The sequence below is a fragment of the Rana temporaria genome, chromosome 3 (genome assembly GCF_905171775.1).
Source record: "Rana temporaria chromosome 3, aRanTem1.1, whole genome shotgun sequence".
Taxonomy (NCBI): domain Eukaryota; kingdom Metazoa; phylum Chordata; class Amphibia; order Anura; family Ranidae; genus Rana; species Rana temporaria.
This window is the reverse complement of record NC_053491.1, coordinates 142,042,052-142,178,800: the sequence shown is the minus strand read 5'-3', so window position 1 is coordinate 142,178,800 and position 136,749 is coordinate 142,042,052. Positions and strand designations below refer to the sequence as shown.

At 43.5% G+C, this 136,749-nt stretch overlaps 1 protein-coding gene across 2 annotated transcripts; it reads right to left on the bottom strand.

Annotated features, from left to right (window-relative positions):
• Positions 1-15,329: 15,329 nt before the first annotated feature.
• LOC120931776 (pendrin-like) lies at positions 15,330-118,605 on the bottom strand. 2 transcript variants are annotated; one of them, XM_040343538.1, is made up of 21 exons: positions 118,444-118,605; positions 78,210-78,358; positions 76,938-77,077; positions 70,440-70,550; positions 69,583-69,761; positions 51,114-51,278; positions 49,028-49,180; positions 47,956-48,038; positions 37,392-37,539; positions 37,128-37,241; positions 36,862-36,939; positions 35,968-36,063; positions 34,517-34,623; positions 33,185-33,254; positions 29,040-29,132; positions 28,855-28,950; positions 28,501-28,722; positions 25,271-25,325; positions 21,580-21,722; positions 18,924-19,016; positions 15,330-15,587 (listed from the first exon to the last, which is right to left on the bottom strand). In XM_040343538.1, the coding sequence occupies exons 1-21, from the start codon at positions 118,504-118,506 to the stop codon at positions 15,528-15,530; spliced, it is 2,418 nt and encodes an 805-aa protein (XP_040199472.1). In that variant the 5' UTR covers positions 118,507-118,605; the 3' UTR covers positions 15,330-15,527. The 2 variants fall into 2 exon arrangements, with proteins under 2 accessions (XP_040199472.1, XP_040199471.1); XM_040343537.1 differs by lacking the exon at positions 118,444-118,605 and adding an exon at positions 84,597-84,770.
• Between the last annotated feature and the right edge of the window lie 18,144 nt (positions 118,606-136,749).

The window sequence follows — 136,749 nt, the reverse complement described above, 5'->3', positions numbered from 1 at the left end:
ACTGAAGAAATTACACTTTGCTACAATGAAAAAATAGTGAGTGTACAGCTTGTATAACAGTGTAAATGTGCTGTCCCCTCAAAATAACTCAACACACTAAACCTCTGGCAACAAGAGTGAGTACACCCCTAGGTGAAAATGTCCAAATTGGGGCAAATTAGGTGTCATGTGACTCGTTAGTTTTACAAGGTCTCAGGAGTGTTAAAGTTGGTGTTATCGCTCTCACTCTCTCATACTGGTCACTGGAAGTTCAACATGGCACCTTATGGTAAAGCTGTGTTCGACAAAATCCGGGCGCCCGGTCGCAATTGCGACTAGAATTAGCGACCTGGCACCCGGGGAAGGAAGCTTAAGCCTGCAAAGCCGCGGTCTCAATTACCTGTGTCTCTGTGCGCCCCCCGCCACGCAATAGCGGCGGGCCGTTTCGGCCGGTAGATGGGGCCGCGGCCTTCTGCAGGCCTAAGCTTCCTTCTGTGATCTGGCGCCATCTTGTGGTGGCCGTTGGCATGACAAGTAAACAAGCAATTCTAATGGAGCTTCCCCAGTATGTTCACTGCCATCTCCTTCCCTCTAATTAGAGCCCCCAAACATTATATATATTTTTTATGCTAACACCCTAGAGAATAAAATGGCGGTCGTTGCAATACTTTCTGTCACACTGTATTTGCGCAGCGGTTTTACAAGTGCACTTTTTTGGGAAAAAATACACTTTTTTAAATAAAAAAATAAGACAACAGTAAAGTTAACCCAATTTTTTATTATATTGTGAAAGATAATGTTACGCCGAGTAAATTGATACCCAACGCGTCACACTTCAAAATTGCGTCCGCTCATGGAATGGCGACAAACTTTTACCCTTTAAAATCTCCATAGGCGACGTTTAAAAAAATTCTACAGGTTGCATGTTTTGAGTTACAGAGGAGGTCTAGAGCTAGAATTATTGCTCTCGCTCTACCGATCACGGCGATACCTCATGTGTGGTTTGAACACCGTTTACATATGCGGGCCCTACTCACGTATGCGTTCGCTTCTGCGCGCGAGCTCGGCGGGACGGGCGTGTTTTCTGGCTCCTAACTTTTTTAGCTGGCTCCTAGATTCCAAGCAAATTTGTCAAACCCTGTGGTAAAGAACTCTCTGAGGATCTGAAAAAAAGAATTGTTGCTCTACATAAAGATGGCCTAGGCTATGAGAAGATTGCCAAGACCCTGAAACTGAGCTGCAGCACGGTGGACAAGACCATACAGCTGTTTAACAGGACAGGTTCCACTCAGTACAGGCTTCGCCATCCTCGACCAAAGATGTTGAGTGCATGTGCTCAGCCTCATATCCAGAGGTTGTCTTTGGGAAATAGACGTATGAGTGCTGCCAGCATTGCTGCAGAGGTTGAAGGGGTGGGGGTCAGCCTGTCAGTGCTCAGACCATAGGCCGCACACTGCTTTAAATTGGTCTGCATAGCTGTCGTCCCAGAAGGAAGCCTCTTCTACGAATGATGCTCAAGAAAGCCTTCAAAAAGTTTGCCGAGGACAAACAGAGTAAGGACAGGGATTACTGGAACCATGTCCTGTGGTCTAATGAGACCAAGATAAACTTATGTGGTTCAGATGGTGTCAAGCGTGTGTGGCGGCAACCAGGTGAGGAGTACAAAGACAAGTGTGTCTTGCCTACAGTCAAGCATGGTGGTGGGAGTGTCATGGTCTGTGGCTGCATGAGTACTGCTGGCACTGGGGAGCTACAGTTCATTGAGGGGAACCATGAATGCCAACATGTACTGTGACATACTGAAGCAGAGCATGATCCCCTCCCTCCGGAGACTGTGCCGCAGTCTAGTATTCCAACATGATAATGAGCCCCAACACACCCTCCAAGACGACCACCGACTTGCTAAATAAACTGAGGGTGAAGGTGATAAACTGGCCACGCATGTCTCTAGACTTAAACCCTATTGAGCATCTGTGGGGCATCCTCAAACGGAAACGGAATGTGGAGAAGCGCATCCACCAGCTCCGTGATTTTGTCATAGAGGAGTGGAAGAGGACTCCAGTGGTAACCTGTGAAGCTCTGGTGAACTCCATGCCCAAGAGGGTTAAGGCAGTGCTGGAAAATAATGGAGCAATTAGAGCAGCTTCCCTACTTTTCCCCTCAACTTTTCTTTCTTCTCCATTTTCTTTCTTTTTTTGGTCTTTGCTATAGTCATGCAAGGGTTTTTATACCTGTTCCCTATAAATCCTGACCAGAGAAAGTTCTAGTAAGGGGACATCCAGTAGGAGGACATGGAATGAGGCTTTCTCCTTGTAAAGGAGTTGGCCCCTTTCAGTAATACATACAGCAGATACTAAGTGCACTTGCAATCCATTATGCATTATGAGCAAAATGAATCTAACATTGAAATGCACGGAAGCTCTATCTATATGGGAACTAAGATGCAATTTGGTAATGTTAAACTTGCAGCACCAAATACAATTTGGGGCTAACCCCCTATAAACACTGATAGTGCAACCTTTATTGTTATTAAAGAGTGCATTCTTCCAAGTATAAGGCCCCGTACACACGACCGAGTTTCTCGGCAGAATTCAGCCAGAAACTCGATCGGAGCTGAATTCTGCCGAGAAACCCGGCGTGTGTACACTTTCGGCCGAGGAAGCCGACGAGTTCCTCGTCGAGCCAAATAGAGAACATGTTCTCTATTTCCTCGTTGTTCAATGAGGAAAGTTTGCTTGCCGAGATCCTCGGCGGCTTTACACAGAACTCGACGAGCAAAACGATGAGTTTTGCCCGTCGAGTTCCTCGGACGTGTGTATGGGGCCTTAGTCTTTAAGTGCATTGTTATGCTTAAAGAAGAGACAAAAGATCTAGAAAGATGGAGAGCCCTTTTCATACCGAGCCACCCCGAACGCCGGCGGTAAAACGCTGATATCTTTGCGGCACATTTTGGCCACTAGTGGGGAGCGTTTAACCCACACTAGCGACCAATTAAGGGTTAAAACCGCCTGCAAAACGCTGCTACAGCAGCGTTTTCCCAGCGGTACGGCGGCATTGCCCATTGATTTTAATGGGTAGGAGCGGTGAGTTCACCACTCCTAATGCACCCCAAAGAAGTTGCTGGCAGGAATTTTTCTGACGCCCTGCCAGCGCACCGCTTTCACACTGAAGGCCCTTGGGCTTTCACACTGGAGCGAATGGAGCAGCTGTTTAGGGCACTTTGCAGGTGCTATTTTTAATGCTATAGCACCTGCAAAATGCCCTCAGTATGAAAGGGGTCTTACCTATTTAGTATGCATTTTATACCATATGTGCTCTTTACAAAGAAAAAGTATTCCCTTTTGTGAAATGCTTTAATAAAAACATTGAAACAGAAAAGATATAATAAAATATTTACAAAAATGTGAGGGGTGTATTTACTTTTGTGAGATATTGTACATGTGTGCAGTAAGCTGCCCACACTACCAGATTGAAGAGAAATGTTGGACGTACCGTAACAAGCAAGCATTATGCATAGGAATTGGTTTTGGTACCCAGCTGCCTATATAAGCTGATGAATGACAGAGAGAAGTTGCTGAATAGTCTTCAGCTTCTTGCTGCTCTTTTTGAGACCTGATCCTCTCTTACATAAATGACCCAGTTTGCCCTCTGAACGTTGCCTCTGCCTCCTGCTTTAACTTGTTACTCGCTTGGCTGTTACTGACCTCAGCTTGCTTACTAGACTTCTCTTGATCTTTTGTACCACACTGCCTGGCTGTTCCCAACCCTGGCTTGCTTCCTGGACCTAGCTTTGCCTACCGATTCTACTACCCCACTGCCTGGCTGTGGCAAACATTGGCTTGTTCCTTGGACACTTCCTCTGTCTCCTGTTCTGGTTGTTCCTATGTCCAGGTCCTGTCCAGTTATCTGCAGCGTCTAGCTTCATTAACCTGACTTCAGCACCGGTCTGGTCTAACCTGTAAGTAAGCCTCATCACTAATGCCGCTCTTGCCTCCACCATCAGGAGTTTTGAGAAAGAACTCCCTCCGTTACCCAGTCTCTGCCAGGTACACAATAGTAAATTTTATCTCTAAACAGTCATTTGAATGGTATGCACTTCAGAGTACAAATATATGTATTTGTGTATTGTTGTATTTTTATTGTTTGACCAATGAACGTCTCCCTACAGTTGAGTATATTTGTTCCCTTGGAAACATATTTCACCATTTGTCCAGTCCACAGTGTTGTCATCTTTCACTTCTGCACTTGTCACCTCTCCACCTCCACACAGGCTTCTCTATCCAATCTAATTGTAATTTATGATATTCTTCCCACAGAGACTTCACTTGGTTGGCATATCCACCATTCACTTCACAGTGGTGCCCTACAGCTCCATTTCTGCCCTGGATGTTGCCTGTGTTGGCTGCCATCGCTTTGTTGCCTACCTCAGCTCCCGGCCATAATGTCCCCAGGTGACCCACGACCTTCATGTCTTCACCATCCATACAAGGATTTTAGTAAGTAAACATGCTTCTTGGGTGGGGTTTCAATCACCCCATCCTTGCCCATGTTGGTATATGTTAGACCATTTAGATATTACATATATTTTTCAATTACAGATAGATAGCTTGGCTGTTCCCAATGAGTGGCTCAAAGCCACGAAACCCGTAGAGCTACCAGATGCCGTGTTTTATTTTTGTATTATAATTTTATGTTTTATGCTCTATTTATCAATATTTACCATGATAGGACCAGTGAGACCATAGGTCATGCAGGCATCACTCTGCAAAACATGTATGTATTTATACGAAATTGGTGGACTGTGGAATTTCATCATGCATGTCATGTGATACCAATGTTATCATATTTTATTTTCCATTTACATTGGCAATATGTATGTATATTAATTAATAAACATCATTATATGTCCACCAATCTATCGAATTGCAAGCACGTGCTTCATATAAAGTCCCACCCCCTTGTTCGCTTGGAAACATACACTATATTACCAAAAGTATTGGGACACCTGCCTTTACACGCACATGAACTTTAATGGCATCACAGTCTTAGTCCGTAGGGTTCAATATTGAGTTGGCCCACCTTTTGCAGCTATAACAGCTTCAATTGTTCTGGGAAGGCTGTTCACAAGATTTAGGAGTGTGTCTATGGGAATGTTTGACCATTCTTCCAGAAGCGCATATGTGAGGTCAGGCACTGATGTGGACGAGAAGGCTTGGCTCGCAGTCTCTGCTCCAATTCATCCCAAAGATGTTCTATTGGGTTTTAGTGAGGACTTTGTACAGGCCAGTCAAGTTCCTCAACCCCAAACTCGCTCATCCATGTCTTTAGGGACCTTGCTTTGTGCACTGGTCCAAATCATTAGGTCAAAAGGAGATTATGGTGTGGGGTTGTTTTCAGGGGTTGGGCTTGGCCCCTTAGTTCCAGTAAAGGGAATTCTTAAGATGCCAGCATACCAAGACATTTTGGACAATTTCATGCTCACAACTTTATGAGAACAATTTGGGGATGCCCCCTTCCTGTTCCAACACCAGTGCACAAAAAAATGGTCTATAGAGACATGAATGAGCGAGTTTGGGGTGGAGGAACTTGACTGGCCTGCACAGAGTCCTAACCTCACACATTTGGGATGATTTAACATTTAACTGATGAGAACAGTGCACAAAAAAAGATTTATAAAGACTAGACGTGCAATTTGTTTCGTTACAAATTTGTTTTCGAAACAAATTTTGCATACTCGTTCATTTGAATGCTTCTTTCGACGATCGCATAGGAAAACAAATTTTCAGAAAGAACAAAAATACAAGACGAGTCAACCTACGAGTTTATCATTTTTTTTGTCATTTCTATTATAATTAAATTATTAACTGTTATAATTTTTATTCATTAATATAAACTATTAGGTTATGGGTACTGGAATTTCCATTAAAATTTGGCTAAAGTAACTGTTAGTTCATAATTTCGGATGCATTCATATGCATCCAAATGAATGGAACGAATACAAATGCATCCAAAGTTACGAACAATCTGAAGCAACGAATCCCGATCATAACGAATGATCCGATAAACGAAAAAAAAAAAAAGAATAAATAGAAAACGAAAATAAACTGTTTTTTTCGGAAGCGCACATGGATGAGCGAGTGTGGGGGTGAAGGAACTTGACTGACCTGCACAGAGTCCTGAATCCAACCCAATAGAACACCTTTGGGATGAATTAGAGTGGAGACTGCGAGCCAGGCATTCTCGCCAACATCAGTGCCTGACCTCACAAATGCGCTTCTGGAAGAATGGCCAAACATTCCCATAGGCACACTCCTAAACCTTGTGGACAGCCTTCCCAGAAGTGTTGAAGCTGCAAAAGGTGGGCCAACTCAATATTGACCCCTATGGACTAAGACTGGGATACCAATAAAGTTCATGTGCGTGTAAAGGCAGGTATCCCAATACTTTTGGCAATATAGGGCCAGATTCTCAAAGGCATTACGACGGCGCAAAGCCATTTGTGCCGTCGTAAGTCCTAATCTGGCCCGGCCTATCTATGCGACTGATTCTTAGAATCAGTTATGCATAGATATCCCTTAGATCTGACAAGCGTAAGGCTCTTACGCTGTCAGATCTTAAATGCATTTTTTTTCCCCGCCACTAGGTGTCGCCGACGTAGTTTTCCCCGTCGCTTATGTAAATTAGCAATTTACGACGATTCCCGAACATACGCGCGGACGACGCAGAGAATTTACGACGTTAACGCAAGCGTAAACTTGCCCCTGCTAATACGAGGGGCAAGTTTACGTAGGTCCGTCGTATGCCATGTTAACTATGGCGTCGGGTCAGCGTCGCCTTTTTCCATCATTTTCTTAAGTCGTCCGCGAATACGACTTTACGCCAATGACGCTTACGTTGGCGTCATTGACGTTTTCCATCGTGAACTGGGGCATGCGCACTGGGCGATTTTTCCGGCCGGCGCATGCGCAGTTCGATCGGCTTAATTTAAATACAAGCCGCCCCCTTTGAATTACGCGGCCTTACGCCGGGCCAATTACACTACGCCGATGCAAATTACAGAGCAAGTGCTTGGAGAATACGGCACTTGCTCCAGTAAGTTGCGGCGGCGTAGTGTAAATGGCTTACGCTACGCCGCCGAAGATTCTACAAGAATCTGGCCCTAAGTGTATATATTTTTTTATAAGTAGGCATGTGACTGCCACAGCACCATTCATCTCTATGCAGCCACATGCTAAATAAGTTAGCTCCAGCCACATACTGGCCATTGAGTTACAAAGAAAAAAATAGGGCCAGATTCACAGAGATCAGCGTATCTCTGTGCGGGCGTAGCGCATCTCATATGCGCTACACCGACGTAACATAGAGAGGCAAGTACAGTATTCACAAAGCACTTGCTCCCTAAGTTACGGCGGCGTAACATAAATGGTCCGGCGTAAGCCCGCGTAATTTAAAGTAGGCTGGTAGTGGGCGTGTTGCATTATAATGAATCATGACCCCATGTAAATGAAGCGCCGTACGAACGGCGTAGCGGGCGCAAGTACGTTCGTGAATCGGCGTATCTAGGTCATTTGCATATTCGACGCGTAAATTTACGGAAGCGCCCCTAGCAGCCAGCGTAAATATGCACCCAAGATACAACGGCGTAGGAGACTTACGTCGGTCGTATCTTGGCAAAATTCAGGCGCATCTTGTTCCCTGAATAGGGCGCATAGATACGACGGCGCATCACAGAACTTACGCCGCGTAACAATAGATACGTCGGCGTAAGTCGTCTGTGAATCTGGCCCATAATGTTTAATGAATGCAAGATGGTTTCATATCAGTGCTGTATAATGATGAAAAGCACAGAGAATGCTGGGGAGATGAATAAATTGGAATGTGCAGGTCAACATCTATGAATGCCAAATATCCCCTTTATCTCAGAGAGGCAATTACTGACCTTGTAGATTCCAGGGATTTGAAGGTATTTGTTGGGAGATTTTAAGTCCAGATAAGAAGGAATACCCCTGTTTTGGGCTTTGAACAGGTTTTAATAGAAACATTTGAACCTGTCTTGTGAGGGTCCCGGTACAACTGCTTCCCGGAACAATAGATGGTTAATGGCAGTCTGCAATTCTGACTGTCTTTGAGTAGTTTTTGGTTGATTTGAAGTAAGAAAGTGGTGAGGGGGCAATATTGTGGACTCCATTTTGTACCAATTTAAAACCACCAGTTGAACCCACAGGTCTGGGACATCTGTGACCCAGAGAAAAGAAAACCAACAGAAGCCCCCCAGTTCTAGAAGTGATTGCACCCCTTCAATGGGCTTTAGGAAAGATTTGGTGGGCTTTGTGGACCAAGTCTTGTGCCAAAAGGTGAACTTTAGGTTTTGAAGTTGAAGCCTGGGTAGAGTGATTTCAATACCCATCTCTTTGGGACAAACAATTATCCAAAAGTGTGTATGAGTTTGGAGATGGAAGTAAATTTTAATGGGTGTCAAAAGAACCAGTTAACAGGCAGCATGTTTGGTTGTTAGAATATGCTTTTCATGTTGATTATATTTACAGGAAGTGCTTTGACAGTAGATTTGCATTACATACAAACTACGCCGTTATCATATTTCATTTCAATTGTAAGCTCTTCACAATTTACATAAGAATAAGGGATTCTTCCAGCACATTTCTAAAAATAAACAGGTAAATAACGATAGATATGAAGACAACACAAAATGATGGCAATACCATTTAATATAAAGATTTGAGAATTGGTATTGACATAATAGTATATAACAAGTAATTAATAAACCCCAACTATTATGATTTGTAAAGAGAAAAAAAAAAGGAATTTTGTTTCAGGAAAATGTGTGCCTGTGGCAGTGCCATCTTAATAGCATCATAGGCCCCTGGGCAAATAAATGCATTGGGGCCTCAACAATGAAGATGGTGACCTGCGGCGTGCTATGCTGTCTGAGTCTGAAGATGGCAGAGGTGGGTGGAGCCAATCTAGTTTTCCAGCCACGTAGGCGGTGCACTATGAATGCTGGGGCGGCCGCGGCACGCTCTGAATGCTAGGGCGGCCACTGACATCACTGGCTGCTAGGCGCCAGGCGGCCGGCAATTCTAGCAACCAGTGCAGTCAAGTGGCATGCCACAGCTTCGGCGGCTTGGTGCCCCTTCTCTGCGGCAGCTTACAGCACTGGGGAGCGGTGCACCCACCTAGGATCGGCCCTGCCCATCCTGATGGGGCCCCTGGGCTGTGCCCAGGTGTGCCCACTGGATAAGACAACCCTGCTTGTGGGATGCCAGCTATAAACTATTCCCAACTTCGTGATCTTCCACTGTGAAGCTAGAAAATGTGTGTTATTGTTGTAGAGGTTTTCGCTTCAAATATTCTAATAAAATAACAGCAATACAGTATGCAGCTCACTGCTATTGCCATTTTATGTTTTGTGACAGGACATTTACCATGTAATAATTGTCCGACTCAGAGAAAAACAAGCACTTCTGTCAAGTAGTACAGAAAATGGCATATGAATTCTAAACTTTCAATAGTGCAAATAAAAGTAGATATCTTTTATATAATATATATATATATATATATATATATATATATATATATATATATATATATATATATATATATATATATATATATATAAAAAAATTGTATATTTGATATAATTTTGAAATGCAATTTTTAATATGTATAAACCTGCAGCTTTTTTTTTTTTAAATAATACCGGATGATCTTTCATGCAAGACCATCAGGTATTATTTTAAATAAAGCTGCAGATTTAAACATATTGAAAAGGTCATTTCAAAATGATCATTTTATATAAAATTAATTATATTTATTTTATATAAAATGAACAGGCATGAATTATATGTCACTGTCATCAAGTTGTGCTCCCACATTGCCACCCTGTCAAATGGGCTTCCAATAGAGACTACAAGTGACCATTTCAATATACATTACACTTGGCATGGTCCATTGTTCACACCATGAAACCTGCCCTAAGAAATGCCATAGTAAAATAAAAATTGGAATTATTTATAATACAAGGTGCTTTAGCAAGGTGAATTTAGTCTAGTTGGGGATTATATCTATTTTAAGTGGAGACCATTTGTAATAATGACAATAAAGATAAGAGACTTTAATAAGACAAAAGAAGTGTTAAAAAATACCAGCTTTTATTATAGGCACATCTTTTTGTACAATATAGGTTTTTCCATTTTGTGATTAGCAGCCATCAACAATCTAAAGAATTCCACAGTTGAGCAAAATATTCAAGTATAATTTGCAAAAATATTAAGCCATCACACAAGTCTAGATACATGAATCTGCAGCAACCCATGACCTATGTAACTACCTAAAATTTTACATTTTCTGCCTTTCAACCATGGGAAATTAATTATAGATTAATATCAGAATTATCATCAGTCTACAAGGTCACTGACTCACTGCCTGTCCCCAAAGTCTGCATAAAGCTTGAGGTCAAATTCCAGACACACTGTTGAATGGAATAATGAAAGCTTTGACATTTTGGTAAGAGATTTTTAGCCATGCGATTATAGTAACAACAATACCTCCTAATTGGACCTAATTTTGAAACACTGCAGGGAATGCTATAAAGGGGTTTATATGTTAGTTTTAAAAATGAATAAAAATAACAAACATGTTATACTTACCTCCAATGTGCAGTTCATTTTGCACAGAGTGGCCCCGATCCTCCTGTTCTGGGGTCCCACGATGGCTGTCTCGGCTCCTCCTGGCTTCTGGTAACCCCACAGGGAAGCGCTCTCCCAAAGGGGGTTACCTTGTGGCCACCCTCCGGAGTCCTGTTTTCGGCATCCATAGCATAGGATGCATTAAGGTGAAAAAACATGAACCTTTACAAACCCTTTAATATCTACAAAACAGAAGCAAGAAGTAATTTGAAATTAAGTTTGCTAAAATCCAAAAGCATTCTTTCCCCTCAACGAATCTTCTCAAATATCATAACAGTGTCCAATGCCAAACTGCCCAAAAGTGTCCAAATCTTACCAACTGAGCAACTAAAAATGTTGTTCCAAGTACATCCATAAATTATTTAAAATAATATAAATAAAATAATATTTGTATGTAATCATAGTGATCAATTGGTCTCAAAATCAAAGGTTGCATTGCTATTCCTTGACCACATTGTCTGCTACAGTTCACTTGACTTGTCATATTCTGTTTAACAAAATCAAGGTTACGGCCTTTGTGGTTTAATCTCTGTTCCAGAAAGTTAAGCTGGCCATAGACGGATCAAAATTTGTCCGCTTCCTGCTGAATTTCAATCCATGTATGGGCAGGCTGGATGTAATGAAGTCGGTCTATCGATTGACTTCAGTACAACCAGCCTGTCAGGTTTTTTTCTTTCATTCCATCACTGTTGACAGCTATAGCTGCTGCTAGTGATTCTTGTGTGCTGAGGGTTGGGAAACCTCTTGCTTTCAAAATACAATAGTTTAGCGGGAAAGATTCCCCCATCAACACAGTCAGTGGTTGAAGGAAAGGAAATTGCATAATGTATGACCTGCCTTAAAGGAGTTTCTCTATGCTCCTGCTGCTGTCAGTCAAATGCAATGACATGGGAGCCGGGGGGCAGGGCCGAGTCCTACTGTCTGTGTCAATAGACGCAGAAGCAGGACTTGAGAGCGCACCCGCACGAGTGCCCCAATGGAAAGCGGCTCTCCGTGGGGGCACTCGAAAAGAAGAGGAGCTAGGAGCGTGCTGGGGGACCCCAGAAGAGAAGGATCGGGGCCACTCTGTGAAAAACCCTTGCATAGAGGAGGCAAGTATAACATGTTTGTTATTTAAAAAACAAACAAAAAAAGGCGAACCTTTACTACCCTTTTACTGTTGGCTAAATAAGGGCACAGGAGGAGTAGATTTCCAAGAGGTAGTTGAGTATACATCCCCAAATAGGATGCATTTATAGCAAGCTTTCACATACACAAACATGTTTTGAAGTAAAGAGACCCTGTCCCCAACCTATAAAAGTGCAGGTAAAAGCACTGGAAAAATCAGTTATTTAAAGGTTTACTACCAGTGTTTCTACATAAATTATTTATATTGACTTGTAATGTGCCTCCGAACTTGCAGGAATTTGACTACACTAGATTGTTCTAGAAATGGATGGTCTGGGTCTCTTTAGGCATTACTTTACCTGTATATTTTAAGTTTAAAGTGTCCATTTCAAAGCCACTATCTGTTAGGAAATCACAACCTAAATCAATACAGTATACATGATTCATTATTGTGATGTGAAAATTAAATAGCCAATGATATTACTGTATTACAAAAAAAAACCATTTATGCTGAATCCATGCACTCCCATGCATCGACTTCCAACACAAAATATTGTGTGGGTCAGTATAATGGGAATATAATTTTCAGCATAAGATGTCAAAACAATAAGCAGAACCTGCAAATAAAGAAATCACAACAAACACATACATCAAATTCCTCTATTCACGCCACATGGCATCCTGAGATGGTGCAAGTACCATCTCAAAATGCCTTCCTATGGCATACTGTGTATGCATCAAGGCATCAGTGTCCATAAAAATACTTCTTTATTTACTGCATTATGAACATACCATACTGTATATACAAATACCTGAAAACAAGTCATTGCCACCATATACTTTACACAATCTAATTCACATTACGACATATATAATCCTCTAAAACCAATTACATTTGTTTACTATATAGCTAGATTGTATAATTTATTCCTTCCTCAGCGCTTAATATTAGGCATAATAGGCGCTGGCTGTGCAAAACACTGCAGATTACACAACATATTAAAATTATACAATACGCCTAAACATACAGATATAACATTATCTCCAGTTTCCATTGACACACAATATAATTCACCAAAAAGGAGCTAGGGTAATACATTTCCATAACACCGTATTCATTTCAAATTCTAGTGATTGATCCCAGGTACATTATAGTGAATTGCCAGCACACACTATAATACACAAAGAACAAATAATTACAAGTAAAGTTGTAAGACTAGGGTACAATCTAGTGTAAAAATGTACTAGCTGTAACAGGGATGTATCTGACTTGGGACCACTCAAGTTGCTGGACCCAGTAGTGGTTGAATTCACTGCATCCCATGTAATGATGACCCTAATCTCATAACCTAATATATAGTGGCCTGTTATATTGCTTTACTTCTCTTGGCTGGCCTTCTGTTGGAAGTTATATAGAAGAAAGAAAAAAAAACGGGGACGCACTTAACCCAGCATTAAAATACCTCCAGCATTAATGACAGTAGCTCCGGCATGGTACCTGCACATACCTATGAGTAAGGTCATACACTTGGCAGTCTTTTTAATCTTTTTGACTTCAGTGTATGTATATATATATATATATATAATATTATTTTTTAACTTCATATATACATCTAATAAAAGTTAGGTTTTAGGCCATTGTGGGTTTGAACCCGATCTAAATAAAATAAAAATGCAACTGTAAAATAAATTATATATATATATATATATATATATATATATATATATATATATATATATATATATATATATATATATATATATATATATACATATACACACACACACACACACACACACACACATACACACACATATACACACACACACACATACATACATACATACATACATACACACACACACACACACACACAGTTGAACCTCGGATTACGAGCATAATCCGTTCCAGGAGTATGCTCGTAATCCAAAGTACTCGCATAAAGCAAGTTTTCCCATTGAAGTCAATGGAAACGAAAATAATTTGTTCCGCATTGACTTCAATGGGAGGCAATACAAAATGCGGCCAGAGGTGGGGGGCGCCAAAGAGCGCCGAAAACGTCCGAAAATGCCTGAGGACACTTCAGCTTGTTTCCTGCGCCCCCGTACCTCAGGCCAAATGAGGAACTGCAGGCCAATGTTCGGCTTTTCTCAGCTCCTGCATCCCTGTATCTTAGGCCAAATGAGGTACTGCAGGCCTAGCTAGCTTGAATTCTGCTTGTCTTGCGAGTCAGCACTCGCAAACAAGTCAGAATTTTTTAAAAAAAAAAAGTTTCACACAAATTCAAAACGCTCTCAAACCAAGTTACTCTTAAACCGAGGTTCCATTGTATACAAAAGTAAGTACTCTTTGTTTGGAACATATCTAGATACCTCTACAAGTGTCGACAATAATATAGAATACATGCAAGACGTACTGTGTCATTGCATTAATACTAAATAGTCTGTGATGCCTGCACAAAGCTTTGAAGCCAATATGCAAATGTCCACACTTCCTGGTATTTTTCGAAGCTGCCCCCAACCCCAATTTCTTTACTGTTCCATCACCATGATGTGTGGCCTTGCTGCCCAACAGGAAGATGTGGAAACATGGACAAGGTCATCCAGTTCTTAAAAAAGTTAGGATTTCTATTTTAGTGTGGACTTCTGCGCCCCTGTACCTCAGGCCATTTGGGGTACTTGAGGCACTCCAAGAAGATATCCAAATTAGGTTCCTGAATTATAATACTGCAGCCTATTAGAATGAATAAGACACTGACAGGTTTACTTGAACATTCATTAATGTTTGCAATGTGTTTTTGTGGAAGGACCCTATTTAATCGATGTGAATTATAAAATACAGCATGTATTTTTTTTATGTGCACGGCTAGTTTAAAACGAAGCCAATAAAAATATAATTTTTGGCATAATCTGCAAAAGTGAGGTACATTGTGTCAGTAAGATTTAAGAGAGTAGTCAGACATGCAAAAATGATCTAACCACCTTCAAGAAAAAGAAAAAGAGGTAGGAACAGACATGCAAGCTCACCTTGGTCAAGTTTATAGTGTATCTCTACAGAGAATGGAGCGGTGAAGGGCGAGTAGAAGACAACAGCATTACAGCTTTTAGATTGTACTCCTTACAGAATAGTTGGTTGGGTCACCACAGACATCTAACGTCTATGGGTAACATATGTATCACAATTTTGAATCCAGAACATATCTAATTTTATCGTTTCCATTTATGGTGAGCTTGCTCTACACTGCACAGTCAAAATGTTTCAATAACCGAATACATTTCCACAGGCTAGCTATTCTTGGTCCCCTGTCAGCAGCGAGGTCTATACATAAACATTATTGCTTGACTAGGCTTAGCACACTTTGGTCAAGACCACAAATAAAAAATGGCGCATGCCAAGGCTGTTTCTTAGTCCCAGTCCAGCTCATTTTAAGCTGGAACTAACTAATCCTGATTCAGTAGCCAGGAGAATTCTGCAAAACATCTGAGGTTTGTGGTATGTTGCCTGTAGGATTTTCATACTGAATATATTTCCTGAGATGTATGACCAACTAAATTTATTTTCCCTGTGGTTTCGTAAGAGCTTTTTGCACATGACTTTTAAATTGATGTATTCCAGCATCTATAACAGTAGCATTGATTTCCATAACCCACACTCTGGATTTTCATCGATATATTGCTGCATACTGGTCCTTATTCTTAGATCACAAAATCTTCTTGGGTTGCAAAATATTCTTTTTAGCTTCTGTTGTTGGGATATAAATTGGAGAGATTGCCACCACTGGAGTCTTCAGGTTTCTGTTTTGTAATAAATACATTATCAAATATAATAATTAATAATGCGATAAAAATAAAGTTCTTCAGGCAGTGCAATGAACAATACTGAAGTAAATAATGCAGTAGGGCAAAGAAACCAGCCTGATGACTTTTTAATATTTTCTGAACAGATGTTTGCTGTTTGGGTGCTTTGTGCTACCATGCTGCTCTTCTGAACAAGCCATTCAAGTGTATGGCCGCGTACACACGACCGAGAAACTCGACGGGCGAAACACATAGTTTTCCCCATCGAGTTCCTTGTTCGGCTGTCAAAAAACTCATCGAGCCAAATTTTCCCACTGCCCAACGAGAAAATAGAGAACATGCTCTCTTTTTGGCTTGACGAGTTTCCCGACGGGTTTCTCGGCGAAAAGTGTACACACGACCGGTTTTCTGGGCAGAATACGTCTCCCATCGAGTTTCTTGCTGGATTCTGCCGAGAAAACCGGTCGTGTGTACGGGGCCTTTGAGAAACCAAAACTTTTGTTTTTGACCCCCGTTAAAGGATAGCTCTCCAAAGTGAGGGGATTTTCACTCTTCAGTTGTTGACAGAGCATGTTAACTCGTTGGAAGATTTTCTATCACATTTTTTCCTTTTGTGACAACTCAAACATTTTGGAATTCCCATCACTTTTAGTACCAGAAAGTACAAATACAGAGGCTGAATCCCTCCAGTGGAGACGCAGACAGCAACAAAGACCAAAGAGGCGCGACCCTTCCGAATTTCTATCCAACCCAAAGTTAAAGGTTTTATGCAGACTTTAAAAAAAAATGAATCATTACATTTTAAAAGCATTGGTACACAAATACAGTGTGCAAGTTTTTCTAATATTGGTTAACCACTTAAGCCCCGGACCAATATACTGCTAAATGCCCAAAGGCGTTTTTACAATTCGGCACTGCGTCGCTTTAACAGACAATTGCGCGGTCGTGCGACGTGGCTCCCAAACAAAATTGGCGTTCTTTTTTCCCCCACAAATAGAGCTTTATTTTGGTGGTATTTGATCACCTCTGCGGTTTTTATTTTTTGCGCTATAAACAAAAATAGAGCGTCAATTTTGAAAAAAATTCAATATTTTTTACTTTTTGCTATAATAAATATCCCCCAAAAACATATATAAAAACATTTTTTTTCCCCCAGTTTAGGCCGATACGTATTCTTCTACCTATTTTTGGTAAAAAAAAGCGCAATAAGTGTTTATCGATTGGTTTGCGCAAAATTTATAGCGTTTACAATAGGGCATAGTTTTTTTGCATTTTTATAATTTTTTTTTTTTTACTACTACTGGCGGCGATCGATTTTTTTCGTTACTGCGACATTATGGCGGACACTTCGGACAATTTTGACACATTTTTGGGACCATTGTCATTTTCACAGCAAAACATGCATTTAAATTGCATTGTTTATTGTGAAAATGACAGTTGCAGTTTGGGAGTTAACCACAGGGGGCGCTGTAGGAGTTAGGGTTCACCTAGTGTGTGTTTACAACTGTAGGGGGGTGTGGCTGTAGGACTGACGTCATCGATCGAGTCTCCCTATAAAAAGGATCACTCGATCGATACGCCGCCACAGCGAAGCACGGGGAAGCCGTGTTTACATACGGCTCTCCCCGTTCTCCGGGGAGCGATCGTAACGGAGTGGCTATAAACGAATAGCCGCGCCGTCGTCCCGGATCGCTCCCCGCGGGAATCCGCTCGCAGCGGCGGGGTGGTCACGATCGGACCCCCCACCCGCTAGAAGGCAAGGACTTATATATACACGCCCTTCTACCTGTTCGTGCCATTTTGCGGATGTAAATAGTCGTGCGGCGGGCGTTAAGGGGTTAAGGACCGCCGCATGACTATATACGTCGACAGAATGGCACGGCTGGGCACATGGACGTATATACTGTATACATCCTCTTTAAGAGCCCAGTCGTGGGTCGCAAACGCACCGCCGACGGCACGCTCGCGACCCGGTCCGAAGCTCCGTGTCCACACCCGCTGGACCCGATCGCCGCTGGTGTCCCGCAATCGGGTCACATGAGCTGAAGAACGGGGAGAGGAGAGTGTAAACAAACCTTCCCCGTTCTTCTCTGTGGCAGTGTCAGTGATCCTCTGTTCCCTGATATAGGGAACGGCGAACAGTGACGTCACACATCCAGCCCTGCCCCCTACAGTAAGAAACACACATTAGGTCACACTTAACCCCTACAGTGCCCCCTAGTGGTTAACCCCTTCACTGCCATTGTTATTTTCACAGTAATCCGTGCATTTTTATAGCACTTTTTGCTGTGAAAATGACAATGGTCCCAAAAATGTGTCTGCCATAATGTAGCAGTCACGAAAAAAAAATCGCTGATCGCCACCATTAGTAGTAAAAAAAATAATAAAAATGCCATAAAACTATCCCCTATTTTGTAAACGCTATAAATTTTGCGCAAACCAATCGATAAATTACCAAAAATAGGTAGAAGAATACGTATTGGCCTAAACTGAGGAAAAATAAAACATTTTATATCTTTTTGGGGGATATGTATTATAGCAAAAACTAAAAAATATAGAATTTTTTTCAAAATTGTCGCTCTATTTTTGTTTATAGCGCAAAAAATAAAAACTGCAGAGGTGATCAAATACCACCAAAAGAAAGCTCTATTTGTGGAAAAAAAAGGACGCCAATTTTGTTTGGGAGCCACGTCGCACGACCGCGCAATTGTCAGTTAAAGCAACGCAGTGCCGAATCGCAAAAAGGGGCAAGGTCCTTAACCTGCATAATGGTCCGGGTCTTAACCGGTTAATGTCTTTCTAACATTAGTAAGTTGCCGTCATCTTGCTACACCCCGCACTCGTCCACAGTAAGGATACAGTGAGAAGGTGGCAAGCAGACATCTTGTTACACCCACCGGAGTCTGGCATTTCCCACTCTTTTTTACCACTAAACTTAACTTGTATAGTGAAATACAGTATTTGGAAATCTGTATGACTGTTTTGATGTTGAATTGTAAAATAAGCAGTGTTCTGTCAGATCAGCAAACCTGTGACATCAGCAGGCTTGCCGCTGCTTTTACAATTCAACATCAAAACAGTCAGACGGATTTAAAAACACTCAATATCACTAAATAAGCTCTGCTTAGTGGTTAAAATAAGTGTGAAATGCCAGATTCTGGTGGGTGTAACAAGATGTCCGCTTGCCACTTTCTCACTGCATCCTTGCTGTGTACAAGTGCGGAGTGTAGCAAGACGGCGGCGACAAATTTGTCACTTCCGTTTCAAATTCTGACAGGTTGCCTAGCTGGACGAAACACCGGCTAGTGAAATAAGGATTAATGAAAAGATTACCTCTTCCTGCCGATTTAACTTGATCTGTGCCGTCTTGTACTCTGTCAGTTCTTTCATTTCCACCAACTGGCCAGAGTCCTGCATGCATGATTTCTAGAAAAGTGGAAAACAATTAAAACATTTTTTTTTTTTTTTTTTTTTTTTTTACGGATTGGATACATAACTTGCATACATCTCAGCTACATAATCTCATTGCATTTGGACAGTTCAGGAACCACCCTCCTCCAACTGTGAAGCATGCTGTACAATACACCACACATAACACTATACATCATGCTCACAATTAATTTCAATCATTGATGACATTTTATGTTGCAGAATGAACACAGCATGTATTATTTTATTCACTGTACCAACACTAGGGCTGGATTTACCAATAGGCAAAGTAGACCTGTGCCTACAAGATTGTAAGGTTAAATGGCACCTTAGCTTTGCAGAGTTATTTGCCACACACTGTTTTGCAATAAGCAGAAATGCAATTAACATCAGCAGAATGAGAAAAAATGTATGTACAAGAAGTGAACCTAAAAGGAGGGGGAGGGGTGTTCCAGTGGGTGCCAAAATGTCAACCGGCCTTTGTTATGGAAATCTGGCTTCAACACTCAAAACACTAATGCCCTGTACACACAATCGGTCAATCCGATGAGAGCGGTCTGATGGATTTTTCCAGTCGTGCCTACACACCATCAGTTAAAAAATCGATCGTGTCAGACCGCGGTGACGTAAAACACAACGACGTGCTGAAAAAAAACGAAGCTTAATGCTTCCAAGCATGCAATTCTGAGCATGACGTGCCTACAAAACGATCGTTTTTTTTTCTATCGGTTAGGTATCCATCTGTTATTTTTAAAACAAGTTTCACATTTTTAAACCGATGGATAAATAACCAATGGGGCCCACACACGATCGGTTTGGTCTAATGAAAACGGTCCATCAGACCGCGATGGGTGCCCGCGATGATGGCAGCCGAACAAACGCTCGGCTCTCGGCTGCCCCGCCGACATCCTCGGTGAGGGAATCAGGAAGTGAAGCCTTGCGGCTTCACCGCCCGATTCACTATTGCGCATGCACGAGCCGCGCGACGTGAATGGGTGATGTCTCCTGGGACACACACACACACACACACACAAGGTCCCAGAAGACACCGACCCCATTCCCCCGGAGGCAGCCGAGGAGGAGAAGAAAGAAGATGGACCGCGGATCAGGAAGTGGCAGATTAGGACGATCTGCCTAGCAACAGGCACTTCAGGTATGTATAAAATATATTTTTTGCAGCATTTTTGATTTTTTTTTTTCTTGGTGGAGCTCCGCTTTAAATCCATCCATTCCTGTAAAAAAAATGTTTTGTGCGATCACTGCCAGTGATCATTGTTTTCTGGTGGTGGGGAAACCTCCTGCTGTCAGACTGCACTGACTGTGTTGCTGGGGGAAACAGACAATTTCCTTTTCTTTTCTGTTCTTACCTTTTATGGACCTTGCTTTGTGCACTGGTCCAAATCCTTTGGTGGAGGGGGGGGATCATTGTGTGGGGTTGTTTTTCAGGGGCTTGGCCCCTTTGTGCCAGTGAAGGGAACTCTTAAGGAGTCGGCATAGCAAGACATTTTGGACAATTTTATGCTCCCAACTTTGTAGGAACAGTTTGGGGATGGCCCCTTCCTGTTCCAACATGACTGTGCAACAGTGCACAAAACAAGGTCCATAAAGATATGGATAAGCAAGTTTGAGGTGGAGGAACTTGACTAGCCTGCACAGAGTCCTGACCTCAACCCGCTAGAACACCTTTCGAGACTGCGAGCCAGGCCTTCTCCTCCAACATTAGTGCCTGACCTCACAAATGCACTTCTGGAAGAATGGTCAAACATTCCCATAGACACACTACTAGAAGAGTTGAAGTGAAGTGGTTATAGCTGCAACGGGTGGGCCAACTCAGTATTAAACCCTACGGGCTAAGACTGGGATTCCAGTAAAGTTCATGTGCGTGTAAAGGCAGGCGTGCTAAGGCCGCGTACACACGGTCGGTCAAAAACGATGGAAACGGACTGAAGGACCGTTTCATCGGTCCAAACCGATGGTGTGTGGGCCCCATCGGTCAGTTATCCTTCGGTCAAAAATTTTAGAACTTGCTTTAAAATTGAACCGATGAACGCCTAACCGTTGGGTCAAAACCGACGGTTAGTATGCAAAAGCATCGGTTAAAAACCTGCGCATGCTCAGAATCAAGTCGACACATGCTTGGAAGCATTGAACTTCATTTTTCTCAGCACGTCGTTGTGTTTTACGTCACCGAGATGGACTCGATCGTTTTTTTAACTGATGGTGCGTAGGCACATCAGACCATCAGTCAGCTTCATCGGTTAACCGAGGAGAACGGTCTCTCATCTCATCGGATGGACTGATCGTGTGTACGCGGCCTAATACTTTTGACAATATAGTGTATATACAGACCTATGTGTGTGTTCCCATTTATAAACACTCCTAGTCTAAGAAAAGATGTTCACTTAGCAGAAAAAGCAAACGTAAAGTCAATGTAATCTGCTATGCTGTTCAAAAATTATAAATGTATGACCATTAAATTCAACATTTTCCTCCTCTAAAATTATGATTATTTCAAATAAACACACAATCATGTGCACAGAATAATTGGAAAATATCATACCAGATCAAATAGACCATTGCTACAGGGACGCTTCTTTTGCTTCTGTATGTGTAGAACAGCATCATGAATTGTCATGAAACAAATGTCTGGTTTTATAGTGTCTTGGAAGAAACCACATGATTCCAGTTGTCCAAACACTTTGTCTGCAAAGGGTAAAATATGTCACATTAAACAGATAGCTTAATCTATTTACATTAGGGTTGATTTGCTAAAGACAAATAGGCTGTGCACTTTGCAGAGCTTAGTAAATGAGCAGAAGCTCTCCTGACTTCCATCATTCAATCATGTGCAAGCAAAACATTTTTTTTTTTTGTTATCTTCCTTGCACACGATTGGGAGCGGGTTGCAAAGTGAAGCTTTACCTCATTTACTACGTTCTGGAGCAACTGCACATAGAGCCTATTTGCCTTTAGTAATTCAACCCCTTTATGTCAGCAATTCTCAACCAGGGTTCTGTAAAACCCTAGGCTTCCTCCAGAGGTTGCTGGGGTTTCCTGAGCTGTGGCTAATTGACCCCCCCCCCCCCTCTTTAATGGTGCCTCCATAGTTCCAGGACCAACACCACTTGGCAGAGCCAGCGGCATGACACCAATGTTTTTTTAAGTTGTCTGTAAATGTGGCATTCTGACCACCACTGTAAGGAGGCTTTTTTTTCCCACTGACCACCAATGAATTGCTTAAACAGGGATTCCCGCAAAACCTGAAATCCATTTCAAGGGTTCCTCTAGGGAAGATAGGTTAAGAAAGGCTGAGCCGTGTGGCTTTCTTCAGAAAAAATGTAATAAAAAATACACACAGTTATGCATATTCATAGTGGGAATATAAAAAAAGAAACAGTGATTCAAAATGCAAGAAAAAGCTGCTTGTAGGGGGGAGATTTTTGTCTCTTTCGACTTCTTATGACACATGCTCCTTTGTTTTGTAGAAGATTAGCAGTATGGGGATTTCCATGCATAGAAATAGAACTATTTATTTTATTCCTATATTATTTCCCCTGATTATCTTAAGCATTTTTGGTATTGCAGGGTACAGATGTCTGTACATCAGGTACTTTTTTCCAAACAGCTTCCACAGCCTTCCAAATCCAGAGCACTGTGGTATACAACTATCAACCCAATTTATGGATGACAATCTTTCCCTATTTCTCAAAGTTCCCCAGCCATACTATTGTGAGCTCACCCATCACAGTGACAGGCTAGAAGGTTCATATACAGTATATTTAAATAGAATTCTTTATTTCCGTATGCTTGTGTTTCACCCTTATTTCTAAAATGGAAATGCATCAAAACTCATTTCATAGAAAGGTTGGAATTTTAAAGTGAATAGATGTAACTAGAAAAACCTTCCAAGCCCTCCGCAAATGTAATAGCATAATGTGCTAATATGCATCGCATACTAGCACATTATGAAAGACTTATCTGTAAAATTAAGCCCTCCAGCTGTAAGGTGTCACTGCTGACAGGGCTTCAATCTTCACCCAGTCTTACTTCCAGGTTCAAAGGCTTTGCCTGTTTGAATGGCTGAGCCGCGATGATGTCACTGGGACTCGGCACAGCTCTTTTAATGGATGGCATGCCGTCCATTGAGAGCACAGTGCGTGTGCACAAGTGACCTAACCAGTTGCTACTCATTGGAATATCTCTTATAACAAAGCTTACCTGTAGGTAAAAGTTGCAAAGCAGACTTTACTACAACTTTAAAGGGGTTGTAAAGGTTTGTTTTGTATGTTCTAAATAGGTTCCTTTAAGCTAGTGCAATGTTGGTTCACTTACCTTTTCCTTCGATTTCCCTTCTAAATGTTTTTTTTCCTTTGTCTGAATTTCTCACTTCCTGTTCCTCCTCAGTAAGCTGTTCTGGCTGACTAACCCCCAGCCAGAACAGCTTGGATGATGGTGGAAAGCTTACTGAGGAGAAACAGGAAGTGAGAAATTAAGAAAAAAAAAAAAAAAGAAGGGAAATCGAAAGAAAAAGGTAAGTGAACCAACAATGCACTAGCTTAAAGGAACCTATTTAGAACATAAAAAACAAACCTTTACAACCCCTTTAAATGTCTAACCCGTAAGGGAATTGTTTTTATAGGCATATATGTTGTCATGTTTCACATGCTTTGTGATATGCCTTTAAATGTTATATGCATTATTCTGTCCGTGTTCCTCCCCTTCCTGTATCTCAGCTTATCCTGTATAGTTAGCCCCATCCTCTTTTCCCAGCAATACATCTCACCACATGTCTCATGGACTAGATCACATTATGATCTTTTGACCTATCCGATGTTCATTGTTGTAAGATCATCACAGTTTATGGATTAAACTTCACAAGATCAAGAAGGTGTCATCTGGATCGAGTCACTGTCTGTTTATCCTAATAAGATTGGGGTTATCGACATCTCAACACAATTTAACTGTAATGCCTCATACACACGACCGAGAATCTTGTCGTAAAAGAAATGTCGTTTTCCTCGACAAGGTTCTTGTCAAGCTTGACGAGATTCTTGTCAAGCTCTCCTTGCATACACACTGTCGAGACAAAATATTGTTGTTCTCAAACGCGGTGACGTACAACGACACTATAAAGGGGAAGTTCGATTTCACTGGCGCCACCCTTGGGCTGCTTTTGCTAATCTCGTGTTACCGCGTGTTAGTAAAAGTTTGGTGAGAGACGATTTGCGCTTTTCATTCTGTTACAGCGTGACTAATGTGCCATCTCCATTACGAACTTTTACCGAAGGTGCGCTCCCGTCTCATATTTTATTCTGAGCATGCGCAGGTTTATAAGCATACACAGGAACGTGTTTCTCGTCGTAAACCAGGCCGACGAGAACGACGACGAAAAAATTGAGAGCATGTTCTCATTTTTTTTTGTCGAGATCCACAATAGTTTTCTTGATGGTTTTTGCCGAGGAAAACGGTCGTGTGTACGAGGCTTAAAGCGGGGGTTCACCCTAAAAACGATTTTCTAACATTACATCCAGCTCACTCTCTACATTCACAGTATGCCGTTTGTTTTTTTGCTGTACATACCTCGTACAGCTATTTTCTTCCCCAGCTTCCGGGTAGGGCCTCCCGCGGGAGTGGGCGTTCCTATCCAGCAGGTGATTGACGTGATAACAAAAACGACCTCCCCCCATCGCATAAGGAGCGTCACGAGTTGCCGAAAGAAGCCGAACGTCGGTGCACAGGCGCCATATAGCGCCGACTCGCCGTTCGGCTGCTTTCGGCAACTTGTGACGCTCCTTATGCGACGGGGTGAGGTCGTTTTTGTCATCACATCAATCACCTGCTGGATAGGAACGCCCACTCCCGCGGGAGTCCCGACCCAGAAGTCGGGGAAGAAAATAGCTGTACGAGGTATGTACAGAAAAAAACAAAAAAAACAAACAGCATACTGTGAATGTAGAGAGTGAGCTGGATGTAATGTTAGAAAATCATTTTTAGGGTGAACCCCCGCTTTAAGTTATGGAGATTACACTTTCAATGGTTAGATTGGAGAGACAGAACTTATGTTGATTCACAATGTTATGTAGTTGCTGTGTAATAATCATATTTATATATTTTATTAATTGGGACAAGTTACATCCTTACAAATTAAAAACTGAAAACTTCAAACCAAGTTAATAAATGTTGGACAAATTATAACTAAGAAGAAAGCAGTAAAAAATAATTAATTAAGAACCAAGCAACAGTCAACTTACCCTCACATCCTGCAATATACACATCTACATCAATCCTTTGGAATTCATTATAAATCTAAAACATAGGAGAGATTTCCATGAAATAAAGATTATAAAAAAAAAGCAGAACACTCACAACTGAATGCATTAGCACTAACATAATAGTATACTGTATGTGCAGTATATGTAACAAATATTATTCATTGTTTGTGATTCATATGACTCAGTAACAATGAATATTTAAAAAAGAGATAAAAGTACACCAACCACAGGATGGAACTGTGGGTGTCTTATAGTAGTGCAGTGCCACGTCCTGCATATTTTGAAAGAATTAATGTTGGGGAGGAACAAGAATGGATTTCATAGGCACTAATCATTGACATAAATTGTGTTTTATTGATGCAATCCCGCAGGGGTTATTGGATCAACATTACAGTAGATACATTTATAAAAGACATTAAAAACAAAGAAAAAATTATCACAAAAAATTGTAATAATCAACAAAGGATCAAATTAAACCAATACTGGTCCGAGAGAGACATCAAAGAAGTATGATGACTAGCATATGTAGTGGTAGATTTCAAACAAGCTCTACATGTTTTGCGGATAACCGCTTCTTCAAGAGCTATTGGTATTTCATCCAGGGTACTGGATAGGGTTTTGTATAAAAACCTGTGGGGATTAGTATATCGAAGGATATTAATTAAGGTAGATAAGATGCAGTTTTTGTCGGTAGGTCCTGGTGGTAAGGCAGCTGAAGGTACATCCAGTGAAGAGCCAATGAAGGAGTGAACACGTTGGCCAGTTACTTTAATAGGTAAGGATGGTGAAATCACCAAATTACATATTCATGTAAGAGGGATAATTGTCCCATAGGATTTAGATATTACTTCTAAAATACGTAAGGGCCAGGGGACACCTTATAGGCTGCAATATACAGTAGGTAGTATCAGCAGGACCGTTGAAGAGCCGACAGCACCATTAGTGTTGAAAGATATGCCTTACCACCAGGACCTACCGACAGAAACTGCATCTTCCAGGGCCGTGGACTCCGGCTCTGCTATTGACTGGAGTCGCGTGACGTCACTCCAGTACATGTGCACTGGAGCCGACGGTCATGGCACAAGCACTATAGAAACGATATGTCTGCCAAGTGGTGTTGGTCCTGGAACTATGGAGGCACCATTAAAGGGAAGGTCAATTAGCCACAGCTCAAGGAACCCCCAGCAACCTCTGGAGGAAGCCTAGGGTTTTACAGAACCCTGGTTCAGAATTGCTGACATAAAGGGGTTGAATTACTAAAGGCAAATAGGCTGTGCACTTTATCGCAGCAGTTTTTTATATATACATAAATATATTTTCTTTATAAAAAAAAAGGAGGGTTGCCATCCGGGTCCCTGGGGACCTCTGTGCCCTTTAATAAAAAATAAAAATAAATATTTATAAAAAAAATTATAAAAAATAAATAAAAAAAATTGGGGTTGCCATACGGGCCCCTTACAGGTGTACTGCCTGTACCCCCCTGATGACGGCCCTGGGTTTATGAGATTTGAAAATTACTGTATTCTGTTTTATGAAAAGTTTACACAGCGTCTCAACATTTTTGGAATTTGGGTTGTATTGCCACCAGATGGAGCTAGAGCACTCCAAACCCATTCACATTTATTTACATATATACAATCCTTTAACTTTGTATGTAGTTTATCTATTGTTAGTAACTACATACAAAGGTAATGGATTTATATATATGCATATACAATAGATACAAGTTAACCACTTAAGCCCCGGACCATATTGCTGGTCAAAGACCAGAGCACTTTTTGCGATTCGCCACTGCGTCGCTTTAACTAACAATTGCGCGGATGTGCGACGTGCCCCCCAAACAAAATTGGCGTCCTTTTTTTCCCACAAATAGAGCTTTCTTTTGGTGGTATTTGATCACCTCTTCGGTTTTTCGTTTTTGCGCTATAAACAAAAATAGAGCGACAATTTTTAAAAAATATGATTTTTTTTTACTTTTTACCATAATAAATATCCCCCAAAAATATATATAAAAAAAATATATTTTCCTCAGTTTAGGCCAATACGTATTTTTACATATTTTTCGTAAAAAAAAAAAAAGCAATAAGCGTTTGACTGGTTTGCGCAAAAGTTATAGCGTTTACAAAATAGGGGGTAGTTTTATGGCATTTTTATTAATATTTTTTTTTCACTAGTAATGGCGGCGACCAGCGATTTTTTTTCGGCACTGCGACATTATGGCGGACACTTCGGACACTTTTGACACATTTTTGGGACCATTGGCATTTTTATAGCGATCAGTGCTATAAAAATGCATTGATTACTATAAAAATGACACTGGCAGGGAAGGGGTTAACATTAGGGGGCGGGGAAGGGGTTAAGTATGTTCCCTGGGTGTGTTCTAATTATAGGGGGTCGCCTCACTAGGGGAAATGACTGATCGCTGTTCATACATTGTATGAACAGACGGTCAGGCATTTCTCCCCTGACAGGACCGGGAGCTGTGTGTTTACACACACACAGCTCCCAGTTCTAGCTCTGTAACGAGCGAACGCAGGTGCCCGGTGGTGATCGCGCCCGCCGGGCACGCGCGCGGGAGTCAAGAGCGAGCGCGTCCCTATTGGCTGCTGGGAGAGATGACGTAGATCTACGTGATCTCGCCCAGCAGAGCCGACCTGCCGCCGTAAAACTGCGGCGGCTGGTCGGCAAGCAGTTAAAGTAGTTCTGCAGCTGAGAACAGAGTGAATGTAATCACTTATAAAAAAAAGGGGAAAAAGGTATTTATGATGGTTTTTTTTATATCTATACAAAAATGTTTTGCCTTTCATTTCTATTTTAAACTGAATAGGTTGTTTTACAAGGTGATTGTTTACAATCACTTTAACTGCTGAAGAGAAACATTAGGTTGACTGCCCTGCCAAAAAGGACTGTGCTATGTGGCAGAATGTTGTAAATATCTGAACTAGATGGACAGAAAAACAGAAACAGATCCCATATGTGTATCTCATCGGTAAATAGCGGTTTCCCCAGAGTCCCTTCTTAATTGCTAACCCATGTAAAAAAAAAGAAACAGTAATGATAATTATTTGCCGCAGGCCAAATTTACAGGTTGGCTTATAGGACAGGAAAGCAGCCTATAACATATTAGGTACAATTCATTTTCACCAGTGTATTACTTTATGGTTTTACATTACAGCTTTGAATATACAGTATTAAACAAACTTACTTACCCCCTTTAAAGTATCCACTGCTACCACATCAAGGAAGATTACTTGTCCAAAATCAAAAATGAGGCTGTGTATGGTGACCACCGGGACGGACACACTGACAGGGTGTTCTGTATTCCAATCTATTTGCAGCTTTATGTTGTTGGTCTCTTTGTTTTCTGCTTCTTCCAAGTCATCATCAGTCTCTGAATATTCATCAGTAGATGACTCTTTGTCAATCCCATTCTGGAATAAAGTATCATAACACATACAGTATACATTATATGCATGCAGTCACTGGGTGCATTTATTTCATTAAAAAGAAAAAATGTAATTTTTTTTCAATTTACATTAGTTAAAAGGTAACATGTAAGGTACCTCATTTGCTGAAACTTTCTCTTTCTTGAGAAGCTTATTAATCTTATGTTGAGCCTTTGTTCTTTTGGTAAAAACTCTAACAGCATCAAACCCAACCTATGGAAAATATTTGTGTAAGTTAAACTCTTAACACACTGTGAGAAGGTAAGAAATGAACACTCTCTGTGCTTATAAAAAATACTTACAATAGATTTAACTCCATCTTTCAGGACATCAATATTTCCATAGAAAATAGCACTGGAAAAGCGGACAATTTTTATCCCTTCTGGCTCTTCAACCTATAAATTACCAAGAAGAAACATAGGTTAGCCAGCAACAATTTAAAAATTACATTAAAAACACTTTCAGCTAAACTTTAATAGTTATTTGAAAATATTTCTAGCTGTAATAAACTTTGATTTAATAGATGCTTAGGAGCAGAACTACACATGCAGTTATAGAAAGGTTCTGTATCAGTTGGCTGCGTTTGACAGTAAATGCTGTGCTGTGCACAATTCGTATCACATTTTTCCTATTTTCTTTGTATTCCAAATGCTTTTAAACAATACAGTTAATTTGTTGGGTGACTAGCCTTATAAGTATTATTACTACTAGATAAATAGAAAGTTTCTTTATGACAAAGGAGGCACCATCCTACTCTTAACAGGACAAACACACAACATAATATACAACCTCAATACCAAAAAAAGAAAAAATGGGGCACTGTGTAAAATCTACATAAAAACAGAATGTAATGATTTGCAAACCCATATTATATTCATAATAGAAAACATATATCAAAAACAATATCAAATGTTTAACCACCTCAATACCGGGCCTATTCTGGCACTTCTCTCCTTCATAAAATCATAATTTTGCTAGAAAATGACTCAGAACCCCCAAACATTATATATATTTTTTTAGCCGACACCCTAGGGAATAAAGTGGCGGTCATTGCAGCTTTTTATCTTACACGGTATTTGCGCAATCATTTTTCATTAATTAAAAAATAACAAAACAGTACAGTTAGCTTAATTTTTGTGTATAATGTGAAAAATGATGTTACGCCGAGTAAACCGATACCTAACTTGTCACGCTTTAAAATTGCGCACACTCGTGGAATGGCGCCAAACTTCAGTAGTTAAAAATCTCCATAGGCGACGCTTTCATATTTTTTTTTACAGTTTACCAGTTTAGAGTTACAGAGGAGGTCTAGGGCTGGAATTGTTGCACGCACTCTAACGCACGCGGCAATACCTCACATGTGTGGTTTGAACAGCGTTTACATATGTGGGCAGGACTTAAGTGTGTGTTTGCTTCTGAGCGTGAGCTACCGGAGACAGGGGCGTTTTAATATTTTTTTATTAATTTTTTTACTTAATTCTTTTTTTTTACACTTTTATTTTTTCTTATCACTTTTATTCCTATTACAAGGAATGTAAACATCCCTTGTAATAGGAATCATTGTGACAGGTCCTCTTTATGGAGAGATGCGGGGTCAATAAGACCCCGCATCTCTCCTCCAGGCTTGAAAGCATGAGATCAAGAAAAAAATTCACCGATCTCATGCCGACAGCCACGATTGAGGCTTTGTTTACTTCCGGGTACCCGGGCATGACGTCATAACTAGCAGGAACCATCTGGTCACTGGAAATCTCTATCCTCGTCATCTGGCGCCAGCCGATTCGTTCTCCAGGGCCCCGATGGCACGGGAGAGCCCAGAGAAGCACCAGATGGCGGCGGGGAGGGAGGGACGTCCCCTCCCGTCACCTATAAGAACAATCAAGCGGCGGAACTGCCGCTACGATCATTCCTATGGTGCGCAGAATCGCCGGCTGGAAATAAGGATATCTGAATGATGCCTGTAGCTGCAGGCATCATTCAGATATCCCCAACTAAGTACCAGGACGTCATATGACAGCGTGCGGTATTGAGGTGGTTAAACTGAGAAAGGTTACAATTTTAAGAAAAAATAAGGTTATTTTGAAATGAATGGCAGCATTGCATCTCAAAAGAATGTTGGGGCAGGACAACAAAAAGCTGGCAAAGTACAAACCCAATTCCAAAAAATCTGGGACAGGGCTATGTTACCATGGTGTGGCATCACCTCTTCTATTAACAACGTCTTGGAACTGAGGAGACCAGTTGCTGTAGTTCTGGAAGAGGAATGTTGTCCCATTCTGTTTTGAGCATATGCTACTCTAAAACCTGGATATATCCTTCAGCATTGATGGGACCTTTCCAGGTGTGTAAGTTGCCCATCCAATACACATCAACGCACTTCCATACCATCAGAGATGCAGACTTTTGAACTGAGAGCTGATAAGCTGGAAGGTCCCTCTCCTCTTTAGTTCAGAGGATGCGGGACCCATGGATGCCAAAAAGAATGTCAAATTTCGATTTGTCTGACCACAGAACAGTTTTCCACTTTGCAACAGACCATTTAAAATGCGCTTTGGCCAAGTTTAAATATGGATTCTTCTTTGCATGATAGAACTTTATTTACATTTCTGGATGGCACAGCGAACTGTGTTCAGTGACGGTGATTTTTTTTAATTTCTGAGTCCATGCAGTAATGTCCATCTCAGGATCATGCCTGTTTTATTGCAGTCCCATCTGAGGGCCTCAAGATCATATGCATTGCGTTTCTGGCGTTGTCCTCTTGTTGAGGAACATTATTCTGAAATTTCTCACTCTGACTCTTTAGAAATGCTCTTTTTATACCCAATCATGTTACTGACCTGTGGCCAGTTTCAAAATGACCTTATTTTTTTCTTAAAATTGTAAATTTTCTCAGTTTAAACATTTGATGTATTTTCTACTTTCTACTGTGAATAGATTATGGGTTTAAGAGATTTGCAAATCATTGCATTCTGTTTTTATGTAGATTTTACACAGCGTCCTAACTGTTTTTGAATTGGGATTGTAGTATATAGATCACTAGTTTTCATCTATAAAGCCTGCCTTGTTTTCAAAGTGTAACTCCAGTGTATCCTTTTTTTTTAGTTTTGCTTAGAGCAAGGAAAGCGTTGGGTATTAAAGCAGAACTCCACCCAAAAGGGGAAGATCCGCTTTAAGCACTCCTCCCCCTCTCTAGCCACATTTGGCATTTTTTGGGGGGGGAGAAAGCGGGTACCTAATTTTGAAAGGTACCCGCTCCCACCTCCGCTCAGATCGCCTAGGCATTCCAAGCAGAAGTTCTCCTCTCCCCCTCCCTCCCTGCAGTCTTCTGGGTCACGACAGAGGTTCCAGAAGACTGCAGGACCATTTAGCAGGCGCAGCGCGACTCGTGCACATCCAGCTGTGAAGCCGCAAGCTGTCACAGCAGGGTGCTCACAGCTGAAATGCCAACGCCGGGGAGAGGAGAGGAAGAGGAGCAAAGGTTTCGGGTGATCATATCGCTGGATCTGATCGAGTGTGTGTTTATTAAAAATGTCAGCAGCTACATTTTTTTGTAGCTGCTGACTTTTAATTAACACAAAAACGACTGGAGCTCCTCTTTAACTGATGTGTGTCCTCAATGTTACCAAGACTAAAAGTGAGGGGGATTTCAATTTTTTTTTACAGTTGTCACCAAGAAATAGACACAATTTCCCTGTTTTGCGGTGACTGTCAAGGCACTGTTCCCTTAATATTTTGGAGAGATTTCCTCTTACTTCCAGTCTCTGTTTTAGAACAGGAATTGAGTGGAGATCTTCCATCGCATCGACAGCAATAAAAAGGTTTTGATTCTTCCACACTATTCAAAGGTAGAAAAAAAGGATTGCTTGGCATTCCAAGAGATCTAGTGAGGCCCCATACACACCATAGAATCTATCCGCAGATAAATCCCATCAAATGGGTTTCTGCGGATAGATCCTATGGTGTGTACACGCCAACGGATATTTATCCGCAGATAAATCTCCCCTGGGATGGATTTCCAGCAGATGGATATTTGCTGACATGCACAACAAATCCATCTGCTGGAATCCATTCCAACGGATGGATCCGCTCGTCTGTACAGACTTACCGGATCCATCCGTCTAAAGGGATTCCCCGCACGCGTCGTAATGATTTGACGCATGCGTGGAATTCCTTATATGACAGCGTCGCGCCCGTCGCCGCGTCATAATAGCGGCGACGGCGCGACACGTCATCGGCAGAGGATTTCAGCGCGGATTTCAATGCGATGGTGTGTACACGCCATCGCATAGAAATCCTCTGAAATCCTCGAGAGGATTTATCCGCGGATACGGTCCGCTGGACCGTATCTGCGGATAAATCCTCTCGTGTGTATGGGGCCTGAGGTGTAGATGCGTTTTAATTCCAGAACTGTTAATTGTTACATTTTCTAGTGCTATTTCATACATACATTTTTGTATTTTTCAATATCTTTGTAGATATCTGTACCAGAGATATTTCCAAGAGAACTGTATGATGGACTGAAAAATAAATAAATGAAAGTACAGTTGACACATATTCTCTATATTCTCTAATATATTAGCTCAGTATAATGAACAGTTAATAAAGCATAATACCACTGATTATAAAACATATTTAATATTAAAATATTCTCCTTCGCGTAATAACTTAAGTCAGATACAAATAATAATTTAACAGAGTGCGCTAGTCCCATTAGTATGACCTGCCAAATAAGCCAATATAGGCACACCGCACACCGACAGCTCAGTGTGTGAACATGGAAGGCAATGGCTTCATTCTCAGTTTCTCCTTGACTACGCCACTAATGTGTTTCGCCCCCACTCCGGGGCATAATGCTAAGTGGGTGTAGTCAAGGAGGAGCTAGTGCTGAGGCCATTTCCATCCACCAATACATGCTGAGCTGTTGGTGTGCGGCATCGTTGCTCTCTTGATGAAGCATTCCTGGATGCCTGCACTCCCTTTTCTTAGTGGGGCACTGGATCGGTAATTTAAAACACACAATCGGAATTTCGGACAACAAAACCGTGGATTTTTTTTGACGGATGTTGGCTCACACTTGTCTTGCATACACACAGTCGCACAAATGTTGCTCGGAAATGCCAATCGCCATGAACGAGGTGACACACGGTCGGAATATCCGACCAAAAGCTCACATCGAACATTTGTGATGGTGTGTACGTGGCATTAAAGTGGTGCTACAAGTAGGTTTTACTTGCCAAATAAGCTAGATGTTGTTTTTTCTGCTTAGCAATCTAACAGGGGAGAATAGGAATTTATTAATATTACGTTGAATGCAGTAATCAACACTGCCCCCCACCAGTCAGAATCCATCCCACTATTAGGTGTACCAAAATGCTGTTTTAGAGCTGCAAAGACTTGGAACACCAAATTACATCACACATAAATGTATTCTTAGCACTCTGTAGTATCACTGCAGGTGTAAAAGCTATGGTCTGGATTAATAAAAGGAGCAAGAAGTCAGATCCAGAGTTTTTGTAATTCTAACCAGCATTTTAAGGGGGCTTTAAGGATTACAAAGCAGCCATTCCCCAAACGTTGTGCTACATTTTGGTTCAAAAACAGGTCATGTTTTAAGTCTCTATACCAGAATTAAAATGCAATATATTTGTTGGAAGAAAAATTGCTTTTTTTATAACATATGTTTTTGCTTTGTGAAAGTGTCCCTTTAACTCCAGTATTGGTTGTCCTGGCTGTGAAATATTCAATAATGGTGGTTCTAGAAGCAAAATATCATACTTACTACTGGACACGAAGGAATATGGTAAACAGTCCAAAGATGATACCAACCAATAATCCTAAATCAATGTCCAAGAGCAGAGATGAAAAACATGTGAAGAGCCAGATAGCCTGAAATGAAACACGTATATAAGTTTCGTAAACTAACATTCAGTGCATAAAAGGCCTTTTAATGATTTTATCAAGTACACACTGCTGTATAAAAAAGACACCAGGCTTCATATACACCATTAAAGTGCGTATATTTAGCTGCTAAGACCTCCACCACAACTATTTATTGTGTTTTGAGTGGCTTGACAAAGGTGTTTGGCAGGACAATATTCTGTAATATTGTTCATAGTTATATAACTGAACTGTGCAGAGGGCACACAAGTACGTGTGCATGTTGACTGACTAAGTGCCAGCGATACCATAGAGAGGAGAAAACCCTCTTTGCTGGTTCTTAGAGAACAGGGAACTTAACCACTTAAGGACCCCCTACAGACTATATATGTCGGCAAAATGGCACGGCTGGGCACAGGCACATACAGGTATGTCGCCTTTAAGAGCCCAGCGGACCCCATCGCCGCCTGTGTCCTGCGAACGGTCACAAGAGCTGAAGAACGGGGAGAGGTGTGTGTAAACACACCTTCCCCGTTCTTCACTGATCATCTTAGCGCCACCTACTGGTTAACCACTTCATTGGTATTGTCATTTTCACAGTAATCAGTGCATTTTTATAGCACTTTTTGCTGTGAAAATGACAATGGTCCCAAAAATGTGTTCAAAGTGTCCGATGTGTCCGCTATAATGTCACAGTCACGAAAGAAAAAGAAAAAAAAAATCGCTTATCGCCGCCATTACTAGTAAAAAAAAAAATTATTAATAAACATGCCATAAAACTATCCCCTATTTTGTAAATGCTATAATATTTGCGCAAACCAATCAATAAATGCTTATTGTGATTTCTATTGCTTATTACGTATCAGCCTAAACTGAGGAAAACATTTTTTTTTATATATTTTTGGGGGATATTTATTATAGCAAAAAGTAAAAAATATTGAATTTTTTTCAAAATTGTCGCTCTATTTTTGTTTATAGCGCAAAAAATAAAAAACGACAGCAAAAGTCTGATGGAGCATACACACGGTCGGAATTTTCGATGAAAAGCTCACATCAGACTTTTGCTGTCGGAATTTCTGATCGTGTGTACGGGGCATTACAGGGCACATCTGATGTAATATATAACATATTGTGCCATTTAGTTATGTACAGTAATATATTGCATTATATTTTGCCTGTGGAATTACAAATTATCTGTAAATAAATTATGACATTACCCTTCAGAATCCAGCGATATCACTGTAAAGGAGTACTCTAGTATGATAAACTGATAGACATCTACATTGAATAATTTGAACTTTTTTTTAAAATAAAAATGCTTGAGAAAAGGATAATATTAGCATTAATGCTTACTGTGTCCCATTTGCTTTGTCTCCACAAGCGAGGAACATCCACCACCTGGCAGAACATCCCCTTCAGGTTGGATATAACTATGGCAGCCAAAACAGACTATAAAGAAAACATGCATTTTACAATATTTTAGGAAATGATTTTAACAAAAACATTACCTAGCACAAAATGTATTGGGGGAACTGTTTTTCTGACGTGTGTTCATAATCAGTCTCATAGGGCGTCTTTGGCTGCATACTTCTGAGCAGCATTGATGAAAGGTGACTTAACCTGGAAGTAACTGTATATGAGCTTATGCATGCTTCAGTTGCCTTTAAGGAGGTATGAGCTCCCTCGAGTCTTTCTGCCTTCATCTATCTCATCAGAATGCATGTGCATCCACAATGGAGCCTCTTATAAGTTAGAGATAGAACTACAGATACCAGGGTGCCTTGACGGGGCTCTGTAGCTTAAGCATGCATTTGCAAATTTGTGCAACTAAACCCCTGTTTTAAACGCATACTGTTAGACAGGTTAATCTGGTTGGTCGCAGGCTGGTCGGTAAGTAGAGCTTGGAATTCTCCTTTGGATTTTTCCATTGGCCATTTTTTGTCTAGTTGCAGGAGATTATTGCCTCTGAAATAAATGCGTTGATTACCAGTTTTCATGGGTCACTGTTATCTGTGTGATGGTTCAAGTATTATGCTTCATCCTCAGTTGGGGCCCCCAAAATATATACAGCACATGAATATGTCAGGCACTCTACATCTTCCCATCTACATAGGTATGATTCAATTTCTTAAATATTTCCTTCACATAATACTACAAGATGAAAAATAAATTCTGTGACAGTCTGTACCAATGTACTAAAATGCAACCTGTCCATTTTCTGTGAGACTTCCCATAGCTATCAATTACCTTTTGCAGAGGCTCCAGATATGTACCAACTGAGAGCAAGGATACCATGACAACGGCTGCAGTAATCAAACCAGCAATCTGAAAAAAACAGATCAAATATCTTAGTATTAGGTACCAAAACTGGAATAGATTAGAATGCTGTAATAGCAGAATTTGTTTAGTGTATGTAAATTCAAGGGGGGTGGGGGGAGAGAAAAGGCAGAATGGATCCCGACTATGAATGGTCAAGGACAACTACACAACTTAAATCTGTTGTACTTCCTTACCTGTGTTTTACCACCAGTACTTTCTTGCACAGCAGAGCGGGACAGGGCCGTTGTAGCACAAAAGCAAGAGAACCATCCACTGAATATATTGCTGATGCCAAATGCAATAAATTCCTATAAAGAATATAAAAGTATATAAAAGTATTTTCCCATGGAAGATAACATTTTTGTTAATTTGATTTACTTGCACAAGATATATTTTACATATCTGTCTGTCCATGTACAGAAGGGGCTATGACATTTTTACATGTTCCTGTACTGTACCTGGTTTCCATCAATTTCATAGTTGTACTTTATGGCATACACTTTCCCCAAAGAAACAGCTAGGGCATAAGCCAATATTCCAATGGAAAAGGCTGGTACAAGCATCTCATAGAACAAGCTTACATCTGGTGCCACAGGTGGAATAAATCTGTATTTAAAAGAAAGAATATATTTATAATTTCTATATTATAGATAAATTATCTATATTCACTTTATAAAAAAAAAAAAAAATGTCTCATGCTGCTCTCAGCCAAGCCTGTGAATCCAGGAAGAGAGCAGAGTGAGGAGGGCCCTGGATCAAGAGAAAAAACTTACCGTATTTTCTGGCGTATAAGACAACCGTTTGGGCTTAAAAACTTGTCTCAAAACCCGGGGGTCGTCTTATACACCAGTACCAGACCTCGGGCATCCATTATTTAAAAGCCGAGCCTCCTCATTTTGGTGTTCCGTGATAGGCGGAACACTTGGTTTCCCAGCAGAGCCTCTGTTCGGTGTTCCGCCTATCACGGATGTCTTCTCATCCTCGGCTTCAGACGAGAGGACCTCCGTGATGGGCGGAACACAGGCACCTATCACGAAACAGCATGAGGAGGGGCGTGGCTTTTGAATAATGGACGCCCGAGGTACAGGACTAAAGGTATGTCACAGTGAGGCATTTTGACGGCACAGTGAGGCATGGGGTGGCAGAGTGAGGCATGTTGATGGCACAGTGAGGCATGTAATGGGCCCAGTGAGATTTGAAAAAGCTGAATAAAGAATGTTCCTGTCAGCGGTTTTCCCTGTCAGGAACTAAAGGTATGTCACAGTGAGGCATTTTGACGGCACAGTGAGGCATGGGGTGGCAGAGTGAGGCATGTTGATGGCACAGTGAGGCATGTAATGGGCACAGTGAGATTTGAAAAAGCTGAATAAAGAATGTTCCTGTCAGCGGTTTTCCCTGTCAGCGGTTGTTCTGGCTACCCCTCAGCTTCCAGACAGACTAGTAAGAAGGGGGTCGTCTTATACGGCGAGTTTAGAAAAAAAGTTCACTCTTTATCTTCAGAAACACTAGTTTTAAAACTGCATCGAACATAAATCATTTTTGCAAGTCAGTATTGCAAGAGAAAGCTTTGAATGTACAAATGAATATATATATATATATATATATATATATATACACAGTCATGCTCGAAATTGTTGGCACCCCAGAAATTTTTCCAGAAAATCAAGTATTTCTCACAGAAAAGTATTGCAGTAACACATGTTTTGCTATACACATGTTTATTCCCTTTGTGTGTATTGGAACAAAACAAAAAAAAGGGAGGAAAAAAAGCTAATTGGACATAATGTCACACAAAACTCCAAAAATGGGCTGGTCAAAATTCTTGGCACCCTTAACCTAATATTTGGTTGCACACCCTTTGGAAAAAATAACTTAAATCAGTCGCTTCCTATTACCATCAATAAGCCTTTTACACCTCTCACCCGGAATTTTGGACCACTCTTCCTTTGCAAACTGCTCCAGGTCTCTTATATTGGAAGGGCGCCTTTTCCCAACAGTAATTTTAAGATCTCTCCACATGTGTTCATGGGATTTACTGTAGAACTGGCCACTTTAGAATTCTCTCTTGTTGCCATCCATTTATGGGTGCTTTTTGACCATGTTTGGGGTCATTGTTCTGCTGGAAGACCCAAGATCTTGAATGCAAACCCAGCTTTCCGACACTGGGCTCTACAGTGCGACCCCAAATCCTTTGGTAATCCTCAGATTTCATGATGCCTTGCACACATTCAAGGCACCCAGTGCCAGAGGCAACAAAACGACCCCAAAACATCATTGAACCTCCATCATATTTCACTGTAGGTACTGTGTTCTTTTCTTTGTAGGCCTAATTCCGTTTTCGGTAAATAGTAGAATGATGTGCTTTACCAAAAAGCTCTATCCTGGTCTCATCTGTCCACAAGACGAGTGGGGTCCTCCTGGGTCTCCTGCCATACCGTTTAATTTCATTCAAATGTTGACAGGTAATTGGCGCTGACACCGATGTTCCCTGAGCCTGCAGGACAGCTTGAATTTCTTTGGAACTTGTTTGGGGCTGCTTATCCACCATCCGGACTATCCTGCGTTGCAATCTTTCATCAATTTTTCTCTTCCGTCCACGCACAGAGAGATTGGCTACAGTGCCATGGGTTGCAAACTTCTTGATAATGTTGCGCACTGTAGAAAAAAGCAAATCTAGATCTCTGGAGATGGACTTGTAACCTTGAGACCTTCAGGTCTGATTTTTATATTGCCCACACCTGTTACTTGCCCCAGGTGAGTTTAAAGGAGCATCTCATGCTTAAAACAGTCTTATTTATCCACAATTTTGAAAGGGTGCCAAGAATTTTGACCAGCCCATTTTTGCCGTTTTGTATGACATTATGTCCAATTAGCTTTTTTCCTGCCTTTTTTTGTTGTGTTCCAATACACACAAAGGGAATAAACATGTGTATAGCAAAACATATGTTACTGCAATACTTTTCTGTGAGAAATACTTGATTTTCTAGAAAAATTCCTGGGGTGCCAACAATTTCGAGCATGACTGTGTGTGTATATATATATATATATATATATATATATATATATATATATATATATATATATATATATATATATATATATATATATATATATATATATATATATATATATATATATATATATATATAATCTATTCTTGCAACAGTCCAATGTTAGAACAGCGCTAATTATTGGATAAGTGTCCAACTCCACATTGAACCTATGATGATGTAGCCATTTAAGTCACGTCCTTACGCGCTTCGTCATATCCAACCTCTGTTGAAGTCGGATATGACGAAGCGCGTAAGGGCGTAACTACCACGGCTAAACCGGAATTGACGAGTGTGTCTCACCATCAGCTGATCCCGACCAGAAAGTGATCGCGAGCGCCATGTATGCAACACGAGCGAGTTCAGGGGACAGTGAATCAGTGACTACACTTGATCTTTTACCATGCTTTATTAACAGTGTGTTATTGTACATATATCAGAAGAAGGGTATTTGTATTTGGGGAAGTTTTAATAAAACAGTATTACGCTATGTCAGCATTTTTTGTATTTTATGATCCCGATTGAAGTACAATATTCACTTACCTTCTGCATTTGATGATGGGAATCTAGTTAAAGGATATCATTACTTAAGGCTGATACTTTTCAATGTTCTGGTGAGTTTAACCTCATAGGGGGAAGAGTGCCTCACGTGGTGAAGATTGGGAGTCGGTGTAGGGTGCACATACAGACTACTACCTAGGATCTCCCACCATTTTAGATTCAATTGCTACATCATCATAGTTCCAATGTGGAGTTGGACACTTATCCAATAATTAGCACTGTTATAACATTGGACTGTTGCAAGGATTGGACTGCTCCTTGTGTTATTTTATAATATTTTTGTATCATTATAACTTAAATGGCTACTTTTTCACTCTCTGATTTATTCAGAGGATTAAGGGTTTTTATTCTGTATATATTTTCTGCATAACTTTTAAGGTGACTCAGGAAGAGTAGGATTAGTTAGCGCTGAGCGGTGTACTTTAGGCCTGATTTATACACTTTTTTTTCTATGAAAATATATATATATATATATATATATATATATATATATATATATATATATATATACACACACACACACACACACACATACATACATATACACACACATACATACACAGGTATATATCTATCAATATTATATATATATATATATATATAGATACAGTATTATACTGATATCTCCAGCAGCCCATGCCTTCTACCTTTTCTTATTTTAACTACTTGGAGACCGGGCCATTGTCAAATAACGGCCACAAGGTGGCTCTACAATGCCGGGTAAAAAAAAAAACGAATAAAAAAAATATCATAATTCTATCCCCTAATTTGTAGGCGCTATAACTTTTGCGCAAACCAATCACTATACGCTTATTGTGTTTTTTTTTTACCAAAAATATGTAGAAGAATACGTATCGGCCTAAAACTGAATTTTTTTTTTTTTTTTAATGGGATATTTATTATAGCAAAAAGTAAAAAATAAAGGGATTTTTAATACAGCTTACCTGTAAAATCCTTTTCTTGGAGTACATCACGGGACACAGAGCGGCATATTCATTACTATGTGGTTATATGGAGTACCTTCAGGTGATGGACACTGGCAATCTCAAACAGGAAGTGCCCCTCCCTATATAACCCCCTCCCATAGGAGGAGTACCTCAGTTTTGTAGCAAGCAGTATGCCTCCCAAAATGGTCCCCATAAGAGGGGTGGGAGCTCTGTGTCCCGTGATGTACTCCAAGAAAAGGATTTTACAGGTAAGCTGTATTAAAAATCCCTTTTTCTTTCTCGTACATCACGGGACACAGAGCGGCATATTCATTACTATGTGGGATGTCCCAAAGCAATGCTTACAATGAGGGGAGGGAGACATCTTCCCAAGACAAAAGGATTTAATTTAGAGATATACTTAACTCATAATAAATCCAACTTAGTTGAGAAAAAATAATTTTAAATTTTACTCAAAAGGGAGCCCCCGGAATCCGAGGGTCTCAAACTGCAGCCTGCAGCACTGCCTGCCCAAAGGCTGTATCAGTATTCCTTCTTACGTCCAACTGGTAGAACTTTGTAAACGTGTGGACAGAAGACCAGGTTGCCGCCTTGCAAACTTGAGCCATAGAGATCTGGTGGTGTGCTGCCCAGGAGGCGCCCATGGCCCTAGTAGAATGAGCCTTTAATGATAACGGAGGAGGCAACCCCTTCAAGCCGTAGGCCTGAGTGATTAACTGTTTAATCCACCTTGAGATGGTGGATTTTGCAGCTGCCTGCCCCTTCTTGGGCCTATCCGGTAAAATGAACAACACATCTGTTTTCCGGATCTTCTCTGTAGCTTTAAGATAGGCCTTCATGGCCCTGACAATATCCAAGGTATGCAGCAACCCTTCCTTTCTGGAAGTAGGTTTAAGGAAGAAGGATGGTAATACCAAATCCTGGTTTAGATGAAAACTGGATATAACCTTTGGTAGGAAGGAAGGATGAGGGCGGAGAACCACCTTGTCCTTATGAAAAATAGGATATGGTTCCTTACAGGATAAGGCTGCCAGTTCCGATACTCTTCTGGCGGAAACTATGGCGACCAAAAATACTAACTTCCTTGTCAGTAAAACCAAAGGAATTTCAGCCAACGGCTCAAAAGGTTGTTTCTGTAAACTTGACAGAACAAGGTTTAAATCCCACGGACAAAGCGGGGATTTAACTGGAGGATTAATACGTAAGACCCCTTGCACGAAGGTCTTAACCAGCGAGTGGGTGGCCAGCGGCCGCTGAAACCACACTGACAAAGCTGAAATCTGTCCTTTGATAGTGCTTAATGCCAGTCCTTTATCCACTCCTAGCTGGAGAAAACGTAATACTCTATCGATGGTAAACTTACGAGAAAGCCATAGCTTGGACTCACACCAGCCTACATAGGCCTTCCAGACCCTGTAATAAATCACCCTAGAGACCGGTTTCCTGGCTCTGATTAGGGTAGAGATTACTTTCTGAGACAGACCTTTACCCCTGAGAATCAGGGATTCAGCTTCCAGGCCGTCAAGTTTAGATGCCGTAAGGCAGGGTGGAGGATCGGACCTTGCGATAGCAGGTCTGGTCGTAGAGGAAGAGTCCAAGGGTCTCCCACTACCATCTTTAGGATTAGTGAACACCATGCCCTTCTGGGCCATGCTGGAGCTACCAGGATGACTGGTATGTGCTCCACCCTGATCCTGCGCAGCAGGCGGGGTAGTAACTGGAGCGGGGGAAATGCATAAAGAAGTTTGAGTCTCGATGCCATGACATCCACGTCCGGCACTCCCCATCTCTGGCAGAGTGTCTGAAAGACCTGTGGATGTAGAGACCATTCCCCCGGCAACAGAGTCTGGCGACTTAAGAAGTCCGCCTGAAGGTTGTCCACTCCTGGAATGAATATTGCCGATATGCAGGGCACATGAGCTTCTGCCCACAGGAGAATCAAGCTCACCTCTCTCTGAGCGGCTTGACTCTTGGTTCCCCCCTTGGTGATTTATGTATGCCACTGCCGTGGCATTGTCCGATTGAATTCTCAACGGGAACCCCTGCAACTTGGACGTCCAAGCCCTGAGGGCTAGTCGAGCAGCTCTGAGCTCCAAGATGTTGATGGGCAACTGCTTCTCTGGCTTTGCCCAAGTACCTTGGCGAGTGCAACCATCCAAAATTGCTCCCCAGCCCGTCAGGCTGGCGTCTGTGGTTACTATCTTCCAAGCCACTGGGCTGAAAGACTTCCCCTTCAGTAGATTCTGAGGGTCTAACCACCAACACAGACTTTGTCGGACTCTTGGTGAGAGCGGCAAAGGGATATCTAAGGCCTGTGGCCTCCTGCTCCATGCTGACAGGATGGCTGCCTGCAGGATGCGAGTGTGGCTCTGGGCGTACGGTACCGCCTCGAATGTGGCCACCATCTTGCCTAGTAACCGCATACCTAGGCGAACAGTTGGTTCTTTCTTGCTTAGAACCAGTAGGATTAATTCCTTGATGGCTTTGACCCTTATCAGAGGCAGAAACACCCTCTGTTGTTCTGTGTCTAATCTCATGCCGAGATATTCCAACTGCCTTGTGGGCTGGAATGCTGACTTTTCTCGATTTAGGACCCAGCCGAACCTCTCGAGGTACTGAACTGTGAGGGCCACTGCTCGTTCCAAGCCAGGAGACGAGTGATCTATGACTAGGAGGTCGTCCAGGTATGCTAGGATCGTGACCCCTTGGATCCTTAGATTGGCTAGGATTGGAACTAGGACCTTCGTAAACACCCGGGGGGCCGTAGCCAACCCGAAGGGAAGCGCCACGAATTGGAAATGACGCAGAGCCACCGAGAAGCGTAGAAATCTTTGATGTGGCTGATAAATTGGAACATGAAGGTAAGCATCCTTTATGTCTATGGATGCCATAAAGTCGTCCTTCTGAAGTGCGGCAGCTGCTGACCGCACGGATTCCATCCGAAATGAGCGGACCTTTAGGTATGCATTCACCATTTTTAAGTCCAAAATTGGCCTGACAACGCCGTTGGACTTTGGGATGATGAATAGGTTGGAGTAGAAACCTAGCCCCTGTTCTTGGACTGGTACCTCTACTATTACCTCCTGAGAGATTAGATGATTCAATGCCGCTATTAATGCGGCTCCCTTCTTCGGATCGTTTGGTACCCTTGACTCCTGAAAATGAGGAGGAGGAAACTTTAGGAAGTCTAATTTGTAGCCTGTAGCCACGGAAGACCGTACCCATCTGTCGGGAATGCTGGCCTCCCAAACCTCTGCAAAGAGACGCAGTCTTCCCCCCACCTTCGTGGGTGGGGGCGCCCCTTCATAAGGCCGGCTTGGGGGCTGGCTTTGCTGGCTTGCGAAACCACTGCTTCTTGCCTCCGGCGGCCTGTCCCTGCGACTTGTTAAAATTTGATCTTGCAGGAGGCCGTCGATACGGTTTGGTATTGGAAGACCCCTGCCCAGGGGAGTACTGTCGTTTAAACGCAGGCCCCCGAAACTTCTTCTTGGTGGGCAAAAAAGTACTTTTTCCGCTTGAAATGGTCTGAATGTATTTATCCAGGTCTTCTCTGAAGAGTCGTCCTCCATGGAAGGGGAACCCTACCAGGAGCTTTCTTGCATGGGGGCTCTGCCTCCCAGCTCTTTAACCATAAGAGTCTTCTCATATGGATAAGGGATAACGATAAATGTGACGCTTGCTGGATAGAATCCTTAATCGCATCTACTGTAAAGCGTATGGCCCTAGGGACATCCGAAAATTTTTCTGCCTGCTGGGCAGGAATAAGTTTAAGCATCTGCTTAGCTTGATCCGATAATGCTTGTGCAACCCCAATTGCAGCCACAGCTGGCTGCACTACTGCCCTTGCAGTAGTGAAGGAGGTTTTAAATAGCGTTTCCAAGCGTTTATCAACCGGATCCTTGAACACCTGTATGTTTTCTACAGGGCATGTTAAAGATTTGTTAACACATGAGATGGCTGCGTCCACAGCCGGGGCTGCCCATCTCTTGGAAAATTTCTCTTCCATAGGATATAAGGCAGAGAATCTTTTAGGTGGTACAAAGATTCTATCTGGCTTGGTCCAATCTTGGAACATAACTTCCTCTAGCAGAGGATGGATCGGAAAAAACGCATTGCTTTGAGGCGCTATTAGTGAGCCCAAAGCTGAAACCGTTGATACTTGGAGATCTGGTACTGGCAAGTTGAATGTCCTATGGACCAAGTCTGTTAATACTTGAACCCACCAGCTCTCCCCTTGGGAGGCTGCGCCAGACTCCTCCGTACCCGGATCCTCGATCCCTGAACCTACTTGGTCCTTGTCCAAGAGGCCGTCCAATTCCCCTGCGGAAGGGGCCTCCTCATCTGAGGGTTCACGCTCGGGCGACGGAGATCTATTCCGTTTTCTGCCCCGCATAGCCTTGGCTATCATTTTTTCCATTCTTTTTTCCATCTCCTTTAGAGAGGTGGACAGTACCTCGTCCGTGACCACCCTAGGGTTGGACTGACCCATGCCAGCTCCAGCCCCAGATCCCGATGGTCCCACCAAGGCTCCCTCTGGGGAAAGCAGCGGCTGCCATGGTATAATACCGAGGTACGCCCGCTACTTAACGGTGTTTGGAAAAATAAATGGTTATTGCCCAAAAACCTTTTTTGGGGAAAAAAAGGCCTTCTTTCTTATTAACCTGGTTTGTTTCTTTTTCTTTTTTTTTTTTTTTTTAAACCAAAGAAAGACCATTCTGTCCCCTTTAGTAGTATTGCCAAAAAACTGCTGAAAAAGAAACACCTATCTCTAGGGTAAAGGACAGTCTTTTCAAGACTGTAATACTCTTCTTTGGCCACTGTGTGTCCTCGGCGCCCCACGCTGCCGCTCTGGTCCTTCCTCTCTCAGTTCCAACACTCACTGAGCTGGGAACATATTTGGAAGGGCCGCCCCTTCCTTTTACCTACAGGCCCGCCCTTCCCCTGTCAGCAAACGGCGCAAAATTGCGCCCATATCTCGGGGACGCGCGCGCGCGCCCGCCGGCGCGGGGGCGGGGCCACACGAGGAGGTCAGAGGCTGATCCTGCCGTCCAGGCCAGCATCCACAGAGCGGCATGATTTTCCCTGCAGCAACCGCCTGGACCTCTCTGAGCAGGCTTGCAGGTAGGAGCATTCACTCCCAGCTTTTTTTTTTTTTTTTTTTTTTTTTACATAAGAAACCTCAGTGGATTCCCAGGGGCTTCTCTTAGAGAGAATTGTCACTATACACACAGGCCCTTTTTCAATGCTTTCTAGCACCAGTTGCAATACTACCAGGGAGGTCACCATTATGGGGAATATATACATATAGAGTCATCCTATCCTAAGATATGTGACTCACCTTGCCAGATGCAGCGCATAAACTTTAGGCATGTCCCACTGTGACCTCCCCCCAGAAAACCTGCTGCGAACTAAGTTCCGCAAGTTTCCCCTTCACTTACCTGCTCCATGCCGCAGGACTTTGCACAGCAAGAGGTCCAATCTTCCCCCATCTCCGTGGGGCGTCTAGACCTTCAGGCCCTGGGTTCCTATGAAGGATCCACTGTCCTGGGCCCATATAGCACTCTGGCAACAGAAACATTAGGCCCCCAAAGGTTTCTAAGTTCTGGGCCCAGAGTCCAGCTCTCTGGACAGAAAGCATTATGGGCTATACCCCAATGGTTTGGGGTCCGGTTGCTGACCACTTTAGCACTGAGGCCTTTGGACAGAACCGGTTAGCCCACCTTAATCCCAAGGATGTGGAGGCAAGCTAAACCATGACCAACACCTAAGACACTGGCGTAAAAACTGAGGTACTCCTCCTATGGGAGGGGGTTATATAGGGAGGGGCACTTCCTGTTTGAGATTGCCAGTGTTCATCACCTGAAGGTACTCCATATAACCACATAGTAATGAATATGCCGCTCGATGTCCCGTGATGTACGAGAAAGAAATTGTGTTTTTTTTAAATTGTCGCTCTTTTTTTGTTTATAGCGCAAAAAACAAAAACCACAGAGGTGATCAAATACCACCAAAAGAAAGCTCTATTTATGGGAAAAAAATTACGTCAATTTTGTTTGGGAGCCACGTCGCACGACCGCGCAATTTTCATTCAAAGCGTGACAGTGCCGAAAGCTGAAATTTCGCCTGGGCAGGAAGAGGGTATACATGCCCAGTAAGCAAGTGGTTAAAGACTGCATCTTCTGTTAGGCAGAGGATGGAACCTCAGCACAACTTGAAAGACACAGGCAACTGACATTCCTGGAAGCATCTAATGCTGAAGGGTCTGATGGAGATGCAACAGTATAGTGGAAGGTAGGAAACACAGTCCACCAGAGAGGGGAATATACAGTAAAAGCTCATCTTCTGTGGGAAACTGATATAAAAGAAGTTTTTGAGTCAACTCATAGCCCTGCTTCAAGGAATATAACTAATCCTATAAAAATATGCGATTAACACAAACAAATGGATATATTGACCACACTTACCCACTTGGAACATTTTTCACAATAGCAGCATTATAGTTATCCTCCAAATTGACTCCATATGAAATCCCTGTTGCAACTATTGCCTACAAATAAAGTCAAATATATGGAAATAAGCAAGTACAGGCACATATTAAACTGAATGCACGATGCAATAAACCTAAAGTAAGTACAGTATTATGTTTAACATACATAATATGTATAACATTTCTACAACGGGTCAGGACCTACAAGCCCAATTCCACAAAAAAATGAAAACTAGGTAAAATTAACATAAAAACAGAATGCAATGATTTACAAAAGTAAAGGGGGTGAAAGTACCATGTAGACAAGTGGTTAAACCAGTAGTTAACAACTTCACCATTCAAATACCAAGTAGTAAGCACGGTAATCAGGCCTCAAATGCAGCCCAGTATCGGTCTATACTGCCTGGCTTTCAATGGTACCAGACACAGGCAGTAATTATTTTCAGTTTTCTTCCTGATTGCAAGTGTGACATTAGTCATAAAAGGTAAATGAATGAATAAATGGGAGAGCCTAACTCTTTCACGTATATGTAGCTTACATAAGTGCCTGAACAGTGAAGCACAACAGCCAGGGAGAAAATAGAAAGTAAAAATGTAGAGGAGTACTACACAATATCGGAGGTCTGATTCTTTTGCTCGCCACCTTACATGGGTAAGGGGCATATAGGGAGGGTGTTGTTACACTTTAAAGTGTTACTAAACCTAAAAAGTTTTTTTACATTAATGTATTGTTTGTATTAAAGTAAAAAAACTTTTTTTGTTCCTCTGTGCCCACCTTCCCCTGTGTGAAGGCGAAGAAGAGAGGGGAGAAGAGATTAGCACTGTGCACAGCTGGATCTATTCTCCCCTCTTTACACAGCACTCGAGCAGCAGCAGGAGCTATTGGCAAATTTTTCAAAAAGATACCGATGACTCATGTCACATTGTTAAAACAATATTTATATATTTTTTAAACTAAAATAGGTTTTACTTACACATTGGAATGACTGAATATGAACCCAAAGTTTTACATCTATATAGCTATTAACATATTCAGGGACTTAACCTACCACAATTACTTCAATAGGAACTGGAATGCGTAGAATACGTTTATATCTCTCATTTAAGTCTTTCACCACCAAACATAACACTAAAGTTATGAGACCAGCAGTTAGATCAGCGATGTTGGTTTTACCAATGTTTGCAAAAATGTCCATTGTTGTCTAGATAAAATAAAAAAAACATATGGTTATGTTTTTAGTGTAAAACGAATACAAATTGTTGCCCCCCAGAAAATACACATAAAAACATCAATATAATGTACATTATACAGTTCCAAAATTATGTTACAACATTTCATCTATGTCTATGATATCCTTTAAGGGGTTGTAAAGGTTCGTTTTTTATTTTCTAAATAGGTTCCTTTAAGCCAGTGCATTGTTGGTTCACTTACCTTTTCCTTCAATTTCCCTTCTTAGGCTGGATTCACACCTATGCAGTTTTAGCGCTTTTTGCATTTTGCAGATTTGCACTACAGTCCATTTAACATGATTTCCTATGGAACACGTTCTGTAGGGCAAATCTGCACGATGCAAAACGCACTAAAAATGCATAGGTGTGAATCCAGCCTAAATGTTTGTTTTCTTTGTTTGAATTTCTCACTTCCTGTTTCTCCTCGGTAAGCTGTTCAGTAAGCTGTTTTGACTGACTTCACCGCTCGGATGATGGGGGCAAGCTTACTGAGGAGAAACAGGAAGTGAGAAATTCAGACAAAGAAAAACACATTTAGAAGGGAAATGGAAGGAAAAGATAAATGAACCAACAATGCACAAGCTTAAAGGAACCGATTTAGAAAATAAAAAAACAAACCTTTACAACCCCTTTTATGAATTTCCCCCCGACTCCTCAGGAAGCTAAACTGAGCTTTTGCTGTGGCTGTGCCTTTTGCTTTGTCTTGTGTCCTAGAGGCAGCAGCTATATGCAGGACTAAATCCTGGGTACCCCAATGAATGCTGAAAATAATGTTTTTTTTTTGATACATTGAGTTTATGTAATATAAAATACTCTAGATACAAATTAAAAGTTTTTTTTTTTTTTTTTTTTTCAATTAAGACTTCATTTCCAGTGCATTATAAAAAAAAAACACATGTGTATGTAAGTTAATAAGTAATCTCATTTATTGCCCTTCCATCACATGACTATAATCTCTCTGGATAAATATCATAACCTAATAACAGGATTAATAACTCTGTGAGAAGACTGAATGCTACATACATTACAATTTGACATCGACATCATCATTTAACTTTTTAGTGGCCATGGTATTATGAAGAATCAAAAAAGGGGGGGGGTGACACCATCATTAAAACAATAGAATGGCTGCGGAAAATTGGACGGAACTAGAATTCCCAGAAGCTTTTTGGTCACTAGCTTGGCTGATGTGTAAGTAGCCAGCATGAGAAACAGTTTGCCAGTAACCACACAAAAAAACGAGGAAGGTTTCAGAATAAAATATTATTCAATGAAGATGGTACAATGATAAGCAATCATTTCAAGGACACAGCCGTATTTGCCGGTGTATAAGGCGACCCCTAATTTTACAGTTTAAGGTTTTTGTGCCTGTACTCACCATATAAGACGAGGCTTCCGACGCTTCATATTTCTTCCTTCTGGAGGCATATTCTTCTTCATTCTTGCTGGAGCTGGAACCAATCACGGCGAGCGATGTATTCTATTAATGAATACAAAGCCTGCTTGGATTGGCAGAGGCTGTAACATCTTCAGCTCACGCCTCTCTAACTCTCAAAGCCAATCTGAGCAGGCTACTGTATGTAGCCTGCTCGGATTGGCAGAGGTTGTTACTCCAATCCGAGCAGGCTCTGTATTCATTTGAATACATCGCTCACCGTGATTGGCTAAGTGGTGTATACTGTATGTAGCCGAAGCTATATACAGTATTACCGCACATCCAGCATGCATCCGAGCAGCTGACCCGACGTATAAGACGACCCCTGCTTTTTGGCCAGTTGTTTTAAGTGTTAAAGGTAGTCTTATACACCAGCAAATACAGTACATATTTGTGAATGGTATCAGTAGCTCTAACAAGTGTGAGTAATATCAATAAAATGTACCGTAAGCTCAGTTTTACATACTTACATAGACCATTGAGAGGACTCCACTGTAGTTTTTTGAGGGTACATTTAGTATCAATTTAATCTGTGAGATAAGAACTTGAACTGCAGCAGCTGTGGTAAATCCACGAACTAATGGATCCCCCAAATACCGAACAACGAAGCCAAACTGGAGAGCACCCAATATAAGCTAAAGGGAAAGACAATGACAAGACTGTTAAACTGTCCATGCAAAATTGAATATATACTACATATAAGCAAAATTTCGTTTCATGCCATTATAAGGCATTTGGCAAGTATAATGATAAATTAAGTTGCACATTGAAAGCTAAGGTATGTAATCTAAGCATGTTTACATAGACAAGCAAAACATATTTCCCTAGTTTGGGATAGCATGGATGTGATAGAACCCCAGCCAGGATTCTATTGCTGTCTGTGCCTCCAATGAAGAGAATAAATGCCCTTTTTCGTTCTGGTGACCATTGTCACCAATACAGAAAGTTATGGGAAATTTAAACTTTATAATTGTCAACAGAATAAGAAACTACATTAAATCTTCTGAAATAGACTCCTGTTCTGCTGACAGTGGTTTGATTTGAAGTGATTTTGTTTCACTTCCGGTTGCCTCTATGAATGGATATTTGTATATGTAGCCATAAGCAATAAATGTAAATGCTGAAGCTCCAATTATTATTATAAGGCAGCCCTAAAAATTTTCACTTGCCAGCTAGCATCAGGCGAATGGAAATACAGCTGAGGCAGAGGCGTCGGGAGGGGGTGGCTAGGGGGACTGGAGCCCCGAATGTGACCCCAAAAAGCCCAGAGTCTCAAAAAGGCACCATACAATATTTAGCCCCGAACGCCGCCGAGCAGGGAGCGATCTGATCCGCAGAGTGTGGGCGAGTCACAGGTCCCACCATCTGGAGCCTGCAGAACATATGATGGACGTCCCACTGGTCCAATGCCGGGACTGTGGGATGTGTGACGTCCATCATACATGCCGCCGGCTCCAGAAGGCGGGAATTACAATCCCGCAGCCGCCGCTGCCACAGCACATTTCTGAGATCCCTGCTTGGCGCTGAAGCGGGACTCGGGAGAGATCAGGGCAGCGGAGGAGCGATCAGGCAAGTCTGAAATCTGCCAGTGACTGATTGTAGGTCAGGTAGGTAGGTGAGGTCAGTGTATGCATGTCAGGTAGGTAGGTGAGGTCAGTGTATGTATGTCAGGTAGGTGTATGTATGTCAGGTAGGTAGGTGAGGTCAGTGTATGTATGTCAGGTAGGTAGGTGAGGTCAGTGTATGCATGTCAGGTAGGTGTATGTAGGTCAGTGAGATTAGTGGTCAAAATTGATGGGCACTGCTAAGCAACCAGCAAGTGAACTTACCCCCCGCCACACAACCCCACCACCCAGCCAAAAACGCCAGTACCACGGCCACCCTGGACAATTTCCCCCCCCCCCCCCCGGTGGCAGCTTCGGGCTGAAGCCCCTGGTCTTTTTGCCACCTAGCAACGCCCCTGAGCTGAGGGCATTCTGGCTTGGCTTGGGCAGGGAGGCGGGCCGGCTCGGGCAAGGGGGGGTCCACTTGGCTCATACAATGAGGCAGTCCGGCCAGCTGGCTCAGCTCAGGCAGGCCCGCTCAGAAGTATAGGTGAAGAGGCCAGAGCGGGGGGTGGGTCAGCTCGGGCAGCGAGGCAGGCTGGCCTCCTCGCCTCGGGCGGGGGAAGGTCCGCTCAGCTCGGGCCGGGTGTATGATTGAAGCTGTACGCTCTACTATGCATCTAAAGGATTAACAAGCTACTCTATATAAGGTAAAGGGGGCATTTTTGGCTTGTGTTAGCTTCCCCCATATCATATTTTCTAGATCAGTTCCTGTTGATAATATGAATACAAAAGGTAGGTCTCCATCTTTTGTGAACACTTCTTCATCTTAATGGACATCTCATCATTTTGGTTGATTGCATTTGTAAATAAGAACAGTTCAATTTGTTTTAGTTATAGAAAACAGTTTTACAGCTTGAGTAATGTAGATCTGGCCAATTTGATCAGTCTGTGGAAAGGTTGTAGAACCCAAAGGAACTAGAATCTCATATAGGGCAGAGATTCCTGTATATAAGGGCTGTTATGGGAAGAGGTTCTGGCAGTGTGAGACATGAAAAGGAAACAGGCATATATGAAGTGTAGTGAAGACTATGTACTTAGCGCACCTATCAAACCTGCACTTGGTACATAGCGCTCCCCTCAACCCCACACTCGGTACATAGCGCACCTCTCGCACCCCTTATCCCTGCACTAGGTACATAGCGCACCTCTCAACCCCACACTCGGTACATAGCGCACCCCTCAACCCCACACTCGGTACATAGCGCACCTCTCAACCCTTCACACGGTACATAGTGCACAACTCATCCCTGCACTCGGTACATAGCGCACCTCTCATCCCTGCACTCGGTACATAGCGCACCTCTCAACCCTGCACTCGGTACATAGCGCACCCCTCATCCCTGCACTCGGTACATAGCGCACCCCTCAACCCCACACTCGGTACATAGCGCACCTCTCAACCCCACACTCGGTACATAGCGCACCCCTCATCCCTGCACTCGGTACATAGCGCACCTCTCAACCCTTCACACGGTACATAGTGCACAACTCATCCCTGCACTCGGTACATAGCACACCTCTCATCCCTGCACTCGGTACATAGCGCACCTCTCAACCCTGCACTCGGTACATAGCGCACCCCTCATCCCTGCACTCGGTACATAGCGCACCCCTCAACCCCACACTCGGTACATAGCGCACCTCTCAACCCCACACTCGGTACATAGCGCACCCCTCATCCCTGCACTCGGTACATAGCGCACCTCTCAACCCTGCATGCGGTACATAGCGCACCTCTCAACCCTGCACTCAGTACATAGCACACCTCTCAACCCTGCACTCAGTACGTAGCACATATTTACTTAACTAGGCAGTAATGATATGTACAGTGCCGATAGTAGCCAAACATATTTTATCATATTTTATACTTATTTTATTTATCACAGTCAGATGAATGAAATATGCTTCATGTTAATATTGTTAAAGTTGTTGTTAATATTTATTTTTGTAACTTAATTCTTTTCCCATCACAGCCGTTGCCCCTACATAGCATTGCTTAAAGCTTAGCAGTCGATTGCTAGGCCCAAGCACTGTTATGCCGCGTACACACAACTGTTTTTCATGACGAGAAAACTGCAATTTTTTAGATTGGTCGTGTGTATGCTCCATAGCATTTTTCTTGATGAGAAAGCTGCCCGAAATTTTTTTAGAACCTGCTCTATTTTTTCTCGTCGTTTTTCACGTCGTTCTTTTTAACGTCGTGAAAAACGGTTGTGTGTATGCTTTTACAAGGGGGGAAAAATGTGCATGCTCAGAATCAAGTACGGAAGCGCTCGTACTGGTAAAACTAGCGTTCATAATGGAGATGGCACATTCGTCACGCTGTAACGGACTGAAAAGCACGAAGACTGAAAAGCGCAAATCATCTCTCAAACTTTATTAACACAAAAATTAGCAAATGCAGCCCAAAGGGTGGCGCCATTCTAATGGAACTTCCCCTTTATAGTGCCGTCGTACATGTTGTACGTCACCGCGCTTTGCTGGAGCTTTTTTTTTTTCATGAACATGTGTATGCAAGGCAGGCCTGAGAGGAATCACAATGAAAAAAACGTTGTTTTTTTGCATGACATGAATACCGGTCGCGTGTATGTGGCATAACGTAACTGAAGAAGTTTCATCACCTCTTCTGCAACATAGAAAATAAAGGAGTGGCGAGGGATCACAGGCAAGCTGAGTATAACAGGGTAGGGGACCTCCTTTGCAGAGACATTGACACTTTTCTCTGCACGGGCAAAGCAAGAGTGTCTCTTCTAGGTAAAAATTAGGAAACTGTGAAACTGTATCGCCCAACACAATATCTGAAAACACAGCTATATTAGTAACATTTTATGGACAGAACTCTATTGATTACAGATACTACAAACAAAACCATAAAGATATTTCCTGCCTCAATTACCTGTTTAATGGACTTAAAGATTGCTTAGATTAATAATTACCGTATTTATTGGTGTATAACATGCACAGGTGTATAACATGCACCTTCATTTTATGAGGGAAGTTTCAGGAAAAAAAACCTTACATTTTAAATATAGAACTTTGCAACAAAATAAGGGTCAGTGCCTATAAATGCAACCTTATCGGTGCCCATGTGCAGCTTCACCAGCAGTGTTGCTAACTGCCTGTTAATTTACGGACAGCCCATAAATGTAAGCCCATTTTTGGGCTTCTCGTAAAAAAGATGGCCGCAAACACACCATGCAACTGCACATGCGCCGTTCCGAAGCTGGCCGGGCTCAGGAAAGCTCGTACACGTCCGACCGGGCGGCACATGCGCAGTAATTTAATGGTGCCGCATGGCGCCATTTTTGAATAGAAGCCAGTCCACTCGTTCTTTATGGTGCCGCTGCGGTGCCTAGTGCACTTGCCACAGCAGAGGAGGAGGGGTGAGGAGAGTGACACTGACTGTGTGTGGGGGATAGCAAAAAGGGGGCAGAGGAGGACAGTACTGGGGGGGAGGGGTAAAGCCGTGCAGGGACAGAGAAGTACACTGATGTGCTGCCCTGTAGAGAGGTGAAAGGGGCACAGGAGGACACCCTGATGGAGAGGCAATATGAAGGTGGACAGAGGAGAAAGCTACTATGAGGAGGGTGAGGAGGACACTGCCATGTCCACAGCCTCTGTCCACCTCCTGTATCATGTCTGCAGCCTTTGTCCTTCTCCTGTATCATGTCTGCAGCCTCTGTCCACTTCCTGTATCACGTTCGCAGCCTCTGTCCACCTCCTGTACCATGTTCGCAGCCTCTTTTCACCTCCTGTATCATGTCCAAAGCCTCTGTTCATCTCCTGTACCATGTCTGCAGCTTCACCTTCTGTATCATGTCCGCAGCCTCTGTTCACCTCCTGTATCATGTCCAAAGCCTCTGTTCATCTCCTGTACCATGTCTGCAGCTTCACCTTCTGTATCGCGTCCGCAGCCTCTGTCCACCTCCTGTATCGCGTCCGCAGCCTCTGTCCACCTCCTGTATCGCGTCCGCAGCCTCTGTCCACCTCCTGTATCGCGTCCGCAGCCTCTGTCCACCTCCTGTATCGCGTCCGCAGCCTCTGTCCACCTCCTGTATCGCGTCCGCAGCCTCTGTCCACCTCCTGTATCGCGTCCGCAGCCTCTGTCCACCTCCTGTATCGCGTCCGCAGCCTCTGTCCACCTCCTGTATCGCGTCCGCAGCCTCTGTCCACCTCCTGTATCGCGTCCGCAGCCTCTGTCCACCTCCTGTATCGCGTCCGCAGCCTCTGTCCACCTCCTGTATCGCGTCCGCAGCCTCTGTCCACCTCCTGTATCGCGTCCGCAGCCTCTGTCCACCTCCTGTATCGCGTCCGCAGCCTCTGCCCACCTCCTGTATCGCGTCCGCAGCCTCTGTCCACCTCCTGTATCGCGTCCGCAGCCTCTGCCCACCTCCTGTATCGCGTCCGCAGCCTCTGCCCACCTCCTGTATCGCGTCCACAGCCTCTGCCCACCTCCTGTATCGCGTCCACAGCCTCTGCCCACCTCCTGTATCATGTCCACAGCCTCTGACCATCTCTTGTCTTTTATCGAGTCTGCAGTCTCTGAGGGGGAGTCTGGAGAGGAGAGCGCCGCCAGGATGGGGGTCATAGGAGGAGAGGTGCGTAGACTGTGGAGAGGAGACTATAGAATAAAACCAGAGCTGCCAAGCTGGAGCTGTCTGACTGAGCCCTGCACGGTGCACCTAAGAAGAGGTCAGTGACAGTTCCACCAAGCCAGTCTGAGGAGGGTTCTGATGCAAGGGGGGAGTGAATACAATAATGTAAGAGAGCACTGATATAAAGGTTCCCCCCTATATTAGTAACCCCCCCCCCTTACCTTAGTGTATTCACTCTGCAGAAGGTGGTCTCTATTCCTTAGAGCCCCCCCCCCCTTACATCAGAGTTCCCCCTTAGATCATGATCTGCAGCGTTTCCCTTTACATAAGAGTTCCTTTTCACTGAAAGGGGGAATCCTGCAGACTCTGATGAATGAATGAATGAAAAACGTATAAAGCGTGGCGCATGCGAACTGAATCGCTTCTGGACGCTAGTTGTTCGTGTCTCATGACATCAAAAGAGCAGAGTTTTGATCTGTCTTCTGAAAGTCAGGTGGTTTTCCTCCAACCGAATGCTGGTTGGTAAAGCGTTCCATAGTCTAGGACCCTGAAAAGCAAACCTTCTTTCTCCTTTGGACTTGTATTTGGTTTTTGGTACCCTGACCAGATTTTGGTCGGTGGATCGCAGAACGCGATTCGAATTGTGAGGTTCTATCTTGTCGCAAAGATATTGCGGAGCCTTCCCATGGATGCACTTATGTGTCAGGCAGAGTGCTTTAAATGCAATTCTGTCTTTTACTGGCAGCCAGTGAAGGGTTCTCAACGAAGGTGAGATTGATTCCCATTTTTTTTCCCCAGTCACCAGTCTGGCGGCCGTATTCTGAACGACTTGCAGACGGGAGATTTGGTACTTTGGGAGTCCGAGGTACAGGGCGTTAGCATAGTCCAGTCTGGAATTCACGATTGTTCCCACCACGACTGCTACGTCTTCTTTGGGGATAAATGGAATAAGTCTGCGTAGTAGGCGCAACAGATGGTGCGCTCCGCTGACTACTGACCCTATTTGTGCGTCCATTGTCATGAAGGTGTCGAAGATGGCCCCGAGACTTTTGACTTTGGAGCTAGGGGTGATGATTTGGCCCAGAATGGGCGGCGGTGTCCAGGTTGTTGCCAGTTGACTCTTTCGGCTGGCGTGAAACATAAGGAGTTCTGTTTTTGAACTGTTGAGTTTAAGATAACTCTTAGTCATCCAGTTTTCTATCAAAGAGAGACATTTCTCTAAACTGGGATGATGATCCTTTTTATTGCAGATGCGAAAATACAGTTGCGTATCGTCTGCATAAGAGTGATAGAGTAGTTCTTGGCTACTGATAATATCAAAGAGAGGGCGAAGATAGATGTTGAAAAGCACCGGTGAAAGGGGGGATCCTTGGGGGACTCCACATGACACCGTGCGATTTTCCGACGTGAAAGAACCCAATTTAACTGTTTGTGATCGGTTTTCAAGAAAGGAAGAAAACCATGGTAAATCACCTTCTGCGACTTCTGCTACCTTGGCCAGTCGCATCAGTAACAGTTTGTGGTCTACCGTGTCAGAGGCTGCGCTTAGGTCCAGCAGAACCAGGAGACAAGATTCTCCTTCGTCTGCGGCCTCGAGGGCATCGTCCCATATTTTGAGTAAGGCCGTTTCTGTCCTGTGTCCGGGACGGAAGCCTGATTGTAATGGATCCAGTAGATTGTGGGTATCTAGATGCTGTTGCAGCTGTTGTACCACTACTTTCTCCATTATCTTGGAGAGAACATTTAGGCCTGTTATGGGACGGCGGTGAGTTGGGTCCTTGGGATCCAGGTTAGGTTTTCTCAAGATGGGCTGGATTGTGCCCTCTTTCAACAGGGATGGCACTGTGCCTTCCTTAAATGACTGGTTTATAAGCTGTGTGATGGGTGGTGCCAGGATGTCGGCACATTCCTTCAGCAGTTTGGTGGGGATGATATCATTGGGCGATGTGCTGTTCCGCAAAGCACCAATGATATTTTTTGTGGTATCGATGGAGATCGGTTCCAGAGTGAACTTTGTTGATTGTAGAGCGTTTCTGTGGGTGTTTTGTGGTTGATTGACGGTGGGGTTGAGGGGGGTATTGTTTTGCATGATGCTTTCCCAGATTCTTTCAATTTTGTTGATGAAGAAATCCGATAGTTCATTACAGAACTCTTGGGTGTCTGAGTTGGGGACTTCAAGACATCCTGGATTCATGGTCTGGGTGACCATGTTGAAGAGTTCGCGGGGGCGGTTTAGGGCGCTGTTAATCGCCATAGAAAAATGATGTTTCTTGGCTTTGAAGATTTCTTTATGATATCGTGTTGTTATTGCCTTGTAGATGATGAGGTTATCCTCTGCAGGGCTTCTTTTCCAGGCGGCTTCCGCCCTTCTGCGCTCTTGCTTCAGAAGCGACAGCTGGTTGTTGAACCAGCCGGACTTTCTTTTTCGGATGCAGGCTTTGCGTTTCGGTGCTACTAAATCGGCTGACTGTAGCAGGGCTGCGTTTATGGCATCCAGTGTATCTGCGGCTGTTTGATGTGGATGGATTGTTTTGATTCTGTTTCCCGAGGTAGATTTGAAGAGTTCCGAATGGAGCTTCTTCTGAGATCTAGCCCAGTGTATTGTCACTGGCTTGGGTGCTTTTATCACTGGGGGAATTTTGGAGATTATGAAATTAATTGCATGGTGGTCTGTCCATGGCAATGGTTCATTTTCTAAAATGCTTATTTTCAGATTTTGTCTGAAAATTAGGTCGAGTGTGTGACCTGAAGCATGTGTTGGCCCGCATACAAGTTGCTGTAGCCCTAATCCCTCCAGGTGATCGATGCAGGCGTCCGCAATGGGATCCTGTGCGGAGTTGGCCCACAGATTAAAGTCCCCGAGCAGCAAAAGGTGTTTGCTGTTAAGGGTATAAGTGGATATAAACTCCGTTAATGATGGCAAAAACTGCGATTTTGGCCCAGGTGGCCTATAGCAGAGGAGAATGTGAACAGTCTCCTGGGGGGAAGTTTGAAGTTGAAGAGTAAGGGTTTCCATGAATGGAAGAGGATTTTGAAGGGCTGGCTTAGTGATTGTAATGTGATTCTTGTGGATCACCGCCAGGCCTCCTCCTCTTTGCCCTATTCTGTTTTCCGTTATAATGCGATAGTTTTCTGGCACCAATTCTCCGAGAATGGTGTTGCAGTCGTCTGAGAGCCAGCTTTCTGTAATAAAGAGGCAGTCTAGATCGTTTTGTAGTAAGAAATCGTGGATTTCTAATCAGTGTTTTACTGCCGATCTTGTGTTGATCAAAGCACATGATATGTGCTTGAGCTGGGTTAAATAGTTAGAATTTTTGATGGTCGATCGTCGATCGAATCTCAAAAGTTGCTCTATTTTTAAGGCCTTTTTGGTGACGGCTGGTAATGCTGTTGCGAATTGTCTCAGACCCCGAATAGAGTCCGCAGAGTATCGCAGATTAGCCATTGTCGCCAGTCACAATGTCGTCAGTCTTTCCTAATTGCGGCGGCCGCGAATGAGGCCTGGTCTGGCGCGGATGCGGGAAGAGCCGCGAGACGCCGGACGTGATGGGTGGAAGACTGTCCAAGTGAGCCGTCACTCGTTGAGTCTTCTCTCCCCGATTGATGTAAGGGGGAACTCTGTGCTAGCTGGATTATAGTAAGCTGACCTTCATGTCAATAGAAAAATATAGGTTTTGACTTTTGTTTTACTTAAAGACATTGCTAATAGAAATAGCTTTGGGTTTATAGTTTATATATATTGATATTTGCACTGTTTAGCACTGAAAACTGTAATTTTAGGTACTTTTTTGCAGTGTCAGTAAAAAATGTGGCTCCACCAGTACATTTCATGATTTTCGCCAGTAAATATATGGCACCTGATCAGTGCCCATTAATGCAGCCTGATCTGTGCCCATCTGCAGTCTCACCATTGCCCATCAATGCAGCCTGATCAGTGCCCATATGCAGCCTCGCTATTGCCCATCAATGCAGCCTGATCTGTGCCCATATGCAGTCTCACCATTGCTCATCATTGCAGCCTGATCTGTGCCCATATGCAGCCTCACCATTGCCCATCATTGCAGCCTGATCTGTGCCGGATTACACAGAGCCGGGATCTCCTGTGTACTCGGCGCCCGCAGTCACACACAGTCCCGCCTCCTTGGTCGTTGTCTATCGAATACTGCCTCCGACTGGTCAACGTCGGACTGGTCAACGTCACTTCAGCTAATATGTTGATCAGCTGGCGTGACGTTAACACAGCGCATGCGCAGATTGTCGGTGGCATTCTCCGGTGCTCTGCATCGAGGGAGAAGGTAATTGCCAGATTCTGTTTCGCTGTTGCGGGGTGGGTTTTGGGCGTGTTAAAGGGCAGGGTTTTGTGTGTGTTGCAGAGCAGGTTCAGTGTGTGGAACGCCGGGTTTTGGGTGTGTCTAAGGGCGGATTGCAACATATACAAAACAAAGCTAGAGCTTCGGATAATGCCTCTGATCTGCGCTTGCACTGTGCTGACGTCACGCCAGCTGATCAAAGCCAGCTGGAGTGACGTTGCGTCCTGCTCAAACTCGTCTGAGGCACTATTCGATGGGAGCCATTATTCGATAGAACACAGGATCTTATGATAGACAGAACACTGTCCAATGTCTATCCTAAGAGCTGGTTCAGGAGGCAGGACTGTGTGTGACTGCGAGTGTCGAATACACAGGAGACCCCTGCTCTGTGTAATGAGGCCCCCTCATTACCCCGGGTACAATATTGGCATTTAACACGCACACACGATTTGCCCTCTAAAAAATGTGTGTTATACGCCGATAAATACGGTAGGGTATGCTGTCTATATACTTTCAATATTAAGTTGTGCTAAACCTTCTTATAAAGTGAATCAATACGATGAACAAAAATACTGTTGTACTTCCATATAAAGTGAGTCCGTGCAGTTGTAAAATTGATTGGTTATCACATTGTGTCAGTCTAAATAGTCCATTATGTTGAGATGAATTTCAAATGTAAGACTGAGGCCTCGTACACACGACCGGTTTTCTCGGCAAAAACCAGCAAGAAAACTGCTTCTTGCCGAGAAAACTGTTTGTGTGTACGAGGCTTTCAGGTTTCTCGTTAGAAAATCTGGCCAGAATCTCAAAAAAAAAAGAGAACCTGCGCTCTTTTTTCTCGTCGAGATTCTTGTCGGCCGGTTTCCCGACGAGAAACCCGAGAGTGTGTGTATACTTACCTGTCGAGGTGGAAACCCGCGCATGCTCGAAATGACTTTGACGCATGCGCGGTAGCTTCCACGCCATAGGTAGGGTGAAGCAAGATGGCGGCGACGGCATCTAATGTGACGGCATCACATGCGCTCGTCGTACGTGATGACATCACCGCGTTCTTGCCTTTCAAGAACCGCAGTTCTTTTGAAAAGGTCAGCATGCGCCGTAGACATCGGTGCAGTGTTTTCAGCAAATATCTCCTTAACCGCGTAGGTTAAGGAGATATTTCTTGCACCTACAGTAAGCCTTAATCTAGGCTTACCTGTAGGTGCAAGTTGTGTGGTTGGGTTTACTGTGTGTGTTTCCCACGTGCAGAGCCTTCACTAACTGTCTTTGGTAATTAGTTTGGAAATTGTATACTGACCACTGCAATTCCACTGCATGGTCACTAGAGGGTGTAGTTCTCCTTCCTATACGAGTACAGTATTCATCAGCTCACTAATAAGTCACATTGTAATACCCTTATTGACTTGCTCACACCACGATACCAGCATGATGCCTCGTACACGTGACCGGTTTTCCCGTCGGAAACAAAAACAATGGTTTTCCAGACGGAATTCCTCTCAAGCCTGCCTTGCATACACACGGTCACACAAAAGTCCGGTGAACTTTTGACTGCCAAGAACACGGTGACGTAAAAGACAACGATGAGCCAACAAAATAAAGTTATATGCTTCCAAGCATGCGTCAAATTGTTTCTGAGCATGCACATTTTTTTCCCGTCGGAAAAGCATACAGACGAACGGTTTTCCTGCTAGGATTTTTTCATGTCGGGAAAACCGGTCGTGTGTACGAGGCATCAGAGTTTTATTTGCCACTCATACGTTTGCCTGGAATTTTGGTTTATGCTGTTATTGTGGGAGGATTTTTTTTTCTCATAGGCAACTGCAGGATAGATTTCCTTATAACTGATGTGGACCAATCTGATTATTGACATAAAATCGATCTGCCTGTTGAGTACTATATTGAAAGGAAATACGGAACACTGTATCTTTCTTCCCCCCTCTTACCTTTTACTCTCCCACTCTCTTTTTTTTTTTTTTTTAACAGTAATAACCCACTCTCTTTCTTACACTTTGTTTCTACGCACACTAGAGCTCACTCCACCTAAAAACTTAGCCACCTGTTATGTTTTTGTGGTATTTTACAGCCAGTAAAGATGTTTAGGTTCAGAGGCGGCTCTAGGCTTTTTGAGGCCTTAGGCAAAACTTAGACATGAGGCCCCAATCACACCCATGATGGGAAAAATAATTCAAGCAAGATAAATGGCTGCAGAAAATGCACCACTTCCAGGGCACCCTCCTCACCCATCAGACATATTCAGCCAATGCAAGAGGGGGGGGGGAGGAGAGGGGAAGGTGATAAAGAGAGAGGGGTGATAGAGAGATCCGATGGCGCAGACATTAGTATTGATCACAGGCAAATTAGGTGGCCGCGAGGCCCCTGTCAATGCAAGGCCTTAGGCAACCGCCTAATTAGAGAGCCGCCTCTGTTTAGGTTATATATTCATGATAATGTTGATCTCTGGTATCTGTTTACTGCAATCCATTTTTCTCTTTTTGTACCCTTTCTGCAAAAATACTTGAATAAAATATATTCAACCTAAAAATAAAAAACGAAACATGTACATAAGTATTAACAGCCTTTGCCATGACACTCAAAATTGAGCTCAAGGGTATCCTGTTTCCACTGATCATCCTTGAGATGTTTTTACAACTTTATTGGAGTCCACTTGTGGTAAATTCAGTAGATTGGGCATGATTTGGAATGGCACACATCTGTCTATATAAGGCCCTACAGTTAACAGTGCATGTCAGAGCACAAACCAAGCCATGAAGTTCCCGGAATTGTCTGTAGACCTCCGGGACAGGATTATATTGAGGCACAGATCTTGGGAAGGGTACAAAAAAAATTCTGCAGCATTGAAGGTCCCAATGAGTAAAGTGGCCGCCATCAAATGGAAGAAGCTTTGAACCACCAGGACTCTTCCTTGAGCTGGCTGCCCGGGCCAAACTGAGCGATCGGAGAAGGGCCTTAGTCAGGGAGGTGACCAAGAACCCGATGGTCACTCTGACAGAACTCCAGAGTTTCTCTGTGGAGAGAGGAGAACCTTCCAAAAGAACATCCATCTCTGCAGCACTCCACCAATCAGACCTGTATGGTAGAGTGGCCAGATGGAAGCCACGCCTCAGGAAAAGGCACACGACAGCCCGTCTGGAGTTTGTCAAAAGGCACCTGAAGAACTCTGATGAAATAAAGATTGAACTCTTTGGCCTGAATAGCAAGTGTCATGTCTGTAGGAAACCAGGCACCTCTCATCACCTGGCCAATACCATCCCTACAGTGAAGCATGATGGTGGCAGCATCATGCTGTGGGGATGTTTTTCAGCGGCAGGAACTGGGAGACTAGTCAGGATTGAGGGAAAGATGAATGCAGAAATGTACAGAGACATCCTTGATGAAAACCTGCTCGAGAGTGCTCTGGAACACAGACTGGGGTGAAAGTTCATCTTCCAACAGGACAATGACCCTAAGGCAGTGTTTCTCAATTCCAGTCCTAAGGCCCCCCCCCCCCCCCCAACACGTCAGGTTTTCAGGATTTCCATTATTTTGCACTGGTGATTTGATCAGTTTCACTGCCTTAGTAATCACCACAGCCTTTTCATCTGAGGGAAATCCTGAAAACCTGACCTGTTGGGGGGGCCTGAGGACTGGAATTGAGAAACACTGCCCTAAGCACAAAGCCAAGATAACAAAGAAGTGGCTACAGGACAACTCTGTGAATGTCCTTAAATGGCCCAGCCAGAGCCCTGACTTGAACCCGATTAAACATCCTTGAGGATATCTGAAAATGGCTGTGCGCCTACAATCCCCATCCAACCTGATGGAGCTTGAGAGGTCCTGAAAAGAAGAATGGGAGAAACTGTCCAAAAATAAGTGTGCCAAGCTTGTAGTATCATACTCAAAAAGACTTGAGGCTGTAATTGGTCCCAAAGGTTCTTCAACAAAGTATTGAGCAAGGGCTGTGAATACTTATGTACATGGGATGTTTTTTGTCTTTAATAAATTTGCAGAGATTTCAAACAAACTTTTTCACATTGTCACTATGGGGTATTTGTAGAATTTTGAGGAAAATAATGAATTTAATCCAGGGCTCTGCAAAATCCGGGCGCCCGGTCGCAATTGCGATAAGAAATTGTGACCTGGCGCCTAGGGAAGCTTAGGCCTGCAGAAGGCCGCAAAGCCGCAAGCTTAATTACCGGCCAGCGCGGGGCGCGATCGCGGCGGGGCCCGCGCCCGCCGGTAATTGAGGTAATTGCCTTCTGCAGGTCTAAGCTTCCTTCTTGTGGTGGCCGTTGGCATTACAAGTAGTTACATTACAAGTAACAAAACAGCAGTTCTAATGTGTTTTTTCACGGTTTTCACTGCCATCTCCTTCCCCAAACATTATATATATATTTTATTCTAACACCCTAGAGAACAAAATGGCCACCGTTGCAATACTTTCTGTCACACCATATTTGCGCAGCGGTCTTACAAGCGCACTTTTTTGGGGAAAAATACACTTTTTTTAATTAAAAAAATAAGACAACAGTAAAGTTAGCCCAATTTTTTTCTATATTGTGAAAGATAATGTTATGCAGAGTAAATTGATACCCAACATGTCAGGCTTCAAAATTGCGACCGCTCGTGGAATGGCGACAAACTTTTACCCTTTAAAATCTCCATAGGCGACGTTTAAAAAATTCTACAGGTTGCATGTTTGGAGTTGCAGAGGAGGTCTAGGGCTAGAATTATTGCTCTCGCTCTACCAATTGTGGCGATACCTCACATGTGTGGTTTGAATACCATTTACATATGCGGGCGCTACTCACATTTGCATTCGCTTTTGCGCGCGAGCTTGGGGGACGGGGTGCGTTTTTTGGCTCCTAACTTTTTTAGCTGGCTCCTAGATTCCAAGTAAGTTTGTCAAACCCTGATTTAATCCATTTTGGAATAAGGCTGTAACATAACAAAATGTGTTAAAAGTGAAGCGATGTGAATACTTTTTGGATGCACTGTATTTTATGGATGAAAAATATACCTGAACAGCCTTTTTCAACCAGAGTGCCCAGGCACCTTGGGGCGCCTTGAGGTTTCTTCAGGGGTGCCTTGGCAAAATGCCTAAAAATTGCCCATAAATTGTATAAAAAGCAGTGTGTGGGTGAAGGCTGCTTTTTAATTACACTACGTCACAGGTTTTCATTGTGCACCCTTACAACCTTCTAGCTGCCGGCATTCTAATGACCAATGGCATCATCAGTTAATAAGGAGGATGTCAGTTGCCTGCATAGCATCCTTGTTTGACCCCCCCCCCCCCACCGCCTTTCTCAAAACTGAGGGAGAAGAGAAACCTTGAAACACTAGTCAGTATCAGTTTACAAAAGTGTATTTGCTTGGAAGAATAAATCACCTCAAACATTGGGTGTCCTTCTTGGACTTGTGGATGTTGCTGCAATATATAAAACTATTAGAATAGATTTTACATTTTAGAATGAGGTGCCTCAAGGCTGTCCATAATTTTTAAAGGGTGCCTCAAGATTGCCCATAATTTTTCAAGGGTGCCTTGACTGAAAAAAGGTTGAAAAACATTGCTCTAAATATTTATTGGGAAAAAGAGGGAGACACCATGTGCTGGAAGTCTTGCAAGAGCAAAGGCTTTATTTTTTTTCTGTACCTATATATATATATATTTTTTTTAAACAAACTACCAAATGAAGGCTATTAAAGGTTAATGATAAAGGTTTTTAAAAGGGTTAAGGTTAAAGGTTTTTAAAAGGTTAAGATTAAAAAGGGTTTTAATAAGTTATTTGGTAAATTGGTGCATACCAAAACTTAAAAATTTGGTCTGCTTTGTGGGATTTCGCTGCAAATGAAAAAGTTCCTAAAGTTGAAGCTGTCTAACCCAAGACACAGTGGAAGCACGGCTGCTATTATCACACTACCTAAATACAGAGCACAGCCAGCTCTGTTGACACGAAAATGCAGGAAAACGGTTTTAAGGTACTGACTAGGTGGTACAGGGTCCCCACTAGGCTCAAACAAATTTACCCGGTATCCGCAGATGCTTGCTGGCGGGAGTGTGGCCATAGAGGTTATTTTCTGCACATATGGTGGGACTGTCCTAAGTTATACCCTTTCTGGCAAGACATTAGAACCCAAATTAAAGTTATACTGGACTCAGACCTCCCTGACTCTCCAATGGGCTTCCTCCTGCATGCGGACTGAACCCCTGTTTTTAACGCATACTGTAGACAGGTTAATTGGTTTTCTGCAAGCTGGTCGGTAAGTAGGCTTGGTTTTTCCCTGGGCATTCCCCAGGTTTTTGTTGTTATCTGCTTTAGCCTTCCAATGCTACTTACTGTTATGGCCAGCTATAGACGGGGGCAGTGGACATGTTTATGCTTCACCTGTGGTGTTTATATTGGTCCATCAGTGCACCAACACCTTTGCAGCCAATGTGCTATATGCTGGGTGCTTGGTGTGCTCTTGTACCTTTAAAGGAGGGGTGGCCTCCCTTCAGTTCACCTGCCCCTGTCTATCCATTAAAATGCATGTGCCTCCACTGTGGGGACGCTCATTGTTTAGTGTTAGGACCACAGATATTACAGGGTGCCTTGGCGCGGCTCTGTGGCTCACGCATGCGTTTGCAAATGCGTGCGGACTGAACCCCTTTTTTTAACGCATACTGTAGACAGGTTAATTGGTTTTCTGCAAGCTGGTTGGTAAGTAGGCTTGGTTTTTCCCTGGGAATTCCCCAGGTTTTTGTTGTTATCTGCTTTAGCCTTCCAATGCTACTTACTGTTATGGCCAGCTATAGACGGGGGCAGTGGACATGTTTATGCTTCACCTGTGGTGTTTATATTGGTCCATCAGTGCACCAACACCTTTTGCAGCCAATTTGCTATATGCTGGGTGCTTGGTGTGCTCTTGTACCTTTAAAGGAGGGGTGGCCTCCCTTCAGTTCACCTGCCCCTGTCTATCCATTAAAATGCATGTGCCTCCACTGTGGGGACGCTCATTGTTTAGTGTTAGGACCACAGATATTACAGGGTGCCTTGGCGCGGCTCTGTGGCTCACGCATGCGTTTGCAAATGCGTGCGGACTGAACCCCTGTTTTTAACGCATACTGTAGACAGGTTAATTGGTTTTCTGCAAGCTGGTCGGTAAGTAGGCTTGGTTTTTCCCTGGGCATTCCCCAGGTTTTTGTTGTTATCTGCTTTAGCCTTCCAATGCTACTTACTGTTATGGCCAGCTATAGACGGGGGCAGTGGACATGTTTATGCTTCACCTGTGGTGTTTATATTGGTCCATCAGTGCACCAACACCTTTGCAGCCAATGTGCTATATGCTGGGTGCTTGGTGTGCTCTTGTACCTTTAAAGGAGGGGTGGCCTCCCTTCAGTTCACCTGCCCCTGTCTATCCATTAAAATGCATGTGCCTCCACTGTGGGGATGCTCATTGTTTAGTGTTAGGACCACAGATATTACAGGGTGCCTTGGCGCGGCTCTGTGGCTCACGCATGCGTTTGCAAATGCGTGCGGACTGAACCCCTGTTTTTAACGCATACTGTAGACAGGTTAATTGGTTTTCTGCAAGCTGGTCGGTAAGTAGGCTTGGTTTTTCCCTGGGCATTCCCCAGGTTTTTGTTGTTTCCTCCTGCATGTCCCCATCATTCCTCTCTGGCTTTACCGATAATCGGTATTGCCTCATCTCTTGAATGTGGCTTGGAGATTGATTCCCGTTTATTGGAAGAATAGCCAAACCCCAAGTCGCTGGGACTGGGTCCGTTTAGTGAATAATATTAAGGTCGCAGAGGAGTGGATGGCGAGATGCAGGGATAGGCATGATAAATGGTATAGTATATGGGCCACATGGATTCACTATGTTGAGGGGGATGCTACGGACACACAACCAAAGAACAGTCTCTGACAGGAGGGGAGTAATTTTTTAGACCGATTCTTGATCCGATCTATACGTCTATATTAATTGCTGCAGGTATGCTCATGTACTGTAATTTGCAAGAGTGCACCATTCTTCGTTTGTTTCTTTGTTACATTTTCCCTTTTTGATTTTGTTCATTTGTTCGACTTGGTGATGTCTACCCATAATTACCACCTGTGTCTAACAGAGGAATTGGGGACACCTTAATAATGATGCAATTCATAGGTTTGCATGACCATGAAGTTGACGCCTCCGTCCCTTATATCCTCCTTGTTGGATGGCCAATCGGGCCTATTGATTGTATATTGCATAGATACATGGCTGGACAGTGCTGTCTCACTGTCTTTTTTTTATGATTTTATTATGTTGGATATTTCCATTTTGTCATATTTGACTGTTATGTCACAAAAGTAAAATTTTCTATAAATAAAGATTATATAAAAAAAAAAAAAAAAAAAAAGAGCCCAGGAAAGACCTGTGCTAAAATATAAGAAATATGATGTGCGTTACCTGGATGATTCCAATCAAGAAGCTCAGTGTACTTGAAATGACAACTCTTGCAGCATCTCGAGCTTCATAATCTATCATTGTTCCATTTAAGTCTGTGGAGTTAGTAATTATAAATTTTTCATCTGGAGCCATGGACAGCACGACTTGTCCCACCATCAAACAGATAACTGGAAATGGTCCTAAGGGGAACGAATGCATGTCCATAATGAATAACCCATCAAAGTAGATCCCAGATCACATATAATTTGATAAAGCACTGTGTAACATTATCTCATTCTAGTATTGTTTGGATAAGTTTCCTTATAGTTTTTATAGTTACAGAGGAGGAACATGCCTGTGAAACTGGAGTCCGCATGGCCACCTATAGTCTCCACCGGGTTACATGTGAGAAGGTGACATAGGAGAAGCACAGTTGACAGACATTTGTCATTTCATAAAAGATAGGGCCTGGACATGCACCTTCATGGTAAGAGCAACATGTATTTTTTTAATGAAACCACAGATTTGAAAACAACTTTAGAAATGACATCAACATGTTAAAGCTAATAAAAGATTTTAGTGATTATGTTTAGATCTACTTTAAATAGTTATTAAAGATACTTTAGATTCTGAAGTGGTAGAACATTATTAATTGTGGAACTGAATGGAAACATTATTAAGCTGGCCTGCTGATATAAAAGGAAGTGCTTTATGTATTTCCAGTAAAGATCAATATGATTCTAGCTGTAATGTTGGAACTGGTGAGAATATTTCAGTAAGAATCAGACTGGCTGCTATGGGCAACACAGAGACATTTCCTTCCTAAAGTCTTTATAAACAAGAAATCACTGAAGAGTACTGTTGGCTATGTTACCTACCAACTGCGATGTGCCGGGATGTTCCCAAGAAAAAGTAAGTAAGGATGGGAAAGAATGAAGAATAAAGGCCATATCCGACAGGAACCTCAGTAAGTAATGCAAAAGCCAGACCTGCAATCAGACAAAATATATCAGAATTGTATTTGTCATAGATTTCTACTAGTGTCCAATCCATCTTGCTGGATAAGACAAACCTCTACATTATTAAAAGCATTGAAGGAAACCTGTTATGAAAAAAATGTGCCTGCTGCCATCATTGTGCACCTAAATAAATGCTAGTGACCTGGCCATCTTGCAAATCCCTTAGCCTTCACTACTTACTTAAGTCAGAGCTTCCAACTTCACCAGCTATACCCTTATTCCAGGTCAGTAACTCACAAAGTAGCATATACAGTATGCTAACTGTCCCTGATTTGCCAGGACAGCCCCGCATCTCAGGTGTCTGTCCCAGTGGTGCCATGCCCTGAGCTGTTTCTGGCATCATTGGGTGTCAACTAGAAGAATTGTGTCCAAAGATTTCCTCTATGATTACAAGTGATGTACAGCGCAAGCTGTAAGAATGCGCCATGTTGTCTTAGAAGTGCTCTGCACTATTTTTGAAGATCAGTGTTCAGGGCCAGACAACTTGCTTCTTCAGAGATGTCCTAGACAGAAAGGTGAGAGGATGATAAGTCAGTATGTGGGACTCCAGCATTGGCTGTACTTACATGCCAACTGTGTGGTACACTCACACTCTGTGCAGGAAGGACTGATACCTGTGTACAGGCAGTGATAGTTGGCAGGCAGAATTCAGCAAAGTCAACATGTCCTGTTTGGTGGGTGTTTTGAATGGAGCTGAACCATGAACGTTGTACTCCCACAGGCTGAACAACATAATTGTTCATCTTAGGGAATGCAGTCTATATGACTGTTGAGGGTGGGGGGTTGATGTGATCACTATATGGCCGTTGATGGTGGGGGATGATGTGATGGCTCTATGGTTGCAGCTATTGGGGGGGTAATGTGATAACTATATCGTTGCTGAGAATGTGGTGACTATATGGCTGCTGATGGTGGGGGATGACGTGATAACTATATGGCTGCTGGTGGGGGGGGGGGGGGATGTGATGACTATATGGCTACTGAAGGGGGGAGGGGAGATGTGGTAGCTATATGGCTTCCTATAGTAGGGGGGGGGGGGGTGAATTAGTTACTACATGGCTGCTGAGAGTGGAGTGGAGTGATGTGGTGACCATATAAGTGGAGGGGTGGTGTAGTTGGTGTAGTGACCAAATGACTGCTGAGAGTGTTGGGGTGGGGTGATGTTGTGATTATATGGCTGCTGAGAGTGGGGAGGGAGGGTTGATGTGGTGTCTATGTAAGAGTGGAGGAAGTGATGGGGTGGCTCTATGCCTGATGAGAGTAGGGGAGGGGGTGGTTATGTAGGGACTATATGACTGCTGAGGGTGCAGGGGTTATGCAGTGTCCAGGGATGAGCTCAAGTGTGTTCCAGTGTTCAGAAATGAGCCTAAACTCATCTGAGCTATCCCACTGGGAAGCTGTCAAAGTGGATAGCCAATCATAGGTGGCAGATATAAACCTCTCACTGCAGCCGCATGTATACATGCTCCTTGAATACGAGCAGTTGATGCCTCCCATGGCATTACGCTGATGACACCCAAATCGCTCGCTCTACCCCTGAGCTCACTACTTCAGTCTTCTCACACATCCCTAGTTTACTAATTGATATATCACACCACTTCCTCAAACTCAGCCTATTTACAACCAAGCTCATAATAATATTTCCTCCCCCACATGCCCCGCCCCTGGCTTCATTGCCAAGATCGGTGGCACAACTATCAACCCGTCCCTGCATGCCAGGTTTCTAGGAGTAAAGCTGGACTCTCCTTTCAGCCCCACATCCAATCCCTGTCCTGAGCTTGCCACTTAACCTCTGCAACATCTTAGAAATACACCCATTCCTAGCCAATGACACCACAAAGCTCCTAATCCACCCCTGGTAATCTCTCACTTCGACTACTGCAACTCCTTCCTCATTGGATTACCTTTACATAAGCTCCCCTTCAGTTCATCATGAAAGTGGTTCTAAAGCCAATATGATTTTTACCTTAATGCATTCCCTGCAATAAGGTAAAAAAACCTCTTCCTCTTGATACAGGGACTCAGGAAGCAACAAGAGCCATTGGCTCCTATTGCTGTCAGACAAATGATGTGAGGAGGAAGACACACACAGCCTGGGATGGGGCATAAACTGTGTGCCCCCATAGCAAGCCGCTTGCTTTGGGGGCACAAGGAGACGAGGAGGAGCCAAGAACCCCAGAAGAGGATGTTCAGGACCACTCTGTGCAAAATCATTGTACAGAGCAGATAAGTAGAATATATGTTCGTTATTTTTTTATTTTTTTTAAATGCCTTTAGTATTACTTGAATGCTGCTACCAGACTCATCCACCCTACAAACCATTCAGTGTCTGCTTCCCCCCTCTGCCAATTACTCTACTGACTTCCGCTCTCCGAATGAATTCAAGTAAAATGACTAAAAACACCTTTCAAAGCCATCCACAACTCAGCCCCCCGGCTACATCACTAACTGAGTCTCAAAATACATACCAAATTGTTCTCTTCGTTCCTTCCATGGCCTCCTGCTCTCAAGTTTCAATTGTAACCTCCTCACATGCTCGCCTCCAGGACTTCTACCAAGTCTCTCTGGAACTTCTGGATTTTCTGGAATCCCCTACCCTAAATCTGTCCAACTATCTCTTACTCTGTCCACTTTTAGGCGATCCCTGAACACTCTTCTCTTCAGAGAAGTCTAACAATTGTACTTTTATCTTCTCCATCAGCTCATCCCCCACAATTATTACCTCTTGATGTCACTTGAACCTCCCTTTTTATTTATTTATTTATTTATTAAAATGCTTATAAAACACAGCGCAGTCTTACACACGTGCCTCGATGCGCTGGCGGGATAAAAACAGAACAGAAAAGGGGCAAAAACTACATCGACCAAACAAGTGACAATCGGATACAATTTTACATTGTAATCTCTAATGAGCAGAGTTCTCTGATTTCTCCTGAATGGAATTGTATTGTAGCTGTACTGTCTGCCCTCATGTTGTAAAGTAAACTAGAAAAGGTAGAAAAATAAAAAGCGCCAACTAAGTGCAGTATTAAAACAGTTCCTTTAATGGCAGAGTATGCAATCACACTTACAAGAAATAAAAGATAAAAAGGCTCATCTGTGAAGTCATGGAGTCCTCAGTCCCGGATCTGTAGGATGCAGAGATGTGAAATTACAGAGTGTTCTGGCTCAGTCTGAAGCCTGTCCTGTGGTTGTCAGGAGGAGGCTTGGTCCGGTGTGGAGCGCACGTGACGCGACGGGTAACGTGATTACTTCCGGGAATACTTCCGGGGGAGGGTTACCATAGAGGGCAAGGGGCTGGTTGGGCTACGCGCTTGCAGCCACTGCTCCTTCTATTGGCCAATAGAAGGAGCAGTGCCTGTGAGCGCGTAGCCTAATCAGCCCCTTGCCTACTATGGTAACCCTCCCCTGTAAGTAATCAAGTGACGTCACGGGTCACATGATTACTTCCAGCCACAGGACAGGCTTCAGACCGAGCCAGAACACTCTGCAATTTCACATCTCTGCATCCTACAGATCTGGGACTGAGGACTCCATGACTTCACAGATGAGCCTTTTTATCTTTTATTTCTTGTAAGTGTGATTGCATACTCTGCCATTAAAGGAACTGTTTTAATACTGCACTTAGGTGGCGCTTCCTTTTCTACCTTTTCTTGTCTACTACAGAGCCAGCTCTCTGAGGACAGCAGCCACTATTGAACAGCCATATTATTGCTTCTAAACCCTTGAACTGCCTGATAATTTGTTATGGACTAATTGTTATATCCCAACTAACGTGTGCATTTATATATTTGCGCTCACAGTTACCTTTAACTTTGTATATTCGTAAAGTAAACTGTTTGTGCTATATAAATCATGTATTATAATAATAATAATAATAATAATAAGTTAATGTGTCAAGCTTATTTATGTAACATTATGCAAGTAATGTCTGTTCGCAGCAGTATGGTGTAACTGAGGGCAGAGTCACGATCTCTATTCGTACATTGTATCTAATCAAAAAGGTGAAAGGTGAAAAAGTCCTTAGTTGTTAGAAACAGTTATATTTTAGGGGTGTATACTACAAGGCTAAGAGAGTTCAAGGTGCATTGTGAGATTCACTTTGTAGGTATCTGAAAACACAGATAAACAATAAAAATATCATATAGAGAGACTGGTATAAAAAAAAAGTTACAGATAAAATATCATGGCCATGCTGACATATCTTGAAGCCCTTTGAATTCTTCAAACACTTACCATTACAAGCGTGCAAAAAAGTGATACGATTCACCCTGATCAATGTGAGAAGTGCACAGAATGTGCAAGACTAGCTTTTTTTCTTATTTTTGTAGGAATGTTGTAAATATTCCATTTGTATAATTCTGTCAGGGAGCACAATGGAAATGTACTATACATCCTATACAACAGGGGTGCCCAACCTTTTGAAGCGCGAGGGCCACTTAAGCGACTTGGTAACCGGTCGGGGGCCCCAATAAACAGAGCGGGCGGATGGCAGGTCCATGGACGTGGTTTACTATACTTTTTTTTGTGCGGATCCGATTGGAGGTAGCACTCAAGCCGGTTTACATCTGCCACTCCTTAGGCCGCGTACACACAGTCAGTCCATCCGATGAGAACGGTCCGAAGGACCGTTGTCATCGGTTAACCGATGAAGCTAACTGATGGTCTGATGTGCCTACACACCATAGGTTAAAAACCGATCGTGTGAGAACGTGTGACATAAAACACAACGACGTGCTGAAAAAAACGAAGTTCAATGCTTCCAAGCATGCGTCGTCTCGACTCCGAGCACGCGTGGACTTTTAACCGATGCTTTTGCATACTAACCATCAGTTTTGACCGATCGGTTAGGCGTCTATCGGTTCAATTTTATAGCAAGTTCTAAATTTTTGGACCGAAGGAAAACTGACCGATGGGGCCCACACACGATCGGTTTGGACCGATGAAAAGGTCCTTCAGTCCGTTTTCATCGGTTTTGACCGACCGTGTGTACGCGGCCTTAGGAGGTGAATGGAGGGTCCAATTGGGTCGGACTGACCGTGTGAAAGGGGCCCAAGGCTGCTTTCACACTGATGCGCTGCAGTCAGGGGCGGACTGACAACTCATGGGGCCCCCGGGGCAATAGAAGATTATGGAGCCCCTGGGCTTACAGATGGCCCCCCACGCCAGGAGGCATTGCATAGGCGGGGCAGCTAAAATCTCGGGATTTTCACATCAAAAGCATGTCGGTTTCGGACATATCAGGGACAGATCTAAAAAAAAAAAAAAAAAAAAAAAAAAAAAGATTTTTACATACTGTCCCTGGTTTTACTGAGCCTGGCAACCCTGATGGGTCCCCTAGTGGCATAGGGCCCTCGGGCAGTGCCCGAGTGATTTAATGGTCAGTCCGCCCCTGACTGCAGTTTACCAATGCATTGTACCTTTGGCTTTCCTGCACTTTGCAATAGACTTCTATTATATTCTGCAGGTTTGGTGCACTTTCAGAAAGCTCAAACTCGCAGGTAACAGAAGTGTATGGCTCAGTGCAGGTAACCCGCAGGTGCACTGCTCTGCATCTGTCTGCTCTGGTCAGTTTGAAAGTAGCCCAGTAACCACTGCAGAACATCCTGCGCCCATTCAGCGCCCAGAGGCGATTCAGTTCGCATGTGCCGCGCTATATAAGTTTTTCATTCATTCATTCATCCTATGCACATGCATCCTATGCATGAAGGCGAAAAAAAAAACTGGCAATGACGGCCCCCCAGCCACCCGTTTTACTTACCTGAGCCCGTTGACCTGCTGCGCTCGCCCCCGACGTTCTCTTCGCAACTCAGTCTGACCGTGGATTGGCTTGATTGGATGGATTGATAGCAGCGCAGCCATTGGCTTGCGCTGCTGTCAATCACATCCAATGATGAGGCGCGCCGGGGGACGGGGCCGAGTGGTACAGTCGGCAGCTATAGCCGACGGCTGTATCACGGGAGCGCGCCCACAGGAACTAACCCCCCATGGGAGAGAGCTCCCATGAAGGGTGTTAGTTCTTGCAGGGAGGAGCCGAGACAGGCGCCGAGGGACCCCAGAAGACCAGGATCGGGGCCACTGTGTGCAAAACGAGCTGCACAGTGGAGGCAAATATGAAATGTTTGTTATTTTTTTATTTTTTTTATTAAACGGGAACCTTTAGTGTTTCTTTAACCATATAGTGCACTCAGTGCAGTGCAGGTCATTGCAGTAGACAAGGAGGTACTTTTTTTGCGACTAGAGGTAAAAGACAATTTAACCTTACCTACAAAGACGCTATCAAAAGATTTAAGTATACAATAAATGTTTAGTAAAATATATCACAATGAACAAAACTTGTATGAGGAAAAATCTTACCTTGCAAAGTGGCAACGAGTCCTGTGCAAAGTCCTGAGACAAGGTCATGTACAAACCATTCTTTCCATCGGTACTTGGGCAGCCAGTTAAGGACTGGGAAAAATCTCTTAAGTTTATGGCGAGCTGTTACAGGTGTGCAACTGTATATCAAACAACAAAACTTTAGTCTTAACAATCACACAATTTATATTTCTTTAATGCTTTAAATGCAGCAAAAATAATTAAAAAAAGTATACAATTAAATGGGTAAAGAAAAATAGAGAATTATACAGGACACCCATTTTGTGTCTACCAGTGGCTGTTTGTTCTCTTACACTGTGTATAAATGAGAATTATTCCAAAGAAAATAACTATGCTTTTCAAAATTTGTAGGAGCATCCATACAGGTGCATGACAAGATACAGTATATTGTCAAAAGTATTGGGACGCCTGCCTTTAATCTTGTGTCCAGCTCACCTATCTGGATTTGTAGATAAACTTAGGTAGATTCAGGTACAAGAGCCTACAGTTACGGCGGCGTAGCTTAGCGTGTTTAGGCTACGCCGCCATAAGTTAGCTAGGCAAGTACATGATTCTCAATGTACTTGCCTGCTAATATACGGCGGCGTAGCCTAAAGCGGGCGGGCGTAAGGGCGCCGAATTCAAATGTCTTGGAGGGGGGCGTGTTTGATGGCAATGAGGCTTGACCTCACGTTTTTTACGTTTTTTTTAATGCGCATGCGCCGGGTGCCTACATTTCCCAGGGTGCATTGCGGCTAAGTACGCCGCACGGGCCTATTGATTTCAACGTGGACGTAAACAACGTAAATCCCGATTCGCGGACGACTTACGCAAACGACTTAAAAAATTTGAATCTCGCAGCGGGAATGGCGGCCATACTTTAACATTGTTATTCCACCTAATAGATGGAATAACTTTAGGCCTGCTAATGCCTTACGGAAACGGCGTAAAACTACTGCGGCGGCCGGGCTTACGTTTGTGAATCGGCATATAAACTCATTTACATATTCTACGCCGACCGCAATGGAAGCACCACCTAGCGGCTATCCGAAATATTGCAATCTAAGATAGGACGGTGCAAGCCGTCGTATCTTAGATATGTTTAAGCGTATCTCTGTTTGAGCATACGCTTAAACATACGTCGGCGTAGATTCTGAGTTAGGTCGGCTTATCTACTGATAAGCCGGCCTAACTCTTTCTGAATCTACCCAATTGTCTCCTCACAATTAGAAATTCTGAATAAACACAAATGATGTGAAAAATATTACCCACCTGCAGCTGTCTTTCAGTCTTTTTGGAATACTTTTCTGAATAGTTTCTTTTTTTTCATTTTCTTGCTGGAAGTTGAGTTCGGAGTAAATTGGTCGAGATACAAGATACTCATCATATGCGAGAATAGGCACATCCATCTTTTCTGTTATCTGATAATGAGAGGGAACAATTCAATATTTACTGAGAAGATAATTGACACAACACAGCAATGTGCCCTTATAAACTAGGATGTCATCTCCTTCATGTACATCACTGTTCTCTAAACTACAGTCCGGGGGCCAGATGTGGCCCTTTGCCTGCTTTTATCTGGCCCTTGGGGCATTATTCCCTCCACTGTCAGGAACAGTGGGGCATAGTTCCTCCCACTGACACCAATGATGGGGCCCTATCCTTCCACTGACACCAATGATGGGGCCCTATCCTTCCACTGACACCAATGATGGGGCCCTATCCTTCCACTGACACCAATGATGGGGTACTATTCACCTTACTGGCACCAATGATGGGGCACTATTCATCTCATTGGCACCAATAATGGGACACTATTCCTCCCGCTGACACCAATGATGGGGCACTATTCTTCCCACTGACACTAATGATAGGGCACAATTCCTTCCACTAATACCAATGAGGGGACACTATTTACTCCCACTGACACCAGGACATTTTCTATTCATGCTGACCACAGTCTGCCCCCCCCCCCCCCCTAAAGTTTGAAGGACAGTAAACAGGCCCTTTGCTTAAAAAGTTTAGAGACCCCTGATTTATAGCAAGTTTTCAGTTAAAGGACTACTAGTCCAGAAAGTATCAGCTAGAAGTGGTAAATAACAGTAGTAATAAAGGGCACAACACAGATCAAAGCATATACCCCTATTTATTGTACTACAAACTTGACAGATGTTTTCACACTTTCTCACTTTATGCAAAAAGTGTATGTGAAAAAACAAAACTGCCCCAAAGATGCTGCTTGCAGGACTTTTTTTTTTTATAAAAAAATAAACTGTTCATCAATTTAGGCCAATATGTATTCTGGTACATATTTTTGTTAAACAAAATACCAATAAGCGTATAATAATTGGCTTGTGCAAAAGGTATTGCATCTAAACCAGGGCTCAAAATTTCAAGTCCTGAGCTACTAGCCAGGCCTCAAGGTTTACTCGCCACCAGTTGCCCCACCCAACCCCTACCCTGCCCCTACTCATGCCCTCATAAATGATATAATGAAATGACACTTTAATGTTTTATGCAGAATTACATTACAAAAATAAAATATTAACAACTACTTTATCAGTTCCCCTCAATGCAGGCTCACCTGTGCCCATCATTGCAGCATGACCTGTGCCCATGATTGCAGCGTGACCAGTGCCCATCATTGCAGCATGACCAGTGCCCATCATTGCAGCGTGACCAGTGCCCACCATTGCCGCCTCACTGTGCCCCAAATTGCAGCTTCACTGTGCCCCAAATTGCAGCTTCACTGTGCCCCAAATTGCAGCTTCACTGTGCCCCAAATTGCAGCTGCAATGTCATTGAGCCCCAAATTGCAGGCTCACTGTGCCCCAAAATCAAGCCTCACTGTGCCCCATAATCCAGCCTCACTGTGCCCCACAATCCAGCCTCACTGTGCCCCACAATCCAGCCTCACTGTGCCCCACAATCCAGCCTCACTGTGCCCCACAATCCAGCCTCACTGTGCCCCACAATCCAGCCTCACTGTGCCCCACAATCCAGCCTCACTGTGCCCCACAATCCAGCCTCACTGTGCCCCAAAATCCAGCCTCACTGTGCCCCAAAATCCAGCCTCGCCAGGGTGGAGGAAGTGAGAGGGCAACCAGGACATGACTGGAGGAAGATTAGAGCCACGGTAGACGTTCTCCCAGCGCGGTTGCCCCTGTGGAAAAGAGCATATAGGAAGAGGAAAGCCGTGGGATCGCAGAGCAGTGAAACGCTGTAACAGTTGACTGTCTCCGCTCTGCTCACTCTCACGCAGCCCTGCCTCCTCCTGACCCCGCGCCTGTGAGACAGAATACATCCCAGCATTGGACCCACATTCTGTCTATTACAAGCACGGGGTCAGGAGGAGGCGGGGCTGTGTGAGAGTGAGCAGAGCGAAGACAATGTCAGCTGTTACAGCGTGTTTTACCGCTCTGCGATCCCACGGCTTTCCTCTTCCTATATGCTCTCTTCCACATTGTGCTGGGAGAATGTCTCCCAATCAACCCCGCCCGCCGGCGGTGCTCGCCCCCCCCCCCTCTCACAGGTAGCCCAGCTCCTCGCCAGCCCTCATTTTCCACTCTAAACTCTGATCTAATTTAGGGTACTGTATATATTTATGGAATTTGTATTTATTTATTTATTTTATTATCTTACTAGTAATGGTGGAGATCAGCGACTTATAGCAGGACTGCGATATTGCGGTGAACAAACAGGCACTGACAATTTTTTGGGAACCAGTGACACTAATACAGTGATTAGTGCTAAAAATATGCACTGTACTAACGACACTGGCAGGGAAGGGGTTAACATCAGGGGCGATCAAAGGATTAACTGTGTGTCTAGCCACAGTAGAGTGTGGGAGGTGCTTTTACTAGGGGAAGGCATGGATCCATGTACCTGATTTGCAGGAACACAGGATCCATGGCATCCTTCCTAACAGAGTGGCAATCTGCCTTGTTTACATAAGCAGACTGCCATTCTGCCTCTGTACCAAATGATTGGCGGGTGCCAGCGGACATCGAGTCAGGTAGTCGCCCATCGGCTCCCACTGGAGCGAGCCCCCAGCAGCGCAAATTCGCAGCTGCCACCCGAAAGTGCAGGATCATATATACACGTGATCCTGCGCACAGCTGCCATCGTGTAGCAGATAAAACTGTTATAGGGCGGTCAGCAAGTGGTTAACATTTTTGTTTTTGTCTTGTCCCCACTGGAGAGGTCTCCACTCCTGACAGGAAAAGTGAGGATAATCTCCCCAATGGAGACACAATCAGCAATACAAACCTGACAGGGGTGTTTACCTTTCCCCATTCTACCAAAAAATGATATAAAAGTTTTGCCTATAAAACATGGCTTTTAGCCCCCGTTCACACCAGTACAAATCACATGGACAAGTCGCACCCTATTGTCGGCATTGGAACTGTTCAAATTGGAGCGACTCCGACATTGCTGTGCCGCACCGATTTGAAAAAAGGTTCCTGCACTATTTTTTGTGATTTCAGATATGACTTATAGAATTCTGTGCATGAGGCTGCACAAATGTCAGCCAAGTTGCACCTAATGTTGCACTGACCTGTGGCGATTTCAAGGGCAGGCGCATGATTTTAAAGTCGGATTCAGTGTGAACAGTGTGAACTTAGGGGCATTGAAATATATCTATAGCACAGAGGTGTAAATGGTTTCCTGGCCTTTTCAGCATCTGGGGCAGTTTATACTTAATGAAATATTGGCTGCTAGAAAGTACGTCGTTACCAGTTAATGTTCCTTGAAAGATTTATAGGCTTAGAATGACCTGCCGGTGCCAGAGATTTCAGGAGTCTCATGCAGTATTACAAGAGGTAGAAAATGCTGTTAACAACTTTTTATTGTTTTCAATGTATTCCAAGTGGTATTAACCTAACAACCAACTTGATAAGAGTTCATTAATGAAGCGCAAACTTTCGCTGCGCTATCTCACTGGTCACTGCTGTCTTCTGGGACCTGTGTGTCTCCCAGAAGACGGAGAAGGGGCCAGATATGTTGTAGATCGCTGCGGATACTACGGCGATCTATGCCTGGAAGTGGGAGAAAATACTCGTATTGGATTCGCTTACAAAAAAAGGTGCAGGGACTTTTTTCCCCAAACTGGAATCGGATCGCATCCAGAGTTTACACTGCGATCTGTGAACCGATCTGGGATTGTCATTAACTTTGTATTGAAACCCGCAGTGGTTCACAGAGGTCAGTTTGAACTGCCTGCGGGAGAGATGCGATAACCGGCGCTGGAATCGCGCTGGTTCCCACATTAACTTTGAAGCCTGAACCCAGGATTAAAATCAGTTGTATAGTCCATTAAAGTTTTTTTTTTGTCACCTGTAAGGCAAAAGACATAATGAGCTAGTATGCACCGCATACTAGCTCATTATGAAATACTTACCTTAGAACGAGGCATCGGTATGTCACCTGGTCCACGCCGAGGTAGCCGACATGTGTCCTTGGCGCGTCTTCCGGGTATCGCGACTCCAGCGCTGCGAGTGGCTGGAGCCGCGATGTCGTCACTCCCGTGCGTAAAAAAAAAAAAAAAAAAAAACACACACACACTATACAACCGCTCTAAAGCCAATTTACTAAAGAACACACACATTCGTTATATATGGCCTGGCCGTAAGCAGTCGGCATTTTAGCAAAGTACAAAATAACAATGAGGGGAACTCTGCACCGACCAGTGCGTTAAAAGTATTTAATGTATCAGTGTGAAAATGTTACTTTCCAAGTGTGAGAATAAAAATAAATTGTAACATTTCACCGGCGGGAGATCGCTCTGTGAATGAAAGCATACTAGAGTGTTTTCACAGTTTAATAATATTTCTGTGTGCATTTATTTACAGAGCGATCTTCCTCTGGTGCAGTGATAGGCTTATGTACACAGGACGTTTTACAACCTCTCCTGAGCTATTTAACTTGACAGATAGTAACCAACGTTTAGAAATTGTCAGTTTTGCATGCCGCGTCTAGAAACTTTTTATTTTTTTTTGTCAAAAATTCAAAATGCCTGTATATGAAACGCGGCTAAGCGCGAGTAACCGCATTTACAGGCCGTTATAATCGTTTCAAATGCCTCTGAACATCTGTCCTGAACGCATTTATTTTCCTGTGAACATGTACGGATATGATAACAGAGGGGAGTTCAGTGGCAGCTGAAAAAAACACCCAACTGCTCCTAATTGGCCCGTGCACACGATCCGAATATCGGACGAAAACGATCGTCCGTGGAAGAATCGTACGATTTTCGGATCGTGTGTTCGATTTTCGGATCGTGACTACTTTTGGAGGTAAATACTGCATGAGTTATTTTAATTCCAAAATGTATGAGGTATTTATCTCCAAGACGCACTTAGCAGCTAGGATTCTCAGAACTACACCCGTTTTCATATCTCAGTACAGGTTTTGTTTCATAGGAACATGAATTCACATACAGACTTGTAGGCTTCATTCAAGGAACATAAAAACCATGGTGACAAGCTATTAAATCCTAACATTTCTATCAGTGGCAAGGAACACTTTGGGGTTTATTTACTAAAGCTGGAGAGTGCAAAATAATGCTGGCCATACATTATAGAAAAAATCATCCGAACCCATTTTCGAAAAAAGCCGTGAGCGCAAACGATAGTTCCACCATGTAATGGTTCAGCAAGACATATACGAATCCATTTTTTTGTTAGTTTTTTTTACATATACCTAGTGCAGACAGTTCGGACGGGAAACACAACCTTTCAATTTATCGTTCGTGCGTCAAAAAATTTCCAAACTTGTCCCAACGATTATCAATTTTGTGCCCATTAACTGTCTGAAAATCTAACAAACTGTCTAAATGACTGAATTTTGCACGGTTTTCGGTATAGTGTATGGCCAGCATTAGTCACACTTCTGCAGAGAAACCAATCAGCTTCTAACCTCAGCTTATTCAATTAATCTTTGGTAATAAAATCTGGAAGCTGATTGGTTTCTCTGCAGAAGTGTGACTAAATTTGCACTCTCTAGCCTTAGCAAATAAACCCCACTATAGGAAGGAACTAGTTCTCATTTAACCTTAGTTTTACCTCCTCCGCCCCTTGGTAGACTGAAAAAAGCATTTTAACGGTCTACCTATTAAACTGTCCTATAAATATATGATACATACACATGTACACATACACACACCCATACAGTCATATGCAAAGTTTCAGGCTTTTATGATCTTCTTAGTCAAAAGACTGAAAAATTACTGTTTAACAAATATCCTGGCATGTGAAAAAGCATGGTGGGCACCCTGCCAGTCGCTGACACCCATGTTGGTAAATTCAAAGCCAGTTTAAAATCTTGAGACCAATTTCCCATGAAATGTAAACCTTTAATTTCTCACTACAGTAACTGTAAATTAATTATTCCATGCAAGTTCAAAGCATTTCAATCCTGGTTAATGTCTTCATTGACTAATTTTATCAAATTCAATATATATATATATATATATATATATATATTTTAATACACATATTGTATAATTTTAGAAAATTCAGTATATACAAGAACAATACGCAATATTGATTAATTTTAGAAAATTCAGTGTATATAAGAAGGATAATACGCAATATTGATTCATGTAAAAATTACATATCCATTACAACCATATAAGCCACATAATAGAACTGTTGGTACCTGCAGGTTGTCGTCCCCTTCCAGCAATAAAAGATGGAATCTGGCACAGCAATGTATAGCAAAGTGAATATATAGACTCTGTAGCTCGGGGGAAGCTGTGATTTGGGTAAAACCAGTTGGAGTGAGAATGAACCTGCCAGCTGACACATGCATACTGATCCTCAGAGATTTCATCCATGCTAGTTAATCTTTCAGTCATTAATGTTAGGCCATGTTGTGTGTGTGTGTAAGAGCAGTAGCTACACTTTCCATAGGAAACACAAGCCGATGCAATGTCACGTTCTTAGAACGCCATTGTTTGATCAGCTATTACTATATAAATATATACACAACAAAATACAATAAATGTGCAATTCTCTTTTTATGACAATTAAATACATCTAAGCTTCTTTGCATTTTTATTTTTCCTAATTGTACTACTGACATACTACAATTACCTTCATCATTCAGTGACATGATTACGCTGTTGGATAGAGAAGATCCTGGACTGCCGCACTCCTTAATATCTTTATTGTACAAATAAAATCCAAAAAACAACCAAAGCGATGCATTTTGGATTTTATTTGTACAATAAAGACATTGTTTTAAGGAGTGCGGCAGTCCAGGATCTTCTTCTATCCAATGCACCTGTGCATAGCCAGCACCTTTTTGGTTTAGTGGGACGGAAGCAAAGCCAAGGGATCAGCAGTTTTTAGAGCGGTATCATCTCACCATGATTACGCTGTCTGATCAGTCCCTTAAACGGGAGCGCGCTCGCAAAAGCTTTGCGAGGAGGAGCCGAGACAGCCGCCGAGGGACCCCAGAAGACAGGGTTAGGGGACACGCTGTGCAAAACGAGCTGCACAGTGGTGGCAAGTATAACATGTTTGTTATTTTTTTATTTATTTTTTTAAATGTCCTTTAGTGACCCTTTAAGGCCTCGTACACACAATACGAAAATTGGAAATAAAAATTTTGTCCGACGAACCATCTGCCGATTTTCGGATCGTTAGTACGATGCTTTCAACAGCCGATTTTGCTTTTTCGTCAGAAAAAATCTGGATGTGCAGCTTTTCGTACAAAAAAAATTGTAAGCAGAAGACTACTCTCAGAAACAAAAGAATACATACAAAACTAGTCAACATATTACGTCACTTCTGAAGTTGTATTATGTTGTACGATAATTTTCGTATGGTTAGTAACCACTTTCGACATGAGATTAGCATGCAACAAAAAAATTGGACGCCTTCCGAAAATAGGATCGTGTGTACAAGGCTTAAAGAGGAAGTAAACCCTCACAAAAAAACACCCTGCAAGAGAAAGCAATAATGAGCTAGTATGCATACCATATTAGCTCATTATGAATTACTTACCTGAGATCGAAGGCCCCACGGCGATCTTCTTTCACCTCCTCTGTCGCCGCCATGATACCCGGAGTGACATTCTGGGTATCGCTGCTCCGGCACTGTGACTGGCCGGAGCAGCGATGACATCACCGACAGTGACGGCATGATCACCTTCACTAGTGACACGCTCAGTGCGCCAGCGGCGTTGTCTACGGCGTGTATGCACCGTAGACAACGGTGCAGACTTTTCTGCAAATATCTCCTAAACCGTGTAAGTTTAGGAGATATTTCTTGTACCTACAGGTAAGCCTTAATCTAGGTTAATCTGTAGGTAAAAGTGGTCTGTAAGGGTTTGCAACCACTTTAAGGGTTGGCTCATGTTAAAGCCAAAAAGAGATTAGGTTTGTAGAGAATATACAGTATTTTTCTTTTGCTTATTGTCATAAACTGTTTTTTCATGATTAAAGTGTTCCACCCAAAATGTAACTTCCGCTTTTCGGAATCCTCCCCCCCTCCGGTATCACATTTGGCACTTTTAAGGGGGAAGGAGGGAGCAGAAACCTGTGTAATCCAGATATTTTCTCCCACCTCCGGGCATAGGTCGCCGCTGCGACCTACGCCACGTTCGGTGCCTACTTCGTCCTCTTTGCTGTCTTCTGGGAGACACACAGGTCCCAGAAGACAGCAGGGTTCAGTAGGGAACCAGGAAGTGAAGCCGCAAGACTTTAATTCCCGAATTCCCTTACTGAAGATGGCGGCTCCTCCACCCGAGAGCCGAGGGACAGATCGGCATCGGGTGCCGACATTGCGGGCACCCAGGACAGGCAAGTGTCCTAATATTAAAAGTCAGCAGCTGCTGACTTAAAAAAACTTTTTTTGGCAGAACTCCTCTGTAAGCAAGGACTAGGTTAAAGTGATTTTAAAGAGAATTTTTTTTTTTCTTATGAGAAACATGCAATAGTTTTGCACAGAGCAGCCCTGATTCTTCTCTTCTTGGGCCCCCAACTCCTCCTCCCTGTGGAGTGTCCCCATATCAAGCCACTTGCTTTGGGGCAACTTGTGCAGGCTCAATCTTGAGCTGCTCTGTCCATTGACACACACACGCGCACACAATGTGGCTTTGCCCCGCCCCCACTCTCTGCTCACTAACTGTGATTGACATCAGCAGGAGCCAAAAACAACCCTATACCTGGCGACCTAATGAAGAATTGCTCCGAGACGAGGAAGGATTAGAAAGGGTGAATAAGGAATTGGACCAATACTTCTTGATAAAAGATACCGAAGGGATCTCGGGAGCCACCCTATGGGAGGCACATAAAGCCTACATTAGGGGGATCTTGATCTCGGAGGGAGCAAGGAGGAAAACAGAAAGAAGTAAAAAAATCGAACACTCTGATCCGAGAAATATTTAAAGCTGAACAAGAGCATAAAAAACAGGGACAACAACAAGAGTTATATAACAAACTAGTATTAAAAAGGGAAGAGCTTTAAGAACTTATGGAACAAGAGAGTAAAAAAACATTAAACATCATAGCCAGAGAAAGGTATATATGGGGCAACAAATCGAGTAAGCATTTAGCAAAAATGTTACAAAAGAAGAAAACTAGGAACTACATAGAAAAAAAAAAAAAAAGAAGAATGGGGATATGGTGTACGCAACAAAGGACATAGCAGAAGCCTTTAAAAATTATTACGAGAAGTTGTATGCAGTAGAACAAAAGGAATGGCAGGTAGGAGAGAAAAAGGAAAAAAATAAATAAATTGTTAGAAGAAGCCAGAGTTCCAAAAATCGAGGATATGGAAAAATCAAGCTTAGACGTGCCGACAACGGAGGAAGAAATCAGTAGAGCATTAAGGAACTCGTCATCAGGAAAAAGCCCCAGGCCCGTTGGGTTCACAACATTTTATTTTAAAAAAATGTAGGGAGATTCTGATTCCCAGGCTGTGTCATTTTATGAACGGGTTGAATATGAAATGAACAGGGAAGCTTTATTTACTTCTATAACGGCAATCCCGAAAGAAGGGAAAGATGGGACACTCTGCTCCGGATATATGCCTATATCACTGCTTAATGCAGATATAAAGTTGTTCGCGAAAGTCTTGGCAGAAAGAATGAAAAAGGTGATGACTACCCTGGTACATCCGGATCAGGTCGGATTTACCCCAGGAAGGGAAGGGAAAGATAATGGGGTGAGAGCCCTAATAAAAGAGAACGGGTCCCCAGGTCTACTCCTGTCAATAGACGCAGAAAAGGCGTTTGACAGGGTAGACTGGGGACTCATGATACAAACATTAGAAACCATGGGAATTGGACCTAGGATGATCCAGTGGATAAAAACTTTATATCATCACCCTTCTGCTAGGATCAAAATTAATGGTTCGCTATCCCGAGCTTTTGAGATGAAGAACGGGACGAGACAGGGCTGTCACCGGTCTCCTCTCCTGTTTGTGCTGTCCCTTGAGCCTCTCCTAGCTATGGTCCGGAATAACCCGGATATCAAGGGAGTTAAGGTGGATAAGGAAGAACATAAACCTTCAGCTTATGCTGATGACATACTATTTTATATTACAAACCCCAGGATCACATTACCGAACCTGCTTAAAACTTTGAAACAGTACGGCGAGATATCAAATTTTAAAATCAATGTTACAAAGACAGATTTTAAATGTCAACATCAGCAAAGGAGATGAACAGCTCCTGAGAGACAAGTTTAATTTCCCTTGGCAGAAGGAACTTAAAGCGGTGGTTCCCCCTTAAAAACAACATTTTTTTTATTCCACTGCCCCCCCACATTCCATCACGATTAATGCTCTTAATATTTTTTTCCTGCTGTACATACCTTAGTACAGCATCTTCACCCGTGCATCCGGGTTGCGAGTCCCGCGGGAGTGGGCGTTCCTCACAGGCTGTTGATTGACGTTTTCCCCAAAAACGAGCTCTCCCCCCGTCGCGTAAGCCGCGTCACGGTTGGCGAAAGGAGCCGAACGGCGATGCGCATGCGCAGTATAGCGCCGACTCGCCGTTCGGCTCCTTTCGCCAACCGTGACGCGGCTTACGCGAAGGGGGGAGAGCTCGTTTTTGGGGAAAACGTCAATCAACAGCCTGTGAGGAACGCCCACTCCCGCGGGACTCGCAACCCGGATGCACGGGTGAAGATGCTGTACTAAGGTATGTACAGCAGGAAAAAAATATTAAGAGCATTAATCGTGATGGAATGTGGGGGGGCAGTGGAATAAAAAAATGTTGTTTTTAAAGGGGGAACCACCGCTTTAAGTAATTCGGTATAAAATTAGCTAACTCAATAAAAAAAAAAATATACAAAATAAATGATATCCCTCTCTTAGATGAAATTAAAAAGGGAAATTAAAAAAACAACAAATAGACCAATATCATGGATAGGACGAATTAACATTCTGAAGATGTTTTTTTTACCAAAGATATTGTATACATTTCAAATGGTACCAGTTGAAATACCTCAACCTTACTTCAGAGTGTTAAATACTCTGTTAATATACTATGTATGGAAGAACAAAAAACATAGAATTTCCCTAAGGGTATTAAAACAGGATAAGAAACATGGAGGGCTGGCTGTCCCTGATATCAGGAAATATTATGAGGCAGGCGGTTTTGTCTAGGGTAGTGGAATGGGCCAAAGATAAAAAGGAAAAAAGATGGGTAAAAATTGAATATGCACTTTCTAAGACACAATTGGTTAGCATAATATGGATCCCCCCGCAGTATAGAGCACTAGACGACAACACACACACGTCTTGACACGAAACGCACTTAGGATATGGGATAGGCTTCATAAACAAATAGATAGGGATTATAACTCACCCCTTATAGAATTAAAAGAAAACAATTATTTTGCACCTGGAAAAAAAACAGTGGGAGGGAATTGGATAAAAAAGGACAGCGCACAATTAAGAGATATAATAGAAAGAGGAAAAATCATGACACAGCAGGAGTTGAAACACAAGGAAGAATTAATGATAGTGGACGAGTGGCGGTATCTCCAGCTGTCTCACTTTGTGCAGAACTTACCCCAGCCAATAAGGTCGGGGGGAGAGCTTACATCCCTGGAAAGGCTGTGTATAGCAGAAAGCTCAAAAGGTATTGCCTCAAAACTGTATAAACTGCTGCTGAAGGTGGACGAGTTGGAGATGCCCCCATTCATTTATAAATGGGAAAAGGAGTTGGGATCACAAAAGGGATAAAAGCACGATAGTAAAAATTATAAACTTGACCCATTCCTCTGCCACAGATACTAGGACCGCAGAAATTAACTACAAGTGTATCACAGGGTGGTATGCAACACCTGATAGAACAAGTACATTTATTGAGGGGCAGTCAGCAGACTGTTGGCGAGGGTGTGCATCAAGGGGAACAATGGCGCACATATGGTGGGACTGCCCTAAGATCAAAAAATATTGGGAGAAAATCCTGGGTCTAATAAAATAAATCACTAAGAAAGAGATTAAAAGAGATCCATGGGTAGTCTTATTCCATGGAGGAGAAGAGAAATTAAAACACTACAAAGAGTCCCTGATCCCACATTTAATAAACGCAGCTAAAAGGACAATCCCAAAAAGCCAACAGCCCACCAATATGGGAATGGATAGACTCGGTAGAAGAAACATACAGGATGGAGGAGCCGAAATACAGTATAGGAGAGGAAAAAATAGGATTTAAAGAGAAATGGAAAAATTGGAAAAAAAATTTTTAAAAAACATGCAGAAAAACTGAGGCCCCGTACACACGACCAGTTTCCTCGGCAGAATTCAGCTTCCGACCGAGTTTCTGGCTGAATTCTGTCGAGAAACCCGGCCGTGTGTACAATTTCGCCGAGGAACCGACGAGGAGCTCGACAAGGAAATAGAGAACATGTTCTCTATTTCCTCGTTCTATGGGAGCTCTCGGCCCGCCGAGCTCCTCGGCGGATTCAGGGCTGAACTGGCCGAGGAACTCGATGTGTTTGGCATGTCGAGTTCCTCGGCCGTGTGTACGGGGCCTCAGAGTATTGTAATAAGAGTTAAAAGTAGGAGGAAAAGGAAAACTACCAAAAGAGAGGAGTAGGAAAAATGAGGAGAGGGGGGGGGGGGGGGGGAAGGGTTATTTTAGGAGGTAATATTTAGAATTGTGTGTTTATAAAGGATAACCACCCGGCCATCCGCAGTGAAATTATAAAGGCCAATACCCCACAGGGACTTTCCAGTTCATATTTAATAAAGAGAGAAAAAAAAAAAAAAAAAGAGAATCTTTATAATTAAATGAGTAGAAAGAATAAGAAAAAAAAAAAAGAGAAAAACCCACAAAAGATGCGAAACCGCAGCAGAGACAATATAAGCTAAGAAACCATGAGCAAGTCTCTTGTGCAATGGTGGAGTCTGAAGTGGTCAAAAAAATAAATTGTTGCAATTATGACACATGATGTTTGCGCAGCAAACACAATATAATACCTTATTAGCTGCCAGGGAATGATGGCTCTGAAACCAGTAGTCATGAAATCATCATTGCTTCTGGCTTGATTTTTCACAGAGGAGATTGTTCCTCCATTTCCTCTATCTATCTCAGTATTTTATTGCAGTCCTGGGCTCCAATCAGTTTTTCCAGAAACTGACTGGAAACTGACTGCATTGGTGTGAACTAGAGCCATTGGAATACATGGAAAATACTGTGCATGCATTTTTAGTGCAGAAAAAAAAAACGCATGTTCTAGTGTGAACTGACCCTAAAACTAAAAGTCACGCATTGACGCGTTTCGTCACCAAAACCCATCAAGGCGTGACTTTACGGCGCCCGGAAGTGACCTGTGTGTTCCACGATCAGGAAGAGAAAAAACAGGAAGTAAGCCGTGGACACTGCTTCCCCACAGAGTGTAAGTCTCATCATCTCCTTGGTCGTGTGGAACGCTCGTTTATGCCTAGACAGTCTCTTATATAGTTTGACTGATGGTGTTTTATTAAATATGCCCATTTGGAAATTAATAAATCGTGAAAGAAAAATGGAATTACGCTATAGGAGCCTCCTTCCTGTCCGAGAACTGGTGGAGAACCCAGGATATGCACCTTCCATGATACTGAGAACAGCCATGGTTAACATATCAATGACTGATGTGTTCATCTCACTGGTGAGTGTGAACCCCAAAGGGGAGTGTGACGCAGGGATTCTGGTGTGAGGTGCACATTTATTAACCACAGTAGGATCACTATCTGTGTGTCATCTTGGACTTCTGTGAGCTTGACTTATGTACCTTTTTTACCATTAGTTGGAACCTGTGTGCTTCTCACTGAACACCAATTTATCACCGAGGTGTAAAAATGTTCACTTAGCCTTTTGAGACAAGATGTGTGCATTTTAACCTTCAAAAAATCTGGAAAGGATAATATCAAACACCTCCCTTGCCATGCAGCACAAGTTAATAATAAAATCTATAAAAGTGTGATGGTGCAAACAAACTATTTGACACCAAACATGCCGGTTTTATGATAGGCTGCTACACCTCTGAACTCTTTCTTGCCATAATGAAATAAACTTTTAAATACACTATATGGAAATGTATTCATAGTAAGACTTTACATTTATACAATTAAAATTACTTTATGGATTACTACTCTGTTAGGGCCCATTCACACTTTTTTGGTGTGTTGCATTGAGTTAGCCCATTCATTTTGAATGACCCCCAAATGCGTATCCACATACCAAAAAACTGTCAAATTTTTCCAGGAAACACAAGGAATGTAGCGGCGGGTAGATAGAACCGACAACATGCAGCTGGATGCTGAACATTCTAGTGACGTGTTTAGCTCTGCAAGACAGCGATGACTAGATTCGCCAGACCAATAAGAATTAGTAATGTACTTTTACCAGAATGCTTTTTTTTTTTAAGTCGCTTTAAATATAAACTAAACAAATAAAAAATGATGAATCAAACAATATTAATACATTATATTCAAATTCTGGCTTATTTCCTTGCCTGGGATAGACAAGTGCGGGTTACTGCTGTCCCTAGTATTGAATGGCTGTTCAATGCAAGTTTACCATGCATGGTGTATACCGGCATACAGCCATTCATTATTATGGCCGCTTGTCTGGTGCAGATTTCTCTTGCGAAGATAGAAATATGCCCGGAAATTTACACCAAATGCCTAAAAGTGCTTGAGGCTATAAAGTGTTTTTTACCCCAACACTTCATATTCCTGATATATGCTTGGTGTACCATGTACTTGTATGGGAAAGTATCCTGTTCTCTTTGTATTGCTTCCTTTATGTTAAATCCCTGGTGTTCCTGCCAGTCCCTCTGCTTTCCTTATATAAACTGACCACAATAAGCAGGAGAACACACACAGTGGTCTAAAATTTAGCAGCCGCTTCAAAAGCAATTAATGCACATTCATAAAACCAAAATAGTAAAACAACAAAGTTCTTTATACGAGACTTGTAAGTTACTAAAGCAGCGCTAATTGTCACTCTTCTGCCGTGACCAATCTTTCTTGTAATAGTTCATAAGAGCAGTATGTGAAGGATAGAAGGTGTGTCAGAGTCCAGGTAAACCCACATGTGCTTATAAATTGCGATGTGCTTTCCACTGCAAGTTGCTCCCACTGTGTGTCACGCCCTCAGAGGAAGTCATAATGACGAAACGTCAGGGCGGCAGTAGGAAGTGACGCGGTGCGTTCCCTAATAGGGAAGTAGTGTGAAACTGGTAGCGGTGGACGAGATCAGAGTACACACCCCCTTATTGGTGCTACGGACGGCGCAGCTTTTGAAAGTATATGCTGAATAAACTGATCGATTTTATGGATGTTACCAAGAACTTTTGAACTTTTAAACTCTTGAATAAAAAGGTGAAACGGGATTACACTATTGTGTGTCTTTCTTCCCTTTTAACTTGAGGAGAGTGGGAGAGTGTTCTTGGGATCGTGTACATCCTGGATGTGGAGGACGATTGGATGAACCAAGTTTGTCAGTGCCTGATAAACTCAACCTTTTGGTGAGTACAAACCCGAAAGGAGTGTGTGACACACAGTGGGAGCAACTTGCAGTGGAAAGCACATCGCAATTTAGAAGCACCTGTGGGTTTACCTGGACTCTGACACACCTTCTATCCTTCACATACTACTCTTATGAACTATTATAAGAAAGACTGGTCACTGCAGAAAAATTACAATTAGCGCTGCTTTAGTAACTTACAAGTCTCATATAAAGGACTTGGTTGTTTTTTTACTATTTTGGTTTTATAATACTTTATAACTGGCTTTGCAAGTACTGCAAAGCCAGATATAAAGCATTTTTCACAAAGCCAGATATAAAGCATTTCTCACAAAGCCAGATATAAAGCATGTGACGGTATTGGTATGATATCCCCGTCAAACAGTCCCTTCTTCCCATAACAGAACATCACAGAATCATCCACACATGAGACAAGCTTACTGCTGGAACCAGACAGACTTTTAATGGTATAACACAGAGCTTATATGTGGTTACAACTTTTACAGTGACAATCTCCGCCCCCCCTTACACAGTGGGGGGGTCTTCGATACAGATCCTTTGAAATAAGGATATTTCTTTGAACTAATCAGTATCTAGCCGGTTCGGCTCCGCTATGTTTAACCTGATCAGACACATTTCTTTAGACAATGAGATCAGTGACGCTAATTACTAGTTGTACTGAATACATTAACTAGACAGCTCGACCCCGCATATAGAGAGATAATTACCACAATGAAGCAATCAGCATAATTAACATGAGCCACTTATCTAATCACAGTAACCAGTAAACACAGGGCTTTTCCACACAACACACTAGAGCAATTAACATTTGAAACAGGACTGGCTGCAGAAGGGTAAATACCATTAACAGCCTTAAACAAGCAGGGAGGATTAACCTGAAGCATATTAGGTAAAAAGTCCTTCACAATGGCCCCCCTTTTTCTCCCTGCTTCCGGCAACCCGGTTGGACCTTTCCTGGTTCAGTAGGGTTGACGGGTTCAGAGCTTTTAGTCCGAGGTTAACTCCGTTTGGCGTAACTGACCTCCCTTGGCAACTGCTTCCGACTCAGGTATGCCACCGGGTCATCAGATCACACGCTGTTCAGTCCCCAAGTCTTTGTGTGATCTGCAGAGTCACCAGAAGTCAGTGTGAAGACGGCGAATGGGTCTGTGCGCCGCCATCTAGGTGTCCCGCTATGGGAGGGGGCAGGTTATGGCTCTGAAGTGACAATCACAGGAGATTCATAGAAAAAAATGAAAAAAAAAAAGTTATATTTGTTGAAATGCTGTAGCACTGGTGCTCAGAGTCCGGGGGGGGGGGGAATCAGGGCCCCATAGGGTCAGCCACCCTCTGCTCCCTCCGCAGCCGCCGGTTCTCCTCTTTGAGCTTCTCCAGCTCCATCTCCAGTTCATGTAGCCTGGGGGGGTCAGCCCGCTGTGACCTCAGGTGGTTGTTCTCCTCCTCCATGCGGCTTATGCACTCCTCCAGCTCTATGTACTCACGGATCAGATCCTGCTTGCTCATGTCCTGCAGGCTCTCTTCACGTGGTCCTTCATCATCAGGAACTGGGTGGTGGTGTAAGGGGCCACCGGTGGGCCCTTGGTGAACATCTCGGCCCGCATCTGGGATGCCCGATGCGACTCCCTCTCCTCCAGTCGCTTCTTCTCCTCCCAGGTCAGCTGATTATACGGCTTCCAGGACCTCTTCTTCTTGGGGGGTAGCCGGCGGTGCCTCTTTCTGCCCAGCTCCCTCCAGGGCCCCTCCGGCTCATGGCTGTCACCCATGACCAGCTGACAATGGTGTTCCCTGTTGTCCGTAATAACAGATTGTACCATGAGGGCTTCGTAAGGGGTGCCCAATGGTTCTTCCGGACCCAACTCCTGGGGATCCCAAGCCGAGTCTACACAATGGGCTGCTGCTGGTGGGCGGTACCCAGGTTGAGACCAATTTGACCTGGTGTTGTCATTCATGGGGCAATTCTGCTTGAAGTGACCCAGCTGTTTGCACCGGAAGCAGCGTTGTTCGTTGTCCTCCTGGCGTGGATAGCGAGGGCTAGAGGTCACCGGTCTGTTAGGAGGTTGGTATCTAGCGGCTGGTGGGTGTGAGGGCGCCGTTGGTCGTGGAGGTTGTACCTGTGGTGTGACCTGGTTCGTCTTGCGAGTATCCGCATATTCATCCGCCAACTTCGCGGCCTCTGGTAGAGTCATGGGCCTGCGATCTCTCACCCAGTCTTTGACATCCGTCTGGATGTGATTGTAAAATTGCTCCAGGAGCATTAGTTGCAAAATGTCCTCTGCGGTGGTGGCCTGGCTGCTGTTAACCCAGTTAGAGGCCGACAGGGATAACTGGCATGCCCATTCCGCGTAAGTCTTTCGTGGTTTTGCGTGAGTCCCTGAACTTCTGTCGGTGGGCCAGGAGCGCTTCTTTAACCCGGGCGTAGCTATAGATATCCTGATCTGGCACGGTCCGGAAAGCATCAGAAGCTTTGCCTGACAGTTTGCCTGACAATATTGCAACCCACTCTCCTCTAGCTATTCGGTGCAGGTTACATTGTCGCTCAAAATCTGCCAGGTAGTTATCAATTTCACAGTCCTTTTCATCAAAAGCTTTAAAAGCGCTAAACGGAATCTTCCTTGCGTCTGCTGTACTCACTGTTCGGAGAATGTGCGGCTGCTTGTTGGACTGCTGCCAGTTTTAACTGTAGCTCTGCGTCTTATTTGTTTATCCTTCTGTAGTTCTGCGTCTCTTATTTGTTTAGCCTCCTGTAGTTCAGCGTCTCTTATTTGTTTAGCATCCTCCGCTAACCGGTCCATCACTTTCAGCACCATATCCGGCGTTGGGTTCAGCCCGAACCATGCTAGCTTCTCTCTCATTAGCTTGTTGGCTGGTGATTCCTCTTCCTGAATCACTGGTGTCTCCATCTCTTGTACTGCTGGCGTTGCTGCAATCCAGTCCTCCTAGTCTAGCTCCATTAATTCTGCTATGATGACCCGCTTGGTTTTGTTGCTAGCAATCCTTCCACGAACTTCCAGTGGTTCTTCCAGTGTCTGCTTGGAATCCGGATGTAAAGGGGAATAGAAGGGAAAATCCCACTGCTGCCAACCAATTGTGACGGTATTGGTATGATATCCCCGTCAAACAGTCCCTTCTTCCCATAACAGAACATCACAGAATCATCCACACACGAGACAAGCTTACTGCTGGAACCAGACAGACTTTTAATGGTATAACACAGAGCTTATATGTGGTTACAACTGTTACAGTGACAATCTCCGCCCCCCCTTACACAGTGGGGGGGTCTTCGATACAGATCCTTTGAAATAAGGATATTTATTTGAACTAATCAGTATCTAGCCGGTTCGGCTCCGCTATGTTTAACCTGATCAGACACATTTCTTTAGACAATGAGATCAGTGACGCTAATTACTAGTTGTACTGAATACATTAACTAGACAGCTCGACCCCGCATATAGAGAGATAATTACCACAATGAAGCAATCAGCATAATTAACATGAGCCACTTATCTAATCACAGTAACCAGTAAACACAGGGCTTTTCCACACAACACACTAGAGCAATTAACATTTGAAACAGGCCTGGCTGCAGAAGGGTAAATACCATTAACAGCCTTAAACAAGCAGGGAGGATTAACCTGAAGCATATAGGTAAAAAGTCCTTCACAAAGCATTTCTCACAAAGCCAGATATAAAGCAATACTCCTTTATATGTGGCTTTGTGTTGTAATGCGTTATAACTGGCTTTGTAAGTACAGTATTATAACTGGCTTTTTGAGAAATGCTTTATATCTGGCCTTGTGAGTACGGTGTTATAACTGGTTTGTAAGTACTACAAAGAAAGTTATAAAGTATTTCTTACAAAGCCAGTTATAATACTGTAGTCACAAAGCCAGATATAAAGCATTTATCACAAAGCCAGATATAAAGCATTTATCACAAAGCCAGATATAAAACAATACTTTAAATCTGTGTGTAATGCACTATATCTAAACAACGTTTAATAACTGGCTTGGCGAGTACCCACTTACCGTATTTATCGGGGGATAGCGTGCTCCCGCGTATAGCGCGCACCCCTAAAGTTGCCCGAATTCCTGTGGAAAAAAAGATGTTTTGTACTTACAGTTTTGGTGTCTTGCGCAGCATCCATCGGCGGCCTCGTCGGGTCCGGCGTCCGTCTGCGGCTTCGGGTGTCGTCTGCGGCTTCGGGTGTCCTCTTCGTTGGGTCCGGCGTCCTTCCCGCTCGTTTCCCGCGCCGAGTTTGAATACTGCGCCGACATATACCGAGCGCAGTACACTCGTGTATCGTCGGGCAGGCTCAGCAACTGTCGCACTGACGTCCTGTACGCTCAGGACGTCAGTGCGAGAGGCGCCGAGACTGCCCGAAGATACACGAGTGTACTGCGCTCGGTATATGCGCAGTATTCAAACTCGGAGCGGGAAAGCGGGTATCAGCGTATATCGCGCACCCACGATTTTGCCCTGATTTTCAGGGCAAAATAGTGCGTGGTATACGCCGATAAATACAGTATATCTGGCATTATAAGTAATGCTTTATGACTTTATGAGTAATGCTGTATATCTGGCTTTGCAGTACTCACAAAGCCAGTCATTTACAGCACTTATATGGTGCAAGAATTGGCAATGATCCGAGGTGTGAAAAGGCAGGAATTGGGACTGATTCGAGGTGTAAAGGGGCAGGAATTGGGACTGATTCGAGGTGTGAAGGGGCAGGAATTGGGACTGATCTGAGGTGTGAAGGGGCAGGAATTGGGACTGATCTGAGGTGTGAAGGGGCAGGAATTGGGAATAATCTGAAAGTACTACATTAGGATGACCAATATCACAATTTTTTTTCCCCCAACTGTAGATTCTGCAGTAGTCCGCCACTGGCATATTCCTTTGAATTTTACCAGACTTGCCTCGCAGACTTACTATTATTCAAGTTGTTTTCAGAAATTACGTTATAAAATGTACTTTTTGTGATTGAGTCTGAAGTTGACATTTTGTTTTATGTAGCAGACAGATTCTTCGAAAAAGATTTGTCACGTTCTGCTGAAAAGGTTGCCTACCCCTGTTCCACAAGGTGATCATTTACAATCCAATCACTTTAATGCAACAGAACTTTATACAATTCTTTCAATGAAAATATGATAATGATCCACAATAACTATATGCAAGTATACTGTATGTTCAACCAAAACAATGTAAAATGTGCTTTGTCAATTTTATGACCCTATGAAGGTCATTTACCTCTGTTTCTTTATGTAATGCTCAGATGTATTTATATAGCTAGCCGTATGCAGCTGGCACAAACTGGCTCAATCACCCAGCAGTCAACACGGGGCAGATCACAGAAAAACCTGACACACACAGTAATTACTTTTTATATTTTACAGCTAAAACATACATTAAATCATTTTGTTAAAGAAGAATGATAATCTAATGTAATTACTCTCTCTCCATACTATAAATAATTAGTAGTATATGTAATGCTGTCATTAGGAAACCCGTTCCTTCTTAGCATCCCAACCTATAGGAGGTGTTTGCACATATCTGATCTACTGGAACATTACAGTGGAGGAGATTTCCTAAAACTAGAGAGTACAACATCTGGTGCAGCTGTGCATGGTAGCCAATCAGCTTCTAACTTCAGCTTGTTTAATGAAGCTTTGACAAAAAAAAAAAAAACGGATTGGTTTCTATGCACAGCTGCACCAGATTTTGCACTCTCCGGTTTTAGTAAATCAACTCCAGTGTGTATTACATAAGCCACAACTTAATACACAAGCTGGTGCCCATACCTAGAATACAATATTAAAAACCATAATAAATTGGAGAATGTATCCCATCATGTAGTGCAGAGTTGGTCAGTACAGATCTCAGTTTTATGTGTGCCTCCTACCTTATATTGTCCCGGTTACTGTAAGTGTCCTGTCAGTAGAAGTACCGTTATCAGACAGGAGAAGATTGAGATGGACAGCTGAAGTCAGTTGGTCTCAGCTGTCACTGTCACAAAAAGCAGCTGCAACCACCAGCGCAACAGAAGGTCAATATGACATCTTGCCATGTTATCCAATAACTTACTAATTCACTGTTATTATGTTATGTATTATCAAAGACTGATTTATAATGTGAGAAAAGAACAGAATTGTGCTCAAAGATCTCTCAGGACATCCTTTTCTGGTAAGATTCTAGCATATTATTTGGCTTTTATGGATCTGGCATATTCTTTCCAGTAAACATACTCTAGGTAGACACCTTATACTCTAGGTAGGTGGTTTTCAACCTTAATGAGATTGGGGCTCAGTAAATTCTTCTAAAACCTTGCATGCCCCAACAGTAAAAAAATAAATAGGAATACAAGTATGGGAATGCAAAATATATATTTAAAGGTTTAATCAGTTAAACATATGTTACTGTAATTAGAATAGACATTGGTGGCCCGCTCATTGCAACAGAAAAGCTTCATAGCTAGAATTAAGACAGCGTATTCTGCTTTAGTACATGACACGCCGGCTATCGCTAAAGAATTTTGTTCGTTTTACCAACATTTATATCACATTCAAACACACTAAAGTGAATCGGGACACTAGGATCAAGCTTATTCAGGATTACTTTACTCAGGCCAACTTACCTACACTTCCATCAGATACCCTTGCTACTTTGGAAGGAGAGTTCACTGCCTCAGAGGTGGGCGTTGCCCTGAGAGCCATGGCCAATGGCAAGGCGCCTGGCCCTGGTAGCTTCACAGTAGCGTACTACCGCTCTTTTGCAGAAGTCTTGCTACTACGCTTGACCTACTATGCCAACGCGATCTTCTGGTGGTGCCCTCCGACCTGAGACTCTCCACGCGCACATTACTGCAATACCCAAACCTGGCAAGGATTCCAGCACTTGTGGAAGTTACCACCCCATTTCGTTGTTGAATATTGACGCTAAATTATATGCCAAAGTTATTGCTAACAGGCTCCTCCCCCTGATCCCGCAGTGGGTCTCCAGAGACCAAACAGGATTTATCCTGGGCAGGGAAGCACATAATAAGTCCCTCCGCACCCTATCCTTGATGGAATATGCGCTTGGATCTTCCCAGCCCACCCTTCTGCTCTCAACGGACGCGGAAAAGGCATTTGATAGGGTGGACTGGGATTATCTCATGGCAACGCTGTCTCATCTGGGTATTATTGAGGCCTTGCTACGCCAAATTTAAGCCCTTTATAAACTTCCCCATGGCCCAATTGTGTATCAATGGCACCCGAAGTGATTCCTTCACATTATACAATGGCACGCGTCAAGGCTGCCCTCTTTCGCCTATCTTATTTGCCTTATCAATGGAGCCATTTTTATCGACAGTCAGACACAACCCATGCATTCATGGGATTACCGTGGGAGACTCAGAACACAAATACGCTGCATATGTGGGTGACATTCTGTTCTACATCCAACAGCCCCCCCGATATCCCTTCCTAACCCCATGTCACCATTTTCAGTGTTTAGTGACATCTCTAATTTTAAAATGTTCTAATTTACATTTTAACATGTCAAAATCGTAAATCTTAAATATATCAGTTCCAGGTAAAATGATAGCCCTCCTGAAAAGATCTTTCCCCTTTACCTGGCAGGTGCGCAAGATGAAATACCTAGGTATACAATAAATAAATAAATAAATAAATAAATAAATAAATAAATAAATATATATATATATTCTCACCCCCAGCCCAGCCTTATTCCACACTACTTTCCTGCCCCTGTTAAATGCAATTAAGTCTGACCTGCAAAAATGGTCTTAAATTGCCCATTCCTGGCTGGGGAGAATTAGTGTTGTGAAGATGACTGTTCTGCCCAGGCTGCCGTTTTTGCTACAGATGATCCCATATAGAATGCCTGCTGGTTTCTATACGATAGTAAGATCGCTAATTGGTAAATATGTGTGGAACAGAAGATGCCCCAGACTCGCCAGGACCCTCCTCACTAGACCCAAAGGGGAAGGAGGCTTAGCCCTACCTGATCTTAAGAGGTATTTCATGGCAATTGTGTTAAATAGAATCTCTAATTGGAAATATCATAAAGACTCTAAGCTCTGGGTGAGCAAGGAAATTGAGCACAGTGGGACAGATCTTTTCCTACAAATTTGGATCTCTAAGAAATACAGGACTTTATCCTTAACTACCTCACCGCTTACACACTCTACCCTCATGGTATGGGACTCGCTATGTAAGGCGCATGGCTTGGCACATAACTCGCCCCTACTGCATTTAACTGCCCACAACTTCTTTGCGCCTGGGAACATAGACCCCAAAATGTATGTTTGAAAACTTGGATCTATATCTCTACTACATCAAGTGACTACCCCTTCAAGCATTGTGGCCCTGTCCACACAAATGCCTAGTTCTACGGAGAAATCTATAACGCCTCACTTATTCCCCGTTACTGGAAGCAATCGACCATACCCATGTTGTGCCAATGGCTAATAAAATTTGACCATATGTACTATATGGAAGACCTTACGCACTCCCTTAGAAACAAGTCTGATTTGGCAAAGAAAATATGATCCTGCTGGTTTGCCTTCAAATATACCCCCCGCTTACATGGAAATTATGTCTCAGCCTAAGCAATGTGATGTTTGTTGATCATATGTTATGGGAGAGAAAGGACCGAGGCAGATACCCCACCCCCTCCCCTTCCACCTCATCCCCCCCCCCCCTTTTTTTTCTTCCTATTCTTTTCTTCTTTTCTTTTTATTAATGTTTTATGATGTGTGTAAAGGATATTACTGAGAGAATACTGACATCTCTGCCCTGTGCTACTTCCTAAGATTACTATTGTGTGACTAGCTGGTAAGATCTGATTGTCCGTTTTGCTTAGTCTCTCTGTTCTGTGTATTTTAAAAGGTTCTATTTTTCAATAAAAAATAATATAAAAAAAAAAAAAAAAGAAGAATAGACATTGGTGTCAGTGGGATAGTTGTCCCCAGTGGGACAATAGCCCCCAAATAAATTTGTGTCAGTAAGATCATGGCCCCCTGGGGAAACTAGACCCCAAATCACTGGTGCCCTGGGGAGAATAGTCCCCAACTCATTAATGTCAGTGAGATCATGGCCCCCTGGGGAAAATAGCCCTAATATTATTGGAGTCAGTGGGATTGTTGCCCCCAGTGGAGACTACCCCCAAATTATTGATGTTAGTGGGATTGTGGCCACCAGTGGGAGCATACACACACAAATCATTGGTGTCAGTGGGATCATGGCCCCTGGAGAGAACAGCCCCCAAATGATTGGTGTCGATGGGATAGTGGTTCCCAGGGGAGAATAGCCCCCCCCCCCCATTGGTGCCAGTGGAATTTTGGCCACAAGTGAGAGAACAGTCCCCCAAATCATTGGCATTGGCAGTTGGATCATGGTCCCTTGGTGTCAGTGGGATAGAGCCCTCCAGAAGTGCTCAATGTATCAAATCATTGATGTCAGTGGGATAGTGTGCCCCAAGGGAGAATAATCCCTCAAATCATTGGTGTCAATGTCATAGTGTGCACCAGAAAAGAATAACACATAAAATCACTTATGTCTGTGGAATATTGGGCTCTATGGGTGAATGTCAACCAAAATTGGTATCAGTGGTTCTACTTAAAGTAGAATTCCAGGCTTTAAATGAATATGCTTAACCCCCCCCCCCCCCCCACCTCCTAACGCCTATAATAACTACCCTGTGGAAGATCTGTATTTCAGGCCACTCCAGCCCCCCTGTGTCAGGCAATGGTTGATGCAGGGGGATGAGGGAGCGCCAACAGCAGATGGGCCCAGGGCCGGGACAGGTGGCAGGCAAGAGGATCGGCTGCTCTGGGCGCTGTGGTATTATGCGAGGTGGGGCGGCACTGCATAGAGAGTGCCTACCTACAAACTGGCAAGAATACTGAAAGAGGAGGAATTTTTATTTGGAGAAAATTTTGTTTTCTAAAGGGAATTTATGCTTGGGGTAATTGTGCAAGTTAGTGCTGACATTTTTTGGGAGGGGAGGGAGGGGATTTTTGCTGGCACAAAATGCTCATACATTTTGGGGAGGGGGCGCCATTTGGCATCTTTGCCATGGATGCTAGATGACCTTGTCCTGGCACTGGATGGGCCACAGTAGGCATCATGACTCATTACCAGCCATTGTTGGGCACTCTCTCCCCTGTTGTCAGCACTGGCTAACACAGGAGAGATCATGTGACTGGACAGGAGAAGCCCGAGAATAGGTAAGAATATACAATTTTTTTTACACAGGTTGGTTAGTATTGGTGTTAGAAAAGGGAAGTAGCATTTTTAAGCATAGTTAGTTAAAACAAAAGCCTGGAATTCGACTTCAAATTTACATTTGGCCTGAAGCCAGCCCCACCCACAGATTAAACTGGTTCTAAAGTCTGAAGGTTTTAACCTTATTGCATTCTCTGCATTGAGGTAAAAACCCTTCTGAGTGCAGCGCCCCCCGCAATCCCCCCTTATACTTACCTGAGCCCGATCTCGATCAAGTAATGTGCATGAGAGCAGAGGCTCTCTCCCTCCTCATAGGCTCAAAGACAGCAGCGGGAGGCTTAATTACACCCTGTATGGAGGAAGCAGGGGGTGGGGCCAAGCCACACCCTGTGCCTTGCTATGGTGGCCACTCAGCAGGAGGACCTGAGAAGAGGAGGATCGGGCCGTTTGTGCAAAACCATTGCACAGAGCAGGTAAGTATAACATGTTTGTAATTAAAAAAAATAAATAAGGGTTTACAATCACTTCAAAGTCATACTAAACACACACGGTTTCATTTACATTGTCCCTTCTATTTCTGTATATGGATGGCACTGTAATTAATAAAAAAAAAACATCATGACCCAGATCTTCCCCAGCCTGTCTGCAGGGAAACATAAGCAGGAGGAGCTTCTAGTCCTTTGCTGGTGGTCACATGTTCAATATAGAAAAAAAAACAGCCTTTGGAACACAGAGTAAAAATAAATAATTTATATCAATAAAACTGTTTTAACTAGTCATACAAATATATATTTGAAATCAAATATTTTATTTTTGTTGGCAATAATATGGTGTGGGTGGATTTATGCCAGTAAGTCTAGGTTCACATCACGATTTTTCCATCCGAAAAACAGACCGTTAAATCGGATGGAATCGTATGTAAAAAAAAAAAATCGGATCCTGATTTTAAATAATGTAGGTTTTTTTTTTTTTTTTTTTAGAACAAGGTTTCCCTTTCTGTAGCATAATATACAATAAACTGGTTCCCAACAAATCCGTTCCTAGTAATTTGTGTTGTCTCCCATTAGTAACATTATATCAAACAACAGTCATTGATTTTTTTTTCACAGACTTGTGCGATCTGATGTATCAATTCACTGAATAATTTCACTCCGCTTGTTTTTTTTTATAATAAATAAATTAAGAAATATATCCCTCTACCCTCTGCTTATACATTTCCCAAAGTTCCCAAAACTTACATTGAGCTATCACCCTATTGGCTGTAAATGAGAAGATGTTGCCTTTGGAATAAGTACAATTTCAATAAACATTGTAACATTGTATTTTGTTGCATGTCTCTTCTGCAATAAAAGCCTGCTTGCTCGCTGTTTGTCACAGTGTACTTTAAATGTACTTGCTTCTAAAGTAACATTTTTGCAGGATTTAATATCGGAACTACTGAAACAGCGTCAAAATCCTTATGGCTGATCACTGTATTTTAATTACAAAAAAGAACATTTGGAGATAGATAACCATAAAAGTCTGCTGTTGTCAAATGAAGTAAAAATCTGATTATTGTAATTGTATTTTTAAACGGAAAATTTAGTTCTGTGGCTGCAGGGAATACTGTATTAGCATGGCAAATGTTTTACCTTTATCGCAGCAGTTCTCTTTAGTACATTGGCGGTGTTAGCGGAGAATATCTTGTCACCCTGCGGACTTTTTGGGCATTTTTTGTGTGTTGAGAATCCGGCTGTGAACGGAGAGGGGGTCCTGTGTTTCCCACCATGAGTAGCCCGGAGGTGATGGTGACAGCAAGCGACAGGAGAACTCTTCTAGTTCTCATTGTGCAGGTCATTGGGGACAGTAGCAGCAGCAGGAGAAGTGAAGTGACAGCAAGCGACAGGAGAACTCTTCTAGATCTCATTGTGCAAGTCATTGGGGACAGTAGCAGCAGCAGGAGAAGTGAAGTGACAGCAAGCGACAGGAGAACTCTTCTAGATCTCATTGTGCAGGTCATTGGGGACAGTAGCAGCAGCAGGAGAAGTGAAGTGACAGCAAGCGACAGGAGAACTCTTCTAGATCTCATTGTGCAGGTCATTGGGGACAGTAGCAGCAGCAGAGAAAGTGGAAAAGTCATTACCAGGTGCTACAACGATTGTCCTGCTTATTCTGCCGAACATGGCAATCATAGACTGTCCTCCAGGGAGAGATCAGCTTCATCTTCCCTGAGATCTAGAAGAGTTCTCCTGTCACTTGCTGTCACTTCACTTCTCCTGCTGCTGCTACTGTCCCCAATGACCTGCACAATGAGATCTAGAAGAGTTCCCCTGTCGCTTGCTGTCACTTCACTTCTCCTGCTGCTGCTACTGTCCCCAATGACCTGCACAATTAGAACTAGAAGAGTTCTCCTGTCGCTTGCTGTCACTTCACTTCTCCTGCTGTTCTCACGATTGTAGGTTTGAAATCGTATGGCAAACGGATCCATTCACTGCCATTCATTAATTTAGGTCCCCAAGTGCATCCGATTTGACCCGCATCCGATTGTAATATGATTTCAAATCAGGACCAAAAATCGTGGGCAAACACGTTTTTTGATACGATTTTAAATCGGATCAAATCGTATGCGGATCAAATCGGATGCACTTGGGGACCTAAATTAATGAATGGCAGTGAATGGATCAGTTTTGCCATACAGATTTGGACGATTTAAAAGCAAAAATCGTGAGTAAAAAAAGGATGACAAAATCGTGGTGTGAATGCACCCTAACAGGCTGTGTCACACCCCTCCAACCTGTTTCTTAGAATAAAAGGGAGGTGAGACCTCCATTAATTTACATATAATATCCCTCCCCTATTGTGTTTAGCTGGTTAGTGGGCATGGAGGAGGAGGGAGGGAGTGGCCTGTTATTTACCACTGTGTACGTGTGACTCTATAGTCACATGGGCTGCTCAGGTGCAATAGGGAGGAAATGCTCAGCATAGAAACTCACTCAAAACTGAGCATAAAATCCCTAGCTGAATTGGAGACATGAACAGATGGTGGAGATGGAGAGCAGCAGGATCAACCAGGTTTTTTTGCCCAATACAGAAAACAAATCTCTTAGTGACCAAGTGAGAATGAACTGCATGTAATACAGCATTTATTGATATATATATATTTTTTTTATGTGTGGGTTTAGTGACGTTTTAAAGCCTGATTGCAGGGTTTTGACGGATAATCCGACCAATTGAACGCTCCATCGGACAATTATTGTCGTAATTTGACAATAAATGTTTTATAGCATGCTTTTAAATTTTCTGACAACAAATGTGTCTTGTGTACACAAGTCCGTCGGAAAAAAATCCAAAGCGCAAACACGCTGACCGTAGCCCAACATTAGCAGAAGTTGCCACATTTGGCATGCCATTTTTTTTGTGGGGGGGGGGGGGGGGGGGGGAATGTGTATCCTCTTTAATGGGACTTCCTGTCTCACTTCATCCTTCCTGGTCCTAGGCTGCCTAGGCAACTCCTCCTGTCACCTTAGGTGGCCCCTCCCTACCAGTGACCTTCTGGGACACAACACAGGTCCCAGAAGATCGCTGGCCAATGCCAAATCACAGTGTGCGCCCGGCCATGAAGCCGTAAGCTGTCACGGCCCGGTGCCCACAGTAGAAATGACAGCGCCGAGGACAGGAGGGGGGAAAGAAGCGGGACTCGGTGAGCCCACATCGCTGGACCGTGGAACAGGTGAGTGTCGGTTTATTAAAAGTCAGCAGCTATGCTTTTTGTTGCTGCTGACTTTTAATAAACTAAAAAACGGGTGGAACTCCGCTTTAATGATGTTTTTTTCTGTATGTAGGCACAGCAGCACCATAACTATTTCAGACCCACTGGGTGCAGATTAACCTGCACACAAAGTCATTTCAGCCAGGGTACTTTCATTCATAGACAGTAGTCTGGCATTTTTCAGTTACACGGTAGGTGAGCACTTAACAGAGAATCCTCTGGTTCTCCCAAAGTAAGGTGACCAGATTTTTTAAATGAAATTCGGGGACATATTTTTTCTTTACTAGTAATGGCAACAATCAGCAAATCTCTGCCCGTCGCCGCCCCCCTCACAGCCTCTCAAGTCTTATGCTGCGTACACACGATCAGTCCATCCGATGAGAATGGACCGATGGACCGTTTTCATCGGTTAACCGATGAAGCTGACTGATGGTCCGTCGCGCCTACACACACCATCTGTTAAAAAAACGATCGTGTCAGGACGCGGCGACGTAAAACACAACGACTTGCTGAAAAAAAAAAAAAAAAAAAAAAAATCGAAGTTCAATGCTTCCAAGCATGCGTCGACTTGATTCTGAGCATGGGTGGATTTTTAACTGATGGTCGTGCCTACTAACGATCGTTTTTTTCCTATCAGTTAGGAATCCATCGGTTAATTTTAAAACAAGTTGCCTTTTTTTTTTTAATCGATGGTTAACTAACCGATGGCGCCCACACACAATCGGTTTTGACCGATGAAAACGGTCCATCAGACCATTCTCATCGGTTTAACCGATCGTGTGTACGCAGCATTACTCTTCGGGCCCCGGCTACTACTGGATGGGGAGTGGAGGAAGATCAATCCGCCAGGGAAGGCAAGGAGATAGGCAGGTGGCTGGCCAGGATTTGAGCCAAGGTAGAAGAACATGCGAGTGACACTAAATGGGCATGCGCCCGAAACTGAAGAAATATTCCCTTCGCTCCGACCAGCACATGATCATCAGAAAGGGGCAGAGATAATGGGAAAAATACAACCCCCCTATGCTAGTAGGCACGGCGGAGCGGGGGGTGCAATTCTAATTTTTTTATTTTAATTCTGCACTGATTGTCTTTGAAATTGCCCCTGCCCCCTATTAAATCCAATCTGGGGACAAAACCAGGGACAGACTTGGTCCGGGGACAATGTCCTCAATCAGGGGACTGTCCCCTGAAACTGGGGATGTCTGGTCACCCTATCCCAAAGGCCAGTCTGAACCTGGTGGGGCAGCAGTAGCTGTCGGAGAAGAAAAGAAGCTTCGGCCCAGCAAGAGGGAGACTTGTTGGCTGAGAATCACTGTTTACTGCTACTAGCTACTGACTTGGACTGTTGTCACACTCACACCGATACAAGTTATGTTCCCCTGACCCAATGTAAGCAGGTTTGCTTTTCAGCACTTTATGTGTTAACTACCTCTGCGATTTATTGGTTTCCATGGTGCGTTCTGTTACTAAGCTCTTTTCAACCTTAAAAGAAAAGACACCAGACGGCTGGGTGTCTGGTTCACTAATGTTACTGTTTTGTTGTTAGAATCCGAGGACTTTGACCCATCATAAAATAGCTATATCACTTCTTGGTATGGAATGTAAATGTGCTAAACAGAGCACTGAAGTAACTGAAACGCCCAAATTAAAGGGACAATAAATGATATCCTTAGAGCTTGTTTTGCGTTTTGACATGCGACTGTGTCCGTGCGTTTACTGCGTCTGCATCCACTTCTGTGGGCTGCCTGCATGCAGCTCCAAGATAGATAGAGACACAGCAAAAGGCGGCTCAGCCCAGTGGATGAATGAGCCATTATTTTCCAAAAATAATCCATATGCATCCACTATTTAATGGCCCTGTAAGCGATTTTTCATTAAAGTGTTTGTAAACCTAAAAATGTAATTGAATATATCTCTATAAAGATTTTATATGATTGTTTTATAAATAGATTATTTGGTCCTTGTACTTTTTCTATATTATCTGGTTGATCCTGCCAGTTCCACTGCGTAGCCACGCCCTCACTAACTCACAGGGGCGTAACTAGAAATCACAGGGCCCCATAGCAAAATGTTGTATGGGCCCCCCCCCCCCGAAAAAAAAAATCACGCCAACCAAAATGCCCCACATCCTTTATTTGATTTTATTTGATATCATTATAACTAAAGAGGACCTGTTATGGCTCTATACATGTATAGGAGTATAAAGAGGACCTGTCATAGTGTCATAGTGATTAGGAACAGAGATCTCTCTCCTCCTCCAGTCAGTCCCACCCCCCCAGTTAGAAACACCTCCCAGGGAACACATTTAATCCCTTCCCTGACAGTGATATTTCCACATTAATCAGTGCATTTTAATAGCACAGATCGCTGTATAAATGTAAATGGTCCCAAAAATGTGTCAAAAGTTTCTGACCGGTCCACCGCAATGTCGCAGTCTCACAAAAAAAAAAAGATCACTGCCATTACTAGTAAAAAAAATAATAATAATAAAAATGCTTGAAGTGCATAATTTCTATTATTACATTGTTAAATAGTTCAACTCACCATATTGCAAAATCAGTAGGAGCCCCGAGCGTGTCACTTGCCACATCACCTGCCTTCAGATGCGGATTGTCACCTGCCACACATTGCAGATTGTTACTTGCCACAACGTCACCTGCCACACATTGCGGACGGGGAGGATGGAGATGACAGGGGTGGGTGTTAGGGAGGTGACGGGGAGGATGGAGATGACAGGGGTGGGCGGTAGGGAGGATGGAGATGACAGGGGTGGGTGGTAGGGAGGTGACGGGGAGGATGGAGATGACGGGGGTGGGCGGTAGGGAGGTGACGGGGAGGATGGAGATGACGGGGGTGGGCGGTAGGGAGGTGACGGGGAGGATGGAGATGACGGGGGTGGGCGGTAGGGAGGTGACGGGGAGGATGGAGATGACGGGGGTGGGCGGTAGGGAGGTGACGGGGAGGATGGAGATGACAGGGGTGATAAAATGTATGACAGGCCTCAGAAGTAGGATGGTGGGATCATCGTGCTCCTCGTCATCCCCCTGTTCCTGGCATCCCACTGGGATGCCAGGAACAGGGGGATGACAGGAAGCATGATGATGATGACAGGAGACAGTAGGTGGCATTAGGCATTAGGGCTGTGTGTGAGGTCATCACAAGCAGTGTCAGGCAGCGGACCATCATGCACAGTACCTCGCCGATGATCGCGCTGCTCTGGCAGGTGGCATCACAGCATCACAGTGGCAGGTCTGTCTTCTTCACTATGGCCAACGTCCATCCTGGGTGAGGTCAATGAGCTCCTGGGACCGCATTACCCGCGCTCTGCACATGGTACAGCTGTTAGGAGATTCGCAGAGCGCGGGAGAAGGGGGAGGAGCCAGGGGAGGAGCACACCACCTACTGACCAAACAATTGGATGATCGAGGGTGTGACAACCTCCCAGCTCCGCCTCCTCTTCCTCCACAGGACTGCGCAGCGGCAAGGATCACAAACAATTATTTATGTCACACATAAATGCAGGGGGAGTGGAGCGGGCGGAACGACATGGCGGGGCTCTTCATCCTCACCGGGCCCCACTCGGCTGCGGGCCCCATAGCGCCCGCGTGGGTCGCTATGGCGGTAGTTCCGCCACTGCTAACTCACTCCTCCTTCCTTAACCACTTAACGATATCATATGGCGTTGTGGATTTTGAGTGGGGATATCTGAGGGATGCCTGCAGCTACAGCTACAGGCATCATTCCAGTGGTGGAATTATAGGGGTCGCTGAGGTTGCCATGGTGACTGGCCCCTTGCTGCAGAGGGCCCTCGAGGGGAGACAAGCTCCCCGATCCCAAGCCGAACTGTAATCAGCACTGTGCGGGGAGTTTGTTACATTGATTACAAAGTGAAAGCACAGCACAGTGCGTGCTGTGCTCTTTGTCTCCCCCTGCAGTGCAGTACCCGGCGTGTTTATATGTGTGTTTGCATAGCTCCCAACTGTCCCTGATTTGGAGCAATGTCCCTCTTTCCTCCTCATTTGTCCCTCATTTTGGTCCTATCTATATAGATGTGTATAAAATGCACTTTTTATCAAAAAGTGTATTCCAGCACTAAACCTTTCATTTGATTTCTAAATTGCTGCATTTGTAAATTCCAAAAGCCAATATAAAGGAATAGTAGTGGTAAAAAAAAAAAAAGCACTTGTGGTTTTAACCAATCTTGTTTTTATATACAATTCTCCTTTTAAGGGGGCGTGACAAGGGGTGTGTCCTATGCCTGCCTACTTTTGCTGATAGGTGTCCCTCATTCCCATCTCAAAAAGTTGGGAGGTATGATGTATGTATGCGAGTGTGCATGTATGTGTTTAGATCAGTGGTGGTGCGTTCATAAGGGCGCACGGGCACCGCCCCCCTCTCTCCAGCCACCCCCTGGCTGTGTTTGATGGGCACAGTGGCTGCATTTGATGGGCACAGTGGCTGCATTTTTTTTTTCTAAGAAGTTTGCTTACACTCCCCCCCCCCCCAAAAAAATGTTGAGCACCAGCCACCACTGGTTTATATGTGTATATATATATATATATATATATATATATATATATATATAATTTATTTATTTGTGTGTGTACAATCAGAACTGTTTTTTTTGCTTGTTCAGAGTACCAGCAAAAAAAATGTTGTTCCACTGAGAAGCTATCCATGCTCAGATCGCTTTTCAGAGACATTTGACACCCGGTAAAGAGGCAATATTGCAAAAAAATGCTCTGGTCTTTAAAGGGGGTAAATCCTTTCTGGGGGGCTGAAGTGGTTAAATTGTTTCATTTGACTAAGTTTTTTCTCTTTGTTTTCTTTGTCTGAATTTCTCACTTCCTGTTTCCTCCTCCGTAAGCTGTTCTGGCTGACTAGACCCCAGCCAGATGATGGGGGCAAGCTTACTGAGGAACAGGAAGTGAGAAATTCAGACAAAGAAAAAAAAATATTTAGAAGGGAAATCGAAGGAAAAGGTAAGTGAACCAACAATGCACTAGCTTAAAGGAACCTATTTAGAAAATAAAAAACAAACCTTTACAACCCCTTTAACTCCAGAGTAGAGGATTTTGAAAAAGATTATTATTATTAATAAATATTTATTTTCAATATTTGCAAATATAGCAGATGAACAAAATTACAAATTGTTTGGTGGGAAAAAAAGTTCACACATATGAAGGGCGACTCTGTATTTAGCAGTTTTTGGAATTTCTTCTCATGTGGATCAGACCTGGAAAAGCCATAGGGGGCATTCATGGAGCACAGCATCCATCGCCGCTTTGTGATGAACACGGCTCTCATCCAGTAAATAGCTGCTCACATATAAATCAATCTTTCCACTGACTTTCTTCAGCGCTGGACTGTAATGGCAGCCAAGTCAACTGTATGTGAGTTCCAGCCAGACCTGCTTGGTGCTAATCAGTGTAAGCTAACAGCAGCCTCAATTACGGAGCTATATAAATGTGTTAATCTTCCAACTGTATCCTCCCGGCTGTGTGATGGACTCAGCATTCCACCAGATCCCACACTATGTCTATATTTAGGTGTGATTTGGCCCTGCTCAATGTAGTTACAAAGGCACTTGTATCTCATAGCCTGACAGTCATGTGATAAATCTGTGACAACCTAAAGAAGCATGAACATTCTCACATGTAGTGGGCTGTAGCTGCACTGCAAGGGTTAGCTACTCTAAGGCTGCATTCACACTTTAGCGCTTTGAATCATGGGCAGATCCACCTGCGATTTGACAGTGATAACAGAGATTGGAGGGCTAACAGAGGAGAGTGATACAACAGGGAGTTTTCCAACAACAACCACGTAATCTCAACCTGTCAGTAGTACCATCAGTAAACACTCAATCCCTCCTGTAGATGTCATAAGTACTCACAGTCCTCAGTTAATGCTCCCTTTCAGGTGATGAATGTCCATTCTGCTGTTCCCAAAAAAAACGTCTCTTCTTTATGTAATGGAATCCTGCCAGGATTCACTTGTTGTGCGCTGATCGACTGTTCAAGTCGCGTATCACTGGTCTCAAATATTCTGTGTATGATTGAGTCCTGCTAGATTCCAGATACTCCACTGCTATGTGCCATGCGCTGTTCAGCTGATCCAATCATAAGTGGCTGGTCTCTTCAATACACAGTCAGCTGATTAAGCCAAGATTGAAATGCTTAAGCTCTCTGGAAAGATGGGGGGTGGGGGGGGAATCCATGGGTCTACGTCTACATGTTCGGTTCCAGGAGGCAGAACTTTGTCAGGACACTGGAATTCCCCCCCCCCCCCCCATATTTTCTAATAGTTCTCTCTATTGGCTAATTAAAAAAACGAAAAAGCCCACAAACGCACAAAAAACACGTGAAAGAACACCGGAAAGCGCTCAAAGACGCTATTCTCAGGTGTGAATGCAACCTAAGTCTAGGAGGTGCGAAAATAACTTTTATTTAGATAGCATCATCCCAAGCTGTGGCAGTGGACTATCCCTCAGTGACCTTGTGTCCAATGCACCACTGGGGGCGGGGGGGGAGGGTGGAGACCCTGCAGGGACTAGTCTAGTAAAGTGGAGGATCAGGTAGCTAAGGCAAGCCATAGATGATGCAATTTTCTTTCTTGCAACCATGGGTTGCAGGAAAGAAAGTCACTTGATTTCCCCCATCAACACATTCAGTGTTGATGGGAAAATCCAACCCGCAGCGCTATTGTGTTCTGTCGGTGGTGAGCCTTCCCCCAAAATCTAACAGGCTGGTTGTGCTGAAGTGAATCAATAGATTGGCTTCAGTACAACCAGCCTGCCCATAGATGGATCGAATCTTGGCCAGTCCTTGCTAAACCAGCTGAGATTCGATCCATCTACGGGCCGGCTTTAATCCACTTTTCCAAATGCTCAGACCCAAACAAGCAGTTAAACCATGAATTGTGAGCACAGCCCCACTGCAAGGGAGAATTTGCATGCTTCTTGGAGTTTAGCTTTAAAGCGGAGTTCCACCCAAAAGTGGAACCTTTGCTTATTTGCGTCCTCCCCATTTGGCACATTTTAGGGGGGTGGGGGGGAACGGGGACCTGTTTGACAGGTCCCTGTCCCCACTTCCAGGAGATGGTGCTGTCCCTCAAAAGTTCGGACCCCCTCCTCCTTCCTCTGCCATCGGGCCAATTAGAAAACGCAGCGCGTTAGAGAAGACTGAAGCTAGAGAGGAGTGTCTGTATGAATGACACATTGCTATAAACATTGTAACATAAAAATGTATTTTACTGCTTTAATTCAGCAGACATTATTTAAATTATTTGGGCAAGGTAAAAAGCAGAAGCAGGGTCAGGTTCAAGCCAAGGGCCTTACTAGGAAAACAGAAATTAAAGGGGTTGTAAAGGAAATTATTTTTTTCCCTAAATAGCTTCCTTTACCTTAGTGCAGTCCTCCTTCACTTACCTCATCCTTCCATTTTGCTTTTAAATGTCCTTATTTCTTCTGAGAAATCCTCACTTCCTGTTCTTCTGTCTGTAACTCCACACCGTAATGGGAGGCTTTCTCCCTGGTGTGGAGAAAGCCTCTTGAGGGGGGGGAGGGGGCAAGCAGGAGTGTCAGGACACCCACTAACACACAGCTCCTTTCTCTATCTGCAAAGTAGAGAGTGTCCTGACTTGCCTGCCTCGCCCCCTCAAGAGGCTTTCTCCACACCAGGGAGAAAGCCTCCCATTATTGTGTGGAGTTACAGACAGAAGAACAGGAGGTGAGCATTTCTCAGAAGAAATAAGGACATTTAAAAGCAAAATTTAAGGATGAGGTAAGTGAATGAGGACTGCACCAAGGTAAAGGAAGCTATTTAGGGGGGGAGGGGGGATTCTTTACAACCCCTTTAAGGTTTATTAGAAAGCAAAGTCATGAGAACTGAAAGCAGAAAGGTTGTTGGGGTCAGAGACAGGCATGAAATATCTGAAGCCTAATCACAAGAGAGTTCAGATAAAGAAAACAAACATTACATACAAGATCTCTCCACCTGTACATCTGACATCAAACATGTCTACAGATGTGGGCTGACATAATCACATAGATATATGGGCACACACTCCTAGAGTCACCCACAAAGCCAGGACCGAGTACCTGTACCAGTGATTGTGTCCCTGTCCGCAGAAAAGAACTTTGGTAACAGTAGTTCCTAGATGTCCAAAACACTTACTGATCAAGATTACTGGGCTGAAGTTCCCAAGTGACCTGATGCTGGTGAAGATGAATATCCTGATGAAGGTAAAGATGCTGGTGACAGTGAAGATTTTGGTGAAATCCTGGTGAAGGTGAAGATCCTGGTAAAAATTAGGATCCTGGTAAAGATGAAGATCCTAATAAAGATGCCAGGAAGGTGACAATCCTTGTAACGATGCTGGTGAATGCGAAGATCCTGATAAAGATGCTGGTGAAGGTGAAGATCTTGGTGAAGATCCTGATAAAGATGCTGGTGAAGGCAGAGATCCTAGTAAAATCCTGGTAATGATGCTGGTGAAGACCCAGGTAAAGATGATGGTGAAGGTGAAGATCCTAGTAATGATGCTGGTGAAAACCCTGGTAAAGATGATGGTGAAGGTGAAGATCCTAGTAAAATCCTGGTAATGATGCTGGTGAAGACCATGGTAAAGATGATGGTGAAGGTGAAGATCCTGGTAAAGATGATAGTGAAGGTGAAGATCCTGGTAAAATGCTGGTGAAGGTGAAGATGCTGATCCTAGTAAAGATGCTAGTAAATTTGACAATCCTAGTAAAGATGTTGGTGAAGGTGATGATCCTGGTGAAGGTGAGGATCCTGGTAAAGATGCTGGTGAAGGTCCTGGTAAAGATGCTGTTTAAGGTGAAGATCCTGGCGAAAGTGAAGATCCTGATGAAGGTGAAGATCCTGGTAATATTTTGCTAGTCTAGGGGGTTCTTTACTGATTCTCACTTCAAGCCCCCTAATCACACTATCTGCATTCAGAGCATAAGTCCATGTGTGTGCAGGTGCTTTATGCAACCCTTAGTGTACAAACTTATACAGCCGCATTTTCTAATCCACCTCAATGGTTGGTTTCACGCAGAGGCTGTGGGTCCCCGGAGAGTAGTTGTGAAGGCTCTGTATTGCCATGTGCATAAAGGTTCAATGGGCCAGATCCACAAACGAGACACGACGGCGTATATACTCATACGCCGTTGTATCTCTGTTTCCAACTATGCGACTGATTCATAGAATCAGTTACGCATAGCTAGCCCTAAGATCCGACAGGTGTAATTGAATTACACTGTCGGATCTTAAGGATGCAATTCTAGGCTAGGTGGCGAGGCCATTGCGGCCGGCGTAGAATATGCAAATGAAGACTTACGGCGATCCCCGAACGTCCCGTCGATCTAAATCTACGTAGTTTCCGTCGGGTTACGCCGCATAAAACTAGGGCTGAGCCCTAGTTCTCTTAAGCCATGTTAAGTATGGCCGTCGTTCCCGCGTCGAAATTCAAACATCAACGTCGTTTGCGTAAGACGTCCGTGAATGGCGCTGGACGGCATTTACGTTAACGTCTAAGCAAATGACGTCGGTGCGACGTCAGTTAGCGCAATGCACGTCGGGTAATTTACCCGACGGAGCATGCGCAGTACGTCCGGCGTGGGAGCGCGCGCAATTTAAATGGGACTCACCCCATTCGATTGGGCCCACCTTGTTACACTGCTGCAAATTTCCAGGTAAGTGCTTTGTGGATCGGGCACTAACTTGGAAAAATTGCGGCGGTGTAACTTAAATCGGGAAAGTTAAGTTGCGCCCGGGCTACGTGGATCTGGCCCAATGTGCCTATGCACACACTAATATATATATATATATATATATATATATATATATATATATATATATATATATATATATATATATATATACATACATACATACATACATACATACATACATACACACACACACATACATACACAGTTGTGCTCATAAGTTTACATACCCTGGCAGAATTTATGATTTCTTGCCCATTTTTCAGAGAATATGAATGATAACACAAACTTTTCTTTCACTCATGGTTAGTGTTTGGCTGAAGCCATTTATTTTCAACCAACTGTGTTCAATCTTTTTAAATCATAATGGCAACAGAAACTACCCAAATGACCCTGATCAAAAGTTGAAATTTTTTACAATTTATGGAAATTCTTGGACTGTCTTGCATGAACTGCACGTCAGGGTATATAAACTTATGAGCACAAGTGTGTGTAATTATATATATATATATATATATATATATATATATATATATATATATATATATATATATTTTTTTTTTTTCATTTTGATTTGATTTTTTTAAATTGTTATAGCAAAATTACAAACAAAACGAAAACAAAGCAAAACAAAACAAATAAAAATAAATAACAAAACAAATGTTGTATTGGCTTCAGTCTCAGTGTTGTCACCATATAGCTCCAGGAGACCAGGCAGACTAAATCAGGGGAGGAGATTTGTATAATGATTGTTGAACCTCAGCATCCTCTGTTGATATGACAATAGTAGGACAATCATCTTACCTGGTCCTGGTCTCCTCCGGTGCTGTCGCTCTCATCTGGTGACACGTGCCATTCTGCAGTCATGCCTCCAGTGTCCAGGGGTCACTGATAAAGCTCCGAGCTCCTACCCCCCGCCGGATATCCTCCTCCCCCCAACCCGCATTGTACAATACTATAGGAGGCAGCCTGACGTCTGCTCTCTGCAATGACATTTGTCTGACGTCATCGGCCCGCCCCTCTCATTACCGATACCGGGGAGCCCGCCCCTTGTATGTACAGCGCGGGGTGAGATGGATAGGACTCATGTATACCAGATCTATAGATGGAGTGCTGGGCGGAGGGCTCTTCATCACAGAGGATCGCCTGTACTCGGAAGGATACAGGACACTCAGTCACCTCCATGCAGAGCTCTTCAGGGAGATAAGGACCAATGATGACCAAAACTCGTCTATAATGGGCTCCTTCCACTTACATAAAAGGGGGCGGAGTCACAGTGCCATCCCGCCGCATCCTATAGGTGTGCAACACTCTGATCTGATACATAATGTTTACATCACCCCCACCTATCCAAAATCTAATGTAAAATCCCTAAAACTTGGCCACATATAATATGATCAAATGATGTATTATTAAAAAGACACACAACGGTATCATCCATCAATTTCATGCATAATCAATCGATTTCATCTGATCAGTCTGCACAGAAAATCCGGCCATAAGAAAAGTACATAGATCAATACATTGTTAAAGCGGTGGTTCACCCTGAATTTTGACTATGGCTGTATTAAACCACCAGCCATCGACAATAACTGATCCGTTTTTTGTTTTTTTTTAATCGCGATCCTTACCTTTGTAATGCAGCATTTTGGGTCCTGTCAATCACTTTTCCCCGCGGGAGTGGGCGTGTATCACAATTTCCCCCGACCAGCGCTGTCTCCTGGGAATGAGTTATGAGAATCCCAGGAGACGCGCTGTGCTGTAATCCTGCGATATCTCGCGGGTCATGTGACTCAGCAAGCGGGTCATGTGACGTGGGCGGCGACGAGAATTCTCAATTTCTTTCACCGTATCCCGGAAGGACAAGCTGCTGGGCCTCACAGTGCCCACAGTAAAGATGGAAACGTCCATCTCGGGATTTTAAAACATATCGTTTTCGGGAGAAATGCAATGCAGCGGGCTGAAAGACTGGGAGACACGAGTGCTTATTTGAACAAGGTAAGCGCGGCAGAAGCACCCAAAAAAAAAAAAACGAAAACCCGCGGAACCCCCGCTTTAAGTATATTTCACTTTGAATAATCTTTTCTTGTAATTCTGATTATTAAAACTATTAGCCGGATTCAGGTAGAGCGGCGTATGTTTAAGCGGGCGTAGCGCAGCTCATATGCGCTACGCTGACGTAACATAGAGAGGCAAGTACAGTATTCACAAAGCACTTGCTCCCTAAGTTACGGCGGTGTAGAGTAAATGGGCCGGCGTAAGCCCGCCTAATTCAAAGTAGGCAGGTAGTGGGCGTGTTGTATTATAATGAATCATGACCCCATGTAAATGAAGCGCCGTACGAACGGAAAAACCCCTTACGTAAACAACGTAGATTACAGCGACGGACGTAAGTACGTTCGTGAATCGGCGTATCTCGCTCATTTACATATTCGACGCGTAAATCAATGGAAGCACCCCTAGCGGCCAGCGTAAATATACACCCAAGATGCGACAGCGTAGGAGTCTTACGTCGGTCGTAGGAAGCCAAAATTCAGGCGTATCTTGTTTGCTGAATACGGCACATAGATACGACGGCGCATCCATGGACTTACGCGGCGTATCTTTAGATACGCCGCCGTAAGTCTTTCTGAATCCGGCTATATGAATTTATTTATTCCAGTTTATTAATTACTTTGTAGGATTCTCTCGTCTGTGTGCTAGATGTTATGCCGCGTAGACACGGTCAGAATTTTCGCCAGCAAAAGTCCGATGTGAGCTTTTCATCAGAAATTCCGACCGTGTGTATGTTCCATCGGACTTTTGCTGTCGGAATTTCTGCCAGCAAAAGATTGAGAGCAGGTTCTCAATTTTTCCGACGGAAAAAATTCTGACTGTCTGTAGCAATTCCAAAGCGCAAAATTCTGACGCATGCTCGGAAGCATTGAACTTAATTTTCTCGGCTCATCGTAGTGTTGTACGCCACCGCGTTCTTGACGGTCGAAAGTTCAGAGAACTTCTGTGTGACCGTCCAAGCCAAGTCAAGCCAAGCTTGACCGGAACCGTCCAAGATTTTCCCGAAGGAAAATCTGTTCGTGTGTACGCGGCCTTAGAGTAGGTACATTTAGTGGCTCTGAGCTGTGAATCTGGGCCAGGGTTCAGTGACTCAGGGCTGGATGACTCACCCTAGCAGCCTTTTTGGTGCCTCCCCTGTTCTCTGGGACATTGGAGAATCATCTAGACATAGTGGGTTGAGGTTAGGAGGAGCTGCTTGGAATATTAGCCAATCCCCAGTAAGGGCTGGCAGGGGGCAGGCCACCTTACAAAAAGGCATCTTTCATGCCAGGGGGGGGGAGCTGGGTGGAAGATGGGGTGCTGAGAAGGCTGTTGGTGGCCCTTAGGGGTACCCCCTAGTCTCATACCTCCCAACATTTAAACTCTGAATTGCGGGGGGACGGTATGATTGCCGCCGAAGACCTACGGGTAAAAAAGTTGATGATAAAAGTTGAGAGCAGGGGGGTGGCGGCCCTGACGTCTTACCTTGCGCGCTCCTTCGTCCTCCCGTGTTGCAGTGATAAGGGGGTGAAAACTTCTGATCTTCTCTTCCCTTTTTTAACTATTGCAGGAATGCTGGAAAAATATGTCAGTGCGGGACATTCTGTGCAGGTTGGGAGGTATGCCTAGTCTGGGGGGGGGGGGGGTGACCTATGGCCGGGGCTCAGGCGCTGGAAGAATTCTGCAAAAACACACAGAAGAAGTCTCTCCTGGAGGCACGGGAGCAAGGAGAGAGGACAGTAGGAACAGGTCAGCACTACTGGGAGATCTCCTGAGAGTCATCCAGGTGATCTGGTGAGTGCCAGTCTGGAGAACTGTGGTGAAAAGTTAGCCTGTAGGGCTAGTGAAAGGGGCAGCTGCAGCGCACGCCTATGGATTGTATATAGGAAGAGTTCCATCCCTATCCAAGTAATTACTGTACCCTCAGTAAATAACAAAAACAAAGTCACGACTGTTCTCTGACTCTGGAGTGCTTGTGAAAATTGGATGTGCCTGGTTGTGCAGGGTGGAGGATCCCACTTCATCTGGGGCCCTTACCACAATTAGCATTTTTTAAATGTCTGAGCATGCACGTTTTTTTCCCCCTCGTTAAAGCCTACACACAATAATTTTTCAGGACATGAAATAGAACTACACGAAAAACGACAAGAAAAAATAGAGCAGGTTTTAAATTTTTAACGCCCATTTTTCTCATCGAGAAAAATGCTCTGGAGCCTACACACGACCGTTTTTCACGACCAATTTAAAAAATTGCATTTTTCTCGTCATGAAAAACATGTGTATGCAGTAAAAAGACTTATAGCTAGATTCAGGTACTTTCGCGTAACTTTGCGGCGGCGTAGCTTAAGGAATTTAAGCTACGTCGCCGTAAGTTAGCGAGGCAAGTACATGATTCACAATGTACTTGCCTGCTAAGTTACGTCGGCGTAGCCTGAATCGGCGGGCGTATGGGCGCCTAATTCAAATGTGTTTGAGAGGGGCGTGTTTTATGTTAATGGCGCTTGACCTCACGTTTTTTTTACTGCGCATGCGCCTACATTTCCCAGTGTGCATTGCGGCTAAGTAGGCCGCACGGGCCTATTGATTTTGACGTGGACGTAAACGACGTAAATCCCGATTCACGGACGACTTACGCAAACGAACTAAAAAATTTGAATTTCGACGCGGGAACGGCGGCCATACTTGACATTACTATTCCAATAGAGCCTAGCTCTAACTTTACGTGGCCTATCTCTTACGTAAACGGCGTAAAAGTACTGCGTCGGCTAGGCGTACGTTCGTGAATCGGCGTATCTCCTCATCTACATATTCTACGCCGACCGCAATGGAAGCGCCACCTAGCGGCCATCCAAAATATTGCAATCTAAGATAGGACGGCGCAAGCCGTCGTATCTTAGATATGTTTAAGCGTATCTCTGTTTGAGCATACGCTTAAACATAAGTCGGCGTAGATTCTTTTTTTTTAACAAATCTTTTATTCATTTCTTTACAAAACAGTACAATAAATACAACATAAAATCAATATACAAACTAACATACAAGGTCTCAAGATATACCTCTTCCTAAAGTAGTATAAAAGCTGGGTGGTCCTCTGCCAATCTTACTCCTAAGTTTCTCCTCCCCCTTTTTACCTACTGGACTAGTCTCTCCCCATCTCTTGTCCATGGAAAATACCTAGGGGTAGGGCAAAGATAGATACGGAGGGAAAAGGGAGGGGAGAGAGAGGGAAGAAGGGGGGAGAGGGGGAGAAAGAAAAAAAAAAAAAAGAAAAAAAAAAAAAAGGAAGGGGAGAAAAAAAAAAAAAAATCAGGTGCTAAATAATAGGATGGGGAAAAAAGGGCACTTTCCCCCAAATTGTGAAGAAAAAAAAAAAAAAAAAGTCGGCGTAGATTCTGAGTTAGGTCGACTTATCTACTGATAAGTCGGCCTAACTCTTACTGAATCTACCTATTAAAGTACACTCTGTTTTCAGAGTATTTTGTCAGTTAATATATATATATATATATATATATATATACAGGGCTCGCAATTTCAAGTCCTGAGCTACTAGCCAGGCCTCAAGGGTTACTCGCCACCAGTCGCCCCACCCAACCCCTACCCTGCCCGCCCCTAATCACGCCCTCATGAATGATATCATGAAATGACACTTAAATGTTTTATGCAGAATTACATTACAAAAATAAATATTAACAACTACTTTATCAGTTCCCCCTCAATGCAGGCTCGCCTGTGACCATCATTGAAGCGTGACCAGTGCCCACCATTGCAGCGTGACCTGTGCCCCACATTGCAGCCTCACTGTGTCCCACATTGCAGCCTCACTGTGCCCCACATTGCAGCCACAATGTCATTAAGCCCAAAATTGCAGCCTCACCGTGCCCCAAATTGCAGCTGCAATGTCATTGAGTCCCAAATTGCATTCTTACTGTGCCCCAAAATCCTGCCTCACTGTGCCCCAAAATCCTGCCTCACTGTGCCCCAAAATCCAGCCTCACTGTGCCCCAAAATCCAGCCTCACTGTGCCCCATTTTGCAGCCTCGCCAAGGTGGAGGAAGTGAGAGGGCAGCCAGGACATGACTGGAGGAAGATTAGAGCCACGGGAGACCTTCTCCCAGTGCGATTGCCCCTGTGGAAGAGAGCATATAGGAAGGGGAAAGCCGTGGGTTTGCAGAGCAGTGAAACACGCTGTAACAGCTGACATTGAAACTGTCTCCGCTCTGCTCACTCTCACACAGCCCCGCCTCCTCCTGACCCGGCGCCTGTGAGACAGAATACATCCCAGCATTGGACCCGCGTTCTGTCTATTACAAGCACGGGGTCAGGAGGAGGCGGGGCTGTGTGAGAGTGAGCAGAGCGGAGACAATGTCAGCTGTTACAGCGTGCGATCCCGCGGCTTTCCTCTTCCTATATGCTCTCTTCCACATCGTGCTGGAAGAACGTCTCCCGATCGACCTCGCCTACCGACGGCCCAGCTCCTCGCCAGCCCTCATTTTCCACTCGCAAAATGCTAGTAGGCGAGTAGAAAATTTGAGGGCTGTATATCTATATATATATATATATATATATATATATATAGATAGATATAGATATATATTCCTTAATGAAGAAACTATTTACTAAATGTTCCATTAACTCAGGGAATTTATATTTGTTTGAGGAACACAGTTATGGTAAAAAAAATTCTCCTATATTACGGAAAGATACTGTAAAAGTATATTGTTCAGTAAATAATATCCTGAGATGTGCACATAAAAACAAGGCATCCATAACATAACAAAAGATTCAGAACCTTGGGCCAGATCCACAAAAGGGATACGCAGGCGTATCTGCTGATACGCCGTCGTATCCCTGTTTCTATCTATGCGGCTGATTCATATAATCAGTTACGCATAGATATTCCTAAGATCCGGCAGGTGTAATAGTTTTACACTGTTGGATCTTAGGATGCAGTACCTCGGCCGCCGCTGGGGGCATTTCTTGTCGAAATTCCGCGTCGGGTATGCAAATTAGCACTTACGGAGATCCACAAAGCTTTTTCCCTTCGTTTTTTATTCGTAAGTGTTAGTTTGCCGTCGCAAAATTAGGGCTGCTTTTACAAAGTGTAAACTTAGTACACCATGTAAAAGTAGACCCTTCTTTCCCGCGTCGCTGTCAAATTTTTTATAAAATTTTTTTTTTCCCGCCGCAACTCTTTTTTTTTCTTTTACACCCGTCACGATTCTCAAAACTCGGCGCAACGTAAATCCGCGCAAAGCACATCGGGAAAATAGCATCGGGAGCATGCGCAGTACGTCCGGCGCGGGAGCGCGCCTAATTTAAATGGGACTCGCCCCATTAGATTGGGCACGTCTTGCGCCGGACGGATTTAAGTTACACAGCTGCAAATTTCTAAGTAAGTGCTTTGTGGATCGGGCACTTAGGTAGAAATTTTGCGGCAGTGTAACTTAAATAGGAACATTTAAGTTAAGCCCGCTGGCTGTGGATCTGGCCCCTAGTCTTTCAATATATTTTATAAGAATGTGGCAAAGTGAGCAAAATCTAACTGTGTAAAAAAAGTGTACATGGTTTTACTATAATTTAATTGTTCCCACAAAGAAATGTATGTAAAACAGAAAATAATCTAAAGATAGTGACTAAACCAATGTTTTGAAAGATATATATATATATATATATATATATATAAAATAAATATTATAAATTCTTGTACTTCTAATGTAGTAAGTTGAATTTCTACTTACAGTGCTGCCGGCAAATGATTGATAGCTACACTAAGAACGACTGAAGTTGATCTCCACAATCAGTTTCAAGTCCAAAAGTTAGTTCAGCAATAGGTAAGAAAAATGTAACCAGAAATAAGATAGCAGGTCACATCTAAGGATTTGTGTCATAAATGCTAGCTTATCATAGACTGCTAATACATGAACAATTCTATGTATGAATGCATCGGCAGGTTCACTGGTCCAAGCATGAGCAGATTATACCTGAAGTAATGAAGTAACTGAAGTACACTTGAGCTACAAAGACAAATAAAACTGAATACCACTGAGCATTTAAATACAAGCTAATACAACAACTCTAGAATAAATCAATAAAGGTAAAAGTCTGCACTAGTATAATATTAATCAGCAGTACACAGAAGACCAATATGTGTAGTCTAAGGCCTCGTACACACGACCAGGGATCTCGACGGGCGAAACACATCGTTTTGCTCGTCGAGTTCCTTGTTAGGCTGTAGAGGAACTTGACAAGCCAATTTTCTCCATTCCCGTCGAGGAAAAAGAGAACATACTCCCTTTTTGGCTCGTCGAGTTCCTCGACAGTTTCCTTGTTGAAAAATGTACACACGACCGGTTTCCTCAGCAAAAAAAAAAAAAACAGCAAGTTTCTTGCTGTTTTTTGCCGAGAAACTCAGTCGTGTGTACGAGGCCTAATCGTTAGCCTCTTAATACACGACATATAAATTGTATGGTACCATCATCCTGAAAATGATGTGAGGGGAATTGGGAAGCTGGTTGGAGTAGGGAGAGAGAGCAGAGGGGGGGGGGGAGATTGGGAGAGGAAAAGGGAGACCATGAGGGAAAGACAGAAAAGAAGGAAAAGGGAGGGAGGAGGAAGAGGGGAGAAAGGAAAATGAGAGAAAGGGAAAGGGGGACGGTTGACTCACGTTGCTCTTTGTATTGTGATTTATTGTTTTTGTTTTTAATGTTTTTTATATTTTCTTAATACCATGTTAATAAATTTATATATTTTTATCATAATTGCTCGTTTGAGTTTACCTGCTCACCTTTACCGCTATAGTCCTACTGCCCTCCTTTTTCTTTAGCTCTTTGCTTCTGGTCTTTTGGGTCTTTGGGGTCCCTTTAAGCCCTATGGTGTCCTTTTATGAAAGTGAGATCAGCGGCGATCCCGACTCTCACCGCTGATCTCAGGTCATACACAGTTTATGAAACTGAGGTAATCAGCGGAGAACATTGATCAGCTCAGCACAGTGAGAATCTGTAACTGACTGTCAGGCCTCGTACACACGACCTGACATGCCTGCTGAAACTGGTCCGCGGACCAGTTTCAGAGGACAGATCCGATCGTGTGTACAGACTAGCGGACAGATTTCCAGCGGACAAAAGTTTCTTAGCATGCTAAGAAACTTGTCCGCTGGAGAGCTGTCCGTCGGACATGTCCACTGGTTAGTACGTCTAACCAGCGGACCGAAATCCCGCGCATGCGTCGAATTGATTCGACGCATGCGTGGAAGCATTGAACTTGCGCAATAAAGAACGTCGGTGTCGTCTACGTCACTGCGTTCTCTGTCCGCGGGGATTTCGGTTTGATGGTGTGTACAGCCGTCAGACCGAAATCTCTGAGCGGACATGTCCGATGAAAACGGTCCACGGACCGTTTTCATCGGACATGTCCTGTGGTGTGTACGAGGCCTCACAGAAACGGCCAGTTTATGAAGGTGCGATCTCGGCACCTCACTGGCGATCTGTGACAGAATTCTCACTTTCTGATTCACCATCTCAGAGGTGGAGAATCAGAGAGAGAAGCCGAAGCTGGCTGAGTATTGTGGAAGAAGAAGGAAGTGTTTTGACTTCCATGCTTCACACACAAGCAGCCATACAGTCAGAACACATCTTCCCCACTATTACACACCCCAAAATTAGCAGGTTAGGAATGTATAGTATATGTATATGTGTTTATCTATCTATATATATATTAGGGCTGTGGAAATTTCCTATTAATTCATCGATTAATCTTGAATTTTTTTGATCGATCAAAATTTTTTTGATCGATCAAAATTATTTTGATTGGTACTCACCTCTCCGCCGGCTTCCGGGCCTTCATGGAGTTCCGTCGCGGATCCGGTAACGTCACGGACACCGGCGGGGCTTGCCGTGTCTATCTGAAGGGCTCCTTTGCTGTGCCTTCATATCTGCATGCTGGCGGGACCTTACTATCTGCCACACGCAAGGGGGCTGTTACACTTCCCTCTATCACTTCCCTCTATCAACCTGGGATTCTACAGCCATCCACTGGGAGTTGTTGATAGTTCCCTTCACAGGAGATCTACATGCCGACGGACTGATGTTACCCCTCCTCATCTGGATTCAGCAGTGGTATCGTTGTACACATTTTTATACCAGTATCATACTTGGCTACATGTTTTCATGACTGCTTTTGGTACCGTTTGGTATTACTCGCACCATTTTTACAGTTTATGTAGCTACATCGATTTTATCTCCAGTGCAATATTTATTTTGTTACCTACTTATAGACTATAAAAGTTTTAATGCTATTCCCATTGAGCACTGCCTTTGTGTGTTTTTTGTATCCTGCTATCCATTTTTCCAGTGGTTGGTAGCTGCACTGGGAATCAGCCTGCAAGGAGATCAGCTAAAAGTAGTTGGATCTGTATGTGAATTATGATTAATTGAAATTAGTCGATTAAACGATTAAAAAAAAATCGATTAATCGAACACAAAAATGTTGATCAGTAACAGCCCTAATATATATATATATATATATATATATATATATATATAATTCTACCTGCATTAAAATGCTATTATTAACCACTTAAAGCAGAGTTCCAACCACAATTAGCATTTTTTAAATGTATGTCCTTTCATCATACGTTTTTATAATATAAATCCGGTCACTTACTATTTTACAATACGCCGCCGCTCCGCATAGTTATTCAAAAAAGATAGTTTATAAAACTATGTCCACACCGTTGTCATTTTGCTTGTGGGCATTGTGAAGCCCACAAGCGTTCTTCAGCTCTGGGGACCGATCGCGTGACCGCGGCCGCGGACCCGATCGCCACCGGAGTCCTGCGATCGGTCCCCGGTCATGAAGAATGGGGAGAGGTGTGTGTAAACACACCTTCCCCGTTCTTCACAGTGGCGCTGTCATTGATCGTCTTTTCCCTGATATAGGGAAAGCCGATCAATGACGTCACACATCCAGCCCCACCCCTCTACAGTTAGAAACACATATGAGGTCACACTTAACCCCTTCAGCGCCCCCTAGTGGTTAACTTTCAAACTGCAATTGTCATTTTCACAGTAAACAATGCATTTTTATAAAATTTTATGCTGTGAAAATGACAATGGTCCCAAAAATTTGTCAAAATTGTCCGATGTGTCCGCCATAATGTCGCAGTCACAAAAAAAATCGCTGCTCGCCGCGACTTTTTTTTACCAACAATAGGTAGAAGAATACGTATAGGCCTAAACTGAGGAAAAAAAAGTTTTTTTATATATTTTTGGGGGATATTTATTATAGCAAAAAGTAAAAAATATTGAATTTTTTTTTTTAATTGTCACTCTACTTTTGTTTATAGCGCAAAAAATAAAAACCGCAGAGGTGATCAAATACCACCAAAAGAAAGCTCTATTTGTGGGAAAAAAAGGACACCAATTTTGTTTGGGAGCCACGTCGCACGACCGCACAATTGTCAGTTAAAGCGACGCAGTGCCGAATCGCAAAAAGGGGCCTGGTCTTTTACCTGCATTTTGGTCCGGATCTTAAGTGGTTAAGCACAATTGTGTGTGAAACGCATTAACAGCACTTACTTTGTGTCATTTTATGTGTTAGCTGCTCTTGAAGATTACACAATAAATAGTTTATACGGATTGGCAGTGGTGTGTGGCCATTTCTTCTAGATATATTGGATTTTTAGATGTTAGGTGTCATGGACCTTGGAATGCAGAATTGTTCCTCCTTGAAATCTGTTACACAGTGGGGGGTCTTCTTCCCTGTCTTAAGGCTCCAGACGGCTCCATTGTTCTGTGTCCTGCTATTGTGTACATTGATTGCCCCCTGGGGCTTCTGTCTCATTACACATAACAGTCCTTCTAATCAAGCTATCGGACCAATCCCTGCTGACTCATTTTCAAGTCCTCATTTGCATGGCTAAGGAGGACCTGAAGGAGAACTCCATGTACTTTACAATTGACCAATAGGACAGCGGTTGTTGGGGGCGGGATGTTCCAAATTCTGTATAAAAGTGTGTTGTGTACTTCCAATAAAGGTCTTTCTGTTTAAACTTACATACAGTCTGCCTGGTGTTTGTTCTAATGGATTACGAATGGCACATAGCTGTAGTTTGGATCCCGGAGCCTTGGATGACCGAACCATCAGACGTTGCGATCTGCAAGCTGACTCACTAGTAGCAGAGGAGTGTCGGGAGAGCGGAAGCAAGCGAGCAAGGGTCTCGTTACATTAAGTTTATCCTCCCACATGCGCCATCTATATATGTGTAGCTCCCCCTTTCTTTCAGTATGGGCACTACGCTAAAGTTAGTGGGGAATGGGACAGTTAGTTTGCTCCCATTCACAATTTACTAAATTGGGACTTTCTGTCATTCCAGAAATGTCCACTGTACTCCAGGGATGCAGTGCCATCCCTGGCCAGCAGTTGGCACCAGAGGGGGTTCTGGCAGAGCAAGTTTTCCCCAGCAGCCAATTAGAGGAGTTTTCCCTCGGGGGACATGCTGGGGGAGAGTATATCTGTGACAGGTGTCATGTGCTAAAAAGTCTTCTGGAGTACAGGCTGACCCAGTGGACATTTCTGGAAAGACATAAAGTCCCAATTTAGTAAATTGTGAATGGGAGCAAACTAACTGTCCCGGTTCCAGGTGCAGCATCCATCTTCAGGGTGCGCACAAATTGCAAGCTACACAGGACCTCATTCGGAGGAAAAAGGGGACTCCAGTGACTTACTGGATCCCCAGTTCTATTGAGAGGATCCCAGGCTGGGTGCCGTTCGATTGGGGGGTCGGCTTGAGGAGAACCCAGAGGCAGGTTGTCCAACAGGGCTTGACCGAACAAATCGGGGATCTGGTGACTGGAATACTGACAGGTATGCTTTGCTGTCATCCGGTGACCTATACTAAAACTTACTGGGAGGATTCGCTCAAATCATCCATCTAGTTCGCTTAAAGTAATAGGCCTGTGGCAGAGGCCCTAGAACCAGGCCTGTGAGAGAGACCTGTTCCTCCCAGCAAATCTAAAGTGACATCTCGGCTGCCAGGCTTACGATAGGGGTCTGTCCGGGGGCACTTCACCCACTCTGGCTAGAGTGGCAACGAACAATAATTTGATACTACTGCGAACAGGATTGCTCGTTTCATATCCAGACCTGATACTGCAAAGTTTTCTCCCTCTCTTCATCAACCTTTTTCTTCCCATTGAAGTTGATGTTGGCCGTGTTGGCCTGGAAATAAAGCATTGGAAAACCTCTATTCACTGTCTGGACCTTCGCTCACTACTTTGTTCTCCAACTACACCCCTAGACCACACCAAGGTAACCTAATATGCCGATCCCAACAACAAATCAACGGCTCCTTCGGGGGTAGCGTAAAACATGTTTACTTGTCAAGCTTCTTCAGGACTCATGAAGATAATTGTAGCGATTACTATGTAGGAAACAGAACATAAAACATGATTATACAATACATACAGTATTTACACAAACATGCATATGGCTCAAGTCACATATTTATGGGCCGCACTTCAATGCCTATGCACAGCTGACACGCCAAACATTCTTTGTATTATCCAGATTTGGATGTGAGTGCTTCCCGCCCAGCCTATAGCAAAATGACAGCTGAGCAGTGGTTCTGTTATCTTGTTATGACGTCTTTCAGGATAACGAGCCGGCGTGCGCCCATTGGTGCGGTGTGTCAGTCTGACACACCGCAACACCGATCTCGGTAAATAGCCTCTGACAGAGGCTCTTTATCACCTGATCAGCTGTATCCAATTACAGCTGATCACAGTGTAAACAGGAAGAGCCGTGTATCGGCTTTTCCTCTATCACGTCTGACAGACGTGACTAGAGGAGAGCCGATCAGCTGCTCTCCTGACAAGGGGGTTTGCGCTGAGTGATTATCAGCACAGCCCCCCCCCCCCCCCGCGCGCGGATGCCCACATAGGACCACCAGGGATGCCCACCACTGATGACCACCAGGTATGCCACCTATGACCACCAGGGATACCAATCTGTGCCCACAAATGATGCCAATCTGTGCCCACAAATTATGCCAATCAGTGTCCATCAGTAATGCCTGCCAGTGCCTCCTTTTTAGTGATGCCTATCAGTGCCCATCTATCAGTGTCCATCAGTGTCACCTATTAGTGCACATCAATGCTGGCTATCAGTGCCTTCTATGAGTGCCCATTAGTGACGCCTATCAATGCTGCATAATAGGTGCCACCTACTAGTGCCCATCAGTGCTGCATATTAGTGCCCATCAGTGCCACCTCATTGGCGCCATCTCATCAGTGCTGCCTTGTCACTGCCCGTCAGTGCAACATCATCAGTGCCCATCAGTGAAGGAGAAAACGTACTAATTTACAAAATTTTATAACAGAAACAAAGAATTATTTTTTCTATATATGTTTAGCCAAAAAAAAAAAAAAAACCCAGAGGTGATCAAATACGACCAAAAGAAAGCTCTATTTGTGGGAACAAAATGATAAAAAATATGTTTGTGTACAGTGTAGCAATTGTCATTTAAAACGCGACAGTGCTGAAAGCTGAAAATTGGCCTGGGCAAGAAGGGGAGAATGTGCCCTGTATTGAGGTGGTTAATCAAGGTAACCACTGTGAAGGTAGACTTTCAGCATGAATTCCACCAAAAAAGTGAGAAAGGATTGACTGGACCGCAGATATCAAAGAGGTCAATATGTGCTTAGCAAGATAACTTCCTGCTAAACAACTGCCGCATTATATACTGCTCAAGGTCACAAAGTGTAACTATATTCTTTGGAATGGTTTGATCAGTTTACTGATAGCTATCGCATGTAACAAAAACAGAGAAAAGGGTCTTTGTTTGTGCAAATATTGTCTAAAACCATAAAAGCTGATAAGCACTAAAAGGACTATTATGTAACGTACACACAATCGGAAAAACCGTGTATTTTTTTCGGACGGAATTTTGGCTCAAACTTGTGTTGCATACACACGGTCACACAAAATTCCAACCGTCAAGAACGCAGTGACGTACAACACTACAACAAGATCAGTGATTCCGAGCATGCGTCGAATTGATTCCGAGCATGCGTTGTTTTTTGCACGTCGGAATTGCATACAGAAGATCGGAATTTTAAATAAGAACTTTTAGCGTCTAAAAATTTGAGAACCAGCTCTCAAATTTTTGCTATTGTAAATTCCGACAGAAAAAGTCAGATGGGGCCTACACACGGTCGGAATTTCCGACCAAAAGCTGACATCGAACTTTTTTGTCGGAAATTCCGATTATGTGTACGCGGCATCAACCAATACAAACAGGTAGTGCCTGTCTAGCTAGTTAATTTTAGGGAAAGGGGAGCTGCACACTTTTCTAGGGAAAGAACCCGATGGATCAGTTCTATCAGGATTTACAGTTGCCCATAGGGAAAATATTTACATTTTACAGTTTAAATCAACAGGCTTTTCCCAGTCTGAAGATAGCTGCAAATTACCAGACAGAGGGAACATATTGATTTAAAACATTCATTGGACATACAGTATCCACTTTGCGTTTGTTGACCATTTTGGAGAGGGCAGAACCTGGATAAAATGGTTCTCTTGAGGACAACAATGCAGTTTCGCAATTTAAATTTCATTTAGGATGTAAGCATAGGTGTGCGTAGCCTATTGTATTAGGGTGTGCACCCCAAAGCTCAAACGCTCTCTGTTTCGAGACAGATAAGGGAACTGAGGACAGAGATTCCCCAGTCCCTTTCTCTATAGCCTCAGCTGCACAGGACAGTAAATTAATCGGAAGTGCTTTGTGCTGAGCAGCTTCCTGATCAGTCACAAACTGAAGCATAGTAAACATGGTTTATTATGCTTCATTTATATATGAACACAATGAGTGATCAGTACTGATCTCAGTTTAGAGAAATGTCTCTCTTTGATAGAAAACTGGATGACTAAGAGTTATCTTAAACTCAACAGTTCAAAAACAGAACTCCTTATGTTTCACGCCAGCCGAAAGAGTCAACTGGCAACAACCTGGACACCCCCGCCCATTCTGGGCCAAATCATCACCCCTAGCTCCAAAGTCAAAAGTCTCGGGGTCATCTTCGACACCTTCATGACAATGGACGCACAAATAGGGTCAGTAGTCAGCGCAGCGCACCATCTGTTGCGCCTACTACGCAGACTTATTCCATTTATCCCCAAAGAAGACGTAGCAGTCGTGGTGGGAACAATCGTGAATTCCAGACTGGACTATGCAAATGCCCTTTACCTCGGACTCCCAAAGTACCAAATCTCTCGTCTGCAAGTCGTACAGAATACGGCCGCCAGACTTGTGACTGGGAAAAAAAAATGGGAATCAATCTCACCTTCGTTGAGAACCCTTCACTGGCTGCCAGTAAAAGACAGAATTGCATTTAAAGCACTCTGCCTGACACATAAGTGCATCCATGGGAAGGCTCCGCAATATCTTTGTGACAAGATAGAACCTCACAATTCGAATCGCGTTCTGCGATCCACCGACCAAAATCTGGTCAGGGTACCAAAAACCAAATACAAGTCCAAAGGAGAAAGAAGGTTTGCTTTTCAGGGTCCTAGACTATGGAACGCTTTACCAACCAGCATTCGGTTGGAGGAAAACCACCTGACTTTCAGAAGACAGATCAAAACTCTGCTCTTTTGATGACATGAGACACGAACAACTAGCGCCCAGAAGCGATTCAGTTCGCATGCGCCGCGCTTTATAAGTTTTTCATTCATTCATTCATTCATTCATCACTCTTTGTGTTCATTCAAAAAAGGAAGGGGCCGGTAAATGTATGTATTTGCTGGACCGCTTCCTGCTCTCCATCCTGAAAGGGGAGGGTCAGGCAGCAAGGAGAATCTGTGTCACACATAGGGATTAGGGTGTACCCAGGCACACCCCACACACCCTGTGTGCACGCCTATGGATGTAAGGATAACCCAGTACGTTGAACAAAAAAATAGTACAGCGACTCCAGTCGGAGCTGACAGTAATAATCCAACGTTAGAACAGTGATCTCCCCTGCTAACCTATTGTGTTCTGACAGAGGAAGCCCCCCCCCCAGAACACCACAACACTCTGATCAGTGCTCTCGGCCATTGGCTGAGAGCGCTGATCAGTGTCAGAAACCATGAATCAGACTGACAGGCCCCGTACACACGACAGAGTTTCTCGGCAGAATTCACAGAGAAACTCGGTCAAAACCCGGATTCTGCCGAGAAACTCTGTCGTCTGTACAGTTTTGGCTCGATGGAGCCGCCGAGGAGCTCGACGAGAAAATAGAGAACATGTTCTCTATTTTCTCGTTGTTCAATGGGAGAAGGCGGCCCGCCGAGCTCCTCGGCGGCTTCATCCCAGAACTCGACGAGGAACTCGACGTGCCAAGCACGTCGAGTTCCTCGGCCGTGTGTACGGGGCCACAGAAGTACAGTTAAATCACACTTGTTTAATAATAAAAATAAAAAAGTAAACAGGAGTAAGCGTAGACACAAAACATAGCCAGAGTTCAGTAACCGGATTGGGTAGTCGGCCAAGCCAATGTCCAAGAGCCAGCGATAATGATAGTAGTACAGCAAGCAGGATCTGTAGACAGAGGGAACGAAGTCAAGCAGGTCTTCAGCAGGAACACAGATAAAAAGTCTCTTGTGATGTTAACACAGGTGAAGGCAAAAGAGTAAATTAACTGAAAGGCTTTAAAGTGGAGGTTCACCCAAAAAAACATTTTTTAACATTACATTCAGCCAAGTTGTCCTAATGACAATCGGCTGTTTTTTTTTTTTTTCGTACATACCTTATTTTCGCCGCCGCTTCCGGGTATGTCTTCTGCGGGACTGGGCGTTCCTATCTGATTGGCAGGCTTCCGACCGTGGCATACTACGCGTCACGAGTTGCCGAAAGAAGCCGAACGTCGGTGCGCAGGGGCCGTATAGAGCCGCACCGACGTTCGGCTTCTTTCGGCAACTCGTGATGCGCTGTATGCGACGGTCGGAAGCCTGTCAATCAGATAGGAACACCCAGTCCCACAGAAGACATACCCGGAAGCGGCGGTGAAATACGGTATGTACGGGGAAAAAAAAAACAGCCGATTGTCATTAGGACAACTCGGCTGAATGTAATGTTAAAAATGTATTTTTGGGTGAACCCCCGCTTTAAGTAGGCAGAGCTGACGAGCAGGATCATCAACAGGTGGATCACTGTGGAGAGATGGGAGCTGGAAAACATTTCAGAGTTTATTCCGATGGGAAAACCGGTCGTGTGTGCAGGGTATAACTATCCTTGACACAGCTGCTCACCATTTCTACATGAAATTCTAACCAATGAAATCTGACTCACTATGTATTTTATCAGTCAGTCAAAAACAGGATTACTCAATCCATGATTCATGCAAAAACAGAAGCAATCTTTCTTGACAACATATCCAAATATGAAGCATTGTGGAGACCGTGGTTTGAGCATTTCCTACCTCCGAGTTTTGATAAAATATTGTTGTCTCTGTGAGGGAGTTTTCCCTATAAATATCCTCTCTGGAAATATTCCTCATTCTCTATCGTTCCCTTACCTCAAACTGGTTTAGTCTTACTTTATTTTTCTTACAAACAAGTTTAACCAGGGGCGTACCTAGAACATTTGGCACCCGGGGCGGATCCAATATCTGGCACCCCCCCTCCCCCCACAGTAAAATGTAAAAACACCCCACTGTGCCCCCTGCATCCTTCAATATCTCTTTGTCACTACTGTGTACCCCCTCTTCACAACTGAACCATGGGACCCCTTTACATTACACTGCACTTCTGGACCCCTTTACATTACACAGCACCCTGCATCTCTGGACCCCTTTACATTACACAGCACCCTGCATCTCTGGACCCCTTACATTACACAGCACCCTGCACCTCTGGACCCCTTTACATTACACAGCACCCTGCATCTCTGGACCCCTTTACATTACACAGCACCCTGCACCCCTTTACATTACACAGCACCCTGCATCTCTGGACCCCTTACATTACACAGCACCCTGCACCTCTGGACCCCTTTACATTACACTGCACTTCTGGACCCCTTTACATTACACAGCACCC

Excerpts from the sequence above, each read along its gene's own strand:
- LOC120931776 (XM_040343537.1), bottom strand. The coding sequence starts at position 84,770 with ATGAAATCTCTGAGGATCAGTATGCATGTGTCAGCTGGCAGGTTCATT. Across the intron at positions 77,078-78,209 it reads AGACTGAAAGACAGCTGCAG|TTGCACACCTGTAACAGCTC; the intron begins GTGGGTAATATT and ends TTTGATATACAG. Across the intron at positions 33,255-34,516 it reads ATATTCCTTCGTGTCCAGTA|TCCATCATACAGTTCTCTTG; the intron begins GTAAGTATGATA and ends TTTATTTTTCAG.